The 144179-nt window shown below is 41.3% G+C and overlaps 6 protein-coding genes and 1 long non-coding RNA gene across 11 annotated transcripts; 4 read left to right on the top strand and 3 right to left on the bottom strand.

The window, feature by feature from the left end:
* The first annotated feature begins 5168 nt into the window (after positions 1 to 5168).
* LOC308102036 (ladderlectin-like) lies at positions 5169 to 9471 on the top strand. The gene is made up of 4 exons (XM_080451624.1): positions 5169 to 5278; positions 5387 to 5521; positions 7611 to 7722; positions 8521 to 9471. Exons 2-4 carry the CDS (start codon positions 5423 to 5425, stop codon positions 8601 to 8603), a joined length of 294 nt encoding a protein of 97 aa, XP_080307750.1. The 5' UTR covers positions 5169 to 5278; positions 5387 to 5422; the 3' UTR covers positions 8604 to 9471.
* A 3780-nt stretch (positions 9472 to 13251) lies between these two features.
* LOC308101996 (ladderlectin-like) lies at positions 13252 to 16687 on the bottom strand. Of its 5 annotated transcripts, XR_013934596.1 has the most exons (6): positions 16672 to 16687; positions 16470 to 16575; positions 16113 to 16213; positions 15850 to 15984; positions 14623 to 14734; positions 13252 to 13551 (listed from the first exon to the last, which is right to left on the bottom strand). XR_013934596.1 is itself a non-coding variant. In XM_080451567.1 (5 exons), exons 1-5 carry the CDS (start codon positions 16555 to 16557, stop codon positions 13469 to 13471), a joined length of 516 nt encoding a protein of 171 aa, XP_080307693.1. In that variant the 5' UTR covers positions 16558 to 16642; the 3' UTR covers positions 13252 to 13468. The 5 variants fall into 5 exon arrangements, 3 of the variants coding, with proteins under 3 accessions (XP_080307693.1, XP_080307694.1, XP_080307695.1); XR_013934597.1 differs by lacking the exon at positions 16672 to 16687 and having other exon boundaries at positions 16470 to 16633; XM_080451567.1 differs by lacking the exon at positions 16672 to 16687 and having other exon boundaries at positions 16113 to 16216; positions 16476 to 16642.
* A 9991-nt stretch (positions 16688 to 26678) lies between these two features.
* LOC308102043 lies at positions 26679 to 28956 on the bottom strand. The gene is made up of 3 exons (XR_013934607.1): positions 28853 to 28956; positions 28559 to 28693; positions 26679 to 26803 (listed from the first exon to the last, which is right to left on the bottom strand). It is a non-coding gene; the product is annotated as an uncharacterized lncRNA (long non-coding RNA).
* A 3288-nt stretch (positions 28957 to 32244) lies between these two features.
* LOC308093891 (phosphatidylserine synthase 1-like) lies at positions 32245 to 34456 on the bottom strand (the record flags this gene model as incomplete). Its single annotated transcript, XM_080440284.1, has 2 exons — positions 32245 to 32415; positions 33104 to 34456. 2 exons carry the CDS (start codon positions 34454 to 34456, stop codon positions 32245 to 32247), a joined length of 1524 nt encoding a protein of 507 aa, XP_080296410.1.
* Positions 34457 to 40435: 5979 nt separating this feature from the next.
* LOC308093880 (microtubule-associated protein 1 light chain 3 gamma-like) lies at positions 40436 to 42649 on the top strand (the record flags this gene model as incomplete). The annotated part of the gene is made up of 4 exons (XM_080440270.1): positions 40436 to 40493; positions 40607 to 40662; positions 40819 to 40925; positions 42460 to 42649. 4 exons carry the CDS (start codon positions 40436 to 40438, stop codon positions 42647 to 42649), a joined length of 411 nt encoding a protein of 136 aa, XP_080296396.1.
* A 6021-nt stretch (positions 42650 to 48670) lies between these two features.
* On the top strand, positions 48671 to 51566 carry LOC308102030 (microtubule-associated protein 1 light chain 3 gamma-like; the record flags this gene model as incomplete). The annotated part of the gene is made up of 4 exons (XM_080451610.1): positions 48671 to 48728; positions 48843 to 48898; positions 49564 to 49670; positions 51252 to 51566. 4 exons carry the CDS (start codon positions 48671 to 48673, stop codon positions 51439 to 51441), a joined length of 411 nt encoding a protein of 136 aa, XP_080307736.1. The 3' UTR covers positions 51442 to 51566.
* Positions 51567 to 56258: 4692 nt separating this feature from the next.
* LOC308093876 (striatin-like) lies at positions 56259 to 118400 on the top strand (the record flags this gene model as incomplete). Its single annotated transcript, XM_080440256.1, has 18 exons — positions 56259 to 56582; positions 81681 to 81784; positions 83922 to 83995; positions 86026 to 86110; positions 93547 to 93717; positions 94913 to 95048; positions 96505 to 96667; positions 98380 to 98472; positions 101786 to 101932; positions 106014 to 106147; positions 107061 to 107236; positions 108906 to 108953; positions 110013 to 110134; positions 110386 to 110553; positions 112417 to 112557; positions 113450 to 113551; positions 116344 to 116430; positions 118224 to 118400. The coding sequence occupies 18 exons, from the start codon at positions 56259 to 56261 to the stop codon at positions 118391 to 118393; spliced, it is 2445 nt and encodes an 814-aa protein (XP_080296382.1). The 3' UTR covers positions 118394 to 118400.
* Between the last annotated feature and the right edge of the window lie 25779 nt (positions 118401 to 144179).

The raw sequence follows: 144179 nt of genomic DNA, 5'->3' as shown, positions 1-144179 counted from the left end.
GTGGTCCCGATCCACAGGTTGAGAATCACTGAAGATCTCACTTTCAACCTTGAATTATTATTATTATTTATTATTTGATGTATATAACTTGAATTTTTTATTTGAAATGAGCTGCACTTTGGAGTGAAACAGAGCTATAAATGTACACTCAAAAGCAGTTTATTTTTTATAAACAAGTATTGTTTACATGACTGATGTCAATGAAGGCGCAAAATAAATGTCAAACACTTTTGAAATCCTTTTTATGTCTCTAAACGTGTTTCTTTCACTAAAATGCTCATAACTCTGAATCTAAGAAAAAGGGCCGTTTTTGGTGAAAACAAGCTGTATTCAACTACCTCTAGCTAAAAAACGGACTGGAGTCTGTCTCATTTCTCTGCAAAAACCTTTGAATATGATTATGGATTACTGTGATTATGGTAAGCTCACATTTCATATCACACACACATCATAAAGCATACAGTAAGAACTCCTGTAACTCCCCCAATTTCTATTCTTTTGCGGACCCCCTGGCTCAGCGTCGCAGATCCCACTTTGAGAACCGTGGACTTAGAGCACCTTTATGTATAAACCTGTCCATACATTTTTGAGATGTCAAAAATGTAACCTTTTGTGACATGTCATGTCTATTGTCACACTCCTTTTGTAAGTGTAGGCTGGCTGAGGGAATTTAGGGTTGAGGGAACATAGGGTCTAATTTGGGATGGGGGAACATAAGGCTGAGGGAACATAAGGCTGAGGGAACTTGAGTACAATCCCAAATCGGGAATGCAGTGTCCGATTGACAGGGAGTAAATACAGAAGTTTGAATGCAATGAGCAGATAGTAGAGCCAGTGAATGTTTGCATGTTGTGTAATGTGTACAGGTCAGAAACAATCCAGGTTTTTCTCTGGTTTTTGCAATAAGTATAGAGGACATTTCAGGTCAGTGGGCACTTGCTCACGGTCATATTCTCAGGACTCAGGAGTATTACTATCTGACTCAAAAGTACAGTGTGAATTAAGGAGATATCCACCATTTAAGAAGTAGTTACAAATGCTCTTATAAAGATAATTCACATTTAATTTGGCTGATTGTGGAGAGAGAGAGAGAGAGAGAGAGAGATACGAGGACCAGTGGGTAACTTATGTTAGCAATTACCTAACCTGGTTGATACAATGAAAATCTCTAGAAATGTTACAGGAGAGTTACGATGAAAATTAGATACTTATCCTGACCCACCCAAAATAAATTTGATATTCATGAAATTAACTTCTTTGTTCAAAATTACAATGACAAACTCCTCAAAATGTCTAGGAGAGGAATGACTGACACTGACATAAGATACTTATTTCCCCCTAAATGGAGATTTGATATTCATGAAATGAGCTTCTTATGGGAAGTTGACAGACACTTAACCCTGCTACTTCAACACATATTGAGCCATAACCTTACCATCATACTACTGTACCTCATTAGCTTAACATGCAAACCATTACAAAGAGGGCAAGGTAGTATCCTGATAACTGTAATAAAATATCCCTATCATGTGACCCTGTATGAAAGGAATACAATACATTGAGGGGGAAAAAGTAATAAGACTGGAGTAATTTTTTATTAAAGATCCAAAAAAAGTAATTTGCACAAGGTGGCTGCTTTTGTACGTAACTTGGATCATTTGTTTTGCATAACCAGCCACGCATGATGAACACTTATAGCTTCTCCTTAGAGTGGGGGAATCCTTGAAGTGGTGATGGATTTAGTGCTCTGCCCCGGCTGGGTCACCTGGGCGAGGGTGTATGTTGTTGCGAGACCCGAAACACCCGATGACCCCAGGCTACAGCACTGATGATACGCCCCAGGTGCATCCATGTGATGTTTTCTTTATAGAAAATGGGTGAAGTCGTACTTTAATTTTGAGGTTATTTTACTTTAATAGAATATTTCCACTTTACACTACTTCATACAGTACTTATACTCCACTGCATCTCAGAGTCAAATATTGTACTTTTTACTCCACTACAAGTATTTAAAAACTTTAGCTACTTTGCGGATTTAGATTAGTTTTATTAGTTCAAAACATACATTAACCGCTTAAGCCCTATATTCTATGTTTCGCCTATTTGTAAGTAGCCAATCTACAAGGTCACAACATCAGGTTGCATCGTCACGCGTTCACCAGTGTATTTTATGTAAATTCCTAAACAGTGTTTTTTTTTGGGCTGTGTAGCCGCCCCTGTAAGTGGGGTTGAGACACCTCGTTAGTATTAGTTTCCTGCACTGTGATGGGCCCAGCTGGCCCAGTTAGCTGTACTGTGATTGGCTGACTCTATTGGCTGACTCTATTCAGCACTGTGATTGGCTAGCGAGACACATGATGATATTAATAACCTATAAATAAGATTATGGACTTCCAAAAATATTTTTTTTGGAAGTGAGCTTGCATCACTATGATGACCAATAAAGATTATTTTCAATAAATGTATTTCTTTTTTGAAGTGAGCTTCCATCACTATGATGACCACTGTGACGACCACACCGCCCACTTCACACTGGGTGTGATTTCTTTATTATTGTTGCCAGACCCAAAGGGTCGGGCTTACATGAGGCTTTGTACCTGTTTCGTCCATACATGGGCATGGTCCATTTGTCCTCCGGCCCCAGCCAAAAAAGTCTGTCCCCCTGTCGTCCATACATGGGCATACACAGGCTGACACGTCATGTGAAGTCCGGCTTAGCCGTGACGTAGTGCATGTTCCGTACCTGTTTTCTCCATACATGGACAAAAAACTGGTTTTGGTCACTTTGTCCTTAGGCCCCAGCCATAAAAGTCTGTCCCCCTTTCGTCCATACATGGGCATGTTTTGTACCTGTTTTCTCCATACATGGGCAAAAAACAGGTTTTGGTCACTTTGTCCTTAGGCCCCAGCCATAAAAGTCTGTCCCCCTTTCGTCCATACATGGGCATAGACACAGGCTGACACGTCATGTGAAGTCTGGGTCTGGCAGAACCAGGTCTCCTGGTCTTGTTTTATTTTAAGGAGCCCAAGCTTGAAAGTCCTTCATGGACATGTTTTCTCATTTGCAGCTGTTTCAGTATGCCCAAAAAATATATGGTTCTTAAATGGTTCTTGAAAAGGCTATATGGCTCCACAAAGAACCATCACCTGTGAGCTTGTAGATTTGCTATTTTTGACAAAGAGATTTGGTGTAGTAGCGTACCAACTATACAGCTCTGCGGAACATTGGTTAAGTAAATGTACTTTGTTACTGTCCACCACAGACACCACGTCCCACATTTCAGAACCTTTTTTTATGTACAGTATTCGTACAGTATATAGTGTGTGTGTGTGTGTGTGTGTGTGTGTGTGTGTGTGTGTGTGTGTGTGTGTGTGTGTGTGTGTGTGTGTGTGTGTGTGTGTGTACCCTCTCCAGATAGTTTACAGTAAGTAACTTCTTCCTTATTTGACTCAAACAGTATAAACGCATTGTGTGATTTCTCAGAAGAGCTGCGATAACATTAATCATTTACCTGCTTTGATGAATGACAAAAGCCCACAGCTTTGATTTGTATTACTATACCAGTGAGCTCATATCAACAGTGCATTTATCCTGAAACTTTCCCAGTACAGTTTATCTACATTATATATTTGTATTGTGTTATCACAGTTCCCAGCAGTCATCATCAACTAGACCAGTGTTTCTTAATGTACTTTGATACTGTCCACCACAGACACCACACCCCCTTCACAGACATATTAAAAGCTGTAACTGTGTCCAGGGTGTCATTTGGAACTCTCTGTCCAACACAATGCATCTCATCATCATACTCATCCTTGGGCTCACGCTTTCACCAAAAGGTAAGACTCTTTCACATTCATGTTTTTAGGGTTTAATGGGGTTATTTTCTGTTTATTTGATTATTCCACAAAGATGGTGTACCTTTAATTTAAACAACAACAGCAATAATAATAATGAAGGTAGGGTAAGTGATATTCTTTGATTAAAATAAGTGTCAAATAGCTCTATATTCTGATAGTACTCATTGCTATAGAGTGTTTGTTCAGTAACAGGAGTTTCCATATCTCTCCAGCTCTTTATTAAACAGAACATTCATTTTAAGGTCAGGAAATCAATTTTATCCAATCAGGAGAGAGAACTCAGACAGGATACAGGATACAGACTAAACAAGTGAAATTGTAAGTGATGACACAAAGAAATGAACAGACAACATTGGAACTGGAACACTATAAAAAATGAAGCTGATGAATGGGTACTCTCTCCTGATTGGCTGACATTTTGCAACCTACTTGAAAATGTATTTTCTGTTTAATAAAGAGCTGGAGAGACATGGAGACCCCTGTTACTGAACAAACACTCTATAGCAATTATTACTATCACAATATAGAGCTATTAACCTTTGAACAAAAACACTTTACCCTACCTATACTAAACATGTGAATGCCTCAATGTTAAGGTCATTCAGTGTGAAATCCCCACACATTCGTGTCACATTATAGATATTAAATCAAGGCTACATTGTCCTTGTTTGAGAGTGTCATATAATAATAATAATAATTGTAATATTAATACTAATAATAATAATAATAATAATAATAATAATAATCATAATCATAATAATCATAATCCTACAATATACTAATATTTGTGTGAGTTATATAAAAAACTATCTTGTAGCATTATTTCAAGTCAAATGGATATGAAATGATTCAAAGGATGTATGTACAAACTGTGAACAGAACAGAATGTCAACACATTGATGTTGTAATGAATCACAATGTAAACATTGTGGTAATGTTGGCACCCGTGCCGAGGGTTTCCTACCCCTGCAGTAGAATTCTAGTCCCTGATAACCCTGTATACGTGTGTGTGTGTGTGTGTGTGTGTGTGTGTGTGTGTGTGTGTGTGTGTGCGTGTGTAATGATTTCTAACTAAAACCAATTGGTTTGAGTTTGTTTAAAAGGAGGTTCTCATATTTACACGCTGTTTAGTATTATTTTCACCACGGGATATGTATTTGTGGTCCCATATTTGGATGAATAACAGTGTTTCTGTTTACAGTAGCTGTTTAAAGTGGCTCATTACTACTATGTAGATATATGTTTGTTTTAGGATTTCCTTATTTAGTTGTTGTTGCTTTCAAACAATTGACTTCAGGTTTCTGTTGTTTTTTCAGCAGTCGCCGGGGAATGTGCTAAATGTCCAGATGGATGGAATAAATTGTTTGATAACTGCTACAAATATGAAGGGGCTCAGAGGACTTGGGGTGATGCAGAGGTAATTAGAACTAACACATGAAATACAAAACACATTTTGTCTTGTCCTTTCTGTCTGTCTGTCTGTCTGTCTAATATTCTTTTTTGTTCTGTTTATATTGTTCTGTAGAAAAACTGTTTGTCTCAGGGTGGAAACCTAGCATCCATGCACAGCAAAACAGAGCACTCCTTTCTTCAGGATCTGATACTTACCAACACTAGTGCAAAGACTGTAACGTGGGTCGGTGGCTACGATGCAGCACAGGTACTGTACATGAACCTTTAATACACTGTTTGATGAAATTTTACCTCATACTACACTGATACTGTTCCTGTATTTCAATATACATCTGATACGCATAATGTGTTAATATAGCGTCATTTTAACCACTTTAACCATGTTTTATACTATAAATGGGGGTGCGAGACGAGTGGTCCCTGGCACAAAACATTTTCAGATGGGGGTCCGTGGCCAAATATATATCAATTTGTGGGTCAAATTGGCACAAAAAAGTTTGAGGACCACTGCACTACACACTGTACCTCACCATACACCTTCTATTGTCATGACATTGTCAACTTACTTCATCCTCTTCGTTCCCTATGGAACATAAGGCTGTGACTATCTGCTTCCATCTCGTCCTATCCTACGTCGCCCCATGTTAATAATAATAATAATAAACTTTATTTTTATAGCACCTTTCATGACATGAAAGGCAGCTCAAGGTGCTTTACAGAGCAAGAATACAATTACAGAAAAGTACAACTAATTTTACGATAAAGAAAAAATAAGAAAAGCAGAAGCATAAAACATTAAAATAGCAAAACAGTGAGGACATGAATAACAACAGAGATTTAAAAATCAACCAAAAGCAAGAGTGAAGAAATAGGTCTTGAGCTGTGCTTTAAAGCTATCTACAGAGGCTGCCTGTCTTAGGTGTAATGGGAGTTTATTCCACGCTGTCGGTCCGTAGAAGCAGAATGCTGCTTCACCGTGTTTTTTATATGTCATTGTAGGCACCTCAAGCAGGTCAGCACTTGAAGACCTGAGGGGGCGGTTTGGAACATATCTAGGCAGGTAGTCATAGAGGTAGGAAGGTGCCAGACCATTTATAACTAGTAAAATACATTTAAAATCAATCCTAAAAACAACCGTCTTTATAAACTAGTAAAATTATTTTTAAATCAAACCTAAAAACAACCGGACACCGGTGTAGTGAAGCTAGAACTGGAGTTGTCAGGAACTGGTGTTAGGACCCAAGTGCAGGAACTCAAACTCAGAACTCAAACAAAGGCAGGAGATGAAGATCACATAAACTTAACTTTACTTGGTGAAAGACACAGGATAACAGTACTGTACATACATGGAACATAAAACCTGACACTAACTTAAGATCCAGCACTGAACAAACACACAGACAGAGTCTAAATAGTCACTGGAGCTCATCACCCAACCAGGCTCAGCTGGTCCTCACAGGTGACAGCACTCAGGGCAATTAGAGTCTTTGCCTCAGGTAGAAGGGAGAGTAGGAGATTGGCTGAGGCGAAATAGGAGCAGGGCAAGGAAGGGGCAGAGGCACACTCAGTGGCTTAACAGTCACATGATGGACACAACAGGGGCCGTGATCGTGACAGGAGTAATATTTAGTAGTAACTTAGTTTTAGTTAAAACTCTGGCTGACGCATTTTGAACAAGTTGTAATCTGTCAGTTGTTTTCTTTGGCAGGCCAGAGTAAAGTTCATTATAGTAATCAAGCCGAGAGAAAACAAAAGCGTGGATCAACGTTTTTGCATCGTCCAACGACAGATAGGCTCTAATTTGTGCTATATTTCTAAGATGAAAGAAGGCAATCTTGGTAACATGATTAATGTGTGTATTAAAATCACAAAAAGATTTGGCGGCCCACCTATAGTAACTCTGAGGATCCCTTAGTGAGCCCCCGTTGAAGACCCCTGATTTAAACAATAGCTCAGACCATATGAAGTAACTCAGTAGTTGAGTAGACTTTTCACTAGATACTGTCTTATTCTTACTTACGGTTTGTGGCTACTCTACCCACTTCTGGACATTGTAAAAACAATTCTTATGTTCTGTTTGTCTTAACATCTCAATAATGTGTTTCATGTAATAGTTATGATCTACAAAATGCAGGGGTTTTTCTCACCTTCATTTAGCCAGGCAGACAATAACAAATTCTTATTTACAAGTATTATTCTCCCCTACACTTTTCTTCTAGATGGAGAGGGGCGGTTAGGGGCAAATATGAATGAATGAGTGAAATAAGCTTTGTGAGTTGTTAAATAGTGACATTGGCCTATTGTATAAAATGATGTGATGTGATACTGTCCTCTAGGAAGGTGTTTGGTTGTGGAGCGACGGTCGCCCAATGACCTTCACTGAGTGGAACCGGGGACAACCTGATAACCATCAAGGAAACCAGGACTGCATGATTCTGAACTGGCCAGGTAAGTCACAACACGCTGATTTCAATTCAAATGACTTAAACCTTTTCTGTATACAACATGTCTTTGCCCAAAGTGGCTGATCTACAAGCTTGCGTTGTGGGCTTGTAGATCTGCTATTTTTGGCTATTGTTCTGCTCAAATAAATAAATAAATACATACATAGATACATAAATACATAGATATAATCATTGCTATAGAGTGTTCAGTAACAGGGGTCTCCTCATCTCATAAACAGAACATATATTGGGATACCAATTTTATCCAATCAGGAGAGAGAACTCAGGGGTAGTCATGTAGCTTAGACAGTAGAGAGGCCGTCTGGTAATCAGAATCATATCTATGTGTTTATAAGTGTCCCTGAGCAACACAACCCCTAGTCACCCATGAGCAGCCATCAGCTGGGTGAAGGTGAAACTGTATATCTTTTCATGAATTAAAAAGGTGAACAATCTCATACAGGATGACAGGATAAACAAGTGAAATTGAAACAGATGAAACAAATAAATGAGCAGACCAGATAAGAACTGGACCGCAACTGATGAATACATTTTGTGGGGTTCTATGTGTCCTGAATTGGATGAAATGTGTAACCCACCTGGAGATTTATATTCTTTCTTACTAAAGAGCTGGAGAGACAGGGAAACATTCTAGCAAAGATTACTATAACAATATAGAGCTTTATATGTTAATATTTTAACACAATGTTATATCACTAATAGCACATTTAAGTAACAAGTCAATATAATACTAATGTGGTCTGTAAACGATTTTAAATCTCAACTTTATCTTTCTATTCAGGTGCACAGGGATCCAACCTTTGGGACGATATTAGTTGCGCTGAGAGATTTCCCTCTATCTGCAAGCTGAAGCCCAGTGAATAACATGGAGATTACACACATGCACGCACAATTACACACTATTACACGCTATTTCTTGACAAAAACGTCACATAATGTGTGTGTGTGTGTGTGTGTGTGTGTGTGTGTGTGTGTGTGTGTGACTCCTATATCTATGAAAAGTGCTCATATCCACTATACTGCTTTGCTATCTCTGTAACGCTACTGAAGGAATGAAGAGACAAGTGACAAGTTAACATCAGATGGACAGTGACTCTCAGGTGACATTAACAGTGACATCAGGGTCCCGTCCAAAATCACATACTAACATATTATTTACTAGTGTGCCAAATGACGTCTTAGCCTGTCCGAAAGCTTAGTAGCTACTAAATGCTATGTGAGACCCTGTAAATGTCCCACAATGCAATGCGGTAGGTAGCTGCCCGGCTTCTTTTCAAAACAGCAATGGTGGACTCCAGAGAACAACAGTCGTCGGTAATAACCTCTCCAATATGTCCAATTTAAATGTACATTTTAAGTGATATGGATACGTTTCACTTTGCTGTTAGATATCAAGGTTTAACAACGTAATAAAGCAGGGACATGACAGGTTAGCTGGTGGTGAGGGTGTGTAGTACCTCTGCTTTGCCAACAGATGGGGTGTTTTCCTAACCTCCAGTATGTCTGAAGTGAATTCCTAATGCTTGGATACTAAACAGTAAGCTGAACAAGCAATAGCGTACTGTTAGTATGTAGTGCTACGTGAGTATGTGGTTTTGGACGCGACCCAGGTTATGTGTTGATAATGAGAGGAACATGGACGGAACAGATGGTTTGATTTAAGCTGCTCATAACTTGCTTCAATGTTTTAACTTGCATCAATAAACAAACAAATACATCATCATTGAACTAATTCAGTCTCTCAGTCATTCTGAGCACATTATTCATGCAAATTGTTGTATGTATTCTGGTAATGGTATTCAAACTTTTTTATTTTATTTCAAGGACCCCTAGTTTGGTATGCATTGGGACACAGACCCCCATAACTCTACGGGTCCATTTGGTTCCATTTGTACACTCTCTGAGTTACAGGCCCATAAGAGTCCATGTGGTTCCTAACTATCAATTCTGGGCCCCCCCCCCTGGAAAATCTGTCTGTCTGTTAATACCTTGAGAACATAAGGACAGATTTTCAGAATCAGAAACTGTATTGTAAATGGTAAATGGCGCATTTATATAGCGCTTTTATCCAAAGCGCTTTACATTGATTGTGCCATTAACCCACACATTCATACACCGATGGCGGAGGGAAACATGCAAGGCACCAACCTGCTCATCGGGAGCAATTAGGGGTTCAGCGTCTTGCTCAAGGACACTTCCACACTAACTCTAGGGGAGCGCCCCAGCCCGGGATCGAACTGGGAACTGGTGTTTTCCAGTTCACTCTACCCGGCCACTCCACCCCTGAGCCACTGCCGCCCCATATTGTTACATCACAGGTTTACAGGTGTAAAGACGTGGGTGAAATTAGTCTTCATGCAAAGCTCCATCCTTTGTTGTTGTGTTGAGAAAAAAAAGAAAGAATTCGGGACAGGGAGAGCAAGGGGGGAAAAATCAAAAAGTAAAGAAAAGCATTTAAAGGAGAGACAAAAATATACACATCTTCATATATTGATTGAATACTTCATTAGACAGAATTACATACACCAGCAGGTACATAGCCTGGAAACCAGACGAATCTGACAGTGCAAATTCGCCCCTTGGAAATGCAGGTTCCACACAGAGATTCCAGATATTAGTCTGGCTATGCCAGGCTAACAGGTACAGTGAGTACATGAGGTTAGACATAAGTTGCAAGGTGTTAACACTTGGGTATAGGTCCACATGAGCAGCACGTCTGTACATGAGATTAGACATTAAGGCACAACAGTGTTCACAACACATTGTCCGGGTCACATAGAATGGTAGTCTGCATAGGGCGGTAACTTTCACAGGTAAAATCCACAAGGAAAAGTAAAGTGCATGACCAGCCTAGTGACAGGCAGTGGTCAGGCCTTGATCAACAGTCAGCAGCCGGGTGGAAGCTGTTCAGAATCCTGGTGGTCTTGGCCTTGATACTACGGTAGGCTTCCTTGCCTGGCTGCAATAATAATAATAATACATTTTATTTATAACGCAATTTACCTTTTTGTAAATCACAAAGTGCTACAGGGTTTAAAAATAATGGCAAAAAATAGCAAGGGCAAGATAAAATCAAAAAACACAATTAAGACCCTTCGTATATTAAAAACTATAAAAGACTAAGCAGAAGCTTTGTTATAAAGGTATGTTTTGAATCCATTTTTAAAAGCATTGGTAGACTGTGGCTCTCAAATGGTCGGGGAGGGCATTCCACAGGCGTGGAGCAGTGGAGCGGAATGCCCGGTCGCCCATGTAATGGAGGCAAGGAGAAGGTTGGTGTTGGACGAGCTTAAGGTTCCGAGTGGACGGTTGTGGTTTGAGAAGTTCTTTGAGGTGGGGGGGGGAGCATTGCCGTGGATGCACTGATGAGTCAGAAGGGAGATCTTGTATTCAGTCCTGAAGGTGATGGGGAGCCAGTGAAGTGAACAGAGTGAGTGTGATGATGTGGTCAAATTTTCACACTCTCATCAGTTGTGTCAAGCCAGAAACAGGATTGTGTCCAATCTAGACACAGGATCTAAATGTCTCAATAGAAGCATGGAGAGCAAATGCAACCACCCCAATTGTATACGTTTTATTGAATTAACGAGAAATATATAAGAAATATAAGAAATATCAGGCCCCATCTGATGGATATATTTTATGGCACAAAGTAGGCTTTCTTCTGTGAGTAGGCCACCGCAGAGGAAAAAGCTTTCAAAACTTCAAAACCGTATGCAGACCCGGACAATGTGTTGTGAACACTTTTGTACCTTAATGTCTAATCTCATGTACAGACCTGCTGTTAATGTGGACCTATATACCCAAGTGTTACCACCTGGCAACTTATGTCTAACCTCATGTACTTACTGTACCTGCTAGCATTGCCAGACTAATATCTGGAATCTCTGTGTGGAACCTACATTTCCAAGGGGCGGATTTGCACTGGCAGATTTGTCTGGTTTCCAGGCTATTTACCTGCTGGTGTATGTAGTTGCCAGGTCTAGTCTGTATTAACAGTTTTCTGTTGCAGTGCTGATTGGAGGGTGGAGTTGGAGGTAATCAGGGGAAGGGGAGACACCTGGCCACTGTCTCCCAGAGTATAAAACACCTGCCCTTCCGGTGCTCTTTCTCTCTTCCACCTGGGCCACACCTGAGCATGGCCACACAGAGAGCCTTTGTGTTCCCTTATGTTTGCATTATTTTGCAGTATGCCAAACTCATTGTTTGAATTTTTGTTATTATGTCATTATATTGTTATTATATCATAGTATTATGTTTGTAAATAAAATCACACATTTTTTGTTAAAACTCTCTCTTGTTTCCCTTTTATTTGTTGTGGCCTAGAGCCAGGCCATAACAATATATGAAGATATGTTTATTTGTGTCTCTCCTTTACATGTTTTTATTTATTTTTGGATATTTTTTCCCCCCTTGATCTCCCTGTCCCGAATTCTTTCTTTTTTTCCCTCAACACAACAAAAAGGATGGAGCTTTGCATAAAAACTAATTTCACCCACGTCTTTACACCTGTAAACCTGTGATGTGACAATAAAGTTTCTGATTCTGAAAGTCTGTCCTTATGTTCTCAAGGTGTTAAACAGACAAGACAGATTTTCCAGGGGGCCCCCAGTCCAGAACCAAATGGACTCTTATGGGCCTGTAACCCTGAGAGTGTACAAATGGAACCAAATGAACCAGTAGAGTAGAGTCATGGGGGTCTGTGGCCTAATGCATATAAACTAGGGGTCCTTGAAATAAAATAAAAACGTTTGAATACCATTACCAGAATATACAATACAACAATATGCATGAACAATGTGCTCAGAATGACTGAGAGACTGAATTTTTTTGATGATGATGTATTTGTTTGTTTGTTTATTGATGCAAGTAAAAACATTGAAGCAAGTTATGAGCAGCTTAAATCAAACCATCTGTTCCATCCATGTTCCTCTCATTATCAACACAAGACCTGGGTCCCGTCCAAAACCACATACTAACTTAATACTACACAGTATGCTATTGCTATGTTCAGCCTATTGTTTAGTATCCAACCATTAGGAATTCACTTCAGACATACTGGAGCTTAGGAAAACACCCCATCTGTTGGCAAAGCAGAGGTACTACACACCATCGCCAACATCATTCAACCTGTCCTGTCCCTGCTTTATTACGTTGTTAAACCTTGATATCTAACTCAAAGTGAAATGTATCCATATCACTTAAAATGTACACTTAAATTGGACATATTGGAGAGGTTATGACTGACGACTGTTGTTCTCTGGAGTCCACCATTGTTGTTTTGAAAAGAAGCCGGGCAGCTACCTACCGCATTGCATTGTGGGATATTTACAGTGTCTCACATACCATTTAGTAGCTACTAAGCTTTCAGACAGGCTAAGACGTCATTTGGCACACTAGTAAATAATATGTTAGTATGTGATTTTGGACGGGACCCTAATGTCACTGTTATGTCACCTGAGAGTCACTGTCCATCTGATGTTTACTTGTCACTTGTCTCTTCAATCCTTCAGTAGCGTTACAGCGATAGTAAAGCAGTATAGTGGATATGAGCACTTTTTATAGATATAGGAGTCACACACACACACACACACACACACACACACACACACACACACACACACACACACACACACACACACACACACAGGATGATTTTATGTGACGTTTGTGTCAAGTAATAGCATTTAATAGTGTGTAATTGTGCGTGCATGTGTGTAATTTCCATGTTATTCACTGGGCTTCAGCTTGCAGATAGAGGGAAATTTCTCAGCGCAACTAATATCATCCCAAAGGTTGGATCCCTGTGCACCTGAATAGAAAGATAAAGTTGAGATTTAAAATCGTTTACAGACCACATTAAGCATTATATTGACTTGTTACTTAAAGGTGATATTAGTGATATAACATTGTGTTAAAATGTAAAACTCTATATTAGTAATCTCTGCTAGAGTCTCCCTGTCTCTCCAGCTCTTTAATAAAGCAGAATAAAAATCTCCAGGTGGGTTACACATTTCATCCAATCAGGAGAGAGAGAACCCCACACAATGTATTCATCAGTTGCGGTCCAGTTCAAATCTGGTCTGCTCATTTATTTGTTTCATCTGTTTCAATTTCACTTGTTTATCCTGTTATCCTGTATGAGATTGTTCACTTTTTTAATTCATGAAAAGAAATACAGTTTCAGCTTCACCCAGCTGATGGCTGCTCATGGGTGACTAGGGGTTGTGTTGCTCAGGGACACTTATAAACACATAGATATGATTCTGATTATCAGACGGCCTCTCAACTCTCTAAGCTATATGACTACCCCTGAGTTCTCTCTCCTGATTGGATAAAATTGGTATCCAAATATATTTTCTGGTTACTGCAGAGCTGGAGAGACCAGGACACCCCTGTTACTGAACACTACATAGCAATGATTATATTTATGTATTTATTTATGTATTTATGTATTTATGTATTTAGTTATTTAGTTATTTAGTTATTTAGTTATTTAGTTATTTAGTTATTTAGTTATTTAGTTATTTATTTATTTGAGCGGAACAATAGTCAAAAATAGCAGATCTACAAGCTCACAACACAAGCTTGTAGATCAGCTACTTTGGGCAAAGACATGGTGTATACGTAAAAGAGTGGTCCAAGTACAGATCCAGGTCCAGTTTACTAAGTCTACTCTAGACAGAAGTAAGTACACTTTCTTTCTTTCTTTCTTTCTTTCTTTCTTTTTCCTTTATTTATTCAGGGAAACCCATTGAGAGCAAGCTCTCTTTTTCAAGGACGCCCTGATAACAAACATTTGAATCACATCACAATGTCACAACTTTGACAATAAAGCAAAAAAGACTTAAGTGGGTCTTTTGAATTGAATTCAGCGTGTTACCTCTCCAGTTCAGAATCATGCAGTCCTGGTTTCCTTGCCAGTTATCAGGTTGTCCTCTGTTCCAGTCAGTGAAGGTCATTGGGCTGCCGTCGCTCCACAACCAAACACCTTCCTAGAGGACGGTCACATCACATCATTTAATACAATATAGCATGTCACCATTTAACAACTCACAAAGCTTCTTTATAGTTTTATTCATTCATTCATTTGTTTGTTTTGCCCCTGCCCCCCTCTCTGTCTAGAGAGGGGGGAAGGGGTGAATAATACTTAATTTGTTATTGTCCGCCTGAATGAATGAAGGTAGAAAAAAATGAAAAGAAAGAAACTGCATTTTGTGGATCATAACTTTTACATGAGACGTATTATTGAGACGTTAAGACAAACAGAACATAAGAATTGTAAATGTAGTCTTTCATATAATTAGAATAAGAGTAAGAAAGTGTCTCGTGAAAAGTCTACTCCACTACTCAGTACTTCATAGTCTTATATATGAAGAGTTATTGTTTAAATAATCAGAACGTAATTGAAATGTGTAAAATATAAATAATAAGTGCTTGTCCAATAGAAATAAACAAAATCTATTGATGTCTCTTTGTGGAAATTAAACAAATATAACATGCATTCATTTTTTACATGGATAAAAAAAAATGTTGAAAATGTTTACTTTTACTCCTTTATATTTGACCTAAATGTAAGCAGCACAAATTATTCATCCCCAAATATACTAAGGAGTAAAAAAAAATCACACCCAGTGTGAAGTGAGCGGTGCTATTTATGAGTTAATAATTTCATCATATTAATTTCATCGTGTGTCTCGCTAGCCAATCACAGCGCGTCTGCGAAGTTTGAAGTTAATTTCATCATGTGTCTCGCTAGCCAATCACAGCACGTCCTGCAGAGCTTAGCCTATGGGCGTGTTTTCCACAGCATGGCGTCACAGCGAAAGACACATTTTCACGACGGAAAGAAAAACTTTCACCACGGATGGGTCCTAAACCCTCTTATAGGAGCGGTTGCACCGCTCAATAAAGAGTAAATATAACTAATAATACCTTGCTTTGACAATGTCATGACAACAGACCCCATGTTGTACAGTAGGTGTATGTTGACATATAGGTACAGTGTGTAGTGTATCAAATGTACAGTATGTTGACATACAGGTACACTATCAGTGTAATATGAGGTAAAGTTTCATCAAACAGTGTATTAAAGGTTCATGTACAGTACCTGTGCTGCATCGTTGCCACCGACCCATGTTACAGTCTTTGCACCAGTTTTGGAAAGTATCAGATCCTGAAGAAAGGAGTGCTCTGTTTTGCTGTGCATGGAGGCTAGGTTTCCACCCTGAGACAAACACTTTTTCTACAGAACAATACAAACAGAGGACAAGAAATGATATTATATTCTATATATTATCTATATATTATAGATAGATAGATCGAAAGAAAGAAAAAAATGTGTTGTGTATTTCATGTGTTCGTTCTAATTACCTCTGCATCACCCCAGGCCGTCTTGGCCCCTTCAAATTTGTAGCAGTTACCTTTGTTACCAATTACCAATTTATTCCATCCATCTGGACATTTTGCACATCCTGCTGAAAAGACAACAGAAACCTGATATATGAGAACTTCCTTTTAAACAAACTCAAAACAAATTGATCTCAGTTCGAAATCAGTAACACACACACACGCACACGCACGCACGCACGGACGCACGCACGCACGCACGCACGCACACGCGCACACACACACACACACACACACACACACACACACACACACACACACACACACACACACACACACACACACACACACACACACACACACACACACACACACACACACACACACACACACCTGCAGGAGCAGCAGCAGTCAGAGCCATCCCAGCACAGAGAAGTAGAGACACACTCAGCATCCTCATGGTCATCATGATGAAGAAGATTATTTCCTTCAGCAGAAAGAAACAGACATGTTAGAGATACTTCTGAAAGTCAGAGAAGTGACAACAAGGAGAGGAGAAGTGAGGAGAGGAGTCATCTCAAACCTTAAGTAGAATGATGTGTTGAAGTGTCGAATGACAGAAACAGCAGCTCTTATATACACTTCAGGCAGAATGCAGATGAGCAGGAAGTACTGAGGGAAAAGTTAGCTCACCTCTGATCAAAGTTAGGTGCCTTCGCATATTTGTGACACTGCATTCAATTAAAATCCTGGCATGCCCTTCACTACTCACTCATCATGTAGGCCTACAGTACATCATTTTTTGTCTCTCAAGTTTCCTTGTTCCAGTGTTCCGTTGGCATTTTATCCTTCCGTGAGAAGCATTTTAACATTCTTTCTCATCAACAGCAGAATAGCTGGTAGAACTTGATTTGATCTCCTTCCGTCCTCTCTATAAAAGCCATGATGTATAATACGATTTTACTTTTGCGTTGGAAGCACTGTCTGTACTGATTAGACTCTTATTATTAATATTATCCAAAAAAAAAATTGGGTGGTTAAGTGGCTCAGTAGTTAATGCAGACATACTATTGTTTAAAATGTACAGCACATTGGAATAGACCCTATCACACATTAGGAGTCCATATAGGGCTAGGCCAATGTGTTTTTGGTTAAAAAAAATTGTTATTTTGCATGTCCGTGGCAAAAATGAAATATTAATGAAAATGTCCATCACAAGCTGCCATGGTGATGACCCCTGCAACAGAAGTGTATGCATTCCTTATGATGACAGTATCATGCTAAACCTGAGACCGAATGTCTCAAAATTAGATGAAAGGCATTCATCCATGGCCAGAGCCTTTTCTGGCTGTTCTGGACAACCGCCTATCCGACCGACTCGACTCCGGGCACTGCACTCTCTCGGGTCGTCTGCGACGCGTGCGGTGGATTACAGACGTACACACATACAGAGATTCCTTGCATTTATTGTAAAAAGATGCAATTCAATGTTCAATTCAGGAATGGAACACAGTGACTACTTTGGTAAAGATTAAATTACATATAACATGAAAAGAATGGAATACAGTTATACATGAACTTTGGCTTTTTAACTATGTAACTTGTACTACAGTGAAATATACTATGAACTTTTATATTGCTACAATTAAATACAAAAATAAATAGCCCAATAAACAAAACGAAAAGAAAGGGGTGGCTTAGGCTTATCCTACATCTGCATGAACCACAGTGGTGCTCAGTACATTTACTTGAGTACTGTGCTTAAGTACTTCTTTTTGTATCTGTACATTACTTGAGTATTTGTTGGATACTTTTGGATACATATGAACAAGAAACTCGGCCTAGTGGAAATGTGCGTGCAAAATGTCACGGATATCGGACGCTGTGTTCATGATTTGAGGCATTTTGTTCAAAACAGAGCACTTCTGCAAACTTTGTAAGCCAATCAGGATGGAATATGAAAAATCTGAAAGACTCGTTTCGTTTAATGACTATAGAGATAATGATAATTTACTATAAAAACAATTTGTTTTGCAAATATTAGCCTCCTGTGGCGCAATAACAGGCCCATGTGGAAATGTATGGGGCAGAGGTTCTGCTCTGGAATCCAGGGAGTGTGTGTGCACAGTTTATCTGCCATCATGCCAACGGTGCCGAAGACTAGCTGTTCACAGACAGACACACACACAGACTCACGGACAGGCGGACAGACGGACAGGGTGCAGAACATAGTCTCGGCCATGCCTTCGGCCTGGCGGAGTGTGTGTGTGTGTGTGTGTGTGTGTGTGTGTGTGTGTGTGTGTGTGTGTGTGTGTGTGTGTGTGTGTGTGTGTGTGTGTGTGTGTGTGTGTGTGTGTGTGTGTGTGTGTGTGTGTGTGTGTGTGTGTGTGTGTGTGTGTGTGTGTGTGTGTGTGTGTTGCAAGGTGGCCACAACAGACATAGCCGGTTCTGGCACTGTGCTTTCATTTTCCAATTTTCAAAGTAAATATCTATACGTTCTTAACAATTTAACCCTCCATACTTGGTTGACCGGAGTTCCACAGGGGTCTGTACTTTGTATCTTCGCCGAAACATTGACGATCTGCAAACTCACGAGTCACAATGCAACATGATGAGCTGTCAATCCTGGTTCCTGTCAGTCTACAGGAATCCTCTGTCAGTTCACATTCCAAACACAGCAGCTAGTTTCCAGTAAGGACGTTCATTAAATATAGTAAACATGTTGTGTTGCCAGGAACTATTAACCCTATAGTTCTCAAACATGTTCATGCCAATCTCAAACATGTTCGTGCCAAGGACCCCCATAATTATATGTATTTGGACGTGGACCCCCCATCTGAAAATGTTTTGTGCCAGGGACCACCAGAAGAGAAGATTTGTGTTAAAAAATATATATCAAAATTTCAAAAAAGTTCAATAATAGCATATATACAAGCTCACAACGTGGCACGAAGTGACGCGCTGTGAGCTTGTATATCTGCTATTTTGTAGTATCCAACGATAAAATCGTTAAAATGACACAGATGCTTATCCGGTTTTAACGAGTTGAAGGATGTTTTTCTTTTCACCAAGCTCTTATTGAAAATATGAATTCACATAATGCATAATCGTGCATAGCTTTATTACTGACAGACTGTTTACACAGAATCCTAGACAGACGGTCATGCATTTTTATGTTTATTCAGAACAATAATAATAAATATAGCTGCAAGCAGCGATAAGCGGGGCCAGGGAATAGAGAGAGAGAGAGAGAGAGAGAGAGAGAGAGAGAGAGAGAGAGAGAGAGAGAGAGAGAGAGAGAGAGAGAGAGAGAGAAAGAGAGAGAGACTAATGAGGAGTGAGTGAGGGCAGGTGTGATTATGGATTGAGAGGGAATGACAGCAGGTGAGGTGGGTAGATCCAATCCATGGGAATAGGCCAGGTGGACTGTTGCTGTTGCTCACTTTCTAAAAGAACATAATTATGAGAAAGAGAGAGAGAGAGAGAGAGAGAGAGAGAGAGAGAGAGAGAGAGAGAGAGAGAGAGAGAGAGAGAGAGAAGAGAGAGAGAGAGAGACGGAATAGATTGAAGAGAGAGAGAGAGACGGAATAGATTGAAGAGAGAGAGAGATAAACGGAATAGATTGAAGAGAAAGAGAGAGAGAGAGAGAAACGGAATAGATTGAAGAGAAAGAGAGAGAGAGAAACGGAATAGATTGAAGAGAAAGAGAGAGAGAGAGAAACGGAATAGATTGAAGAGAAAGAGAGAGAGAGAGAGAGAGAGAATCGGAATAGATTGAAGAGAGAGAGAGAGAGAGAGAGAGAGAGAGAGAGAGAGAGAGAGAGAGAGAGAGAGAGAGAGAGAGAGAGAGAGAGAGAGAAAAGGAATAGATTGAAGAGAAAGAGAGAGAGAGAGAGAAACTGAATAGATTGAAGAGAAAGAGAGAGAGAGACTTGGAAAAGGAATAGATTGAAGAGAGAGAGAGACATGGAAACGGAATAGATTGAAGAGAGAGAGAGCGAGAGAGACATGGAAAAGGAATAGATTGAAGAGAGAGAGAGAGACATGGAAACATAATAGACTGAAGAGAGAGAGAGATGGAAGCAGAACGGATTGAATGGACATCTCAACCTATTGCCATTAACAGGAATCGAACCCTCAACCTTCGGATTGACAGGCTGCAACACTACCTATAGTGCTATAGCTTTGTACAGATTGAGGTTGTCTGTTGAAGATAAAAGTGAACCAGTGAAAGCAGCCGACCTACAAGCTCAGAAATACGTTGCTATCTGAAAAGTTGTGAGATTGTAGATCGGAGAGAGAGAGAGAGAGACATGGAAACGGAATAGATTGAAGAGATAAGGATAATTCCTTTAACAGGTCTGTTCATGAAAGTCCTTGCGGTCTTGTTTCCAATGAGGGCCTGTGAGCAATTAGGGGTTAAGAGTCTTGCTCAGGGACAAATTTCATTTGCTGGCCTGGCCTGGAATCGTACCTGGGGCAACTAGGGCCTCTGGGTCCCTAGGCTGGCTCACTAACCACTCAGCTATGGCCGCACCTCAAAAGAGAGAGAGAGAGAGAGAGAGACATGGAAACGGAATAGATTGAAGAGGGAGACATGGAAACGGAATAGATTGAAGAGAGAGAGAGAGAGAGAGAGAGAGAGACATGGAAACAGAATAGATTGAAGAGAGAGAGAGACATGGAAACATAATAGATTGAAGAGAGAGAGAGAGATGGAAGCAGAATGGATTGATTGGACATCTCAACCTATTGCCATTAACAGGAATCGAACCCTCAACCTTCGGATTGACAGGCTGCAACACTACCTATAGTGCTATAGCTTTGTCCAGGCTAAGGTTGTCTGTTGAAGATAAAAGTGAACCAGTGAAAGCAGTCGATCTACAAGCTCAGAAACACGTTGCTATCTGAAAGGTTTTGAGATTGTAGATCGGCTATTTTCAGAATGAAGTATGTCATACATTGCAAAAACATACCTTCTCAGATAAGCATTTCATGTTATCTTTATCAATTGCATATGTATTCATCAATACAGTCTTGTTGTTTGCAATGTACTTTAAATGAAGTCTCCACCAAGGGAGGCTTGAACCGGCAACCTTGCTGTTGTGAAACATTCACTTAAGCGGGAAGCCATTGGACCAACAGACCTAATCCAGTGAAAACGGAGCTCAGACAGATGATACCATTTCACGCAAATAACTGAAAAATCCTGGGTTTAAGTGTTTTTCAAACTGCTCAAAATTGCAGACAATCTAAGGGCGGAGAGAGAGACATGGAAACGGAATAGATTGAAGAGAGAGAGACATGGAAACAATAGATTGAAGAGAGAGAAAGATGGAAGCAGAATGGATTGATTGGACGTGTCAACCTATAGACCGCCGAAGTCTGACGTCATTTACACATCCTTTGTTTGTCTACCTGGTTCGCAGTTTTCCACCCCCGTTCTGAATCCCATAGACGTATTTAATATCGCGTCAAATAAGAACTGTGTTCCAAAAATAAACAAATGACCACGGCGGGTTGACTCTTATGGATATGAAGCATCAACTGACGGTGAGAAAACGCTAATGTTACTTCCGCCAAATTAGTTACATTTTCGCCAGAAACAGACTGTATCAAATATAAGTGACTGACTATCATAAACGATACAGAACCTCCTCCCTGACAATAACGCCGACACGCGGTGTTTATTTTTGGACCACAATTCTTATATGAGACGATTCTAAGATGACCCAATGTTATTCTCCATAGAGAAATTACTTCCGCAAACCTGGGGATGAACGAGTGACGTCAGGACTTCGGTGCTCTATTGCCATTAACAGGAATCGAACCCTCAACCTTTGGATTGACAGGCTGCAACACTACCTATAGTGCTATAGCTTTGACCAGGCTGAGGTTGTCTGTTGAAGATAAAACTGAACCAGTGAAAGCAGCCGATCTACAAGCTCAGAAACACGTTGCTATCTGAAAAGTTTTGAGATTGTAGATCGGCTATTTTCAGAATGAAGTATGTCATACATTGCAAAAACAGACCTTCTCAGATAAGCATTTCATGTTATCTTTATCAATTGCATATGTATTCATTAATACAGTCTTGTAGTTTGCAATGCACTTTAAATGAAGTCTCCACCAAGTGAGGCTTGAACCGGCAACCTTGATGTTGTGAAACATTCACTTAAGCGGGAAGCCATTGGACCAACAGACCTGATACAGTGAAAACGGAGGTCAGGCAGATGATACCATTTCACGCAAATAACTGAAAAATCCTGGGTTTAAGTGTTTTTCAAACTGCTCAAAATTGCGGACAATCTAAGGGCGGAGAGAGATTGTAGATCGGCTATTTTCAGAATGAAGTATGTCATACATTGCAAAAACATACCCTCTCAAATAAGTATTTGAGGTTATGTTTAACAATTGCACATTTTATTAATTTTATTAATTGACACAATCATGTTGTGTGCAATGCAACTTTAATGAAGTCCGCATCAAGTGAGGCTTGAACTGGCAACCTTCAGGTTGTGAGGCACACTTTTAAGGAAGAAGCCATTGGACCAACAGACAAGAACTTGTGAAAAAGGAGATCACACAGATGATACAGTTTCACGCAAATAGCTGAAAAATCCTGGGTTTAAGTGTTTTTCAAACTGCTCAAAATTGCGGACAATCTAAGGGCGGAGCTTACTGGTCAACGTGATACATGTGTTCCTCATGAGTCAAGGCACATGTGTAAGCAGGTTTAATGGCTGTCGGCCAAACGAGGCATGACTTTTGCCTGTTTAAAGTTTGCACTTTCAAAAAATCGCTATAGCGCCCCCCTTTGACCAATTGGAGTAAGATTGGTTTCAGTAATATTTGGAATGACCCTCAACATTAACGCAAAGTTTCAAAGAAATGTGAGTCTGCATGTATGTGTTAGGGGCAGATGAATAATTGTCATAAAACTGCAATATTCATTGGCTCATTAAAGCTTCATTTTTTCACTTATGGAAAATCTTTTGTATCAGTTTGTCGGCATAGGTCCAAAGTTCATGTGTAAAACGTTTCGTGCAGATTACTCAAAAATCCCAGGAGGAGATAGGTTTTAACTGTTTTTCATATAATTCAAAATGGTGGGAGATCTAAAGGTCAGAGGTCAAAAGTCAGAGGGTTAAAGTTGTTCATCATGAGTAGACGCATGTGTGTATTGAAGTTTTATGGCTGTAGGTCAAACAGGGCATGAGTTGTACCTGTTCAAAGTTGGCATTTTCAATTGAGTGCTATAGCGCCACCTTTTGACGAAAGATTGTGAGATTTATTTCTTGATAGTTTTTCATGACCATCTACCATATGGCCGAGTTTCGTAAAAAGCGACAGCACGGTTCACCCAGAACTGCGAAAAGTGGCAGAAGAAACAGAATACAGGGAATAATAAAACAGGTCCAGAGCTGAGCTCTGGCCCCGTAATAATGTAGTCCACACACCTTTGTGGTATTTGTCACTAGATATTTTGGAAAACACCAGTATCTGCATTTAACCCATCCTTAGTGACAGGAGCAGTGGGCACTAGGGGGCAGTGTCTCGGGGAGCAGTTGGGGGTCAAGTATCTTGCTCAGGGACACTTTGACACATTGCTGCAGGGCCTGGAATTGAACCTGAGACCTCTGGGTTCCAAGGCGGGCTCTATAATCATTCAACTATGGCCGCACCTTGTGCCGCGCATGCTTTGAATGATGTGGTTGGTTGGTTGGTTGGTTGGTGTGTGTGTGTGTGTGAGTGTGAGTGTGAGTGTGAGTGTGAGTGTGAGTGTGAGTGTGTGTGTGAGAGTGTGTGTGTGTGTGTGTGTGTGTGTGTGTGTGTGTGTGTGTGTGTGTGTGTGTGTGTGTGTGTGTGTGTGTGTGTGTGTGTGTGTGTGTGTGTGTGTGTGTGTGTGTGTGTGTGTGTGTGTGTGTGTTGCATGGTGGCCACAACAGACGTAGCCGGTTCTGGCACTGTGCTTTGATTTTCCAATTTTCAAAGTAAATATCGATACGTTCTTAACCATTTAAACCCTCTATATACTTGGTTGACCGGAGTCCCCCAGGGTAGTTTGTATCATCGCCGAACCATTGACGATGTATTTCACATGCTGTTTTGCTACAGCTGTTGTCCTGTACCTCCATCAAATCAAATTAAATGAAATAAAACAAACTGGTGTTATATAGCTGGTGGAAAAGAGACATAAACTGGCTCTGATAATAAAACATGGTGAAGGTATGAGGAAGAGTATCAAACTGATAGTGGAGGTTGAATAACAAGGAAACTAATTTGCAAAATATAAAATGTAATTCCCCCTCTGTCTCTATCTATCAACTGAACATCATGTTGAATAGCCAGTCTGTCAAGAGAGAGAACTAGATCTGTGTAAACCAGGGGTTTTCAACCAGTGGTCCGGGGACCACGGGTGGTCCTTGAGGGGATTCTAGGGGGTCCCCAGCCAAATTAATAGTTAGCAACCAAATTGACCCTTATATGTCTGTACAAATGGAACCAAATGGACCCTAACGGGTCCATTTGGTTCCATTTTGTACACTCTCAGAGTTAAGGGAACACTAGTGATGATGATACTTTCAATGGTTGAGTCCCTGGCATATCTTTTCAAATGGGGGTCCCTGGGCTAATATTTGACAATTTGGGGGTCCTTGATGCGAAAAAGGTTGAAAACCACTGGTGTAAACCATGATTGACAGTAGAATGTGGAGGAGGTTGCGTGACAAGGAAACAAATACATTTGCCAAAAGTTGCATCTTGTTCCATCTGTGAATATCCATCATTCCATCAAGTTCCATCTAGTTTTGGATAGACAATTAGACATGCAACATTCATGTGCACACAAGCACCATAACAACACCGATTTACAGTTAAGTTCTTATATGGAGGTTGCTGGCCAGTCTGAATCTCTCGAATCTGCGTATCCATCGCTCCCAGTCCTGAGGCTTTGCAAAGTCGAATGCTTCAGGTGGTTGGATGTTGAACGTAGCGCTCGGAGGAGCGTTAGCATTAGCCTGTAGCTGGGGAGGTTGTGCAGGCTGTGCTACCGGTGCGGCTGCAGCACCGTCGCCTTCCATCTCGCCGCTAGCAGACGTTAACTTAAAAAAAAAAACTCTCCCTCCAACTTCAAACTAGCTCTTTACCGCTGCCCACGTTCTGACACCATGTCGTGGTAAGCGTAAAGTAATACAGACGGTTTAGAGCATGTTGGTTACTTTATTGAAGCTTGTACTTTCCATGTCGTTTGCTAGTAGAATGAGCATTCGTACATCAACATCCGGTATCATACATCCTGTTAGCTCTATCACAATAAAAGCCTAACAGCTAACACCACATTAAACATTATTATAAAACAGAATGAGAGTGAGCGAGCGTGCTCAAAGGGGGATGTTTATAAACATCACAAATAAACAGTTTATTTTAGAGGAATTGCACACACAGACACAGGGAGAGAGAGAGAGAGAGAGAGAGAGAGAGAGAGAGAGAGAGAGAGAGAGAGAGAGAGAGAGAGAGAGAGAGAGAGAGAGAGAGAAATCGACTATAGGCCACATGAGCACTTTAAACCTATACAAATACATTGCATATTTGAAAAAAGCCGATCTACAAGTTCACGTTGTAGATAGGCTATTTTCAAAGAAGAAAATCTTGGGGAAAAAATTAAAATTGTGGAATATTTTCCAAATCCACACAGATCTTGTATGGGGGTCTATGGCACAACATATTTTCAGAAGGGGGGAGGTCTGCGTACAAATATAAATTTGGGTCCTTGCCATGAAAATGTTCGCTTATAATAAGCGGACATGGCAACACTGCTTCTAGAGAGATAGATGCGCATATATCATGGGAGACATCTGTTAAAATGAATTGGAATAAAAACAAATGTATGTATTGGGTCTGACTCTGGATAGCATCCTAGTGAACTATCCTACAGTGTGTAGGGGAGACACCTGGCCACTGTCTCCCACAGTATATGATACCTGCCCTTCCAGTGCTCTCTCTCTTCCACCTGGGCCAAACCCTGTGTTCCCTTGCATTATGTTGCAGTATGCCTACCTCATTGTTTGCATTTTTGTTAATAGTATTATGTTTGTAAATAAAATCCCTCATTTTTAGTTAAAACTCTCTCTCCTTTCCCCTTTATTTGTTGTGGCCTAGAGCCAGGCCATAACAATATGAGGCGCAGCTTGCGGAGCTAGTTCAGCAGCTGATGGCTGCTCATGGGTGACTAGGGGTGGTGTTGCTCAGGGACACTTATAAACACATAGATATGCTTCTGATTACCAGACGGCCTCTCTACTGTCTAAGCTACATGACTACCCCTGAGTTCTCTCTCCTGATTGGATAAAAGTGGTATCCCAATATATGTTCTGTTTATGAGATGAGGAGACCCCTGTTACTGAACACTCTATAGCAATGATTATATTTATGTATTTATGTATCTATGTATTTATTTATTTATTTGAGCAGAACAATAGCCAAAAATAGCAGATCTACAAGCTCACAACGCAAGCTTGTAGATCAGCCACTTTGGGCAAAGACATGTTGTATACAGAAAAGGTTTAATCATTTGAATTGAATTCAGCGTGTTGTGACTTACCTGGCCAGTTCAGAATCATGCAGTCCTGGTTTCCTCGATGGTTATCAGGTTGTCCCTGGTTCCACTCAGTGAAGATCATTGGGCGACCGTCGCTCCACAACCAAACACCTTCCTAGGGGACAGTATCACATCACATCATTTAATAGTAGGCCAATGTCACTATTTAACAACTCACAAAGCTTATTTCATTCATTCATTCATTCATATTTGCCCCTGACCCCCTCTCCATCTAGAAGAAAAGTGTAGGGGAGAATAATACTTGTAGATAAGAATTTGTTATTGTCTGCCTGGCTAAATGTTTTTTTCTAAATTTTGTAGATCATAACTATTACATGAAACACATTATTGTGATGTCAAGACAAACATAATAATTGTATTTAGAATGTCCAGATGTGGGTAGAGTAGCCAAAAACTGTAGTCAAGTAAAGTAAAAGTAGTCTTTCATATAATTAGAGTAAGAATAAGACAGTATCTAGTGAAAAGTGTACTCAACTACTGAGTTACTTCATATGGTCTGAGCTATTGTTTAAATCAGGGGTCTTCAACGGGGGGTCCGGGACCCCTAAGGGATCCTCAGAGTTACTACAGGTGGGCCGCCAAATCTTTGTGTGATTTTAATACACACATTAATCATGTTACCAAGATTGCCTTCTTTCATCTTAGAAATATAGCACAAATTAGAGCCTATCTGTCGTTGGACGATGCAAAAACGTTGATCCACGCTTTTGTTTTCTCTCGGCTTGATTACTATAATGAACTTTACTCTGGCCTGCCAAAGAAAACAACTGACAGATTACAACTTGTTCAAAATGCGGCAGCCAGAGTTTTAACTAAAACTAAGTTGAGAGAACATATTACTCCAGTTCTAGCTTCACTACACCGGTGTCCGGTTGTTTTTAGGATTGATTTAAAATTTATTTTACTAGTTTATAAAGACTACACCGGTGTCCGGTTGTTTTTAGGATTGATTTAAACAATATTTTACTAGTTTATAAAGCTATAAATGGTCTGGCACCTTCCTACCTCTATGACTGCCTGCCTAGATATGTTCCAAACCGCCCCCTCAGGTCTTCAAGTGCTGACCTGCTCGAGGTGCCTACCATGACGTATAAAAAACACGGTGAAGCAGCATTCTGCTTCTACGGGCCGACAGCGTGGAATAAACTCCCATTACACCTAAGACAGGCAGCCTCTGTAGATAGCTTTAAAGCACAGCTCAAGACCTATGTCTTCACTCTTGCTTTTGGTTGATTTTTAAATCTCTGTGTTGTTATTCATGTCCTCACTGTTTTGCTATTATTTTAATGTTGTTTTATGCTTTTGCTTTTCTTTTTTTTGCTTTATCGTAAAATTAGTTGTACTTTTCAGTAATTGTATTCTTGCTCTGTAAAGCACTTTGAGCTGCCTTTCATGTCATGAAAGGTGCTATAAAAATAAAGTTTATTATTAATATTAACATGGGGCGACGCACAACATGCTGCACAGGATAGGACGAGATGGAAGCAGATAGTCACAGCCTTATGTTCCATAGGGAACGAAGAGGATGAAGTAAGTTGACAATGTCATGACAATAGAAGGTGTATGGTGACATACAGGTACAGTGTGTAGTGCAGTGGTCCTCAAACTTTTTCGTGCCAATTTGACCCACAAATTGATATATATTTGGCCACGGACCCCCATCTGAAAATGTTTTGTGCCAGGGACCACTCGCACCCCCATTTATAGTATAAAACATGGTTGAAGTGGTTAAAATGACGCTATATTAACACATAATCGTATCAGATGTATATTGAAATACAGGAACAGTATCAGTGTAGTATGAGGTAATATTTCATCAAACAGTGTATTAAAGGTTCATGTACAGTACCTGTGCTGCATCGTAGCCACCGACCCACGTTATGGTCTTTGCACTAGTGTTGGTAAGTATCAGATCCTGAAAAAAGGAGTGCTCTGTTTTGCTGTGCATGGACGCTAGGTTTCCACCCTGAGACAAACAGTTTTTCTACAGAACAATATAAACAGAGAACAAAAAAGAATATTAGACAGACAGACAGACAGACAGACAGACAGACAGACAGACAGACAGACAGACAGACAGACAGACAGACAGAAAAGGACAAGACAAAATGTGTTTTGTATTTCATGTGTTAGTTCTAATTACCTCTGCGTCACCCCAAGTCCTCTAAGCCCCTTCATATTTGTAGCAGTTATCAAACAATTCATTCCATCCACCTGGACATTTTGCACGTCCCTTGGCGACTGCTGAAAAACAACAGAAACCTGAAGTCAATTGTTTGAAAGCAACAACAACTAAATTAACAAAATAAGGAAATCCTAAAACAAACATATATCTACATAGTAGTAATGAGCCACTTTCAACAGCTACTGTAAACAGAAACACTGTTATTCATCCAAATATGGGACCCCGATTACATATCCCGTGGTGAAAATAATACTAAACAGCGTGTAAATATGAGAACCTCCTTTTAAACAAACTCAAAGCAATTGGTTTTAGTTAGAAATCATTACACACACACACACACACACGCACACGTGCGCACACACACACACACACACACACACACACACACGTATACAGGGTTATCAGGGACTAGAATTCTACTGCAGGGGTAGGAAACCTTAGGCACGGGTGCCAACATTACCACAATGTTTACATTGTGATTCATTACAACATCAATGTGTTGACATTCTGTTCCGTTCACAGTTTGTACATACATCCTTTGAATAATTTCATATCCATTTGACTTGAAATAATGCTACAAGATAGTTTTTTATATAACTCACACAAATATTAGTATATTGTAGAATTATTATGATTATGATTATTATTAGTAGTAGTAGTAATATTATTATTATTATTACCCTTATTATTATTATTACTATTATATGACACCCACAATTTCAATGTCACACGGAAATGACCGTAACATTGAGGCATTCACATGTATAGTATAGGTAGGGTAATGTTTTTTGGTTAAAATGTTAAAGGCTCTATATTGTGATAGTAATAATTGCTATAGAGTGTTTGTTCAGTAACAGGGGTCTCCATGTCTCTCCAGCTCTTTGATAAACAGAAAATCCATTTTCAGGTAGGTTGCAAAATATCAGCCAATCAGGAGAGAGTACCCATTTATCAGCTTTATTTGTTATAGTGTTCCAGTTCCAATGTTGTCTGCTCATTTCTTTGTGTCATCACTTACAATTTCACTTGTTTAGTCTGTATCCTGTCTGAGTTCTCTCTCCTGATTGGATGAAATTAGTATCCTGACCTTAAAATGCATTTTATGTTTAATAAAGAGCTGGAGAGACATGGAGACTCCTGTTACTGAACAAACACTCTATCAATGAGAAGAGTCTGAATATAGAGCTATTTAACACTTATTTTAATCTTCATTGTCATTATTATTATTGCTGCTGTTGTTGTTGTTGTTGTTGTTGTTGTTGTTGTTGTTGTTGTTTAGATTAAAGGTAACAAATCTCAGTGGAATAAACAAATAAACAGGAAAAAAAAACATTAAACCCTAAAAACATGAATGTGAAAGAATCTTACCTTTTGGTGAAAGCGTGAGCCTAAGGATGAGTATGATGATGAGATGCATTGTGTTGGATAGAGAGTTCCAAATGTCACCCTGGACACAGTTACAGCTTTTAATATGTCTGTGAAGGGGGTGTGGTGTCTGTGGTGGACATGCAGTATCAAAGTACATTTGAGAAACACTGGTCTAGTTGATGATGACTGCTGGGAACTGTGAAAACAATTCAAATATGTGGATAAACCTTTACTGGGATCGTTGCAGGATAAATGCAATGTTGTGAACTCATCTCACTGGTATAGTACAAATAATACAAATCAAGGCTGTGGACTTTTGCTCATTCATCACAGCAGGTAAATGATTAATGTTATCACAGCTCTTCTGAGAAATCACACAATGTGTCGATATTATTTGGGTCAAATAAGGAAGAAGTTACTTACTGTACTTGGATAATAAACTATCTGGAGAGGGTATATGGCTTCACTGTATGTATACTGTACATAAATAAATAAAACATAATCAAATGTGGGGTGTGGTGTCTGTGGTGGACAGTATATCAAGGTACATTTGCTTGACCAATGTTCCGCAGAGCTCTATAGTTGGTACGCTACTACACCAAATCTCTTTATCGAATAATAGATCTACAAGCTCACAGGTGAAGGTTCTTTGTGGAGCCATATAGCTTTTTAAAGAACCATTTAATGAATGAGAAAATAAGGTCTGCTTACACACGAAGAAGCAGCGTTCAGCATGTAAACTCCCAGAAAACTGCAGTTCTGCTAAAACTCCTAGTTGTTTTGAATTAATATATATATGCCAGATATATATATGCCATGTGCCAGAGCCTCCGCTCTCCCCCATTTCTAGCAGAGTAGTTTCGGACAAGCGTATTGAGTGGCCCTGTCTTTCCCTATTTAGGACTGACCGTGGGTAGCTACCTGGGACGTAAGTCGGGGCTTGATCAACCCTGGCTGGGTCACCTGGGTGAGGGTGTATGTTGCGAGACCCGAAACATCCTATGACCCCAGGCTACAACACTGATGATACGTCCCAGGTGCATCCATGTGATGTTTTATCGTTTTCGAAGATCATCTTGACCCTACACAGAGTACCAGGACAACTGGCTGGCCGTACAAACCAGCTAGGCCTCTCAGTGGCTCTTGAGCCCGGTTCTAAACAACCAGCCGATTATCAGTGATATATATATATATATATATATATATATATATATATATATATATATATATATATATATATATATATATATATATATAGTGACTAGACGTTTTGGCCAATAACTCCAACCTGCTTGAACGTATAGCTCGTTCAAATTAATTCTGATTTTAATTGATTTAATTTCAGATATCATTCCAAGTGGCTATAACTGCCTTCCAAGCCCTGGGCAACCCGGCCTGGCGGGAGGAGCACACTTTTCTAGTTAGCTCTCATTTTTGTTGTTTTGACTTTTTTTCAATTCGTTTTTAATATAAAGTAGTTTTGGTAGTTTCGTTTTTGAAAAGGCTTAGTTTATTGCCAGACCCAGGGGGTCAGGCCTATGTGGCTTTGTCTGTCCCCTTTTGCTATCGTTTTCGTCCATATATGGACGAAAACGTTTTCTTACATGTCCCTCTTTTTGATTGGCCAAGCTTAGCGTGACGTAGTTTAGAAACCATTCAGATTTCCGGCCATTCAGATTTCAACCACTAGGGGTCTGGCAGTACCAGGTCCCCTGGTTCCCTTATTTTTATTAGTTTGAGTTTTTATTGTGACTAGAAAGGGGCCCGTAGGGCCCTAGCTTAGGGCCCTGTATGCTCCACCCCAGTTATGCAATACCCGTTGTACCCGTTGTCAGAGTACCCGTTACACCCGTCTGTCTGTGTGTGTCCCTTTTATGCCCATATATAGAGTTGCGTGTCAGGCATGCCCATATATGGAGTCTAGGCCAGTCTATGATGTCATATTGATGACATCAACTTACTTCGTCTTTCCACGTGGCGCATCACTCCCTCGGGTCCTCGTCGATGAGCACGCCGAGTTTGAAGTCAGTCAGTCCCATATATGTAGGCGTATCGGTCGGATCGGCGGTTATGGACAACCACCTATACGACGCAGAGCACAGCACTCCCTTACCGTAGGTCGAGTCGGTCAGAAGGTTCTCGAGATACGTGAACTACAGACGGAGGGATGATTTATGGTAGGTTATGAGGATAGTAGGGGTGAGATTTAAAATAAATCCGAAAAATAGCAAAAATTTGCAGATCTACAAGCTCAGCTATTTTCGCTATGAAATTAAAGAAATGTTGACAAACGGGCTTAAAACTGGCATAGCCACCCAAAATACTAGTCTTGTGTATGAAATATTGACAAAGACTAAGACTAAGGACATTTTCTCAGGTTCCCCTGAATTCAGATGCCGGTGCTTATGTTTTTAAACTAGAAGCCTCTACGTGTGATCTCTGTATCTGTCAGTCCTTGTCCCTGATGTCATCACTATATGCCCATATATGGGCATGGTTATGTCTGAGCAATAGTGATGGGCCAGGGTGGTCTGCTGGCTGGCCCTCCCACCCATTACCCAATTTAAATATAGAATCTATATATTAAATGAAATAATTAAAGGCTAGCTTAGGGCCCTGTATGCTCCACCCATAATAATTAAATTAAATGTATGTAATATTTATATATATATTTTTTAATTGAATTAAATTAAATAAAAAACATCGATCGTTCGTCACGCTCCCAGTTTGTAAGGACCTCTACTCTTCTCTGAATCTATCTCTCGCCGTCAGGAAGACGAGCGACCACTTTGTGGAAGCCAACGGCGATCCAAGTAAAGAATACAGAATATTGAATCTGACCACCAGGCCATTGTCGTCTGCCTCCAGCTCGCCTTTAAAACCCTCCGCCGCACAGTCACTGGATTCCGTGTGACCGCTGTCCTCGCATTCCAAGAGTCTCTTCTCCTCTCTGCTCGGACTGTAGCGCTCTCCGTACCACACCATCCCAACCAGGCACAGGCACGTGATGAGCGCCACGCACAGGAGCCACAGGACCACCATGAGGATCTGGGTCTTAGAGAAGAGCTCCTGTGCAAACTTCACGCACACCAGGGCCTCCAGGAAAGCGATGGCCCCGAACACCCAGCACTGCGTTCCGACTCTCTTGCACTGGGCGTCCGTGAGGTACGCGTAGTACTGCCTCACCGTGGGCGCCGTGATGGCCAACAGCAGCAGAATGCGACACCAGCTGAGCGGGTGCTTCGCGGGGAACACGAAGATGTGCTTCAGGAAGAACGTGTTCAGCTCGGTGAGCTGCCAGATGATCATCAGCACGTAGACGCCCATGAAGCGGCGGGGGGACGACTTGGGGTCGAACCAGCGCACATACGTCCAGCTGGCCGGGGTGAACTGCAGCGCCGCCCGCTTGATCTTCCCCGTGGTGGTGTGGATGTCCAGGATGCCCGCCCAGTGGTAGGTCCTCATCTCCAGGGAGCGGCAGAGGGTCATGCCCAGCCAGATGCCCACTCCGTTGCACAGCAGGATGTCCAGGATCAGCTGGTCCCACCAGCACTCGGCGAAGTTGGGCAGCAGGTGCATGAAGAAGAGCTCGGTGACCTCCCAGGTGATGCTGATGGTCCAGCAGAGGCCGTAGCTGCGGATGAGCAGGGCCTTCAGCACCCAGCCCCAGAAGTGGCTGAAGGCAAAGATGTCAAAGTGGCTCCAGATTCTCTCCCAGGTGATCAGGTTGCAGTTGAGGGCGTAGTCCATGACGTCCACCTCCCGCTTGGCGTAGCGCAGGCCAGGGTCCAGCCAGTACAGGACGTGCTTGACCTGCGTCAAGTTCAGGAAGATGACGGAAACCAAGAAGAGGAAGTAGAGGACGCTCAGCCCGAAGACAATCCGCCATATCGCCGGGTGAGGCCTGGTGAACGGGCCGTTGGGAAACGCCAGGACGCTTATGACCAGGAAGAAGGAGACGAACACGGCGAGGCACACCCGCAGGTTGTCGTCGGGGTTGGCGTCGTCCCGCGCGAACGCAAAGTACATCAGGCCGAGTACGGTGCATACGAGCAGCGAGATGGTGTGAGGCTTGTAGAAGAAGTCCAGCGTGATGTTCTCCACCTCCTGCTCGTTCACCATTCTGAAATGCATCTTGTAGTTGACGTCGTCTTTGCTCAGGGTACGGGACCCGCTGTACACGGACACCGCCATCGCTGCCCCCGGAGTGTGAAGCCCTCTCCGAGTCACACACCACCCACGGCCAGCTTACGTCTTTGTTGTTATTTTTGTTTTGAATTGAGCCGATAGCCCAACACAGCAGCTTGTTGGTAAAAGTAGACAAATCAACACCTGATCTATAAAGGAATTAACCCCTATTGCTGTGGGTTGCTTACTTATATTGGTTCATCAGTTGCACAAATGTCTCACAAAGCATGGACGCCTGTTCATCTATCTTCTATAATTATGTGGAATCTGTGTATGGTGTGTCCCTCCACAAATCCTAAGAACCGGCCTACCGATTGACTTCAAACTTGCCATGTGTGTCATCGAAGACTAGAGGGAGTGACATGCCGAATGAGTCACATCAGCGGTTGTCCAGTCTGTCTGTGTGCCTGTGTGTCTGTCTGTCTGTCTGTATGTCTGTCTGTCTGTGTTCCTTTTATGCCCATAAACTGCATGGAGATCTCTGATGTCATCAAAATGACATCAGGGAACGCGCTGTTTGTAAATAGGCTTATTTAAAAAAAATCAGGATATTTTTTGATAATCTTCCACAACGGAGCTTAAAATTGGCACAGCTAAAAAATAGATAGATAAAAATAAATAAAAAAGAAGCAAAAATAGCAAATCTACACGCTCAGCTATTTTCGCTATTATATAAAGAAATGTTGACAAAAGGGTTAAAGACGGGCACAGCTAAAATACTAGAAGATACACTGACTGACCCAGTGGTGGAAATTACATAAATACATTTACTCAAGTACTGTACTTAAGAACACTTTTGAGGTCTTTTTTTTACTTAACTGGAGTATTTCCAATTTTCTGTACTTCAGAGGCAAATATTGTACTTTTACTCCAATACAATTATTAGAAAACTACAAGCCGATCTACAAGCTCACAGCGTGTCGTGATGCGACGCGTTGTGAGCTTGTAGATCGGCTATTTTCAAAAGATTTTTTATACATTTTAGACAAATAATAACTTGTAAAAGGGGACATTCTGCATAATGAGTACTTCTACTTTTGGTACTCTACGTAGGCTTTATTTTAGCCTGCTGCAACCCTCCTGATTTCGTGTATAAAGGGGCGGGTGTAAAGAGCCGGCGAGAAACTGCGGCTGATCCCATTGGTTCACCGATCTGTCCGTCAACCCCCGCCCCGTTAACACAACATTACGAGCGACGCCCACTGCACTCTGGTTGGTTGGGAAGTGAAACACTTCCTCATACCCAGTACGGGCTATCGTTGGGCCAGGCTTTTATTTTTTAGCAAAACTAAGCAATAAAAGCCTGGAGATCGAGGCTAGCTTTATTTTGATGCCTATACTTTTGAACTTTTACTCAAGTAAATTTTGATTGCACTTTTACTTCTAACAGAGTGTTTCTACAGCGCAGCATGTAGAACCCCCCCCCACCCCTCTCTCTCTCTTTAATTGTCTCTCTCTGCTGTCTGTGGCTGCAGCAGCATCTAACGTACACAGTGGTGGAGAGTAACTAAGTACATTTACTCAAGTACTGTACTTAAGTACAATTTTGAGGTATTTGTACTTTACTTGAGTATTTCCAATTTCCAATACTTTTACTTCTACTCCACTACATCTCAGAGGTAAATATTGTACTTTTACTCCACTACAATTATTTGAAAACTTTAGTTACTAGTTACTTTGCAGATGTAAATTATGATGTTATAGAACATACATTAACCACTTTAGCCCTATTTTATACCTAGGCTATTTGAAAATAGCAGATCTACAAGCTCACAACGCGTCGCAGCGCGACGCGCTGTGTGCTTGTAGATCTGCTATTTCCAAATATTTTAGTACTTTTACTTTTGGTACTTTAAGTACATTTTGATACCACTACTTTTGTACTTTTACTCAAGTAAATTTTGAATTCTGGACTTTTACTTGTAACAGAGTACTTCTGCATTGCAGTATTGACACTTTTACTTAAGTAAAACATTTGAGTACTTTTTCCACCACTGAACGTACATCATTTGCAGCATTTAATGTGGCAACAGAAAGCCATTGAGCTGCAGAGGTCGTGACGAGGCAAAGACGGCCAAACAGCCTGATGCTCAGTTTTCATTCTGCTTGATAAACTGTGGACGTAATCAATTCTGTTCATTCCATTACGGTTTAATGGACTGGAAACTGTTAATTAATGTCGCTACTCTCTCTCTGATGTCCTGAGTAGAAATGGAATGTCGACTCACTGAACTACTTATGCCAACTTTCTAATGACTTCAGCATCACAAGAACTATAAAGGAATGCTTTTAGGAGTGTGTTTATACGGAGGAGTGGCCATTGACAGTAAAACAATATAACTCGTGGCCTCCCTCCATCGAATTACTTTAATTCCATATAAACACACTCCTATTTTCAGGGATTTTCAGGGAGGCCATGAGGCCATGGCCGTCGTAGCCCCTTAGTTTGGCCTTGTGCCCCTAAATAAAATGGCATGTCCTGAGGCCACAGAGGCCTTAATGCCTCAGGTGGCTGTTCTCCTGTTTCTTTCTTGTCAATACATAGACATCAGTGTCTCTTTCTTGTCATGTAGACACTATAGTATCTTTTGTTGAGATTCTGAATTCTTAACTCCCCTGAGTCCTCATTTTTAAACCAGTGACTTTGATTGGTGGAGGGCTGAGCATGGATCAGATTGTAAATACAATTTTTCACTGCAGATAGTCTACATATTGAATTTAAAATCATCCTTAAAGGAGTAGTTCACCCAAAAAATGACTTATTTTCTATCAATTACACACCCCATGAAGCCTTGAATTCATGGACATTTTTTTGTTTGTGTCGCATTCCTAAGCCAATAATTTGATTACCATCTCCTACCGGCTAAAGGAGACTCTTTGTGTCTCCTACCGGAAATACACACGGTCATCAAATTATTGGCTTAGGAATGCTACAAAAACGAAAACATCTCCATGAGTTCAAGGCTTCATGGGATGTGTAACTGATAAAAAAAAATAAGTAATTTTTTGGGTGAACTATTCCTTTAAGCCTTAAATTCAATTAATTCTTTCAATTGACTAAAATCGTGTTTAATTTGATGGCCTGCCCTGGCATTTGGCCTTTGTGCCAAATGCTGACAACACCAAAGGCAAGTGGCCTTTGGTGTTGCCCCTAAAATGACGAAATTCCAGGCCTGGTCAACGACCACTCTGGGATGTTTACCTCCTGGACTCCAACCAGTCTGGGTTCAAAGTGGGTCACTCGACCGAGACTGCCCTCCTGGCAGTGACGGGGTCGCTCCATGCCGCTAGAGAGAACTCTCTCCTCCATCCTGATACTCCTGGACCTTGTTTAGTCGATACACTAATTTGTTTTAGCTCTTGCTCATTTGATTTTGCTATTTTGTCTCATCTGTTTAAGAAAGTAGGTAGCTGATATATTGCACTTTTACCTTAGCGCTAGGTATACTCTTGGTTTCTTGTTTTTGCAGAAAATGCACTTAAGACTTCTGGTGATTAGTAGTTTCGTTCCCTACCTATGTTGAATGCACTTATTGTAAGTCGCTTTGGATAAAAGCGTCTGCTAAATGACTGTAATGTAATGTAATGTAATGTAATGTTCAGTATTCAGAAGCAGGGCGTGAGCGCCCCTCTGTGGACAAACACCTCAATTACTTTGTTCTTGAGGCAAAATATAAAATACTATATTATTTTGATTGATTGATTGCTTTTTGCTTGATTGCTTAATTGCTTGATTGCTTGATTGCTTGATTGATTGATTGATTGATTGATTGATTGATTGATTGAATACTTTAATAAGAGTTTGCACAAAAGGCACATATTAATGCATACTGTAAAGATCTTTATAAACATTGAAAACATATTTTAATGTAAATTAGAAAGACAGACAGACAGACAGACAGACAGACAGACAGACAGACAGACAGACAGATAGATTTGTCTTAGGTCAACCCTAACTGATAGATCAGATACTACTAGTGAGCAAATCAAACCCATGAAACCACATGAACCATAACGTGCACACGGTCCAGGTCATTGTGTTAAAACATCAGCTCCAACTCAACTGAAAACACCAAACATGATGTAGCTAAATGCTGCTGAGCAATGAAGGGAACTGACTGGACTGGAGTCATGGGTGTTTGACAGTCTGGTCTGGTGGATTAGTGCTGCCATCTACTGGTCAACCACTAGGATGGGCTGTGCCTGTGATGATGTCATCTCAATGTCAATCTACTCTACACAGTGGTGGAAAGTAAATAAGTACATTTACTACTACTCTATCCTGGTCCACTTTCGCCAGTGGTGGAAGAAGTACTCCGATATTTTACTTAAGTAAAAGTAGCAATACCACAAAAATACTTTCAAGTTTCAAGTAAAAGACCTGTGTTCAAAATGTTACTTGAGTAAAAGTACGAAAGTATTGGCAGCAAAATATACTTTAAGTACCAAAAGTAAAAGAACTAAAATGTTTGAAAATAGCTAATAGAGCTCACAAATAGCCTACAGGGCTAAGTGGTTAATGTATGTTTTATAATATACTAATTTATATCTGCAAAATCAGGTTTTAGGGTTGAAAAATATCATGGCACTCCATCTTTAAGTACAGTGTTTGAGTAAATGTACTTAGTTACTTTACACCACTGGTTTTCATACGCTTCAACCTGTACATCAAACCTTTTAATGTGCACAAATGGAACCAAATGGACCCGGCCGGGTCCATTTGGTTCCATTTGTACACTCTCTCGGAGTTACAGACCTGTATTTGGTTCCTATTAAGTTAACTATCAATCATTCAGCTGCATGGGGACCCCCTAGAACCCCCTCAAGGACCCCTGGGGGTCCATGGACTCTCCTTTAAGATCCACCACTGCTGTAAATAAGTCTTTGCTCACAGCAGAGCATACTGTATACTGTACTGTATAGCTGCTAAATTATTCTTCCATCATATCATAATCTGTACATTTTCTATATGCTGATGTGTTAATGTATTAATGTATTCATATTTTACCATTGTTAGGCAATATGTCCAAGTTTGTTTCCTGTCAGCTACATGAAATAAAAACATGGACACACTTCATGTTTCTGAATTGTTTATGTTTGTCGATGAGCGTGTGAACGGGCTCCCAACAATTAGTATTAGGTTACCATGACAACCGGGGCCAGCCAGCCCAGGCATTCCTCCCTGGGCTGTGGGATTAAGAATATCCATATTGATTGGTTGAGACAGATTCATTGGACATGTAGGGGGAGGGACCCATGTGGCAATCAGCTGATTCGTCAGTCCTCCGGCCACAGTGGACGCGGAGTCAGCGTTGCCATGTCTGCTTATTCTAAGCGACTTTGGGCTTGTTTTTCTGTAAAGTGGCTTGTAAATATTGGCAGTTGTGGGTTGCCTTTTTTGGGCTTGTTTCTAAAGTGTACTTGCTTATTTGGGATTGTTTCCTAATATTGTTTAAACCAGTGGTTCTCTTTAATATTTTCATGTCATGTATTTGTCCGCAGACCCCCCGGGTTTTTTGTGCCAGGGACCCCAGTACTATATTTGTGTAGTTAAAATGTTTTTTTCCCCCCATTTTTTAATAGCAGATCTACAAGCTCACAAGTAACGCGTTGTGAGCTTGTAGATCGGCTATTTTCAAATAGCCAATGCATAATAGGTTTAAACTTTAAAGTGTTCATGTGGCCTAGTACTTCTTTTTGGCTGGTTTTCATAGACCTGGTTCCTTATTTCGCTCACAGAATCTGGCAACACTGCGTGGAGCGCGAGGTTTGTCGCTCCTTTTAGAGAAAAAGAACAGACCTACAAGCCCACAACGCGTCGCGTCGCGGCGCGTTGTGGTCTTGTAGGTCTGTTCTTTTTTTATGCCAGCGACACCGTCGTACCAGGAGGTATATAAATCAGGCTTTATTAGAGACAGCTGCTTCTCTTATTCCTCATAGTCCATTCATATAGCCGGAGAGAAGGAACGCACTTTAAACATCGCAATGCCTCCGCTTGATATATCACACACACCAAAGCCCTTCAAACAGAGGAAAAGCCTGGGTAAAAAAAAATAATCCTTTTAAGTAATTATGCCGAAAGCTTTTCTGTTTTTGATTGTTTTAAAATATTCGACCGAAACTACATGAATTGTGACATATTTTTCTTCCCCGCAGCTACAAGAAAACAAGAAGTTTCGGGCATACGGTCTAAATACCCAAACAAAATCCCGGTAAGTGGATTTAAAATGGATATTTGTGGGCTGTGTAGGCCACTTGATGCTGTTTTATTGATATATTGTAGCAGCCTCATGTATTTACATGCTGTGTACATTTGATTTGACCTAAATGATAAAAATGTGAGGAATAAAGCTGATTGTTGGTTGCAGGTCATCGTTGAACGGTACCAGAGGGAGAAGTACCTGCCGTCTCTGGATCAGACCAAATTCCTGGTGGACCAAGAATTCACCATGACTCAGTTTGTTACCACTATCAGGTCGGTGTCTAAACTGTTCTGTGGGTTTTACTAAATAAATGTTTAAGTTTACGCACAGTGGTGTCAGAAGATTTAAGTGCTAATCTTGTGCAACAAATTCCCCCCCAAAAATGGTCTTGGGCGGCCTATAGGTGCTGTGATATCATTTAAGACTATTAATTGTTTAAGTTCTTTATTTTCTGATAGTCGCTGCTAAAGAGCGTTTGTTCAGTAACCGGGGTCTCTTTGGCCCTTTTTTAGTAAAAAAAAAAATACATTTTCAGGTTACAAAAGTATCCAATCAGGAGAGAAACCCACAGTGTTCCACTTTTGTTCCCTCTCCTGATTGGTTAAAATTGGTATCCTGAACTGAAAATGTATTTTCTGTCAAAGAGCTGGAGAGACAGGGAGACCCTGTCTATAGCAGTGATTATGGGAATATAGTAGACAGTTATACTTATTCTAGCATAAAACTTCACAGCACCTTTTTAATATCAATATCATAAGTAAATTAATCCAGCGAGCACAAAGTAAAATTCTCAGTGTTTATCCATTTATAACTTGAGACTAGACACCTCCATTTGTGCACATTGAGAGAAACTGTCAGTAAAGTAGGCTAGTCTCTAGACAGAGTTAGGTGAACACTGCATACTTGACGGTGCAGAAGGTCCATTCTGCACGACCTGTGACTCATGACTTGATGCTTGTTGTGTGATTGTGACTGTTTTGCTTGTCATTCCAGCAGGAGTGTCATTTGGGGCTCTGCTGGATGGCAATTGCCACCCCTTGCATTTGCATTTAATAAAAAATTCTGTAATTTGTGTTTTTTGTGCAGATTAATCCGATTTTACTCCATTTATCTGACACTGATTTTTCTTAACGCATCAGAATTACATGCCCTTCCATCTTTACATGTGACACATAATATAGACACGTGTTTTCTTGTCTGTAACATGCATTCATTAACCACTTGGCGACCCTATTTGTGGGCATGTAATGTTTGTATAGCAAACATTTCCCCCCAAAAAAATTAATTCTTTTTAATTAATCGATTGATTATATACACTTTATTAATCCCGATCACAACAGCTCACAACGTTTGTTTTTTTTAGCAATGGGGCTTGCTGAGCTAACCTGACACCGTCAAATGGAAGAAGCTTGCGACACACATTTGTTTCACAGCCTACTTCCCATCTGAGACTCCGGTCGCAGAATCGATGACAGACAGTTTTTCTTTTTTCAAGCTACTAGGCAGGTGATTGGATGATCCCGCCCCTAGCAGCCGCTGATTGGTTCGAACACGCAGTGTTCGGACATCTCTACTCCCTGCGCAATCCCAGACCTCCCTGAAATCAAATGCAAATGAGATTTCCGGAGGGAGGGGGTTTACCAGGCTATTGCTGAGCCCCAAGTGATGACTTTGTTTTGCCAGACTAGTTTTTTTTCCCTGACATGACTCCTCTGCATTCCAGAAACCGCACAAAACCTGAAGCAGACTTGATGCTTTGTTTAGTGGATGTGTGATTGTGAATGTTTTTTACTTGGTCATTCCCAGAAATCGCATGGACTTGAAGCCGACCCACGCGTTCTATCTGCTCATCAACAACAGCGGCCTGGCCAGCATGTCCCTCAGCATGGCCGAAGTGTACAAGGACCACAAGGACGAGGATGGCTTCCTCTACATGACCTACGCCTCCCAGGAGAATTTCGGTTCTGACCAGGAGGGGGCACTGGACTCGTTTTAATTTTAAAGGGGTACTTCAGCCCCCTAAAATGACTCACCCCATGAAGCCTTGCATTTATGGAGATTTTGTAAATATGCTGCTGTGCCTTGGGTTGGCTCCCACAGTGTTGGTTGCGTTGGACCCCCATTTTTGCGGCAATATTCTCCATTTCTTCATTCAGGAATGTGACTTAAACGTTTCTCCATGAATTTGAAGCTTTGTGGGGTGAGGAATTGATGGAAAAACAGTCATTTTGAGGGTGAAGTACTTAATGACTGGCTCATCTGGACCAAAAAGCCATTTCAGTTGTAAATAGAAAAGATAATTGTATACAATTTTTATATTTGCTTTGTAAAGTTTTCATTGGTTGTACAAGTTTTATTTTTTTAATATGCTGTGTGAAATAAATCTGAAGTCTTTAACTATACATGCGGTGTAGTTTGAAGTAATTATATTTTTGCATGTTTTGACTTGGTCCTGTTCAGCTGTGGGCCTGTAGAACATGTCCTTACGGCCCCATTTGGTTCCGTGGAGGGGGGGACTTTGGACCCCATTTTCTACAGAACCAACCCACCAGTCTGCATGCAGTGGTGAAAAGTAACAAAGTGCATTTTGTTGTCGGGCAGAAACCTATGTCTCCATATCTAAACTTATTTTTTGTTTGTAAATGAATGCCCTTCTTGATCAGTGTCACAAAAGTAGCAGATCCACAATCCCAAAACGCGGAGGCGCGAAGCTTGTCGATTTGCTACATTCGAATCCTGAAATGTTTCCACCCGACAGATGATTTACTTGTTTACTTAACAAAAAAAAATCAAGATTTTTCAAAAATAGCAGATCTACAAGCTCATATTTGTGATATACAGATGCGTTCCAGGTCTTAATGGACAAACTGTACATGATATGGTTTATACTTCTACTCCACATGTTGGCGGCAAATATTTTTGCTTAAAGGGCAAGACCACTTTGGTAGAGGTTTGGGTTGTGTAGTTACCTTGCCATTATGTAACTCCAAAGGTGGACAAGAAATCAAAAATAATTGCCCCATTAGAAATTGATAATTCAAAATATGCTCCTCATTGACTTAACATTGTACACTAAAACAGCTCTCAAAGTCACTCTTTTAGCACATAAGCGAACGCAAACAAAGTTGATTCAGACAATATAGAGCATCACCAAACCCGGTACTGTTTTTTTTTTTTTTTTTTTTTTTTTTTATAAAAATGTTAAAGGAGAATACCGGACAAATTAAGTGTTGTCTTTGATGTCTCGTTACTCACCTACCGACGTGAAAAGTGGCGTTCTTTTTTCCATAATTCCCCTGTCGTCATTTTTTAAACCCCCTCCGTTGTCATAATGGGAGCGCGTGGGTTAGGGAGACACTTTAACACTGGATGCTTGTTTCTTTCCAGAACCTGGCAACTCGTGTTGCCAGGTTCTGGAAACAAGCAACCAGTGTTAAGTCGTTCGCCATTAACGGTGGGCTCGCAGGAAGTTTCAGCGCATGTTTGACTATCATGAGACTCCACAATGACTAGCAGTAGAGAAAAAAACAACTTTGCATCGGTTATAATAGACGAATCTCCCTAACCCACGCACTCCCATTATGACAACGGAGGGGGTTTAAAAAATGACGACAGGGGAATCTATGGAAAAAAAGAACGCCACTTTTCACGTCGGTAGGTGAGTAACGAGACATCAAAGACAACACTTAATTTGTCCGGTATTCTCCTTTAACTTCCTGTTTTGGGCATTTTTATTAGGAAGAGAACCCGGACTGGATCCGCGGATCCGGATCTTCAAATAGTAAAATCAACAGGAAGTTGACATTTTTATTAAAAAAACAAACTGTACTGGGTTTGGTGATGCTCTATATTGTCTGAATCAGCTTTGTGTGCGTCCGTTTATGTGCTAAGAGAGACTTAAAGCTGTTTTACCGTACAATGTAAGTCAATGAGGAGCATATTTTGAATTATCCATTTCTAATCAATGGAACAATTATTTTTCATTTCTTGTCCACCTTTGGAGTTACATCATGGCAAGGTAACTACACAACCCAAACCTCTACCAAAGTGGTCTTGCCCTTTTAATTACATTTTAAATGAGAATATAACATGATAAAAGTATGAGCCCCCTCATGCGTTAGGAGGACCATATCAGTCACCAAAACCAATGATGTGTGTTATAAAGGGTCTAAAATGGAGTTTGAAATTGCGTACGTGTATTTATATAGGAATGAGGTGTGTCGTCATTTATCGAAATACTGAAACGTGCGACTTAAAACTTGTCTGGGGTGCACAAGCCCCAAGCAAGTAGACGTTAAAATGATTCCCATAAGTGTTTTAAAGTGAAGTATCCCATACAGTTCAGTGAAATCTCTTGATAATGTGTCTTTGATGTACAGTAGATTTTATGAGCGAATGGACACGGCAACACTAATGTCATCTTTGTACCGTTAAGTATTACATTATAGGCCTATTTAGATGACTTTACACGTGATTCAAGGCTGGGTTATCCACTTCGGTCCATAACTAGAGAACATCACACACATCTAGCCTATTAGGCCTATGTGCAGTACACACAGTACATTATCATGTCTTGCTTTAACCATTGGACAACTCTATACTGTGTATATTCTATCCAATACTACTAGTTGGCCGGGGTTCCCCAGGGCTCTATACTTGGCCTATTCCTTTTATCCCCAGACTACACCAAATCTATTTGCAGAAAATAGCCTAATATTCGCTCCAGAATAGGGATTATAGTGTTCATGTGGTTAATATAAATAAAACAGGGATGGGTTGTGGCTCCCCTACTTTAAATCACTTTAAACAGTGGTTTTCAACATTTTTGTGCCGGCCAGGCACGACAAAGGGCAAGTCAATACCTCATGGCACACCTGTACGCCTATAATACAGGTGTGTTACAGACTACAGAGGCAAAATAGCCTATAATAGACCACCACGGATACGGTATATAATTTATTTTGCCTTTTTTTGACTACAGTTACTTTGTAGATTTTGTTATTAATTTTTTATTACAAAACACGCATTAACCACTTCAGCCCTATATGCATACTAAGGCTATTTGAAAACTTGTAGATATGCTATTTTAAAAGCATTTTTATACATTTGAAAATGTGTCCCAAATGGGACATTCTGCTAAATGAGTACTTTAACTTTCAGTACTTAAGTATATTTTAATGTGAATACTTTTGTACTTTTACTCAAGAAAATTTTGAATACCGGATTTTTTACCGGAACAAAGTATTTCTATATTGTGGTACTGGTAGCCTACTTTTACTATTACCACCACTGGAAATGAGTGTACACAAAGTACTGATGAAGTAAAAACTTTTTTTTTGTCAGTCACAGACTTCAACTTGTCTCATGGTACACCAGTGTTCGGAAACAACGCGCACTCTCCGCCAATTGGCTAACCTCCATGCCACTCAACCACTGACAGCCAGTCCTGTGAGAGAATCTCCTTCCGCGGGGGGCGGGGGCTTATAGCTTGGAACGTCATCAACTCTCAGCTGGTTGAGACTCTCAACTTGAGACCGCTGGAACTGGTGCTGCACCGACACCGGTGACCTGTCAAAATTGTCTCAATCTCGTGAGGTCGCGGTTAAATCCCCAAAACATTGCACAATTCAATGAGTCACCAATTTCGGTGTGACCGAGCGTGCGTGCGTGGTGCGTGCCCAGCAGGGCCGGATACAGACATTATTAACTGGGGGGGGCATTAATAAATGCTGGGGGGGCGGCCTCCTCTTTTGGGGGGGGCCCAAAACCATTTGGGGGGTTTTCGGGGGCCCCAAACCCCCAAATGCGTAGGAAAATATGCATAGGAAAATATGCATTTTGGCACAGTTAGACCTATAAAAAAAGAAAAAAACAGTTTTTTCGGCTGTTTGTGTATTACTGCTTCCTATTGTTCTGTTGGGCTTGTTTTCCTAGGCTTCTTTCGGATGGATGATAAGATGGATGGATAGATAGATAGATAGATAGATAGATGGACGGACGGACGGGTGGAACAGACAGACAGACAGACAGACAGACAGATAGATTTGTCTTATGTAGGTCAATCCTAACTGATAGATCAGATACTACTAGTGAGCAAATCAAACCCAATGAAACCACATGAACCATAACGTGCACACGGTCCAGGTCATTGTGTTAAAACATCAGCTCCAACTCAACTGAAAACACCAAACATGATGTAGCTAAATGCTGCTGAGCAATGAAGGGAACTGACTGGACTGGAGTCATGGGTGTTTGACAGTCTGGTCTGGTGGATTAGTGCTGCCATCTACTGGTCAACCACTAGGATGGGCTGTGCCTGTGATGATGTGTACGCACTTTTTCTCAATGTCAATCTACTCTACACAGTGGTGGAAAGTAACTAAGTACATTTACTACTACTCTATCCTGGTCCACTTTTGCCAGTGGTGGAAGAAGTACTCCGATATTTTACTTAAGTAGAAGTAGCAATACCACAAAAATACTTTCAAGTTTCAAGTAAAAGACCTGTGTTCAAAATGTTACTTGAGTAAAAGTACAAAAGTATTGGCATCAAAATATACTTTAAGTACCAAAAGTAAAAAACATTTATAGCAGATCTACAAGCTCACAAATAGCCTATGTATAGGGCTAAGGTGGTTAATGTATGTTTTATAATATACTAATTTATATCTGCAAAGTAACTGCTAAAGTTTTCAAAAAATTGTGGTGGAGTAAAAGTACAATATTTGCCTCTGAGATGTGGTGGGTGCATGGGGTAGAAGTAAAAGTATTGAAAAGCGGATATACTCCAGTAAAGTAAAATATACCTCAAAATTGTAATTAAGTACAGTGTTTGAGTACATGTACTTACTTTACACCACTGACTTTCACATGCTTCAACCTGTAGTACATCGGTGGTCCTCAAACCTTTTAATGTGCACAAATCCGGGTCCATTTGGTTCCATGTGTACACAGTACACTCTCTCGGAGTTACAGACCTGTATTTGGAATTTGGTTCCTATTAAGTTAACTATCAATCATTCAGCTGCATGGGGACCCCCTAACCCCTCAAGGAGCCCTGGGGGTCCATGGACCCTCCTTTAAGATCCACCACTGCTGTAAATAAGTCTTTGCTCACAGCAGAGCATACTGTATAGGCTACTGTATTTATTCTGTATAGCTGCTAAATTATTCTTCCATCATATCATAATCTGTACATTTTCTATATATACATGAAATAAAAACATGGACACACTTCATGTTTCTGAATTGTTTATGTTTGTCGATGAGCGTGTGAACGGGCTTCCAACAATTAGTATTAGGTTACCATGACAACCGGGGCCAGACAGCCCAGGCATTCCTCCCGGGCTATGGGATTAAGAATATCCATATTGATTGGTTGAGACAGATTCATTGGACATGTAGGGGGAGGGACCATAGAGGTATAATATAACGGGAGGGACCCATGTGGCAATCAGCTGATTCGTCACTCCTCCGGCCACAGTGGACATTGCCATGTCTGCTTATTATAAGCGACTTTGGGCTTGTTTTTCTGTAAAGTGGCTTGTAAATATTAGCAGTTGTGGGTTGCCGTTTTTTGGGCTTGTTTCTAAAGTGTACAGGGAACCCAGTACCAGATTTGTGTAGTTAAAATGTTTCAAAAACTTTTTTTCCAAGATTTTTAAAAAACTTTAATAGCAGATCTACAAGGTCACAAGTAACGCGTTGTGAGCTTGTAGATCGGCTATTTTCAAATAGCCAATGCGTATAGGTTTAAACTTTAAAGTGTTCATGTGGCCTAGTTCTTCTTTTTGGCTTGTTTCCATAGACCTGGTTGCTTATTTCTCTCACAGAATCTGGCAACACTGCACACGCTGCGACGTGTTGTGGGCTTGTAGGTCTGTTCTTTTTTTTAATGCCAGCGACACCGTGGTACCAGGAGGTATATAAATCAGGCTTTATTAGAGACAGCTGCTTCTCTTATTCCTCATAGTCCGTTGATACAGCCGGAGAGCAGGAACGCACTTTAAACATCACAATGCCTCCGCTTGATATATCACACACACCAAAGCCCTTCAAACAGAGGAAAAGCCTGGGTAAAAAATAAATAATCCTTTTAAGTAATTATGCCGAAAGCTTTTCTGTTTTTGATTGTTTTAAAATATTCGACCGAAACTATATGAATTGTGACATATTTTTCTTCCCCGCAGCTACAAGAAAACAAGAAGTTTCGGGCATACGGTCTAAATTCCCAAACAAAATCCCGGTAAGTGGCTTTAAAATGGATATTTGTGGGCTGTGTAGGCCACTTGATGCTGTTTTATTGATATATTGTAGCAGCCTCATGTATTTACATGCTGTGTACATTTGACCTAAATGATAAAAATGTGAGGAATAAAGCTGATTGTTGGTTGCAGGCAGTGGTGGAAAGTAACTAAGTACATTTACTTAAGTACTGTACTTAAGTACAATTTTGAGGTATTTGTACTTTACTTGAGTATTTCCAATTTCCAATACTTTTACTTCTACTCCACTACATCTCAGAGGCAAATATTGTACTTTTATTCCACTGCAATAATTTGAAGACTTTAGTTACTAGTTACTTTTCAGATATAAATTATTATATTATAAAACATACATTAACCACTTTAGCCCTATTTTAAACCTAGGCTTTTTGAAAATAGCCGATTTACAAGCTCACAACGCGTCGCATCGCGACGCGTTGTGAGCTTGTAGATCTGCTATTTTCAAACATTTTAGTACTTTTACTTTTGTTACTTTAAGTACATTTTGATGCCAATACTTTTGCACTTTTACTCAAGTACATTTTTAATTCCGGACTTTTACTTGTAACGGAGTACTTCTACATTGCAGTATTGGTACTTTTACTTAAGTAAAGCAATTGAGTACTTTTTCCACCACTGGTTGCAGGTCATCATTGAACGGTACCAGAGGGAGAAGTACCTGCCGCCTCTGGATAAGACCAAATTCCTGGTGCCCCAAGAACTCACCATGACTCAGTTTGTTACCATTATCAGGTCAGTCTCTAAACTGTTCTGTGGGTTTCACTAAAATGTTTTAGTATACGCAGTGGTGTCTGAAGATTTAAGTGCTAATGTTGTGCAACAAATTCCCCCCCAAAAATGCTTTAAAGGTGCTGTGATATCATTTGTTAAAGGAATTTAGTTCAACCCAGTTCACCCCAAAAAAAATCTTATTTTATATCAATTGCACGCCCCATGAAGCCTTAAGTTGAATTCATGGATTTATTTTTGTTTTTGTCGCATTACTAAGCCAACAATTTGATGACGTATTTCCGGTAGGAGACACAAATAATCTACTTTGTGTCTCCTACCGGATACATTAGTCGGTAGGAGACAGGAATCAAATTATTAGTTTAGGAATGCGACAGGAAAAAAAATCCATGAATTCAAGGCTTTATGGGGTGTGCAATTGATAGAAAATCATTTTTTGGGTGAACTACTCCTTTAAGACTATTAATTGTTCAAGTTCTTTTCTGATAGTAGTTGCTAAAGAGCGTTTGTTCAGTGACCGGGGTCTCTCTGGCCCTTTTAGTAAATAAAAAAAAAAAAAACATTTTCAGGTTACAAAAGTATCCAATCAGGAGAGAAACCCAGAAAGATTGTATCAGCTTGTGTTCCAATTTTGTTCCCTCTCCTGATTGGTTAAAATTGGTATCCTGAACTGAAAATGTATTTTCTGTCTACTAAAGAGCTTGAGAGACATGATGGAGACCCTGTCTATAGCAATGATTGTGGGAATATAGTAGACATTTACACTTATTCTAGCATAAAACTTTACAGCACCTTTAATATCTGTAAGTAAATTAATCCAGCGAGAACAAAGTAAAACTCTCAGTGTTTATCCATTTATAACTTGAGAATAGACCTCCATTTGTGCACATTGAGAAACTGTCAGTAAAGTAGGCTAATCTCTAGACAGAGTTAAGTGAACACTGCATACTTGACAGTGCAGAAGGTCCATTCTGCGCGACCTGTGACTCATGACTTGATGCTTGTTGTGTGGCTGTGTGATTGTGACTGTTTTGCTTGTCATTCCAGCAAGAGTGTCATTTGGGGCTCTGCTGAATGGCAATTGCCACCCCCCTTGCATTCGCATTTAATCAAAAATTCTGTCATTTTCGGGTTTTTTGACACTGATTTTTCTTAATGCATCATAATTACACGCCCTTCCATCTTTACATGTGACACATGTTATAGACACGTGTTTTCTTGTCTGTAACATGCATTCATTAACCACTTTCAACATGGTGACCCGATTTGTGGGCATGTAATTGTATAGCAAACATTTCCCCCAAAAAATCATAATTTCTTTTTAATCGATTGATCTACTATATATATATATATATATATATATATATACACTTTATTAATCCTGATCACAACAGCTCACAACTTTTTTTTGTTGCAATGGGGCTTGCTGAGCCCCAAAGTAATTACTTTGTTTTGCCAGACTATTTTTTTTCCCCCTGACATGACTCCTCTGCATTCCAGAAACAGCACGAAACCTGAAGCAGACTTGATGCTTTGTTTAGTGGATGTGTGATTGTGAATGTTTTTTCACTTGGTCATTCCCAGAAATCGCATGGACTTGAAGCCGACCCACGCGTTCTATCTGCTCATCAACAACAGCGGCCTGGCCAGCATGTCCCTCAGCATGGCCGAAGTGTACAAGGACCACAAGGACGAGGATGGCTTCCTCTACATGACCTACGCCTCCCAGGAGATGTTCGGTTCTGACCAGGAGGAGGCACTGGACTCGTTTTAATTTTAAAGGGGTACTTCAGCCCCCTAAAATGACTTGTTTCACCCTATCAATTACTCACCCCATGAAGCCTTGCATTTATGGAGATTCTGTAAATATGCTGCTGTGCCTTGGGTTGGCTCCCACAGTGTTGGTTGCGTTGGACCCCCATTTTCGCGGCAATATTCTCCATTTCTTCATTCAGGAATGTGACTTAAACGATTCTCCATGAATTTGAAGCTTTGTGGGGTGAGGAATTGATGGGAAAACAGTCATTTTGAGGGTGAAGTACTTAATGACTGGCTCATCTGGACCAAAAAGCCATTTCAGTTGTAAATAGAAAAGATTATTGTATACAATTTTTAATATTTGCTTTGTAAAGTTTTCATTGGTTGTACAAGTTTTTTTTTTAAATATGCTGTGTGAAATAAATCTGAAGTCTTTAACTATACATCTACTGCGGTGTAGTTTGAAGTAATTATATTTTTGCATGTTTTGACTTGGTCCTGTTCAGCTGTCGGCCTGTAGAACATGTCCTTACGGCCCCATTTGGTTCCGTGGAGGGGGTGACTTTGGACCCCATTTTCTACAGAACCAACCCACCAGTCTGCATGCAGTGGTGAAAATAACAAAGTGCATTTTGTTGTCGGGCAGAAACCTATGTCTCCATATCTAAACTTTTTTTTTTTTTGTAAATGAATGCCCTTGATCATATAGTGTCACAAAAGTAGCAGATCCACAATCCCAAAACGCGGAGGCGCGAAGCTTGTCGATTTGCTACATTCGAATCCTGAAAGGTTTCCATCCAACAGATGATTGTTTACTAACACCTGAGGCGAATGTTTTCTAAATCCTAAAGGTCCTTACACACCGGGGCGATTTTTTTCGTGCGAATAATACGCTTTTTTTAAAAACCTTATAGTCAATGCAAGCGTACATGGCGCGAAAAAGCGGGAAAGCGAAAAAGCGTCTTTTAATTATTCGGAACGAGTCCGAATTTTGCGTATATTCGCACATTCGCCGGTGTGTAACCGCCTTAACAGTTTAAAAAAAATAAATCAAAACAAATCCAAAAATAGCAGATCTACAAGCTCATATGAGCTTGTATATCTGCTATTTTTGAATAGCCAAAGAAATTAAAGTGACACATGCGTCCCAGGTCTTAATGGGTTAACTGTACATGATATGGTTTATACTTCCACTCCACATGTTGGCAGCTAATATGTTTTACTTAATTACATTTTAAAAGAGAATATAACATGAGAAAAGTATAGCCCCCTCATGCGTTAGGAGGACAATATCAGTCACCAGAACAATGATGTGTGTTTTTAAAGGGTCTAAAATGGAGCTTGAAGTTGCGTACGTGTATTTATATAGGAATGAGGTGTCGTCATTTATCGAAATACTGAAACGAACGACTTAAAACTTGTCTGGGGTGCACAAGCCCCAAGCAAGTAGACGTTAAAATGATTCCCAGAAGTGTTTTAAAGTGAAGTATCCCATACAGTTCAGTGAAATCTCTTGATAATGTGTCTTTGATGTACAGTAGATTTTATGAGCGAATGGACACGGCAACACTAATGTCATCTTTGTACCGTTAAGTATTACATTATAGGCCTATTTAGATGACTTTACACGTGATTCAAGGCTGGGTTATCCACTTCGGTCCATAACTAGAGAACATCACACACATCTAGCCTATTAGGCCTATGTGCAGTACACACAGTACATTATCATGTCTTGCTTTAACCATTGGACAACTCTATACTGTGTATATTCTATCCAATACTACTAGTTGGCCGGGGTTCCCCAGGGCTCTATACTTGGCCTATTCCTTTTATCCCCAGACTACACCAAATCTATTTGCAGAAAATAGCCTAATATTCGCTCCAGAATAGGGACTATAGTGTTCATGTGGTTAATCTAAATAAAACAGGGATGGGTTGTGGCTCCCCTACTTTAAATCACTTTAAACAGTGGTTTTCAACATTTTTGTGCCGGCCAGGCACTACAAAGGGCAAGTCAATACCTCATGGCACACCTGTACGCATATAATACAGGTGTGTTACAGACTACAGAGGCAAAATAGCCTATAATAGACCACCACCGATACGGTATATAATTTATTTTGTCTTTTTTGCCTACAGTTAATACTTTGTAGATTTGGATTATTATTACAAAACACGCATTAACCACTTCACTAAGGCTATTTGAAGATTTGTAGATCTGCTATTTTAAAAGCATTTTTATACATTTGAAAATGTGTCAAATGGGACATTCTGCAAAATGAGTACTTTAACTTTCAGTACTTAAGTATATTTTAATGTGAATACTTTTGTACTTTTACTCAAGTACATTTTGAATACCGGACTTTTATTTGTAAGAAAGTATTTCTATATTGTGGTACTGGTAGCCTACTTTTACTATTACCACCACTGGAAATGAGTGTACACAAAGTACTTAGAAGTAAAAAAAGAAAAATTGTCAGACAGTCACAGACTTCAACTTGTCTCATGGTACACCAGTGTTCGGAAACAACGCGCACTCTCCGCCAATTGGCTAACCTCCATGCCACTCAACCACTGACAGCCAGTCCTGTGAGAGAATCTCCTTCCGCGGGGGGCGGGAGCTTATAGCTTGGAACGTCATCAACTCTCAGCTGGTTGAGAGACCGCTGGAACTGGTGCTGCACCGACACCGGTGACCTGTCAAAATTCTCTCGATCTCGTGAGGTCGCGGTTAAATCCCCAAAACATTGCACAATTCAATGAGTCACCAATTTCGGTGTGACCGATAGACGAGCGAGCGTGCTTGGTGCGTGCCCAGTAGCAGAGAGAGAGGTGGGAGGGCTGTAGTGTCACAGACAGTGTTGCCATGTCCGCTTATTATAAGCGTTGGCAGTTGCGGGTTGCGTTTTTTTGGGCTTGTTTCTAAAGTGTGGTTGCTTATTTGGGCTTGTTTCACAATTTTTACATTATTTTAACCATGGTTCTCAAACAATTTCATATCATGGACCCCCAAATTAACATGTATTCGTCGCCGCGTCGGAACTGGGGATCCCCCACCCTGACAAGCACTTGGAATTGCAATTGCTCTGGAGTTGGGGTATTACATTTGATTTGATTCGGTTCCACAGATAAACATTGTGAAAATAGCCGATCTACAAGCTCACAACGCCTCGCGTGAGCTTGTAGAGCGTCTATTTCACAAAGATTGCCTCTTTCTTATATTATTTGACAATATGGCCAAGTTTGACTAGTTTTATTATAGTATAGTTTGTTGATTACTTTTGATGCAGTAATGTACTTTTTTCTTTTCCTTTGATTGATTGATGTACTTTATTTAGTAAGACATGAGAACAACAGTACATGGAAGTACAAATTCACAATACAAGGTCTACTAAAGCACTGAGCTTGTTTAAGATTAGATGAGATCCCCACGCACACACAAATCATGATGACATATAAGAGACAGACAGATATACACAGGGGCCATTTTCGAATTGGAGCCTCCTGAAGGTGTATCTTTAGGGCAGTTTTGAAAGTGAGTAGGGTTTTACACTCCTTTACTCCTTTTGATAGGGCATTCCACATTTTTGATTGAATAACATGAGAACGAGTTAATTCCCTTTGTTGTGCCAAATCTGGGTTGAACATGATTCGTGGAGCTGCCTCTGGTGTTATGATCGTGGACTTCATTAACGTTTTGGAAGTATTTTGACAAATACAGGGGGATCCCAATGTTGTGGTGTATCTTGAAGACCAGGCCCATAGCAAGTTGCTGTACTCTGTCCTCAACCCTAAGCCATCCAATCCTAGCAAAATGAGCAGGGGTTAGATGGGTTTTGTGATTGAGAACAAGAAGTAGCCTTACTAGTTTGTTTTGGGATGTTTGGAGCCTTGTTTTTAAGGCCTTGGAGGTGTTATGATACCACGAGGAGCATGCATAATTTCCTTTTTTTTTTCTTTTTTTTTTTTTTATCCCGCGATTTTTTAAACCCATTTTTTTCACCCGGTGCCAATTTCCTAAGTGATCCTGGGCGCTACACCAGCCCTACACCAGCACTACACCAGTCCCCCACAGTAGGGAGGCCAGGGCCGAGCTCATGCTTCCTTCAGGCATGAGAGCCAACTGACCTTCTTGTCACCTGACAGGGGGGAGTTTCCCTGGTAGGACGTAGCGCGTGGAAGGAACACGTTATTCCAACCAGTTCCCTTCCCCTCCATCAGGCGCCCCGGCTGTCATGGGGGAGGCGGTATAGCGACCAGGATTACTACATGTTTTTGTGAGGGTATTACCTACCCTAGGAGACACGGGGAGAAAATGCAAACTCCACACAGAGTAGGCCCTTTCGCCAACCCCACCTAGGGTATGGGCGCTGATGACGCGGAGGAGAAGACACGCCCCCAGCGCCCACAGCGTCCCCGGCGGGAATCGAACCCAGGACCTAATTTCCTTTTTAAGATATTAAAAAGGCATTACATTGTCCTTAAATTGTCACTTTACTCAGTTGACTGTCATCTCGAGACCCCCCCCCAAAAAATCACGTGGGGAGTGGGACCTCCCTGGTTGACGCACAGGTTGCTTCTTTTGGGCTCGTTTTCATGGACCAGGTTGCTTCTTTCCCTCACAAGACCTGGCAACACTGACATTGTTGCTTTTTTACCCATCACAGGAAGGAACGGCAGCGGAGCACCGCGCGGCGACAATAACCACGTCTCGGAGTGAGAGGAGAGGAGAGAGGAGAGCGGAGAGCGCCGCTGTTCGAACCGAACCGACCGTCGGACGGACGGACGGACGGACGGACGACCCCCCTGGCCCCCATCATCACCACCACCACCATGGACGAGCAGGCGGGTCCCGGTGTGTTTTTCAACAATAACAACAACAACTCGGGCTCGTCCTCCTCGCAGCAGCAGCAGCCCAGCGGCGGTACCCTGTCCGGCGGCAGCACCACCAGACTCCCCCCGCCGCTGCTGCAGCCCTCCTCCTCCTTCGCCGCCGACGGTGGTGGAGGAGGAGGAGGAGGAGGAGGAGGAGGAGGAGGAGGAGAGGCGGTCCGCGCTCACTTCCACGTCCCGGGGATATTGCACTTTCTACAGCACGAGTGGGCCCGGTTCGAGGTGGACAGGGCCCAGTGGGAGGTGGAGAGAGCCGAGCTGCAGGTAACTATATATAAAAACCCCCCGGCCGGCGAGAAGGTGCTGTCGTAATGCGGCTGGTGTGGGAATAATGTTTTTTTATTTAATTATTATTTTTCTATTATTATTATTTACTTTTTTAAATAATATTTATTATTACTATTCTATTATCATTTACTTTTTTAAATAATAATTTTTATTATTCTATTATTATTATTATTATTATTTACTTTTTTAAATAATATTTTTTATTATTTTTCTATTATTATTTACTTTTTTAAATAATATTTTTATTATTATTCTATATTATTATTATTTACTTTTTTTAATAATATTTTTATTATTATTATTTATTATTTTAAATCATATTTTAATTATTATTCTATATTATTATGATTTACTTTTTTTAATTATATTTTAATTATTATTCTATTATTATTTACTACAATTATTTTGTCCATGTTAATGTTCAGTTGTGGTGAGTGAGTGACGGACTGACTGCTTCTTCGAGTCCCCTCAACGGTGTTACTCTAATATTGGTGAGCTAGCGAAGTCGGTGACTCAATTAGTGACACTGTTGTGCAGTTTTTCTGAAAACTTGGTGCCCTCTTGTAAATTAAAAGACAGGCGAAGAAGATGGCAAGAGGTGGCCCTGAAAAAAATCAGTTGGTGGTATAGGTTATTGTCTCCGCCAGAGGTGGAGAGTATGTTTTCGTTCTTGTCCTTCCGTGTGTCCCCCCGTCTCAGCCAAGCTAACATTATATTTTTTGAAGTGAGCTTCCATCAGCCAAGCTAACATTGGTCAAGTGACACGTGACAATATGTAATATAAATAGGTAAGACAGGATTAATCAGGAACAGTACTGGCAGAGACCTGTGCTCCGAGGAGCACTTTTTCTAGTTATTTTATTATTTTATTTTGTTGAGAAAATAGAAAATGGTGACCTCTAATACTTCTGTTAACCCCACATCTAATAATGTCGTCACTATGTACTAAAAAAACATTTGGGGGTTGTTTATTGTAAGTTGCAGTTTGTTGTTATCATCGACAACAACGCAACAAATAGCAACCCCTGGAGTCTCATAATTCCACGGGTCACCAATCTCCATGCAACACCGTGTGTGTGTGTGTGTGTGTGTGTGTGTGTGTGTGCGCGCGCGTGTGTGCGGTGTAGTAGTAGTACGCAATAAATGTTGCTCTGGTGTCGTGATCATGTTCTACTGCAACACACACTGCAGACAGTCGTGTTTGTATGAACTGTGTGTAGTAGTAGTAGTAGTACAGTACACGACCACTACCAAACACGAACCACAGTCTCAGAATGATTCAGAGCCACTGCTGTAATCGGCACATCCTCGCTTGTTCTCTTGTCATCTGAATACCCTCAACGTGTCCTACATATATGTCCATGCATTGGTTTATGTCACTTAAAAGCCTATGTACTCAGGTGACCGGAGTCCCCCAGGGGTCTATACTAGTCCCCATCCTTTTCCCCCTCTACACAAAACCACAAATGGCAGATCCACAAGCTCTCAACACATTGTAGACCGACTATTTTTGTTGAATGTTTGTCCCCAGAATAGGCACACTAGGTTTTATGTGGTTGATCAGCCAGGTAAGGTTATTCTGGGGGGGCGGCAGTGGCTCCGGAGGTAGAGCGACCGTCTTGGAATCGGCTGGTTCCCGGTTCGATTCCATGCTCCTCCTGGCTGCTCGTCGAAGTGTCCTTGAGCAAGACACTGAAACCCCTACCCGCTCCCAGTGAGCACTGGGATAAGATGAGACCTTTGTTGATCCGGCTATGGAAATTCAGTCGCTAAAGGCAGCACAGCAGTTTAACCCATTAAGACCTAGAACTGTGTCATTTTTAGATTTTATACTAAAAAGCATTACGGTATTTTACACTTTGGGCTATTCAAAAATAGCAGATATACAAGCTCATAGCGCGGCACCGAGTGCCGCGCTACGAGCTTGTAGATCTGCTATTTTTGAAAAATCGTGAAAATGTGTGCAAATCTTTGAATATATATTTTTTTAAAGCGAACATTTTTAACTCAAATCTTTGCTTCTGGGGGTCCCTGGAACAAAATATTTTGATGGGGGTCCGCGGCCAAATACATATCATTTTGGGGGTCCTTGACATGAAAAAGTTTGAGCACAACTGATATAGAAACATAGGTTTTTCAGAATACTGTTGAGATTTAGGAGACATGTAGAATCGGCTTCAGGTCTCAATGGGTTAAGTTAGAGTTACAGGGCCTTGCATGGTTCTCCCTGCCATCGGTATGTGAGCGAGTGGGTGAATGTGAAATGCATGACTGTGTAAAGCGCTTTGGATAAAGGCGCTATATAATGCAGTCCATTTGCCATTTTATTCTCTGGAGTGTGAATATAAAGTCACACCTTTTGACTGCCAGCACACTTTGGAACACATCACCTCATGTCCTGTTTCTGACGTGATTTATTAATGGTCACATACTTGGACGGTGCATCTCAAGTGTGACAAGCTGAATGTGTTGTCGTGTCGTTTTTCGTGTACAGCTGTGTGTTCCGTAATCTTTCTCTCGGTATGAAGAAGCTAGGGGAAGGGCCTTTTTCCGAGCAGCTGAATTAACGACCGCACGGTACGTGGTGGTGGCATTTATGCACCATTTACCTTTTACAAAACCCTTCCAAACCAATTACAATCCGTCTTCCTGGTTTAGTAATGGAGTCACGGTGGATTGTTGTGCAGGATATTGGAGACAGTGTTGAAGTTGATGTCTGTTTCGCAGACAGAACCCCCCCCCCCCTCCTGTGAGCCTTGCAGAAAGGATTTGGGTTTTAATTTTCCTTCCCATTTACCTCCGAGCTTATCAGGACGGGCGAGGAGGGGGACCCATGAATGTCAGGGTCTGCGGGATGCGATTGTTCCGCCGGCAGAGGCAGTGGAGAGGAGAGGGGGTGGGGGGAGGGGGGAGAAAACCAATTTGAAGTGTTAATGGATTTGTTCTGCTTCTCTGTGTTCCTCTGATGGTGCGCTAGACTAGACAGCTCCGCATTCCATTTCAAAAGTCCAAAGTCTGTCAGTGCCAGAGAGAGACGGAGGGGAGATAGTTTCTGTCGGCCTCTTCCTTCAAGGTATCTGTCTGCAGGAAACGGGAAATGGACGCACATAATCGCCGGCCTCAGGAGGAAGCCAGGAGAGTAGAGGAGAGGAGAGTGTACAGGAGATGAACGAACAAACCTGCCAGCCAAATTCCAACGCTCAAATTCCTGCCTTCTCGCCTCCTCCGTCCCCTGCCCTCCAGCACGGCGGTGTTCCGGCGAAATTGGTGACCGACCTGCCCCGAGATATTTGACCGTCTCGTAGACTTCACATAACTTACATTGAGGTTTTGAAATTCGTGGCCTAAATCAGTGGTTCTCAACCTTTTTCAGGCCGCGACCCCCCAAAATAATCATATTTGAACTGGGGGCTCACAACGCGAGGCTTTGTGAGCTTGTAGATCGGCTATTTTGACAATGTTGGCCTCTTTCTTATATTATTTGACAATTTGGCCAATGTTTTATAGTATAGTTTGGTTGACTACTTTTGATGCAGCGACGGTCTTTTTTCTTTTCTTTCTGTCTTTTTTGTTGAGGTATTAAAACAAGGATTTAAAGTCCTTAAATTGTCACTTCACTGTCATCTGGGGACCTTCCCAAAATCATGTAGGGACCCCCTGGGGGTCCTGACCCACAGGTTTAGAACCACTGGGCTAAATGGTACCACTCAGTTTAACTTTGATTGATTGATTGACATTTTTATTAGGCAAAAATAATGTAAAACAACACAGTTACATTTGTAATACTTTTGTCTAAAAGGTCCGTCCAAAAAAGTCCTTGTGGACTTGTTTCCGTTGAGGTCCTTGGTATTCATTTCATAGACATATATAGTAGCAACCAAACAGTTCGATATCAACAAAAAAATATATGCAGAGTCTGTATATATTATTATATTATATACAGAGAACTTTTGCTAATAAACAAACCACAGCGATTTACGTCCGGACACTGACGCCATGAGAAGTCTGCAAGAGATAGTCACACATTTCAGCAGGTCAACAATTTCACCGTTGCATCACAATGCTGGAGGAGGCGAGGAAGCCAGAAGTGTGAGTTTGGGAATTTGGCCGCTGTCACTGACTGAAGCATAATGACAGAATGATAGAATGTCATGTAGCTCAGTGGATGGAGCGATGCATTTAAACCGAATGAACCCCAGCGTCCCTATATGGTACGATGGCTTGTAGATCTGCCATTTGGAAGATATTATTAGTGTAGCGCGAAAACAGGAGGGGGCCTAGTATAGAGCCCTGTGGGATCAACTAGGCATTAAAGGGTTTAAGTCGGTGGTTCTCAAACCTTTTCTGCGGATAAAGGCCCACTTGAGAATCTTTAAAAGCAAGTGGTCAGGTGGGTGGGCTGTGTGCATTTTGAGAGCATTTTTTATTTAATGATCAATCAATCGATTGTGTTCCGGCTTGGATCAATGGAACTAACATTTTATACTTTAATCTTAACTCTGTAACTGCCTGAGCAATAGTGTAATAGTGTCACGCCACTGCCAGCGAAAACGAGCGATTTTACTAACCTTATGAAAAATCATGGAATATTTTCCGTGATCAAGCTCAAGGCTTTTATAAATCCTATAACACTACAGAAAACCAGCTTCATTTTGTTGTGATCATAGATATAGAAACCAAGATACCTCATTGGCCTCTGCAGTTCGTTGGAGCGACCTGTTTGGTATGGTGGACCGCCATATTTCCGGGTGGCACGGGCACTGGCCAATCACAGCGCATTGACTATACTGGCCAATCACAGCACGTCTTTTCCAGGACTTGTCAGAATGTAGTTGTCCTGCCCCCACCTGCCTCTGATTGGCCTACCGAACGCCCCCTTCTGTGACGCACGTGGAAGTTTCCAGCTTGCGGAAGCGGAAGCGCGCCCGCCATACAGACGCCTCAGAGCCAGAGGAGGCGTCTACCTTTATATGTCTATGGTTGTGATCACCTGATTTCGGGGTGTACTGTGTACTCTTCTTCGGTGATCCTGGGATCATTCGCAGGCTGCGGAACAGCGGAATAAGCCTTGCATGTTAGACATAACTATTGTGGCTGCGTGGAAGCTCTATGGAAACATGGTTTAAAATATGCTCTTTAATACATCCGCCTGCTGCCAACAACACTCAGCATGCTGGGGTTACGTAATCCATGCAACGCTTAGTGCATCTCCCAGCCTGGACAGTCTTTAAATAGGCACCTTTTGAGCATTTACTGTCGCTCAATTACACCCGAGAAAATATATATCGTCTCTGTCGGGGCGGAAACCTCATATGTCCTAAACGTGTTACTTTTCAGGATTCGAATTCAAAAACGGCAAAAGCAGCAGATCTACAAGCTCGAAACGCGTCGCTTCGCGCCGCGTTTCGAGCTTGCGGATCTGCTGCTTTTGACGCTTTTGTGTGCCTCTGTAGTACGATCAAGTAGGGTGTTTAATTTATGAAAAATACAAAAAGTCAGAATATGGAGATAAGAGGTTTCTGCCCGACAGCAACGATGTGTAAAAAGAAAAAACAGTGTCTTCTAGTCTCTGGAGGGTTGCTGAAGCGTGGTGTTGGGTGGAAGTAATGTGTGTGTGTGTGTGTGTGTGTGTGTGTGTGTGTGAGAGATGGAACTCCTACTCTGTTCCTTCTCTCCTCTAATCTCCTCTCCTCTCCCTGTTCCTCCTTTCTCCTCCTCTCCTCCTCCTCCTCCTCTGCCCTGAGCGGATGTTTGGCATCACCACTCGGTTTCCTCTCCCTCCCCCGGGCCTCGGCTATAAATACATGGCTTGGAGGACCGCTCACAATTGAATGCAGAATGAGTGACGTTTTTAAAGAGCTCTCCTGTTTTTTATATTTGTAGGAGGAGCGCTTTGCCTATTTTTAACTTTTATCTTCATATAATTGGTCCTCACTAATGTTCATTATGAGATGGTACCTTTTTCTGTCTACTCGCTCTGTGTCTTTAAGAGGAGGGCTGTGGGCAGTTCAGAATCCTGCCTACCAGTGACATCATCGGATTCGGTTGGCAGATATGGTCATTTCAAACTTTTATTTTTATTTTCTATCGACGCCAGAAGCCGAGAACAATGGCTTCCATAATAGCGTGCTAGCTCTCCAGGAAGAGAAAGTAGTTTCTATTGGCTTGGAAGCCCCATCGTCGATGATGATTCACTGACTGTACTCTGTACTCAGAGTTGAAATAAAGGTTATGATGATGATGATGATGATGATTGAAAATTTTATTTGGGCGTAGCAGAGACATACAGAAAGATTAAATCACTGATATACAATGAAAAATACTAGACAAGTCGAATAGCAATAAACATGGCTACTGTATATGTTTTAAGAACGGGAAAAGCATCTGTCATTCTAGATTTTAACCACTTTAACCATTATTTTATACTTTGGCTATTAAAAAATAGCCTCTAAGATCTACAAGCTATGAGCTTGTAGATCTGCTATTTTTGAAAAATCATGAACATTTCTTCCAAATCTTTGAATATATATATATATATATATATATATATATATATATATATATATATATATATATTTTTTTTTAAAGTGAACATTTGTAACTCAGATCTTCTGGGGGTCCCTGCAACTAAATATTTTGAGATGGGGGTCCACGGCCAAATGCATATAATTTTGGGGGTCCTTGACACAAAAAGGTTTGAGAACCACTGATATTATAGCAACATAAGTGTTTCAGAAAACTGTTAGGATTTAGAAGACATTTGTAGAATCGGCCTCAGGTCTTAATGGGTAAAAAAAGAAAAAAAACACCTTGCTGCATAATGCCAACACTGATGAATCAGCCCAAAACGTCAAGTTATGGCCGATATATATGGTCCAGATCAATACAGTATAATGGTCTAGCTGAACTACAGCGTCTGTGGAAAGCAGCTCAATATGTGTGCGTTAGAACAGTGGTTCTCAACCTGTGGGCCAGGAGGAAATTTCAAGTAGGCCCCCAAATAATTGACGGAAACGCTACGATTTTATTATAATACAACAAACGATCTGACAATCTAATATGTTTTTGTAAAATATGCTCTGAAAAATGCACGCGGCCCATTCATCTGACCACTTAACGCGGGCAGCCGTTCCGCGAACGCTTTTTCCGCTCGAGTGGGCCCCGATCCAGAAAAGGTTGAGAACGCTATTTCAGTCTTTGGTGTAGGCGTTGAGAAGATGCTCGCTCCTACGCTTGCTTTACCCCCCCCCCCCATTCAGAGTGTGGCTGCTGGCATCTCGGAGAGGAGCGGGGGGAATCTCCCTCGACTCGCCTGGTTTGTCTGCTGGAATTCCCACAGCAGGAGGGTTGTCTTGTAAAAGCAGGTCAGAGAAGAAAAGACTTGCGCTTCCTTCCTAATCTGGTTCGCTCTCATCCAGAAACATCTACGCACGACGAGACAAGAGCTGCCTGGAAGACTAGGCTTCTTCTGCGTTTTGCTCAAGGACACGGTGACATGATAGCACCGGGCGAAAATATATCCAAACCAAAATGTACTTATAACCGAATAATCAAGAAACAAGGTTTTTATAGTTGTTTCCCCCTCTAACAGTATATATCATTGAATCGATTAGAAAAAAATCTAAACATTTTTAACAGTAAAAAGAAAAAAACTATGTTTCTATATCAGTGGTTCTCAAACGTTTTCATGTCAAGGACCCCCCCCCCCCCCCCAAAATGATATGCATTTGGCCGCGGACCCCCATCTCAAAATATTTTGGCTATTCAAAAAAGAGCAGATCTACAAGCTCATAGCGCGAGAGCACCGAGTCTATGAGCAATCTATGAGCTTGTAGATCTGCTATTTTTGGAAAATGTGTGCAAATCTTTGAATATATATATATTCTTTTAAAGAAAACATTCACTCAAATCTTTGCTTCTGGGGGGTCCCTGGAACAAAATATTTTGAGATGGGGGGGTCCACGGCCAAATTCATATCATTTTGAGGGTCCTTGACATGAAAAAGTTTGAAAACCACTGATATAGAAACATACGTTTCTCAGAAAACCGTTAGGATTTAGAAGACATTTTGCAGAATCGGAACCTCAGGCCTCAATGGGTTAAAGTGATCCGACTGAAGTGTACAGTACATTTCAACATGGGCCAATCCGCTGACGGAACATAACTGCTGCTTATCATTATGACTGTATAGAGGATATAGAGCAGGGTTTTCTCCCAGGACATTTTCATCACTAATTAAATTATGTTTACTTGTACAGATGGGGTGTGTGTGTGTGTGTGTGTGTGTGTGTGTGTGTGTGTGTGTGTGTGTGTGTGTGTGTGTGGTTGTGTGTGCTCTGTGTATCCTACATACCTGGATGCAAGCAGAGGCACTGCTGTGCTGTCATGATAAAACATCATACTGTACTTCCATCTCTTTTGTTTGTACTGCTCATCTTCAGCTCCTATAAAGAGAACGTGTCAATAAGACGGTTCAATATTCTCCTGTTGGGAGTTGTCCAACGTATGCATCAAATAGATGACTTACTATTCTATATATCAGTGTTTCCCAAACAGTGGTTCACAGACCCACTTTTATGGGTCACGAGTAAATACCGGAAATAATAAAGTCCGCACACTGAACATTTTAAAAAGAAGCTCCCAGGCTTTATTTAAAGGGATTCTAGGCAACATTAAGCCTACATTTAAAAAATATTTATATATATATATTTTGCATTTTTTCCCCTCTATCAGCCACTATATAATGATGCTGGGGTGTTTTCCTGCATTGAAACACAGTCCTCTTTCTGAAATCCGTATTTTCCCTACTGTTTATGTTTATGTTTGTCCGGGACATGAATTAAAAAAAAAGCAACCTATTTTCGGCATGGCCCGTTCAGAAGTCCCCCCTGCGTCACCCCCTGGTGGTCGGGGAAACGAACTGCTGATGAGGAGGGGGGGGGGGGGGAGTGGAGGGGCGGTGTTTGACAACAGTTTTTTTCCTTTTTTTTATCTCTGAACTTGCCTAGAATCCCTTTAACGTTTCGACACAATAAGGTCGTCTTCAGAAATTTTTTTTCCTGAAGAAGACCTTATTGTGTCGAAACGTTGAATAAAGCCTGGGAGCTTCTTTTTAAAATTTCAGTGTGCGGACATTATTATTTCTTATATTATCCACTGTTGGTCCTGCACCTGCCGTCCTTGTGGATGTGCCAGTTTTATTGTTTCTCACAATTAAATACCCCCTTTTTTTCCGTATACATTTTTCCAAAAAGTACCAAAACAATCTTAACATTTTAAGAAATTAAAAAGACATGTCAAATATTCATTGAACAGTATTTCATACATTTTTCAAAATTCCATTCGTAAATTATTTTTCAAGCGTAAGAAGTAGTGAAAATAGCAGATCTACAAGCTCATAACGTGCTTGTAGATCGGCTATTTTCACTAGTTTGGGTCCCGGGGAGACATAAAATTTGTCGAGCTAAAAAGGTTTGTGAACCACCACTGCTATACAGTATATGAACCACAGTTAAATGTCACTTTAGTTTAGAAGGGCATGTCTTTTGTAAATGAATGAAAAGGGCATTGCTCTGAAAGCGTAGCTGATGAAGACACAACTAGGAAACCACAAGGCACTTGGAAATATTGACTCCTTTCTTTTTTCCCCCTCACATTTAGAGTAGTATTTATTTTCACCCAATTTAGCAAATATGCAAATGAATCCCTCCCACTGACTGCTTGCCACAGCTGTTGTGGCTCACCTGCAGTGAGGAACCCCCACCGTGAGGACGTAGCGCCTCCGTCCTAGTCCTCCCGCTGAACATTCCCCGCTGACAGGCTCCGCCCCAGCCTGTAGGAGTATACGTGCAGTGACAAATATCACCCTCCCCGCCCGGCTACCCTCCGGGGCCAAATGTGTTCATATAGACGCTTGGCAAGCTGGATGCACCACTGTGGTTAACTTGGAACCCCTAGGTCAGGGGTCTTCAATGTTTTCAGGCCAAGGACCCCCTAGCTGAGAGAGAGAGATGAAGCAAGGGACCCCCTCTATATTGTATAAAATTGTGTTTTAGATTAAACTTTTTTTGTTTACTTGGTCAGCTCTTTTTTCCCCTCTGCACCCATACCTCTTTGCCAAAAAATAGCAGATCTACAAGCTCACAACGCCTCGCAGCGCTAGGCGTTGTGAGCTTGTAGATCTGCTATTTTTGGCTAAAGTTCTTCTCAGAAAAAGGGATGCTAGGTTCAAGTGGTAAAAAAAATAATCATATCTCACAAAGATTTGGTGGACCCCCTGTAGTAACTTTGAGGACCCCCTAGGGGTCCCGGACCCCCTGTTGAAGACCCCTGCCCTAGGTGATTGCCAAACCTTTCAGGCCACGACCCCCAAAGAATGTTCATAATATTAGTACTAAGGACCCCCCCCACCTTGACAAGCTCTTGGAATTGTAGGAGTTGAAGCAATACATTTAATTTGACTCTGTTCGATACAGATCTACATGCTCACAACGAAATAGTGAGCATGTAGATCTGTTATTTTCAAACTTTTTGCCTCAGTTTCTAAAGGTAATATTTGACAATTTGGCCAATATTTGACACATCTTTATGGTATAGTTTGTTGAGTACTTTCGACGCAGTAATGGTCTTATTTATTTTATTTTAGCTGTATTAAAAATATCTTACAAGTCCTTAAATAGAGTACAGAAGTCCTGACGTCACTCGTTCGTCCCCAGGTTCGTAAAGTAATTTCGCTATGGAGAATAACATTGGGTCATACTCGCCGATACGCCGATACGGATACCAGCATTTTAGGCAGTATTGGCAGCTTCTCCGATACTGGTATCTGTATCGGAACAACTCTACAGAGGGCAATTATAATGTATTAAGGCAGGGGTCTTCAACGTTTTCAGCAAAGGACCCCCTAGCTGAGAGACAGATGAAGCAGGGACCCCCCACTACATATTGTATACAATTGTGTTTAAACTTTTTCATATATTTCAAAGATCGTTGGATTCATGCTAACGTGTATTTTCAGATAGTTAACCTTTTAAAGCCACATTGACTGCCAGAGTTTATTCATAATGTACTCACCCCAGTGCCAGCGATTTGTGTTTTATAACCCTTTTCAACCGGTCACAGAATTGTTATATCCATTAAAATCGTTTGTCTGGCTGTGTTTATAAACACACACGACAGATAGAGAAGCACTCAAACAGTTAAGTTTTCTCTCTACGTCTCCATTCTCTCTCTCTCTGCCACTCCCAAATAGGCTGCAAACGTCATATCCGGGTGGCTGTAGATGTATTTCCGCCCACGCTTCCGCAGGGCATCTTAGCTTAGCTTATGATCGGGTTTCAGATCGTTGGTATACACAACGACGATAACTGTTCGTCGTCCAGAGTAAAGAAATATACAACCTCAGCTCTCCGTTCGTTTTTAATACCGTGTGAAAAAAACGTGTTTTGCCCTATTTTGCCTAAAAATCTCATTTTTCAAGCCATGGTTTTGCATCCGGGTGAGTTGGAAGTAAGTGGAAAGGGAACCTGATCTCGGAATGTACAGAAAACAGCGCGATCGTCTATTAAACCACAATTAAACGCATAGATAATAGAACGCAGATCTGCGTTCTGGCAGCCCACAGATTAATTCAATAGAACGCAGATCTGCGTCTATGGCAGTCAAATTAAAGCCTCAATATTTAGTCAACTTGACCGTTGGCTCTTTTTTCCCTCTACACACCAACTCTCCGAAAATAGCAGATCTACAAGCTATTAGATCTGCTTGTAGATCTGCTATTTTCGGCTAATGTTCCCCGTCACACAATCCCCCGTCGCACGATCTGGCGGACCCCCTGTTGTATCTCTTGAGGACCCCCTAGGGATCACGTATTAGTGATCGTATTAGAACCCTGTATTAGGGCATATAAGGATCCTTTTTAAATGAACAGTTTGTATCAGTCGGGATATGAGAGACTTCTTTCTCTCTCTTCGCGTTGTGAGATCTGCTGTTTTCAGAGCGCAACACCCTAACCCAACCAAACTTAAAATGACTTGTCTTTTAGTTCTACTGGATCTCGTCTCCACTCGTCCCTCACTAACATTTTAGTCTAGTTTTTTTGGTGGACGAAATTGACAATATATTTGGTTTTAGTCATTATAGCTTAGTTTTTATTTTGTTTTCGTCAGTGAAAAAAGGTAGTCGACGAACATTTCTCGTTATAGTTTTAGTCGACGAAATCAGCAGTGCACCAGACCACAGTGACACAGTAGGCCGATGACCTGGTTTCCACTGTCTGCCCTGCATGGCCACTGGACTGACTGACTGCAGACATGATCCATGATGGTCTCTCACACTCACTGTCACACTGTAGACACACGTCCTGTCCTACTGACCTAGTGGGACTCTGCAATGCCGTATAACTGTGGTTCTCAAACCTTTTCATGTCGAGGACCCCCAAAATTATATGTATTTGGCCGCGGACCCCTGTGTGTGTGTGTGTGTGTGTGTGTGTGTGTGTGTGTGAGATTTTTTTTCTTCAAAGATTAGCACAAAAAATAGCAGATCTACAAGCGAGTGCCGCGCTATGAGCTTGTATATCTGCTATTTTTGAATATCCAAAGTATGCAATAATGGTTAAAATGATTGTGACGCTTTATTAACTTATTTAGACAGGGACCCCCGGCCTCCAGACGAGAAGATTTGAACACTTTTTAAAAATGATTCAACATTTTTCAAACACTTAGAAAATGTCAAAAAATATCTCTTTGTGCCGTGCCGCGAGCTTGTACATCTGCTATTTTTGAATAGCCATCATATAAAATATGGAGCACCGTAGTTATAACTATAATGACATTGGCTATTCTTGGCTATTCAAAAAATAGCAGATCTACAAGCTCAAATAACTCAAATCGTTGCTTCTGGGGGGGGGGGGGTCCCTGGAACAAGATATTTTGAGATGGGGGGTCCGGGGCCAAATACATAATGTTGGGGGTCTTTGACAGAAAAAAGTTTGAGCACCACTGATATAGCAACATACGTTTTTCAGAAACCAGTTAGGATTTAGAAGACCTTATGTACATGTTTTGTCAAATCAGTCAAATCATCTGTAAAAACTCCAAAATTCTCCAAAATTGGGATCGGACCCAAAAATGTGTCTCTGCTCTGTTTTGGATTCTCTTTTAGTTTTTCAATCAGTGTGGAAGTGTTCCAGTTGAATCACAGTGTTTACATGGTTCTGTCAATAGCCTGGTTAAACCCTGTGGGTGTATATTCTATGCTGCTCATCTAACTAACACAATAGAATACTCCCACCTACTTAACTTTACTGCTTTAACCAACGACTTTAACCCAATCAATCCGGGAACGCTTCTGTGTGTCATTTTAGATGTCTTTGGGCTATTCAAAAACAGCAGATCTACAAGCTCATAGCGCGCGGCACTCGACGCTTTTTGAAAAATCGTGACAATGTGTGCAAATCTTTGAATATATATTTTTAAAGCGAACATTTGTAAAAAAAAAAAAAAAAAAAAATCAGGGACCCCCAGAAGCAAAGATTTGAGTTAAAAATGTTTGCTTTAAAAATATATATATTAAAAGATTTGCACACATGTTCAAGGTTTTAAAAAAATAGCAGATCTACAAGCTCATAGCGCGGCACTCGGTGCGGCGCTATGAGCTTGTAGATCTGCAATTTTTTAATAGCCAAAGTATAAAATAATGGTTGTAGCTCAAATCTAAAATGACACAGATGCGTTCCAGGATTGAATCAGTTAACACAGTCTTTCATTTACTGTGTGTGTGTGTGTGTGTGTGTGTGTGTGTGTGTGTGAGAGACTGAGTGTGAATGTACATGCCAGGAAAAATGAAATTAGTGCTGGAAGAATGGTCAGGTCTCCAGGCTACATACAGTATTCGCTGACTATTAGTGACTAACCGCACATTACATATATCTCTTACAATAGACATTTTCTGTGTGTGTGCGCGCTTATATTGCTATATCTGGGCCAAATGTCCTCACAAATATATAATAATTTGAGAAAAATAATATTTCTTTCCTGGTTGTTTTATGGTTAAAAAGAGATTTTGCTTGATAATGCTTACAATTAGTCACAATATGACACATTATATATCTGCTATTATCGGTGTGCAACACCGGCACATGTTAATCCATTTAGACCTGGAACGCATGTGTGTCACTTTTTCATTTGAGCTAAAAAGCATTATTTTACACTTTGGCTATTCAAAGATAGCAGATATACAAGCTTGTATATCTACAAGCTTGTATATCAGCTTGTAGATCTGCTATTTTTGAAAAATCGTGAAAATGTGTGCAAATCTTTGAATATATGTATTATTTTAAAGTGAACATGAACTCAAATCTTTGCTTCTGGGGGTCCCTTGAACAAAATATTTTGAGATGGGAGTCCGCGGCCAAATTCATATCATTTGGGGGTCCTTCACATGAAAAAGTTTGAAAACCACTGATATAGAAACATACATTTTTCAGAAAACCGTTAGGATTTGGAAGACATTTTGCAGAATCTGAACCTCAATGGGTGAAATATGATTAAGTGTAATAATTCAGGCTTTAGGGGGTTAGGTTTAAAAATGGCAAAAGAGAGGTAGAAATGGCGTAGAAATTGCGTGTCCAAAAAAGCTTTTCACATTCTTGTACGACCCATTGTTGAAAAAAAGGGAGTGAAATGATTGAAGTTGAAGTCCAGTGTGTTATGCTCAGATAGACGCTGATTTAATGTGTTTACTGTACTTTGTCAATACATCACGTCTCAGGCTATCACGTTACGTAACACCACAGGAACGTTGTTGTCTCGTAGAGGTGATACGTTGTGGGGAAGTCACTCAGTGGTAACCTGAACAGCGTGGGAGGAAAGATGAGCGTTGCTTTGAGAACGGCAGGAACTACTGATTCACGTTGGTTTGATCTCGTAGTGAAAGGGCAGTGGGGATCATATTAACCCATTTAAGACCTGAAGCCCATTCTACAAAATGTCTTCTTACCAAACAGTTATTTTGAAAAAAGCTGCTATATCAGTGGTTCTCAAAACTTTTTCATGTCAAGGACCCCCCCCCCCCCCCAAAAAAAATTATATGGATTTGGCCGCGGACCCCCATCTCAAAATGTTTTGTTCCAGGGAGCCCCCAGAAGCAAAGATTTTAGTTACAAATGTTCGCTCAAGATTTGCACAAATGTTTACGATCTTTCAAAAATAGCAGATATACAAGCTCATAGTGCGGATAGCCAAATAAATCTAAAATGACACAGATGTGTTTCCCGGTCTTAATGGGTTAAGCTATTACAAAAAATGCCTTCTAAATCTGTAGTTCTCGCAAACTTTTTTGTAATTCAGAATGATTCACTTTTAAGATTTTTCAAAAATTGTCAAAAATTGCAGATGTACAAGCTCCCAGCGCAGCACGAAGTGACGCCCTATGATCTTGTGTATCTGCTATTTTTGAATAGTCAACACTAAAATGACAGAGGCTTCCCGGAAAGTTCTAAGAAGTAGCAGGTCTAAATGGTTTACACCACACGTTAACGCACGTCCATCATGGTCACACACACACACACACACACACACACACACACACAAACGTGCGCATTCTTCTTACAGAATGCACAGGAAACCACCAGAATCAATTTGAATGTAGAGTGTTGGGTTTTGGTTTCATCCTGCGGTTTCTGATTTAGTTTTTTGATTAATTGAATAATCGAGAAGCACTTTTAAAAAAATAATTTGTTGAAAAAAACCCTACTTTTTGCTTTAATCAATCGACTAAATTGATGAATCTAAACATCTAAGCCCTATTCTTTGTCGTACAACAATGACGCACAAAAAAAAAAGACTGTTTCAATCCCTCTCCCCCAATTTGATGAACTGTTGACACTGAGATCAGTTGATGTAAAAGTTCTTCTGTGATGACATCATCACATGATCTCATCACATGATGAACCTCAGCCTCTGTGTTGTTTCATAAGAAACAAGAAACCACATGAACCCTAGAGCAGTGCTTCTCAAACCTTTTCATGTCAAGGACCCCCAAAATGATATGTATTTGGCTGCGAACCCCCCCCCCCCATCTCAAAAATATTTTGTGCCAGGGATTTTTCAAAAATAGCAGCTCTACAAGCTCATAGCGCGGCACCGAGTGCAGTGCTATGAGCTTGTAGATCTGCTATTTGTGAATAGCCAAAGTATAACATATGGTTAAAATGATTGTGACGGTATATTAACTAATTTTGCTGGGGACCCTCGGTACCCCCTCAAGGACCCCTGGGGGTCCCCGGACCCCACTTTGAGAACCAATGTCTCTAATAGTCTCTATTCTGTGGACAATGTTCAGTGATAATAACTGATCTACAAGCTTGAGAGCGTACATAGATCTTTTTGCAGTTGGCCTAGTATAGATAGTAGTTTCCTCTCCTCTCTCCCTTTCCTTTCCTCTCCTCCTCTCCTCTCTCCCCTCTCCTCTCCCCTCCCCTCCCCTCCCCTCCCCTCTCCTCTCCCCTCCTCTCCTCAGTGCATTCTAGACATAAAAGTTAGTTCTAATTAAAGTCTAGACAGCAGCCTATGAGGAAGAGCACACGTCAACCAGCTCCCCCTGGGGGGGAGGAGGATCACAACACCCACACTTCCTCCTCCATCTCATTTGCACTCCATCCATCCATCCATCCATCCATCCTCCCTCATTGGCTTTTGTGTGGCTTTTGGGTGTTTGCAGAGCGAGGAGGATTGTATGGAATGCCACTGCCAGCTGAGCTTGTTAACACTAACTGTGTGTGTGTGTGTGTGTGTGTGTGTGTGTGTGTGTGTGTGTGTGTGTGTGTGTGTGTGTGTGTGTGTGTGTGTGTGTGTGTGTGTGTGTGTGTGTGTGTGTGCTCTGACCGTCCTAGTTGTGACCTGTGGCTAACAAGATATTGTGTCTGTAGCTAGTGGACTAGTCTATTAACCCATGCTGCCCCTACTAATGGTTTACTAAATACTAATCAGTGGTAACAACAGGCACTCCCAAACAAAGGAGCAAAACTTGGTGCTCAATCTGCTCATGTATTTTGCACTCAAACACACTGAGGCTTACGTATATCCTGTACTTTACTTTTGTGCACAGTAATGAGCAGGAGGAATATCTGTCTTTAAATATGAATTGTCTCAAGATTTAGGAAAATGATTATGTTTTATAATAATCAAATAACAATAATAATAAGAATAATAAAATAAAATTACAGAACATTTTTTACTGTGGTGCTCAAATTGAAGCAGTGGTGGCGCACCATGGTAAATGCATATAGGGGAAACACTTGTTAACATGTTATGAAAATACATTATTTTCTAAAATACCACTGCTGTCATCGCAGCCGCTCTCGTCTAGCTTCCGGAAGTGCTCCTAAACGCAATGTAGTTATAAAAATCTAGGAGGTGTAAGAACTGTCGAAAGGAACTTTGGCAAGAAGGCACTGGCACTGCGTTTGTTCGTTAGCTCTGCAATGACATCACTTTGTTCTCATTGAAATGAGTCATTGACAAAAGTTTGAGTCTGGCAACTAATACTGGTTTTATTTCTATTTAAAAAAAAGCTAAACTTGCAAGCAGTTTGATGGATGTGTGGACAAACACTGTGTAACATCTGTAATCTCAGCAACCCGTCTGTCTGTCTGTCTGTCTGTCTGTCTGTCTGTCTGTCTGTCTGTCTGTCTGTCTGTCTGTCTGTCTCTCACCAGATGTCTTGAGTTTCCAAGGTAGCTGATGTCTTGCATCAAATTGTACTCTCTCAACTCTCTGCCATTGTTGCCATAGTTACCAGGCATCTTGACTCACCCGTTTGCAGTGGGGTGTGTTTAGAAGTCCAGTGCCGTTTTATTTAAAGGTTTCTGCTTTATTAACGCGGCGCGATGCGTGAGCGCTGTGAGCTTGTAAATCGACTATTTAAGATATACACAAGATTATAAAATATGTCAGTCATTTCTTTATGTTTGTTATTTGTCATATCTTTTTGTTTACACGGTCTAAATGGCAAACAAAAATGTTAGTTTGTATTCATATGTCCAATGCCAAACAGCCCGCGTGACAGCACCAGTTTGAATGGACCCGTGTGTGTGTGTGTGTGTGTGTGTGTTCATTCTCGAGGTCGGCTGTACTTTTGATTACAGCTTAGAGGAAGCCTTCCTAACCAGTGTGCTAAAATATCATCAGCTAGAGCAGACCATCTCACAGCTAGGCTACAGATGTAAACTTTTGTTTTTTATCTTTGGTAGTCTAGGCCACGTGCACAAGTTGGTTGTGAGGGGCCTTCAAATGGCCGGCCTCTCCAAAAGGAGGGCTAAACAATTAGCAAGGTACTGCTCAATATCAGCTATTATAGGAAGCCGCTCAATTTGGAGGAGGCGTTGCTTCCTTTACCCATGATTGTTGTCCGCTGTGTTCGACAAGTATGCCATCTTTTGTTTTGTATGTGACAATGCTCTGCCTTACATGCACTTTGTAACTGGCTGTTTGACCTTTATCGTGTGTGTGTGTGTGTGTGTGTGTGTGTGTGTGTGTGTGTGTGTGTGTGTGTGTGTGTGTGTGTGTGTGTGTGTGTGTGTGTGTGTGTGTGTGTGTGTGTGTGTGTGATGTATACAAGAAATAGACATTGTGACATTACCTGGTCTTCACAAGAGAAATGGTTGTTTTATGGTTACAAAAGACTTACAATTAGTACAAGATTCAGGTTGGAGTTAGGATTAGACATTTAGAACTTTTGTTTAGGGATTAGATATAGAGTTATGCCCTATGTGCCGAAATATATATACTGTGTATATGCCGAAAAACAGCTGATCTAGTACATGCCCTTGTAGATCTGCTATTTTTCGGCTCTACGGTAACTAAAATGTTGATGGCCTCACATACTGTATAGTAGTAATACAAACGTGCGTGTGTGTGTGTGTGTGTGTGTGTGTCCTCACATACTGTATAGTAGTAATACAAACGTGCGTGTGTGTGTGTGTGTGTGTGTGTGTGTGTGTGTGTGTGTGTGTGTGTGCGTGTGTGTAACCTAAATGCAGTGTAAAGTGGGTAACCCACATGTTAAAAGTGTTCCGTGTGAGGGATTAACCCATTAAAACCGGGAAAGCATCTGTGTCATGTTAGATTTTTGCGTTGGCTATTCAAAAACAGCAGATCTACAAGCTCGCGGGGCGTCACTTTGTGCCACGCTGCTATTTTTGAACATTGTAGAAAAGTCTTGAAAGTGTGAAAACTATACTGATTTTAGAAGGCGTTTTGTACAATAGGTTTTAATGGGTTAAGATGTTCCACATCAGATCAGTAGAAACGGGGGCATTGCAGTTCTGACTCACAGTCGCAATGACTCTCTGACGACTTCTCTTCAGCGTTGCCATGATTCTGCGACAGAAACAAGCCACCAGGTCTATGAAAACGAGGCCAAAAGAACTAGTAGGCCACAGGAGCACTTTTAACCACTTATACCCCATATGGTTGAGCGGAGTTCCTTTAGAGCGCTATTATTGTGGGGAAAGCTTTCGGTGAAAATAGCAGATCGACAAGCTCATGTTGTGAGAGTGTCGATCGGCTATTTTCAGCGAAAGCTTTCCCCACAATACAGATGCTGGGCGGTTTTAGCCCATTCAATCCGGGAACGCATCTGTGTCATTTTTTATATTTCTTTGGCTATTCAAAAATAGCAGATCTACAAGCTCATAGCGCGGCACCGAGTGCCGCGCTATGAGCTTGTAGATCTGCTTTTTTTTTTTAAAGAAATCATGAAAATGTGTGCAAATCTTTGAATATAATGTGAATACATTTTCAACTCAAATCTTTGCTTCTGGGGGTCCTTGGAACAAAACATTTCGAGATTGGGGGGTCCGCGGACAAATACATATCATTTTGGGTGGTCCTTGACATGAGAAAAGTTTGAGAACCACTGATATTATACTAACATACGTAAAAAGAATATATATATATATAGGATTTAGAAGACATTTGTAGAATTCCCAGAAGCAAAGATTTGAGTTGCAATTGTTCCCTTTAAAAATATATATATTAAAATATTTGCACACGTTTTCACGATAAAAATAAAATAGCAGATCTTCGAGCTTGTATATCTGCTATTTTTTAAGTATAAAAATAAATAATGGTTATAGCCTAGCAAAAAATCTAAAATGACACAGTATGCCTTCCCGGTCTAAATAGGTTAAATGGCTAAACCTAAGTACAGTACATCGGCTTATTGAATATCATAGTTTAGAAGCATTCAGAACATGTTTATTTTAACGATCGAGCAATCGATTGCGCTTGGATCAATGGACCCGTGTTTTGCCAATTATATCTGAGGGACCCCACTTGCACTATCCTTACGGCCCACAGGTTGAGAACCACTGGTTACTTTAGTCCAAATATTGTGTTAACCCTTTTAACCCATTAAGACCTGAGGCCAATTCTACAAAAATGTCTTCTAATCTAAATCCCAACATATTTTTGAAAAAAACTGCTACAGTATATCAGTTGTCCTCAAACTTTTTCATGTCAAGGACCCCCAGTTATATGTATTTGGCCGCGGCGGACCCCCATCTCAAAATATGATGTTCCAGGGACCCCCCAGAAGCAAAGATTTGAGTTACAAATGTTAGCTTTGAGGCTGGTGAGGGGAGTGTAGTGCCCAGGATCACTTCGAAAATTGGCACCAGGTGAAAAATAAGGGTTACAAAATCGTGGGATACATTTTTTTTAGAAAAAAAACAAATGTTCGCTTTAAAAATATATATATTGAAAGATTTGCAAAACTTTTCACGATAAAAAAAAAATAGCAGATCTACAAGCTCGTAGCGTGGCACTCGGTGCCGCGCTACGAGCTTGTAGATCTGCTATTTTTTTTAAATGGCCAAATGAATCTAAAAATGACACAGATGCGTTCCAGGTCTTAATGGGTTAAATCACATCCATGAGCCATAGCTTCCACTTGACCGGCGCCGCTGACCCCTCCATAGCTCAGATGATTGTCGTTGGTTCCCACGACGTCTTAGAAGACTTAACGTCCGTCCTGTGGCTTCCAGAGCGTGAACCAAGACAGACGGCGGGACGTCTTAAAAAAAAGGACTTAACGTCCTGTCACTGTGTCTCTGCGGCGTGAAGACGGCAACGTGGGACATTAACCCACATTAAGACCGGGAACGCATACTGTGTCATTTTTTATGTTTCTTTGGCTATACAAAAATAGCAGATATACACCGAGTGCCGCACTATGAGCTTGTAGATCAGCAAAAAAAAATTAAATAGTGAAAATTTGTGCAAATCTTTTTTTTTTTTTATTAACCTTTTTTACTCAAATCTTTGCTTCTGGGGGGTCCCTGGAACAACATATTTTGAGATTGGGGGGGTCCGCAGCCAAATACATTTTCAGGGGTTCTTGACATGAAAAAGTTTGAGAACCACTGATATTATAGCAACATATGTTTTTTCCAAAGAACTGTTTTGGATCTAGAAGATATTTGTAGATTTGCACAAATCTTCATGATTTTTCAAAAACAGCAGATCTACAAGCTCATAGCGCGGCACCGAGTGCCGCGCTATGAGCTTGTATATCTGCTGTTTTTGAATAGCCAAAGAAATCTAGTTAGTTAGTTAGCAGTTAGGCAAAAAAACTGTTAAAACGACACTCGCCACATGGACAAATGAAAGAATGAAACATTAACTTGCGACGGGCATCGTCCCCCTTGAGTAAAAGATGAACTATTTCTAGAATAAATAAGATATTTAAGGTGTTTTTTATTTTAGTTATAGAGGGCAATTATAATGTATTAACCCATTAAGACCGGGGACTTATTTGGCTATTTTTGAAACATTTTGAAGACTTGTGCAGATCTTTGAATATGTATGTATTTTTTTTAAATGACACAGATGCTTTCCTCCCGGTCTCAATGGGTTAAGGCATATAAGGCTTAACACATACAGTGCCAAGATCGCGTCAACACGTTCTTTCAAATCCATCGCTTGAGTGCCAGGATTCCTAAGAACGAGTTGACACGTTCTTTTGAATTTTCATTGTTTAATCTGTGATCGCACGGCTGTGTTTATTTCTCATCAACACTTTCGTTTTCCACTTACGTCACACTCACCCGGAGCCGGATGTAAAAAAAATAATTAATTTCCGGGTCACGTTGTTTTTCTCCGGTGATTTTCGGCCAGAATAAGGAAAAACACGGTTTTTCACACGGTATAAAAGACAAACGGACAGCTCAACTTCTATTTTCTTTGGTCCGGGTGACTAACAGTCATCGTCGTAGTGTATCACATTGTTTTCAGGCCGATCAGCGGGCCGGGAATTGTCGAAAACGTCACATCCTTTGAATGACCGGATATGACGTGGGCCTGTTTGGGTGGGGGTGAGCGAGGTGATCAATGTTTGGATGTGCTGCTCTCTACTGGTGGAACAATCGTAGGTGCTTGACAACACAATCAGAGAATGTATTTGAATGAAAAATTACAAAACAAAAAAAATAAAAAACACGCAAATTGCTGGCACAGGGGTGAGTACATTATGAATAAACTCTGGCAGTCAATGTGTTAATAGCCAGGGATCCTTTTAATAAAGTATTCTATCAATCAATCAAACAATATGACCCCAGTGCCCCACTTGGGTCAACACAGTCAAAAAAGCGCCTACTCATGGCATCTAGGCCACTCACATCCTCTGGGACAAACGCTACCGTCTGTTCCTCACTCTCTCTCTCTCTTACATCATAAGAGGGATTGTTGTGCTTTTGTCATCATCGCTGCTCCGAGGCTGTGGAGCAAATCTCTCTCTCTCTCTCTTTCTCTGTTGAAAGCCTGTCTGTGTTCCCTCGCTTTTCAGACTAACTGAAGATGCTGTCTTGTTAGTTCTATGTACTGTTCGTCTCTGCTTTGTTTCTGTCTCTTTACTGTCTGTCTGATTGATTGATTTATATTTTCTATTGATGTAGCACTTTGTTCACGTTTTTAATTTGATATTGTACAGGAAGCTGTGGTTGACGTCGGTTACTTTTAAATGCACTTGATTTGACTTGAATACAGACAGTCAGTCAGTCAGCGCTTCTCATGGTATCACAAGTTCAACACCAGTCAGTCAGTCAATCAGTCAGTCAGTCAGTGAGTCATTCAGTGCTTCTCATGGTATCACAAGTTCAACGTCAGTCAGTCAGTCAGTCAGTCATTCAGTGCTTCTCATGGTATCACAACACCAGTCAGTCAGTCAGTCAGTCATTCAGTGCCTCTCATGGTATCACAAGTTCAACGTCAGTCAGTCAGTCAGTCAGTCATTCAGTGCTTCTCATGGTATCACAACACCAGTCAGTCAGTCAGTCAGTCTTTCAGTGCCTCTCATGGTATCACAACACCACTACAGCCTTAAAAACAAGGCTCCAGACATCCCAAAACAAACCGGTAAGGCTACTTCTTGGCCTCAAACACACAACCCATCAAACCCCTGCTCACTTTGCTGGGGTGGGATGGCTCAGGGTTGAGGACAGAGTGCGGCAACTTGCATTGGGCCTGGTCTACAAGATGAAAGGAGTGTAAAACCCTACTCACTTTCAAAACTGCCCTAAAAAACTGGCCCCTGTCAAAGTCTTAACCTACCCCCCCTCCTCAAACTATTTATTGTACATATTTCTTGTTTTTTATACCTATAAGCTGATTGTATGACGTTCTGCATAGTAATGAATCAATCAATCAATCAATAAATCAAGGAGTAGGGTGAGATTAATTCCAGGTTGACATTGACCAGGTCAGCTATTTCTCCCCTCATTAAAGTGAATCCAGTGTGTTTTTCACGGTTAAATATATATACAGTCCCTTTAATGCTGTGTGGGCCATTTCCAACCCCTACCAACACAGCTTTATGAATGATAAACTCACCATGGATGCAACACTTAATCGTGTGTGTGTGTGTGTTTAGTGAGTAGCTCATTATGCCCATTGAGCCTCATGTCTGTCTGCTGTGTGTGTTTATATGAGTGTAAACACACAGGCCTTGTTCAACATAGAATTCACTCAACACTCTCTCAGCATTGTACTGTATGTATGTATGTGTGTGTGTGCTTGTGCTGTATTACTATACTTGTGAGGGCCAAGAGTTTGTGAAATAGTCATTGTAATGGGACAATTGTCCTGGTTCTCATAAGAGAAATGGTTGTTTTATGGGTAACCCATTAAGACCTGAGGCGATTCTTAAAAATGCTTTAAAAAAAAACATTTTTTTGGAAAAAAAGATGTAGCAGATATAGAGCTATGAGCTTGTATATCTGCTATTTTTGAATAGCCAAAGAAATCTAAAGTGACACAGATTCGTTCCAGGTCTTAATGGGTTAAAGAAGAGATTTAGGCGGAAAAAGATTAAGGTTAAGTTTAGGGTTTGAGCCTGGAGTTATGCTTGATTTATGTAGTTGCAGCGCGACGTGTTGTGAGCTTGTAGATCGTCTATTTTCGGTGCGTGGAAACGGCACACATCTATGTTATACCTCAGGGTTCAGCGTTATGTCCAGCGTACAATCCTAACAGTATGTTTCTATATCAGTGGTGCTCCAACTTTTTCATGTCAAGGACCCCCAGAATTATATGTATTTGGCCGCGGACCCCTACAGCTGAAAATATTTTGTTCCAGGCACCGAGTGCCGCGCTATGAGCTTGTAGATCTGCTATTTTTGAATAGCCAAAGAAATCTCAAAATGATGTTTTCATCACAACACAGTGCCACTCTACAACAACAATGCAAAATAATTCAACATAAATGTTTAAAGTTGAGCTTGAATGAAAAATGTGATTTGAATGTTTTTGGATCCTGGGTCATATTGTGATTTAAAAATGTATGCCCTAAAAAAAAAACATGTATTTGTATCAGAATCCAATCATTTCAGTGTCAATACCAGTACCACAACCAGTAGCTGTTCCAGTTCTATACTGGTCCACAGCTGTTATTCATCATGTGTCCAAAGTCCAAACACACCTGTACATCTATGATATAACCTGTGTGTGTGTGTGTGTGTGTGTGTGTGTGTGTGTGTGTGTGTGTGTGTGTGTGTGTGTGTGTGTGTGTGTGCAGGCTCAGATAGCCTTCTTGCAGGGAGAGAGGAGAGGTCAGGAGAATCTGAAGAAAGACTTGGTCAGAAGAATTAAGATGCTGGAGTACGCTCTGAAACAAGAGAGGTACGCATTCTACGCAACACATACACAGCAGCACATCATTTAAACGCACTGCTTCTCAAACTTTCTCATGTCAAGGACCCCCAAATGTGTATGTATTTGACCCCCGTCTGAAAATGGTTTGTGCCAGAGACCCCCAGAAGAGAGGATTTGTGTAAAAAAAAAAAAATAACATTATACTTTCAAGATTTTAAAAGAAAAAGCTTGCTCTGTGAGCTTGTAGAACATATAAATGGTTAAAGTGGTTAAAATGTTTGTGCTGGGGACCCCCTGGAACCCCCCCAAGGACCCCTAGGGGTCCCCGGACCACACCTTTAGAAGCATGATTGCTGCCTTATATAGAGATGATTTAATTCTGGCAGGTTTGTGCAGGAGTGCAGTGCGACCTCTAGTGGTTGAATGTTGTCCTTGGCTCAAATTAGAATGGGTTGACCCATTGACCTTTGGTCCTCAGTTGTGAGACACACACACACACACACACACACACACACACACACACACACACACACACACACACACACACACACACACACACACACACACACACACACACACACACACACACACACACACACACACACACACACACACACACACACACACACACACACACACACACACAAAGCATCGTGGGAAATGTAGTGAATGACACGTTCAAACAAAAGCGTGTCTAAGCTGACATGGGTTCATGACCCTGACACATGTAGTCCAGAGAAATGGAGTGAAATGGACCCAAACCAGTATACCCCACACACACACACACACACACCCCCACACACACACACACACTCACTCACTCACTCACTCACTCACTCACTCACTCACTCTCAATTTCAATTCAAAGTAGCTTTATTGCCATGAGAAATCATACGTTTACATTGCCGTGGAGCATTAAAATCAAACCAAAGCAATGCATGTATAATTAAAATGGAATAAAGAAATGGACAAACAGAGCTGTGTTACATTGTAACTTAGAGAAATCTGTCTTACAAAACCATAAGAATTGTGCATTTTCTGTCAGAAATAGTTAAAAATCCACGATTGGGATAAACTTTTGAAACAAATGGTAGCAATATTTCAATGTTTTGCATTCACTTGGTATAAATCCTTATAGCAGCAGATTTCACACTCTCTCTCACTCTCAATCTCAATCTCACTCTCACACACACACACACACACACACACACACACACACACTCTCTCTCTCTCTCTCTGTCTCTCTCTCTCTCTCTCCCTCCTACTCAGTCAGTAATGACTCATCATGGTTTTTGTTGCCTTTAAAACCCATCGTCTCAAACTGGAGCGGTTTCAGTCACTTTTATATTTATTAAATATACTTTCCATTTGATTTCAAAACACAAACACTAAACACATAATATAAGAATATCACAATATACCATAATATCTTCTCTGTCGAGTGGAAACCTCATATGTCCAAAACTGTTACTTTTCAGGATTCAAATTCAAAAGTATTTAAAGTAGCAGATCTACAACTAAGCTCAAAACACTTGTAGATCTACTTTTGATACTTTTGTGTGACGCTGTAGTATGATCAAGTAAGGCGTTAATTTATTCACAAAAAGACAGATAAAAGGTTTAGAATGTGTGTAAATGACTGATATGTCCTTACATAAGATAACTTTCCATCACTAAGGACATTGTGTCAACAGCCGCAAGGGAGGGATTATTTCATTCTCACCTCTTTGACTAATACTAATCCAATTACTTCATTTAGTTTAACCCCTCATTGACCCATAATCAGATTATTCATCAGATTATATTCATGAGATTAGACTTCATGCGGAACAGATCAACCTCCTCAAAGTAGGGGCTAATAGACACACACACACACACACACACACACACACACACACACACACACACACACACACACACTCTCAAACAAAGACGGGTTCCCTTTTCTGTTAGTTTCTTTATCGCGACAGAGAATAGGAGAGCTGTGCAAAAGTACATTTTATGTCTATTTTTAGGCCAGTTTTTTATTTCTTTATCATGCAGTATTCCTCTGTTCATGATGACGTGTGGTGAAGCTGTAATAGAATAATAAGTGTGTGTGTGTGTGTGTGTGTGTGTGTGTGTGTGTGTGTGTGTGTGTGTGTGTGTGTGTCCGTGTCCTCAGGGCCAAATACCACAAGCTGAAATATGGGACGGAACTCAACCAGGGAGACATGAAACCTCCTACTTATGACTCTGGTATGTCTGTCTGTCTGTTTCATCAGAATAATCATTGACATCGTGAACATGATAATAACAGGGCTGGACATGTTTTATGTTGTAGTAGAATTCTATTTGATGCATTGCTGTTGAAATGTTACAGGAATGCATAATGTTGTGTGATTAGCTCTCATCATCATTGACTGCCATCCCAAGAGACTATAGGAAGACAGACATAACCAAACATAACCACTTAAACCCCAGCACCCGCATAGTGGGTCAAAGCTTTCGCAGAAAATAGCAGATCGACAAGCTGACCGTCAGCTTGTCGATCTGCTATTTTCCTGCAAAAGCTTTACCCACAATTGCATGACATTACATTACAGTCATTTTAGCAGACGCTAAATGACAATAACAGAAAACGGAAAATACACTAGCATAGAGCCTTGAGGGACTCCGGTCAACCTTAGTGCAGAGTGCCGTGCTGTGAGCGTGTAGATCTGCAATTTTAGAAATATCGTGAAAATCTTTGCAAATCTTTGAATATATATTTTTTTATAAAGCAAACGTTTGAAACTCAAATATTTTCTTCTTGGGGGGGGGGGGGTCCCTGGAACAAAATATTTTGAGATGGCGGTCCGCGGGCAATGGGGGTCAGTCGTTGATCAATTGACTGACATATAATAGCAATTAATACAATAAATCGTTACCGTCGGGCAGAAACCTTATCTCCATATTTTCACTTGTGTTTTTTTTATAAATTAACGCCCAACTTGATCATACTACAGCGTCACACAAAAGCATCAAAGGCAACAGATCTACAAGCTCGAAACGTGATGTGAAGCGACATATTTTGAGCTTGTAGATCGGCTGCGTTTGCTATTTTTGAATTTGAAACCTGAAAAGTTAACAGTTTTGGACAAATGAGTACAATATGTATAGCCTTGAAGTGGGTTAACCTCAACAACATGTTCTGAGCATGTTAAACGCATAGATAATGAGCTTTGGGTAAGACGTGCAGATGATATTGTGATGGAACATGCTGTTGGTGTTTCATGTTTGATTATTCAGAATGATTGACGTGGTGAATAATGAGTCATAAACAGAAGCAACAGTGATGTAACACGTTATGAAGTCGGTCTAGTTGCTGCTGTACCGAGTTCAAACACAGCATTGATATGAAAAGTCAGCCTGGTTACTGTACCCCGAGTTCAAACACATCGGCGAGCCTGGAGATAACACTGCATGACGCTGTATCTCTGTGTATTCTCTCCCTCTCTCTCCATTCAAATCTGCTTTATCGGCATGACACACATTCTTCTATTGCCAAAGCATTAATGACACACAGTAGGATACAAAATAACAATACCGGTACATATTCAGAATTAGAACAAGTAATAGAGACGAGGGAAAACATAAACAAAACGACATTAGTTATCCAATTTAGACCGGGAACGCATCTGTGTAATTTTAAGATTTCAGAAAATTCAAAAAATAGCAGATATACAAGCTCATTGTCTATTTTCAATTCAATTCAATTCAATTTTATTAAAGTGTCAAATCACAACAAGTTGTCTCAAGACAATTTACATGTAGAGAAGAGACCCGACAGTCCCACCCTGAGCAAGCAATTCTGCGACGGTATGAGCTTGCTATTGCTATTTTTTGAATAATCGTGAAAATGTGTGCAAATCTTTGAATAAACTGTATTTTTTTTGTTTAAGCGAACATTGTAAAATATGTTGTTCCAGAGACCTCCAGAAGCAAAGATTTGAGTTAAAAATGTTGTTTAAAAAAAATGTATGTATTCAAAGATTTGCACACAATGTTCAAAATAGCAGATATACAAGCTTGCAGATCTGCTATTTTTGAATAACCTAAATGATAAAATAATGGTTATAGCAAAAAAAATCTAAAATGACACAGTATGCGTTCCCGGTCTTAATAGGTTAATAAACTGACTTATAGTGTTCTCTCTGTCTCTCATTGTCTTTCTCTCTCACTCTCTCCTTATATCTCTCTCTCTCTCGTCTCGTCTCTCTCTCTCTCTCTCTCTCTCTCTCTCTCAGATGAAGGGAATGACAGTGATGAACCCAGTCCCCTCAACAGCTCTCATCAACTCAGCTGGAAACAAGGACGACAACTACTTAGACAGTCAGTACACACACACACACACACACACACACACACACACACACACACACACACACACACACACACACACACACACACACACACACACTTGAAATATTTATTTATGTCCACATAAACAGAAGTAGAAGATGTATAAAGGACATAAACACTGCCAGTGCAGTCAGATAAAGGGAAAACAGCCAGTTACAAAGTGCATGTAAGGCAGAGCATTGTCACATACAAAACAAAAGATGGCATACTTGTCGAACACAGCGGACAACAATCATGGGTAAAGGAAACAGCGCCTCCTCCAAATTGAGCGGCTTCCTATAATAGCTGATATTGAGCAGTACCTTGCTAATTATTTAGCCCTCCTTTTGGAGAGGCCGGCCATTTGCAGGCCCCACACACACACACACACACACACACACACACACACACACACACACACACACACACACACACACACACACACACACACACACACACACACACTAGGGATGGGCAATATTATCGATATCACGATATATCGCGATATTTTACTTCGCGATACTGTATCGCGATACTGTATACTGTATCGCGATTAAAAAAAAAAAAAAAAAGTTTTTTTTTTTTTTTTTTTTCTTGCTTTTTCAGATACAGGCTTTATGAAAAACATTCAAAGAACCTATCACAGATCTGCAGCTACTCAAAGAACCTATCACAGATCTGCAGCTACTCAATATGTAGTGTATATATAAACAATATGTAGTTGTGATATATGTATATATCGCAATATATCGCAATATATCACAATATATCGCAATATATCCCAATATCGTGATACGACCCAAGTATCGTGATGCGTATCGCAAAATAATCGTATCGTGACCCAAGTATCGTGATACGTATCGTATCGTGAGATTGTTGCCAATACCCATCCCTAACACACACACACACACACACACACACACACACACACAGATTGAAGCCAAAGTTAACCTAATGGCGAGCGCAAGATTCACACATTGTTATCCATGCAGAAAATGTAGTACAGCGACGGAGGGAGGGCACCGTGTGCGTGGGGTTGCGTTAGAGCGTGCATACTCCCCTGCGGAGTTTCCTTTTATTGTTTTGCTTAGAGCCTATTTATAGCCTCTAGACCAGGGGTCTTCATCAATTTTCAGGCCAAGGACCCCTTAGCAGAGAGAGAGATGAAGCAGAGACCCCCCCCCCCCCCCCTACTACATATTAGAGCTCACAACGTGTCACAGGACTTTTAGTATGTTGTTCTGGACACCTCATAGAAATGATGTACGGTGTGTTCTGTTACAATGACTTTGTTGTGAAACGTTAGTGTGCCTGGACTATTAACCCTTTAAGACCTGGAACGCATCTGTGTCACTTTTTGATTTGAGCTAAAAATGCATTATTTTACACTTTGGCTATTCAAAAATAGCAGATATACAAGCTCATAGCGCGGCACTCGCGCTATGAGCTTGTATATCTGCTATTTTTGAAAAATCGTGAAAATCGTAAAATGACACTTTTTTTCCCCCCCCAAAAACGTAAATATACGTTTTTGGCACTCAGAGGGTGAATTTGCAAAAACGTATATATACGTTTTTGGCACCCAATGTGTTAAAGGGTTAAGTGTGCGGTCCATTCGCTGCTCTGCAAGCTCTTCCTGACCCTTTGATGTGTGGGAAAACAGGTCTAAAGCCTTGTGTCTCTCTGTCTCGTCTCGTCTCTCTCGCTCTCTCTCTCGATATATATATCATTTTGGTTAGAACTGATTTTATACTTGATGTTATACCGATATATAAAACAATAAGTGGGTGAATTCCAAATATTATGAAGGTTTTCCACGGCGCCCCTGGTCTGGCCTCACGCCCACCCTAGGGTGGCGCTAGAGAGCACCCACTTTTGAGAAGCCCTCATGTAAAAACTGCTAGCTCTGTGGATGTGTGTGTGTCACTGACAAAATGTCCCCTGGATCCCGAAATGCCTGTACAGTAGTTCCACAACTCCCACACAAAGCCTGTATTGTCGTGCGGGCGTGTGGAGGGATGAGGCAGGCACTGGCCTACACCACAGACAGAGTCCCTGGGTTTGTGCAGTGGTGAAAGAAGTACTCGGATATTTTACTTTAAGTAAAAGTACCAATACCTCAATATAAAAATACTCTGTATTCAGCAAAAGGCCTGTGTTCAAAATGTATTCTAAAAGTACAACAGTATTGGCATCAAAATATACTTAAAGTACCAAAAGTTAAAGTACTAAAATGTTTGAAAATAGCAGATCTACAAGCTCACAACGCGTCACATCGCAACGTGTTGTGAGCTTGTAGATCTGCTATTTTCAAACATGTATAAAATAGGGCTGAAGTGGTTAATGTATGTTTTATAATATAATCATTTGTATCCGCAAAGTAACTAGTAACTAAAAGTTTTCAAATAATTATAGTGGAGTAAAAGTACAATATTTTGCTCTGAGATGTAGTGGAGTAGAAGTAAAAGTACTGTAAATTGGAAATACTCCAGTAAAGTAAAAATACCTCAAAACTTTACCTAAGTATAGTACTTGTACTTAGTTACTTTCCACCAAGGTCCCGGGTCACGAACTGACTGGAGAGAGACAGACGGATAGAGAGAGAGAGAAGGAGAGGGAGAAAAGAAGGAATGAGAGATGCTTTGGTTCAGTCTAGAACAGTAGGGGTAAACTGTTGTACCAGCTCGTCCGTTTACTGTACATCTACCCAACACTTTATTACTGGATGTTCAATTATGATCAATATATTGTACACGTAACTATATGATCAATATATCCTACATGTTTAGTATGTTCAATACACAATGGTGAGAGCTGGGGACAGACATTAAATCAATGTATCAATGTAGTTCTCCAACAGATGTGCGTATACCAGGGGTCTTCATCAGGGGGTCCGGGACGCCTAGGGGGTCCTCAGAGCTACTATAGGGGGTCCGCCAAAACTTTGTGTGATATGATTTTAATTTTTTTTACATTATCCACTTGAACCCTAGCATCCCTTTTTCTGAGGAGAACTTTAGCCAAAAATAGCCGATCTACAAGCTCACAACGCCTCGCAGCGCGAGGCGTTGTGAGCTTGTAGATTGGCTATTTTTGGCAAAGACTTATAGGTGTAGAGGGGAAAAAAGAGCAGACCAAGTAAAAAAAAAAAGTAATCTACAACACAATTTGATGCAATATGTAGGGGTGGGTGTAGGGGTGGTCTCTGCTTCATCTCTCTCTCATCTAGGGGTCTTGGCCTGAAAAACGTTGAAGACCACTGGTGTACTGTATGTGGCTGTGTGTGTGTGTATGTGGCTGTGTGTGTGTGTGTGTGTGTGTGTGTGTGTGTGTGTGTGTGTGTGTGTGGGTGCGTGCGTGTTTTCATGTTTTGTGAAGGGACTGTGTTCGTGGGTGCGTGTGTGTGCGTTTCCTTTTTTGTGTAGGGACTGTGTGCATGCGTTTGTGGCGGACAGGGACAGTGAATGGAGGATTGTGTCGAGGCGGGCAGCCCTCCTGCGACTGCAGAGACTGGTACAGAGAGAGAGAGACGGAGAGAGGACATCTTTACTCCTCTGTCTCTTCTCCTCTCCTGTGGTGTGTGTGTGTGTGTGTGTGTGTGTGTGTGTGTGTGGAGCTGGTGCATTAAAACTTCTGGAGGTTCTACCGTGTTGTGCTTTGGTTTTAACTCCATAGGGAGGTACAGTATGGAACATCTCTCTCTCTTCTCTGTGATGTACTGTAAGACAGGATGTAGGTTGATGTGTTTATAGGTAGAGCCTGACAGATCGGTTTGGCCTAATATGCCGGCCAGCATTCCACTTATTCGCAGACATGCTAGGTATTGGCTAATATGCAGCTGTTGTATCCTAAAGTTTTTACATTTTAATTGTTTAAAAAAATGTTGAGCTTCAATTTTTAAAAACTTTTTGAATAAGGAAAGTGGCTAAATAAAAGGATTTTCAGTTTATGTGTATCTTATATTTGCTTGTTCATTGTATAATTAAAGTTAGATGTTCGAGAAGTTTAATATAGGCTTTGCGTTCTCTCATCGAAAAGTTTTGTTTTTAATTTGTATCATGAGTGAAACAGTATACGTTTTCCAAATGTATTTCAGGATAACACTTAACACTTAAAGAACATCACACTGCATCTTTAATTGGTTGAATCAGGTTCTGGGATTTTAATTTGACTGTTGGACTATTCATTAACACTTTCTGACAAACATTTGCAATCATTTCAGTGCTGATTTAGAGCAGATTAACATAGTCAAGAGTCATATGGAAAATGTCCAGCATTTAAAATCAATAACCTCATACAGTATGTCCAAAACTTTTCAGGATTAAAATTCAAAAATGACAAAAGTAGCAGATCTACAAGATCAAAACGTGTCGCTTCACGCCGCGTTTCGAGCTTGTAGATCTGCTACTTTTGATGCTTTTAGTGTGACACTGTAGTATGATCAAATAGGGCACTAATTTACGGGGGAAAAAACACAGTTAGATTATGGAGATAAGAGTTTTCTGCCCGACAGCGACAATATGATGGCAGGCATCTTATTTGAACTGCCAACGATGCATTTAGACTGCGTACAGAATGTGTGTAGTACAATTCTGTAGCATTACTCTACTGTTGTCAGCATGAGATGCATCCAGTACTGCAAAGGTTCTGGATTTGTTTCCATACACTATGGCTGGGTTGCAGGTAAGGTTCTAGGAACCTAATTTGGGTACTCACTTGGTGTAAAGTAACTAAGTACATTTACTTTTTTACTTAATTTTGAGGTACTCTTACTGGAGTATTTCCAATTGTCTATACTTTTACTTCTACTCCACTACACCTCAGAGGCAAATATTGTACTTTTACTCCACTACAATTATTTGAAAACTTTAGTTACTTTGCAGATATAAATTATTACTTTATAAAACATACATTAACCACTTTAGCCCTATTTTATACCTAGGCTATTTGAAAATAGCCGATCTACAAGCTCACAACGCGTCGCGAGTTTGTAGATCTGATATTTTCAAACATTTTTGTACTTTTACTTTTGGTACTTTAAGTACATTTTGATACCAATACTTTTGTACTTTTACTCAAGTAAATTCTGAATTCCAGACTTTTACTTCTACATTGCAGTATTGATACTTTTACTTAAGTAAAATATTTGAGTACTTTTTCCACCACTGCTCACTAGTACTGCAAAAGAGAACGCACTTCCACCCTGTGTACGTTGTGTAGGTCACAACCGCATGGTTTTCATAGAGTAAAAAATATTTTTTAGCAAAAAAAAAATTGTTTTAAAGCAGCTGTTCATGTTTTGTTTATTTCCCACAAGGGTCAAGTGAGCTTTAATAGAAATCTGATTTCCTCTAAAAAAAACTAGGCAGATTTTAGCAAGTGTAGCTGTGAGATTTTGTTTTAATAATGATATTTTATTGACAGATATAAGTACATGGCATGCTCTACAAAGAGGTGTCAATGTATTACAGATACAAAACAAAAACAAGAAAAACTGAAACAAAACAAAAAGCAACCCAATATCGTAAATTAAGAAAACTAACAAACACAAATGAGAAAAAAATAGAACAGAAGTTTTGTGGAGTTCAATAACCCTGTATGGCCTGGCCTCTAACTGTTTGACATGAATACAGAGCGCCCCCAGCTTGTTAGACAACCACCCCCAATGCCTCCATAAAAAGGGAAAGTATATATGAGAAGGTTGAGAGGAAATTTGTTAATGAAGATGAGAACTTGTGATAGGTTGTTCTAGTGGACCAGGGTCAGATTGAGTCTGAATTGTTAACGTGAGACAGTAATGAGTGGCTGCCAGTACTTAAAAAATTTGTTAGTTGAGCCCCTGATTGTAATTTTTTTCCGGTTTCAAAAAGAGCATGACATCTTCAGCCAAGATGAGGATGGTGGTGGTTTGCTACCTTTCCAATGGAACAGAATTTGGGGACGGGCAATGAGAGAGCAGAATGAGATCACACTAGCTTGCTTAGAGGAGATTGATATGTAATACCTCAGAGATTGTAGCGAAAAAGTGTTCCCAAAAAAACGTGAGGGACAATGTCCCTGGTGACTGGTGACACTTCTAGTGAGCCTAGCTTTGCTGTAATGAGCCTGATTTAGTACTTTGAACTGGATTAAGGAGAGTCTTGCACAGGAAGAATAGGAATTATTGATGGCTTTAGGTGCCAAATATTGGTCTGAAAGGGTGATTGCAAGTTCTGATTCCCAGTCGGATTTGATTTTGTGCAATCCCGGGTCATTCTCTGCTGAGATAAGACTGTAAAAAGATGAGACATGACCGTTTGGAGTGTCAATTGCTTAGAGAAGGTAATCAATTAAAGAGTGTGGTGTGTTCTTTGGAAATGTGGGAGTAAGAGACTGTATAAAGTGCCAAAATAGGAAATACCTGAATTGGTCTGATTGGGGTAGGTTGTAAGTATCACATAGTAGTTCATGAAAACTTGTGAAATTACAATTGATAAACAAATCCTTAGAATGGCCAAGACATCTCCTATCCCAGTCAGCAAACCTGGAATCAAGTCTAGTCCCATTTGTGAGCTGTGACATTAATACAATTTGAAACTTGTGATACGATTAGCAAACGCAGGTTTTATTTTGAAGTCTACCAACTAGAAATCCAGTTGCATTTAAACTACGGTTGACGCTGTTGAGACAAAAGCTACATTGTTTGTCGAATAGAAAAGACAAATTGTCAAATCTCATCTGTATATAGTCTGGTGCACACACTATATACAGTATGTGTCTATAACCTGGTGCAATAGCATGGGGGAAAATATACTAGTATATAACCTGGTGCAATAGTGTGAATCAATATATACCAGTCTATATGACCTGGTACAATACACACATAAAAATAAAGGGGCCAACTGGAACCAAAACTGGTTCTTCAGAGTGATGCCATAGAAGAACCATTTTTGGTTCCAGAAAGAACCTTTCAGACCCATTGATTTGAATGGTTCTATAAAGAACCCAAATCCCTTAAACCGTATGAACTTCATCAACCGGCTATAGATGTGTTTGTCGAAAATAGCAGATCCGCAAGCTCACAACGTGTCGCGGTGCGACACGTTGTGAGCTTGCGGATCTGCTATTTTCGATGATTGTCTGTACATTAAGACATGGTTTAAGAGTTCAAAGGTTCCTCAAAGAACTTTGACAAAAAAGGTTCTATAAAACTAGATGATGAACATGAAGAACCATTCACTGGATCAAATGGTTCTTTAGTAGTTGATGGTTCTTTGTGGAACCATATAGCCTTTTTAAAGAACCGCTTAAGAACCATTATTTTTCTGTGTAGCATGGAACAACTGACGCCAAGGTTAGGTCGTCATGGTACTTTTCTTTGTCCGCTGTTGTATTTTCCTCCAGACTCTTGTTCTCATGTGTGTGTGTGTGTGTGTGTGTGTTCTCAGGTATCTCCAGGAGGTGGGCTACACAGACACCATCCTGGATGTGAAGTCTCAGCGGGTGCGGGCGTTGTTAGGCCTGGCCGGGGACGCGGCGGACAAAGCCAGCGACAGGAGGCCTGAACCCATGGTGAACGGGACGGAGCCCTCCTCACTGAAAGACCACAGCGTGGTCAGGTTGTTCACATAACACTTTATTTACATTCTAATAACGTTGATCATAATACTACAGCGTCACACAAAAGCATCAAAAGTAGCAGATCCACAAGCTCGAAATGCCGCGCGAAGATCTGCTACTTTTGATATTTTTTTATTTGAATCCTGTAAAGTAACAGTTTTGGACATATGAGGTATCCACCCGACACAATGCTGTATAGATACTGTTATTAGTAAAATAAACATTAACATGGTTTGGTTTGGTAAAATAACCTTTATTAACATGGTCAGGTACACAACCGATAATGTTGTTCAACTTAACAAACTTAAAAAAGAACTAGATTACTTGATGATAATTTCGCTATGATCCATAAGGGATTCGAAGATGACTTGATGAGAGTTGCTACAAAGCTAAAGATAAATATTATTAGAAACGACTTGGAACCTAACAGCTTTATCTGTGTTATTCTTCATAACTCTATCTGTGATATTATTTATGTGTTTTCCTTTTTTGAGAGATAAAGTAGATTATTTATTTGTATCATTGTTGTATATTATGTATGTTATTTTGTATTGGTTTTTATAAGACATAACGGACAGATACATCAACAAGACACAACAATAAGACAAACAAACACCAGACTATAATGCATAATAAACGTGAGTAATTAACCTATACCTCATGATGAGGTATAGGCAACCACAATACAACAGTTGGACACATTAACAATTAGGCCTGTACAAAGCAGAGCAGTCACACAGCAGAGTCTAGATGAGCCGTGATAGGACCCCAGATGTACTCCAATGTTGTTAAACCTCTCCAGATGTATCAGTGATACAAACTCATTAAGGCATCTAGTGAAACAAGGAACAATGGAAGTCTTCCACTCTGTCCAACTTACTCTTATGCTTGGTACACTAGTAGCAAAGAGAATAATTTTAACAGAGTAAGGCAGAGCGAGAGAAGCTTCGGAGCTACCAAACAAGGCAGTTTGTGCATCAGGTTCGAGCTGAAAACGGTATACTCTCAGCTATACCAAGCAAAAATGTTTTGCCAGAATAAAACAATCTTTGGACAAGACCAGAAAGTGTGGCCCAACGTGTCCTTGTGATAGATCTATCAAGTATTGTAAACAATTGGATACATTTTTGTTTATCATTGTTGTAGTAATAACTGTTTATCTCTATCTCTCTCTCTCTGTCTCTCTCTCTCCAGTAAAGCAGGTATGTCTGACTCGGCCAGTGTTCTGGAGGTGTTTAAGTTCATAGAGAGCACGGCAGCAGAGTTCAGCGATGAAGACGAGGATGATGACAGTGAAGGAAAAGACAAGACCATCCTGGACCTAGCTACGGTACATACACTATATCGTCTCTGTCGGGTGGAAACCTCATATGTCCAAAACTCTTAACTTTTCAGGATTCACATTCAAAAATGGCAAAAGTAGCTCAAAACGTGTCGCTTTGTGCTGTGTTTAGAGCTTGTGGATCTGCTATTTTTGATGCTTTTGTGTGACGCTGTAGTATGATCAAGTAAGGCGTTAATTTACGAAAAAAAGTTTATTTAGATAAGAGGTTTCTGCCCGACAGTAACGATATGTTGTTTAATGTCTCTCAACTCTACTTGGTCATTTCCCTGCTTACATTTGCAAAAAAAATTGTTTTAATGCGTCCCCATTTAGACCGGGAACGCATCTGTCATTTTAGATGTCTTTGGCTATTCAAAAATAGCAGATCTACAAGCTCATAGCGCAGCACCGAGTGCTGCGCTATGAGCTTGTAGATCTGCTATTTTTTAAAAATTGTGATATTGTTTTTTTGCAAATCTTTGAATATATATTTTTTTAAAGCGAACATTTGTAACTCAAATCTTTGCTTCTGGGGGTCCCTGGAATAAAATATTTTACAAATGTTTGCTTAAGATATATGTATTCAAAGATTTGGACAAATGTTCACGATTTTTCAAAAATAGCAGATCTACAAGCTCATAGCGCGGCACATGTTCCCGGATTGAACGGGTTAATCTGACACACTTTTGACCTCGTTCTAACACAGGGTTGAGTTATACAGTGCCAGAAGCCTGTCCTACTTTAGCCCTTTGGTCATGGAACAACCTCCAGTCTAGACTCAAACTGTCATCACTAATTTCCCCCAGGAGTTTCATAAAGATCACCACTGAAGCCCAGTCCAGTTGCTGCTCCTGTTTCGATTGATGTGTAATCCCTTTTTAACTTTCACCTATTTGTTCTCACCATCTCTTCTGTGATGTCTTAGATTCTTGTAATCTTTAATCTTATTTTACCTTAGTGAGTAATGTCAGTACTCAGTCATATGGCTGTGCTTTGTATTGTTTTGTCCACCGATGTTTGTATATCTGTGTGACCTATTCGCCTCTCAGCCAGTTCTTTCTTGTAAAATGTTTTTACTGGTTAAATAAAGTTCATAATAATTAATTTATGAAAATAATAGGACTCTTCATACACTTATCCACAGTCGGGTTTAGGGGGTAACAGTTCCAGCAGAGTCTCCCAGGCCCTGTCCACATGTATTAGTTTTTTTAAACACAGCTTTTTCTATGCGTTTCATCCGTCCACATGCAAACACGTTTTTCGTCCCCTGAAAGCAGACTTTTTGGAAAACTCCGGGCCACAGTGAAAATGATTAAAAACTCTGTTTTTGCGTTGCCATGTGAACAAGATAAACTGAGTTTCGGGCTGCCACGTCGTCATAGTATGTGTCGTGTTTAGTTTTTGCTTTTGAGGTCATTTTCTCTCGTTATTTTCTTTTACATTTTTTACTTTTTTCTCACAGTTGGTGAGGAAGAAACAATCGTCGACACCGTCCAGCACGACCTCTGACCTCAGCGATGACCCCGACACGGAGGAGGCTCTGAAGGGGTTCGACTTCCTGTCCAGTCCTGACGAACTGGACGGCTCCATGGAGTCTAAGAGCGGAGAGGACAGTGGAGACTGGGGTGAGAATAATGTTACACTTGACTGTTGGTCATTTACACAATCTGCACTCACACTGAACTCCACTCAGCTTACAGGATGTGTAAACCATTACAGAGGGTGTGGGTGAGACTGGAAGAAAGGCTGAAGGCTCATGTATACTTAACCCATTAAGACTGGGAACAAATCTGTGTCATTTTTAGATTTCTTTGGCTATTAAAAAATAGCAGACATACAAGCTCATAGCACACTGAGCTTTATTTTTAATCGTGGAAAATTTGTGCAAATCTTTGAATATATATGTATATATATTTTTTAAAACTGGTTCACCGTGTCAAACGCTGCTGATATGTCTACAAGAATATGGACTGAGGAAGCCTGGGCAGCATGGAGTGCCTCTAAAATGCTTTTTTCAGTTGAATGGGCTGCTTTGAATCCAGAATGGAGAGAAAGCTGGTGAGAAACGACTTTGTTCAAGAGCATTGGAATGAAAGGAAACAGGTTATCTGTGGTTCTTGATGTCTCATCATGGGTCAGAATCGGTTTATTGAGGAGTGCAGTAAACTGACTTGACATGAAGGCAGCCTGAGGTTATGGATGGGTTGATGATTTTTTAGAGCAGATCGGAGGCAATTATCTGGAAGATGGAGGAAGGCAATGGGTCTAGAATCTAGAGCTGTGGTTCTAAACCAGTGGTCCGGGGACCACCAGTGGTCCTTGGTAGGGGTTCCAGGTGGTCCCCAGCTAAATGATGGCGAGTCGGTAACCAAATGGACCCTTATCGCCTAGATCTTTAACTCTTGAGAGTGTAAAATGAAACCAAATGGACCCTTACGGGTCCATTTTGTTTCATTTTACACTCTCAAGAGTTATTGTTAAATCTACATTACTTAATTAAATAATTGTTATTTTTGATCAACGTTTGCCTGTTATCTCTCCTATGGTACCAACATCAACACAGCATGGAATTGTGGACAAAATCTTATCCAACGACAACTAAATATAATAAGTCTTGGGGTCTGAGAGGCTAAATCTCATCAAACGGTGGTTCGGTGGCTCAAATGCCGAATAAATAATGGACCTTGATATGACATGGGTTGAAAAGCCCTGCTCTAGAGGGGACAGGTGGTTGGGTCTAGTGGAGGACACCACTTCCAGGAGTTCATCTGGAGATGCAGAAGAGAAGACATGACAAGTTGTGGTTAGCATTATGTAAGTGAAGACAATAGATTCATGGGAAGATGGGAGAATAAGCTTATATCATCATAAGCCTTCTTATCAAAGTACAGCAGGTGATGAAAGCTTCAGTAGTAGTAGTAGTATTTAACAGTGCTTGTAGTAGCAATACTATTTAGTTGTACAGTACTTGTAACAGTAGTACTATTTACTGTAGTAGTGCTACTATTACAGTGAAAGTAGAATTACCAGTACAACTTAGTAGTACTTGTAGTAGTAGTATAATATTAATAGCAACAAATAGTATAGCACAGGTTTACCCTGAAACACCCTGACACCTCCTTTTCCTGTTCCTTCTTTTCCTTCACTTCCTGTTTGTTCTTTTCCTTCACCTCCTTTTCCTGCTCTTCCTTCACCTCCTGCTCTCCTGTTCCTCCTTTACCTTCACCTCCTTCCTCTTTCTTCCTGTTCCGCCTGCTTCTTCTTCCCCTCCTCTGCTTCCTGCTCCTCCCCCTGTTTCTCCTCCCCTCCCCTCACCTCCTGCTCCTGCTGGGTGTAGATAAGGAGGCGCAGTGGGAGGTGGACCAGGGTCTCATAGCCCAGCTGAAGGAAGAGTACAGGAAGGAGCGCAAAGGCAAGAAAGGGGTGAAGAGTAAGTTTACCTGTCTGTCTGACTCCCTGTCTGTCTGTCTGACACCCTGTCTGTCTCTGTCGATCTATCTGATACCCTGTCTGTCTGTCTGTCTGTCTGTCTGTCTGTCTGTCTGTCTGTCTGTCTGTCTGTCTGTCTGTCTGTCTGTCTGTCTGTCTGTCTGTCTGTCTGTCTGTGTCTACCTGACGCTCTCCGACTGTCTCCCTACAGTATCTTAATCTCTCATGTCTCTTCTCTTATTTCTATCAGGGGTCGGCAACCTTTTTGACATGAAGTTTTTATGTTATTGATAGTCAGGGTGCCATGTCAACATTAAGTTTAATTATGACAACACATAAACAAATAAACTCCAACGGGTTATGGCTGTCCATATATTTTACACAAACATTTTCTTTCACATCAGGACACTGTACTGATCATTAGACAATAACCCCCACATATCTCCCTGACTCCCACCCCATCTTATTCATCAGTCAGAGTTCAGAGTTAGCGTACCTGGACACATCACATTTTATTGTCTCTGTCTTTGTCTGCTTGATCCTTGAAAGAAAAACAATAAGCCTTTCTCTCACACTTATACCAGTGTTGACTGAGAGAACGAGCCCAATCGAAGGTCTTGAAGGGCGGATCCAAACTCAGCCGCCCGGATTTGTGCGGGGCTTCCTATTGCTTCACCAATCTATGTCCCCGCCTCCCCTCCCCTCCCCCCCCCCCCCCCCCCGGCCTGTGCACGGAGCACGCTGACGTTACCAAATTTAGAGCGACGCCCCTCTGCACTCTGATTGGTTAGGAGATAACAAGGTCCCAAGACCATCGTTCCTGCATGGCTCTCCCAGGCTTTTTTTCTTTTGTAACAAAAAAAAAAAGCATGGGTTTCCGAGGCTAATACCAGTGTGACAGTGATTATCCTTCTCCGTGCCAATGATGGCACCCGTGCCTAAGGTTGCCTTCACCTGCTCTACATATATATACGTATATCTTAAAGGGATAGTTCATCCCTTTTAATTTGATGACCGGCAGCGGTTCCGGTAGGAGACACAAAGGAGACTCTTTGTGTCCCCCACCGGAACCACTGCCGGTCATCAAATGATTGTCTTAGGAATGCAAAAACAAAAACAAAAAAATATCTATGAATTCAAGTCTCCATGGGGTGACTAATCGATAGAGAAAAAGTAATTTTGGGGGTGAACTATTCCTTTAGTGTGTGTGTGTCTGCGTGTGTGTCCGCGTGTGTGTGTGTCCGCGCGCGTGTGTGTGTGTGTGTGTGTGTGTGTGTGTGTGTGGTGACAACACCAGCTGGCGTTCATGTTAAACACCTCACCTCATGTCCAATTCTCCATCCCTTCTCCACCATCTAGCGCCCTCTAGCTGTGCTGGCTGTAGCTTCAGTTTCATGTTGGTCTTCAGTGGTTGTAGGCATTAGGTTCTGCTGTCACTCTGACCTCTCATATCTTCGCATGTGTCTGAAGTTCAGACACATGCGGTGGTGCTGTCAGACCACCAATAACACTATCATCTATCGGCTGTGGATGCAGTAATGTGCGATGGTGTCTGTGGGTCAACTTACATCACTGTTTGTCAGTGGTGTAAAGTACATGTACTCAAGTACTGTACTTAAGTACAATTTTGAGGTAGTTTTACTTTACTGGAGTATTTCCAATTGTCTATGCTTTTACTTTACTACTCCACTACATCTCAGAGGCAAATATTGTACTTTTACTCCACTACAATTTTTTGAAAACTTTAGTTACTAGTTACTTTGCAGATATTAATTATTATATTATAAAACATACATGAATCACTTTAGCCCTATTTTATACCTAGGCTATTTGAAAATAGCCGATCTACAAGCTCATGTTGTGAGCTTGTAGATCTGCTATTTTCAAACATTTTCGTACTTTTACTTTTGGTACATTTTGAATTCCGGACTTATACTTGTAACTTCTACATTGCAGTATTGATACTTTTATTTAAGTAAAACATTTGAGTACTTTTTCCACCACTGCTGTTTGTACGTTTTTACATTTTAAAACATTTTTTTCCCATGGACCACCTGTAATTATTCCATGGACCACTAGTGGTCCGTGGACCATTGGTTCAGACACGGTGATGCAGAGGAACCGTTGTAAATTCTTAACGACCACAAAAAGAGTTAAATGGACACCCAGGATTTAAGCTCGATGCTTGATTTAAATCATTTTGAACAAATACGTATTGCATCTCCGAGAGATGTTATGTCGTGTCTGTCGGGTGGAAAGAAACCTCATATGTCCAAAACTGTTACTTTTCAGGATTCAAATAAAAAAATGGCAAAAGTAGCAGATGTACAAGCGACGCGTTTTGAGCTTGTAGATCTGCTACTTTTGATGCTTGTGTGACGCTGTAGTATGATCAAGTAGGACGTTGATTTATGGAATACACAAAAAAGTAAAAATCTGGAGATAAGAGGTTTCTGCCCGACAGCAACGATATCCAGCCCTAACTTCCATTCTGTTGGTGTTGCTCTCATGTTTATAGTAGGCTAGTCCAATCTGCTGCACATGGTACTGGAACCACTATGGTACTGGAACCACTATGGTACTGGAACCACTATGGTACTGGAACCACTATGGTACTGGTTTGTTGCTTCTTGTTTGTTGTTTCTCTAACTGTCATATATATATGACAGTATATGACAGAATATATATTTTAAAAGACATTTGTAACTCAAATATTTGCTTCTGGGGCTCCCTGGAACAAAATATTTTACAAATGTTCGCTTTAAATAATATATATTCAAAGATTTGCACACATTTTCACGATTTTTTTAAACGATAGCATCCATACAAAAAGCTGATATGTGTCTCCATTCTGCTGTCATTCACTGTGCTTTCCTCCTTCTCCTTCCTCATGACACCACCTCCCTTCTCCCATTTCCATCCTCCCTCTCCTCTCCTCTCCTCTCCCCTCCCCTCCCCTCCCCTCCCCTCCCCTCCCCTCCCCTCCCCTCCCCTCCCCTCCTCTCTTCTCCTCTTCTCCTCTCCTCTCCTCTCCCCTCCCCTCCCCTCCCCTCCCCTCCCCTCCCCTCCCCTCCCCTCCTCTCCTCTCCCCTCCCCTCCCCTCCCCTCCCCTCCCCTCCTCTCCCCTCCCCTCCCCTCCTCTCCTCTCCTCTCCTCTCCTCTCCTCTCCTCTCCTCTTCTCCTCCTCTCCTCCTCTCCTCTCCTCTCCTCCTCTCCTCCTCTCTTCTCCCCTCTCCTCCTCTCCTCTCCTCTCCTCTCCCCTCCCCTCCCCTCCCCTCCCCTCCCCTCCCCTCTCCTCTCCTCTCCTCTACCAGGACCAAACCGTTCCAAACTCCAGGACATGTTGGCTAACCTGCGGGAAGCAGAGGACCTCCCGTCCCTGCAGCCTCCTCTGCCGCCTCCCTCTCCCCGGCCCAGCGTACCCAGGCTCAGTGAACAGGACATGGGACGGACAGAAGAAGGTAAGCCCCCACCCCCCCCTCCCCCTCCCTCTTCCCTGGAGCTCAGACTGCCAGCCGTTGTGTAGTCAAGTGGTCCAAGGACCCCCGACATGATATGTATTTGGCTGCGGACCCCCCCCCATCTCAAAAAATATTTTGTGCCAGGGATTTTTCAAAAATAGCAGATCTACAAGCTCATAGCGTGGCACTCGGTGCCGCGCTATGAGCTTGTAGATCTGCTATTTTTGAATAGCCAAAGTATAGAAGGTTAAAGTGGTTCAAACGATTGTGACGCTATATTAACATATTTAGCTGGGGACCCCCTGGTACCCCCCTTAGGGACCCCTAGGGGTCCCCGGACCCCACTTTGAGAACCAATAGTGTGGTCAGATGTGATGAAAATCCTATTCACCCTGACTAAACGGGATGGGATCCTCTGCAATAACAATAACAACAAAAGCATCCAGATGCATCCAGAGGATTAAAGTTATCAGTCTGATTTCAGTCATTTTGGATTCCATTAAAAGCCAGCATGTCTTCTATGGAAGCATGTTGTGCAGTGAAAATAGCAAATCGACAAGCTCACAAGACGTTTTGTGCGCGTGTAGATCGGCTATTTTCGATTATTAGTTATTTTAACCCATTAACTCTTTGACTGCCAGAGTATTTTCATAAAGTACTCCCCCAGTGCCAGCAATTTTCGTGTTTTTTTATTTTTATATTTTGAATTTTTCTCATGAAAATAATTTAAGGACACATAAGACCCAGCACAAATCCGCCACTAGAGCGCAGCACATGACAGCTTGATCATGTCGTTGGGTCTATCTCACCCTTCTTCATAGATTAGACAAGGAAAAACATGAAAACGGATGTGACGTCCCCCCACATTGTTTTGATCGGCGAAAATTACGTTGTGATATACGACGGCGATGACTGATCGTCACCCAGACCATAGATTATAGAAGAGAACCGTTCCGTTTGTCCGTTATACCGTGTGAAAACCCGTTTATTTACCTATTTTGGACGAAAATGACTGGGGAAAAGAATCAAAAACCGGAAACGGAATCCAGGTCATGGAACCGGATGCAGATGTCCGTGAAGTAAGTGGAACTCGAGAATAACATTGAATATTAAGCAGCATAGCGCAATCAGAGATTAAACAATGAACGCGCGTCCAGCGCGTCGAGCGCGTCGACGGCCAACTGGACAAAGTAGCACTTGACGCGTTATCGCGTCGTCCGCAGTCAAAGAGTTAATGCCTGGAACGCATCTGTGTCACTTTTAGATTTCTTTAGGCTATTCAAAAATAGCAGATATACAAGCTCGTAGCGCGGCACCGAGTGCCGCGCTACGAGCTTGTAGATCTGCTATTTTTGAAAAATCGTGAATTTTTTTTTTTTCAATTTTTTTCCGAAAAACTGTTAGGATTTAGAAAATGTTTAGAAGCGGCCTCAGGTCTTAATGGGTTAAGATTCTAACTAAAGTATTCTGAAGTGGTCAAACCAGCAATAGAACATGCACGGTCTCAGACATTTCATAAAAGCCAAGGTTAAAGCCTCAATCTGCGATTTCTTCTCAAACTGCTTGGCTGTATGTAGAACAGCAGCAACTTGGGTTTAGAAAGAAAATACCTAAAAACATCATCATTACATTTTTTCATGAGATTTTCATGTTGGCCCCAGCGTTGGCCCATACCCTACAGTAGCAGTGTGTTCACAAGGCAGCAGAGGACTGTGTCCGTGTCATTGCACTAGGGGGGCGCTACTCAACCCGCGGCGGCCCCAACGCAGCGTCTCTGCGGCCCCTCATGGTCAAGCCCCCCAAAAAAGAAGAAAATAATAATAATATACATTTCCGTTCAAATATATGGGTTGCTTCATTTTTTTTCAAAAACAAACAGACAGACATATACAGGTGCGTCAATTGTTACAGGTATAATGCATAGTTTTCTATGCATTTTGGGTTTTTGGGGGGGTTTGACCCCCAATTTTTTTCGGCCGCGCGCCCAGGATAGGTGTGCCTTATTTCAATCTCTGGGAGTTGGCAACCCTAACCTTGCCATACCTTAGCTTTTGCTGAACTGATGCCACTGGATATATACACACAAAATAAACAGGTACAGTGAAAAGAATATGATGTCAAAATGCACATTTTATTATAACAATAACAATGTGTAGTGTGTTACAAAATCAAAAAATCCAAAATAGGACCGACATTTTTAGCTTGCGGCCCCTTGGACTTTTGGTATTTTGCTGAGTGGCCCCTGAGCCATCTTAAGTTGAGTAGCCCTGCACTAGTGACTCCTACTGGTTGGCCTGCACTGGTTGCTCTCGGCTGGACCTACAAGCTCAAAGCGCGTTTCGAGCGATAATTTACAAAAAAAAAACTAAAAAGAGGCGACAGCAACAATATGTGGTTTAAGTGGCATTGAGATTGACTCATTCATTGACAAATTCAAGTTTGGTAATGTCTTAAAGCGTTTAAATTAACAGGAAAATAATGTTGTGTTTATGTACAATTGGCTGTGACATGTATCAATGGTGGTTTGGTCTTTTAACAACCTCACGTCAGCAGACTATACATTGTTTTATATTTTTTTTTAATTGGGGGGGGGCTCAAATATATATATTCAAAGATTTGCAAAAAAGAAAAGGTTAAAAAAGGGTTTTGAGTAACATGTGTGACGTGTTACTGACATGGACCTTAGACGTGAAGGAACAAGGTTATACGAGGTGGTAGAGATGAATAAGAAATGAAAGAGAGGCTAAAAATAGAAACTAGGGGAAAGGTTGGGATAGCTAGCTCTGTAAGAGTCCGTTTAGATTCTCTTTCACTAATCCACCGGATGCTGTGGCTCTCAGAATGCTCTTTTTCTGATCTATACCAGTGGTTCTCAAACTTTTTTCACGTAAAAATGATATGCATCATAAAATATATTTTTTCTAGGGACCCCCAGAAGCAAAGATTTGAGTTACAAATGTTCGCTTTAAAAAAAAATATATATATCCAAAGATTTGCCAAAATGTTCACGATTTTTCAAAAATAGCAGATCTACAAGCTCATATACTGCTATTTTTTAATAGCCAAAGTATAAAATATGGATAAAGGGGTTAAAATGATTGCGATGCTTTATTAACTAATTTTGCTGGGGCCCCCCCCAAGGACCCCTGGGGGTCCCCGGACCCCACTTTGAGAACCAATGATTTATACGTCTTTGTAACTCGTGTTTTATGGAATAGCGGTATGGAAGGCTTTGGTTCAAACAGTATGGAGGCCAATAACACACGTGTTTGTATCACGAGTTGTGACGTTATCCATGGCAATACGTCAGTACACAATTAGTTCTACACACAATGTCAGGGTGAGGGTTGTGAACAGCACTGGTTTCTTTGATGTTTTTTGATGAGGACACACTTATCAACACTATTTCCTAGATCATTGGTTCTCAAAGTGGGGTCTGGGGACCCCCAGGGGCCCTTGGGGGCGTTCCAGGGGGTCTCCAGCTAAATGTGGCTGTTCAAAAATAGCAGATATATAATCTAAACATTTTTTATATAAAGAAAAATCTTGAAAGTATTGGAAAATTTTGCCTAAATTAGATTTTTTTTTACATAAATCTTCTCTTCTGGGGGTCCCTGGCACAAAACATTTTCAGGGGGTCCGCGGCCAAATATATATAAATTTGGGGGTCTTTGGCACGGAAACGTTTGAGAACTACTGTCCTAGATGGTCTTTCTGATGCAGATAATCATGCAGTTATAAACAGGCTGGTCCCATATGTTTTTACATATCGTTGCTGTCGGGCAGAAACCTCTTATCTCCATTTTTTAAAAACTTTTTGAGCTTGTAGATCTGCTATTTTTGCTATTTATTTTATTTGAATCCTGAAAAGTAACAGTTTTGGACATATGAGGTTTCCACCCGACAGAGAGACGATGATCTCCATGTTGCTGCTAATAGAATTTATAGCATCGGCTCCATCTTGATCTCAGTCTTTACTCTGCCGCACGACGGCATCGCCCGCTGAGGGGAATAGATCTTCAACTGTGTGTGTGTGTGTGTGTGTGTGTGTGTGTGTGTGTGTGTGTCTCTCTCTCATTAGAGGTGATGACCTTCCTGCCCTCATCAGGGAAGACCTTCATCCTGGGTCATGACGAGGCAGATTCCAGTGAGATGGGACTGGGAGAGCTGGCTGGACTCACCGTGGCCAACGAGTCAGAGGGCCTGGCCTACGACGTGAGTACACACACATCGTTGCTGTCGGGGCAGAAACCTCTCATCTCCATATTCTAACTTTTTAAGTTTTTTTTAAATAGACACCCTACTTGATACTTGATACTACAGCGTCACACAAAAGCATCAAAAGTAGCAGATCTACAAGCTCGAAACGCGGCGCGAAGCGACGCGTTTCGAGCTTGTAGATCTGCTACTTTTGATGCTTTTGAATTTGAATCCTGAAAAGTAACAGTTTTCGACATATGAGGTTTCCACCCGACGGAGACGATATGCCACGGATGCTTGATATTGACATTTCGGCTGATTATTTGCATGGTCAAATCCACCGATATTGTAGTACAAGTTTCCAGGTTTATTGAACACTTTTCAACTTGTTGACCCTTTTGAAAGCTGATTGAATCTGCAAGCCTTCATCATCACAAAAGGCTTTTTTCACCTTCACATTCAAACATATAAATGTTCTAAATACACATATTGGCTATAACCGATATATTACTTTGATATCGGTTTGATACAGATATTGCGTTTTGAAGGCGGATATTGCCGATAACAACATGATGACCGTTAATTAATCGTGCATCCCTGTACAGTAGAGATGTAATGATGCAGTAACTGTATCGATGCATCAATTTTAATTTCAACGATCCCACTAAAATCAATATGTAAACAGCAACATGACAGGATTTCGTGTTTTCAGTGGTTTTCCACTAGATGGCGACGTTCGCGCGCCTATGGGTCACCGTTTGACTCTCCGTGACGCAGAGGAGCCGATTTTTCACAAATAGCAGATCTACAAGCTCATAGAGCAGCACCGCGGCTTGTATATCTGCTATTTTTGAATAGCCAAAGAAATCTTAAAAGGACACGGAATGCGTTCCCGGTTTTAATGGATTCATTTGTTCCGTCTGCGCAGATCGCCAGCAACCAAGACGCTCTGAGGAAAACGTGGAACCCAAAGTACACGTTACGGAGCCACTTTGACTCCATCCGCAGCCTGGCCTTCCACCCTGTGGAGCCCGTGCTGGTCACTGCCTCGGAGGACTGCACCCTCAAGCTGTGGAACCTGCACAAGACGGCTCCTGCCAAGAAGTAATGACAATCGCATTCATCCACTGCAGTGTCGATTTTTACAGTCTTTAAAATTAAATTCCATTTTAGTTTTAGTCATATTTTAGTCATCTGAAAAGTTTTTGTCTAGTTTTAGTCAACTAAATATCATAAGATTGTAGTCGACTAAAGCTACACTTGATTTAGTCGACTAAAATGTATCTAGGCGGGCGTTATAATGCCTGATTTATAGTTAGCCGTGTGCCGAAAATAGCCGATCTACCAAGCTCACAACGCGTCGCTCTGTGACGCGTTGTGAGCTTGGTAGATCTGCTATTTTCGGAGCATGACGCCTGCACACAACCAAACATAAAATAACTTGTCTTAGTTCTACTGGAACTCTTCTCCACTCGTCCCTCCCTAACATTTGTGTGTAGTTTTTATTTGTTGACGAAATTGTCAGTATATTTAGTCATAGTTTTAGTCATCATAGCTTAGTTTTTATTTAGTTTTTATGTAGTTTTCGTCTGTGAAAAAAGGTAGTCGACGAACAGTTTCCGCCATGGTTTTAGTCTGCGAAATTAGCACTGACTGCATGTTCCTCCATCACCTCATCCACGGTTACATGCTTCTACATCAGTGGTTTTCAAAGTGGGGTCCGGAGACCCCAGGGGTCCTTGAAGGGGGTTCCAGGGGGTCCCCAGCAAAATTGTGTTAATACAAATAGCAGATGTAAAAGTGCATCTGTGTCCATTTTAGATTTCTAATTTTGCGGGGCACGGTGGCGCAGTCGGTAGCGCTGTCGCCTCACAGCTAGAAGGTCCTGGGTTCGATTCCCGCCGGGGACGCTGTGGGCACTGGGGGCGTGTCTTCTCCTCCGCGTCATCAGTGCCCATACCCTAGGTGGGGTTGGCGAAAGGGCCTACTCTGTGTGGAGTTTGCATGTTCTCCCCGTGTCTCCTAGGGTAGTTAATACCCTCACAAAAACATGTAGTAATCCTGGTCACTATACCGCCTCCCCCATGACAGCCGGGGCGCCTGATGGAGGGGAAGGGAACTGGTTGGAATAACGTGTTCCTTCCACGCGCTACGTCCAACCAGGGAAACTCCCCCCTGTCAGGTGACAAGAAGGTCAGTTGGCTCTCATGCCTGAAGGAAGCATGAGCTCGGCCCTGGCCTCCCTACTGTGGGGTGACAGGTGTAATACTGGTGTAGGGCAGGTGTAGTGCCCAGGATCACTTAGGAAATTGGCACCGGGTGAAAAAAATGGGTTACAAAAATCGCGGGATAAAAATTTAAAATAAAAAAAAAAAGATTTCTAATTTTGCAAATCTTTGAATATATATATTTTTAAAGCGAACATTTGTAACACAAATCTTTGCTTCATGGGGGTACCTGGAACAAAACTTTGATTGGGGGTCTGCGGCCAAATACATAATCTAAAAGTGTTTTATAAATCTTAACAGTATGTTGCTATATCAGTGACGCTCCAACTTTTCCATGTCAAGGACCCCCAAAATGAAATGTATTTGGCCGCGGACCCCCATCTCAAAATACGTCGTTCCAGGGACCCCCAGAAGCACAGATCGGAGTTAAGGCTACAGGTGGATGCTAGGGAGGAGGGGGGCAGTGAGCGTACAGGTGGATGCTAGGTGGTTTGTTCAGATCCACCTGACCTGTCGTTCTGTGTTCTGTGTTGTGGTTTGTTCAGGTGTGCTGCTCTGGACGTAGAACCTATCTACACCTTCAGAGCTCACTGGTGAGTTGTTCCTGCATGTAACTACATAGAACGACTGTGTATATACAACTACATAGAACTATATGTAGGCCTACATACAACTACTTTTACATATCTACATACTGTATGACTAGACTACATGCATCATCATCGGCATCACAGTCTCGCTAGACCATGGATTTCTTGTGCCTGTGAGTTAGGTTTTAGCACAGCGTCTGCTGTGGCTGAGAAGACCAATGCGTGAGAGGCAGACTCAACCGCAGATAAATATAAATAATATAACGACATGTGTGTATATATATATAACTACACTGCATGTACTGTACATATACAGTAACTACCAGTGGTGGAAAAAGTACTCAAATGTTTTACTAAAGTGAAAGTATCAATAGCCTACTGCAATGTAGAAGTACTCTGTTACAAGTAAAAGTCCGTAATTAAAAATTGACTTGTTGGTATCAAAATGTACGTAAATACCAAAAGTAAAAGTACTAAAATGTTTGAAAATAGCCAATCTACAAGCTCACAACGCGTTGCGATGCGACGCGTTGTGAGCTTGTAGATTGGCTATTTTCAAACAGCCTAGGTTTAAAATAGGACTAAAGTGGTTAATGTATGTTTTATAATGTAATAATTTATATCTGCAAAATAACTACGGTAGTAACTAAATTTTTCAAATAATTGTAGTGGAGTAAAAGTACAATATTTTTCCTCTGAGATGTACAGTAGTAGAGTAGAAGTAAAAATATAGACAATTGGAAATACTCCAGTAAAGTAAAAGTACCTCAAAATTGTACTTAAGTACAGAACTTGATTAAATATATTTAGTCACTTCACACCACTGTATATAACTACACTGCATGTATATTATACAGTAACTACATCCATATTATATCTATATATAACTGCATATACATCGCATATCTTATACTTGGTTAATATTGCATCTCTTTCGGATTAGAATTTCTATCTATCTTATGTCTCATTTCTTTGGCTGGTCATTGTGTGAACATGTGATTGTTGTTGAGAGGTTGTGGTGAATGTGAAATAATACAGATAATATGTTGTGTTGTTGTGTAGTGGTGCGGTGCTGTGTGTGACCATGAGTTCTACAGGAGAGCAGTGTTTCAGTGGGGGGGTGGACGGTACCATTCAGTGCTGGAACACTCCCAACCCCAACGTCGACCCCTACGACTCGTATGGTACGCTCCACATCTTTATATTCTGTCTACTTTTGAGTTTAATCACATGATCCCTGCAGGGTGTCCCTATTCTGGACACAGTTTCAAACAGTTTCAAGAATGTTAATTTTTCTGTCTGTATCTCTGTTTCTCTGTCTCTCTCCTTCTCTCGCTCTCATTCTCTCTCTGTCTCTGTCTCTCTCTATCTCTATATCTCTCTCTCTGTCTCATTCTCTCATCCTGTCTCTCTGTGTGTCCTCATGTGCTTCCAGAGCCGGGGGTCCTGCGGGGGTCCCTGTGTGGTCATACAGACGCGGTGTGGGGCGTGGTGTACAGCTCAGCACACCATCGTCTGTTGTCCTGCTCAGGAGACGGCACGGTGAGGCTGTGGAACGCTGCAGACTCCTCCCCGGCCCTGGCTGTCTTCAACCAGACAGGAGGTGAGGATCACAACAACAATGATGATGATGATGATGATGATGATGGCCTCCACTGGGAGGAGTGTTAATTTTGACAGCACATTTTGATTTAGTCTTAGTCTTGCCTTATTGCCTTATTCATAAATTATGAAATTCAATATTTCAGTATACAACACGTGGGGAATAAAATAATTTGTGGAGGCTTCTGTGACCTCCTGGCAGTGTGCACAAGACATGAGTTTGAGAGATTGGTTCCGGACAGACAGACAGACAGACAGACAGACCACCTTCTAGGCGGCTTACCTCTGAGCAGCCATGCCCTATAAAATAAGGTTTCTAGGACGCTGAAACATGAAGGCAAAGGCTTCCCCGAGGAAGGCAGTGCAGCTGCCGAAAACATTGTCTCCTTCCTCATCTCGTCCTTAATAACAGCATGTTTTTGTTTTTGTGGCACGAAAGCTGCGAGTGTTGCTGCCACTTTGATCTCTCCTGCTTCATTGTAATGATCTCATGTGTTTAACCCTTTAAGACATCTGTGTCATTTTTTTATTTCAGCTAAAAAGCATTATTTTACACTTTTGCTATTCAAAAATAGCAGATCTACAAGCTCATAGCTATGAGCTTGTAGCTCTGCCATTTTTGAAAAATCGTGAACATTTGTGTAAATCTTTGAATATATATATTTTTGAAGCGAACATTTGTAACTCAAATATTTGCTTCTGGGGGGGTCCCTGGAACAAAATATTTTGAGATGGGGTCGGCGGCCAAATGCATATAATTTTGGGGGTCCTTGACATGAAAAAGATTGAACACCACTGATATAGAAACATACGTTTTTCAGAATACTCACAGATCAGCTCACAATGCGTCGCACCGCGACGCATTGTGAGCTTGTAGATCGGCTATTTTCAAATGGCCGCATGTATTGTTAATGAAGTGGTTAATGTATGTTTTGTAATAATAATCAAAATCTACAAAGTAACAAGTAACTAAAGATTTCAAATAATGGTAGTGGAGTAAAAGTAAAAAGAATTGCCTCTTGAGATGTAGTGGAGTAGAAGTAAAAGTATTGGAAATTGGAAATACTAAAGTAAAGTACAAATACCTAAAATTTTACTTAAGTACAGTACTTGAGTAAATGTACTTAGTTACTTTCCACCACTGGTCTCAACCAATCAGAAGGTCCCATCCCTTCAGGCTATGGAAGGGTGGAATCTCACTCACTGCAGCTGTGTGCAGCAGAGGACTAATGTTTGTAGCCTGCAGGCTAGCTCACACTGCCTAAGGGAGAGAGAGACGGACAGACAGTGTGAAGCATGTGTGTTACTACGTTGCTTATTTCTAACCTAAAATGTTCTCAGATAGTTATTTTAGTGTGCTGATTCAGTTTAAAATGAGTAAATACACCGTCTGGACGTCATCTTGAATGAGATTCATAACGGAGTAGCCATTTAATTAAATTAAGGTGTGTTTGGAGGAACGTGCAGCCATGGGAATCACACAGGTGAATGAAATCAAGATTCATTTATAGTCATAAGAGTCTATCTACTATGTCATCATGCAGTACGTTGCAAAATGTGTTAATGCAGCATCACAATCATAAAACCATACTTTATACTTGGGTTATTCAAAAATATCATATACAAGCTCACAGCGCATCACTTCATGTGATATTTTTGAGTATTTCTGAAGTGTTCGGAACATTTTGAATAATTCTCTTCTGGAGGTCCCTGGCACAAAACATTTTAATGTTTTCATTTTCAAGGCCAAATGCATATCAATTTGTAGGTCCTTGGCACAAAAAAGTTTGAGAAACACTAGTCTTCAAGTGTGAGTAATCTGGTCCCGTGTGTGTGTGTGTGTGTGTGTGTGTGTGTGTCTCAGAGCTGGGTGTGCCCACATCAGTGGACCTGGTGCGCAGTGAGCCGGCACACATGGTCACTTCATTCAACAGCGGCCATATTGGACTCTTCAACATGGAGACCCAGCAACTCGTCCTCAAACTGGACTCAGCCGGTCCAGCAGGTATGTAACTCCTGACTCTGGTTTTGTAGGACATGGGTCTTCAACAGGTCTACGGGGGGGCCGCCAAATATTTGTTTTACATTAACCACTTGAACCCTAACATCCGTATTCTGGGGTGAACAGTCACCGGAAATAGTCGATCTACAAGCTCTCAGCGCATCGCACTGCGACGCGCTGAGAGCTTGTAGATTGGCTATTTTCAGCGAAGAGATTTTGGGGAAAAGGAGCAGACCAAGTATTGAGGTTTTAAAGGGATATTTCACTTTCAAACATGTTTGGGGACATTGTAACGTCTACTCAGACATTTTGTGAGCACTCCAGACTGTTTTTAAGTTTCTTGATTCAGTATTTAGACATTTGATATTCATTTTATCAGATTAATTTACACAACACTGATGATAGTGCTGTCAAACAATTCTATGAAGCTATCTATGAAATCAATGGAAAAAGTTGAATATGAAAATATTAATATATAGTGGGGGGTCCCTGCTTCATCCATTTACCAAGAGGACCTTGGCCTGAAAAATGTTAAAGGACCCATCAAGGTTTTGTCCACATCGTTTAAACGTTACAAAGAAAGACTTACTCTGACTGCTGAACTGAATTTGTGTTAATGCTGTATATCCAGATACGTTTGCTGTGTTGATTCTGTTGTGTGTTGTACAGTAAGCTGTTGAGCTGTGCTACATTTAATTTCTGCTTTTTTTGAGTAGCTTGAAGAACTTTTTCATAACGTTTTCGTCGGTTCTCAGGAAAATGCTTTGCACTTTGCCATAGCTGTTGTTTCTGCTAATGATGAATGCAAAATAATCACATCCTTCTAATGCCCCCCCCCCCACCACACGCACACACACGCACACACACACACACACACACACACACACACACACAGACGCCCTCTGTAAGATCAACCGGGTGTTGAGTCACCCCACCCTCCCGATAACCATCACAGCCCAGGAGGACCGACACATCCAGTTCTTCGACAACAACACAGGTAACCAGCCAGCTACCGGTAATAGGGCTGTCAGGATTACAGATTTAAGTTGACGATTCATTATCACTCAAATAATTGTGATTAACGATTTAATTGTGTTTCTGTCGTAATTAATGGAACATTCTGAATAAAAATGACATTTCTGTTTGGCTTTTAGCTCTCGTAAACAAAAGTTGCACAGGGCAGATATGACAACTAACACATATTAATAACCATAATAACCATTAATAATAATAATAATAATAATAATACATACGATTTATATAGCGCTTTTCTAAATACTCAAAGTCGCTTTACATAGCAGAAAAATAACTTTATTAGAATTGACTAGTTAAAAAGGATTAAAATCTATAAAAGAAAAGTACAATAAAAAGGAGGGGCAGGGGTTGGGGTTTTATGTAGGGAATGCGATTCTGAAAAGGTGGGTTTTGAGTGTGGTTTTAAACATGGTGAGGGTGGGAGCAGCTCTGATGTGAGCTGGGAGTGAGTTCCACAGTTTGGGGGCAGCCGCAGAGAAGGCCCTGTCACCCCAGGTTCGTTTATTTGTCCAGAGGGTGTCCAGGATGTTGTCATCACCCTTACCTGAGGGAGCGGGAGGGGGCATGGCGTTGGATGAGTACAGAGATGTAGTGGGGGGCCTGGTTGTTGAGGGCTTTGTAGGTGGTGATGAGTATCTTGAAGTCAATTCGATGTTTGACTGGGAGCCAATGAAGGTCACGGAGGACAGGAGTGATGTGGTCTCTGGATCGGGTCCTGGTGAGCAGGCGGGCGGCGGAATGTTGTACATACTGAAGTTTATTGAGCACCTTGGTGGTGATGCCATAGAGTAGACTGTTGCAGTAGTCGAGGCGGAATGTAATAAATGCGTGTATGAGTGTTTCAGCAGCAGTGTGTGAAAGGCTGGGACGGAGGCGGGCAATGTTGCGGAGGTGGAAGAAGGCAGTTTTGGTGATGTGGTTAACATGGGACTGGAAGGAGAGAGTGGGGTCCAGGATGACACCCAGGTTACGGACTTTGTTGGAGGGGGTGACGATGGAGCCGTCAATGTTGAGGGAGAAGTCCTGAGTGGAGCGGGTGATGGAGTCGGGGCCGATGATGATGATTTCTGATTTATTGCAGTTGAGTTTTAAGAAGTTTGTTTGCATCCAGTTTTTTATGTCGGTCAGGCAGGAGGTGAGGGTGGAGTGGGTGGTGGGAGTGATGGCTGTGCAGGGGAGGTAGAGTTGTGTGTCATCAAATAGTGGAAATAGCCGATCTATAAGCTCAAAACGCGTCGCATCGCGACGCGTTTTGAGCTTAAAGATCTGCTTTTTTTTTTTAAATATGACAATTTTTAACATGGAATTGATTATGACGATTATACAAAAAATAATTGCGATTATATAAAATAATTGCGATTAGACGATTATATAATAATTGTGACAGGCCTAAGTTCATACTACTTTATTCTTTTTGCTTTGTGAAAGTTACAGGAGTGCAATCTTCTAGTCCAGGGGTTTTCAACCGGGCAGTGGTCCGCAGACCATTTTCTTTTACTTTTAATAACTTACAGGAGTTCTTACTGTATGGTGTGTGTGTGTGTATGTGATATGAAATATGAGCTTACCATAATCACAGTAACCCTCAATCATATTCAAACAAAATCACTATTTTATTAGATATTATATTGATATTATAGCTATTTTCTCCAGCTGCCTGTGGTGCATGAACCCCCCCACCACTATTGTGCGTGGTGGGGGGCACAATAGTGGCACAATAGTGGTGGTCCCCAGGTTGCTCTTAGTCAGGATGGTGGTCCCTGGGTCAAAATCAGTTGAAAACCCCTGCTCTAGTGATAACTACAATTAGCCTGGAAACCAGACGAATCTGCCAGTCCAACAAACAGACAGATTAGTCTGGCCCCGGAAGTTGTGGGGCAGCAATCAGGAATCAGTATGCAAATATGGGGGCGGGTTTATCACCAGTAGGCATTTTTTAATCCGCCCATTGGAAATGCAGGTTCCACACAGAGATTCCATACTAATAACTATGCAGTGATATTAGTCTGGCTTCTTCCGGTGTGTGACACCAGCAGTGTAGTGAAGTATAAGTATCTGTCTATGACAGTGTTGATTTCGTCGACTAAAACTATGACGAAAAATGTTAGTGGGCTACCTTTTTTCATTGACGAAAACTAAATAAAAACTAAGCTATGATGACTAAAACTAAGACTAAATATATTGACGATTTCGTCAACAGATAAAAACTAGACTAAAATGTCAGGGAGGGACTAGTGGAGAAGAGATCCAGTAGAACTAAAAGACAAGTCATTTTATTTTTGGTTGCGCTCGGGTGTTGTGCTCTGAAAATAGCAGATCTACAAGCCCCCGTTGTGGGCTTGTAGATCGGCTATTTTCCAGCATGCAACCGAGTGTAAAATCAGCCATTACGACACCATCAAGGCACCGACAAAATACATTTTAGTCGACTAAATCAACTGTAGATAATGGTCGACTATAATCTTAGGATGTTTAGTCGACTAAAACTAGACAAAAACTAAAACATTTCAGATGACTAAAATATGACTAAAACTAAATGGAACTTTATTCAAAAGACTATGACTAAAACTACATCAAAATGTGCTGCCAAAATCAACACTGGTCTATGAGAACATTATGAAAAATGATTGAATAAAATAGAAACAACAGTGTTATTATTGTGAGGTGGAGGCTAGAGATACAGTAATGAGTAAATATTGTGATACAAATGAATGAAAGATTGTAATTTTGTACTTTTGTTTTCCACTTTGAAAGGCAAACTGATTCACTCCATGGTGGCCCATCTGGATGCGGTCACGTGTCTAGCTGTGGATCCAAACGGACTCTATCTGATGTCTGGGAGTAAGTATTCACTTATCGCTATGGTTTCTGAACTACTCAGTGATGGAAGAAGAACTCAGATCTTTGGGTTAAATAAGAAAGAACTTATATAACTACTAATAATACTCTGTTAAAAGAACTAGTCAAGCGCATCGCCGGTTCAAGTCCCGTTCCCGCCGACCATTGCTGCATGTCTCTCCCCGTCTCTCTCTCTCCCTCTTTTCTGTCCATCTTCCCTGAAAACTATCAATAAAGGCAAACAAGCCAATCTAGAAAATTGACTTGAGTAACAAATTCAAAAGTCTTGGCATCAATATATACTCTGTTCTTGAGAGCAATTTATATTTTTTTGCTGTAAATGACATGTTGTGTTTGTTTACATGGCTCTCTGGTACGGCAAAAATCAAGCAGCGCAGGAAGTGACGCTCTGAGCCTTTTGATTAGGTCTAGCGGTCTATTATTGTGCTCAGCGGTCATTATCCAGAATAACGCACAACAACCATTCAACCAAGCCGTGTAATAAATTGTGTTGACATACTCGACCATACAGATTGGACAAAATGTCATTTTATTCATTAACCCATTAAGATCTGGAACGCATCTGTGTCACTTTTTCATTTGAGCTAAAAAGCATTATTTTACACTTTGGCTATTCAAAAATAGCAGATCTACAAGCTCGTAGCGCGGCACCGAGTGCCACGCTACGAGCTTGTAGATCTGATATTTTTCAAAAATTGTGAAAATGTGTGCAAATCTTTGAATATATATATTCTTTTAAAGCAAACATGAACTCAAATCTTTGAATATATATATTCTTTTAAAGCAAACATTAACTCAAATCTTTGAATATATATATTATTTTAAAGCAAACATTAACTCAAATCTTTGCTTCTGGGGGTCCCTGGAACAAAATATTTTGAGATGGGGTCAGCGGCCAAATATGTCCTTGACATGAAAAAGTTTGAACACCACTGATATAGAAACATACGTTTTTCAGATAACCGTTAGGATTTAGAAGAATTTTGCAGAATCGGAACCTCAGGCCTCAATGGGTTAATGTCAGGGGATATTAGCAGAAAAATTTCCAATCTTGGAATAAATTCCTTACCAAAAAAAACCTTCACCAATGTGTTTGTAAAAGTGTTTAGTAACACATCTCACAAAGACTGAAATGCAGTTTCCCTAGGGGATTTTTTGACAGCTGCTGAAAGTTGGGGTACCCACCATAACCTTATGCGGGGGGGAAAAAATCTAAATTTAATTCTGTTTTAAGTAGCATGTGCGGGGTCAAACTAGGTTTTTATGATTCTGAATTCATTGCAAGCATTTGTGTTGCACCAAAACCACTCCTTGGGCTAAAAACGTCCCAATCTCAATGGGCTTTTTACACAAAAAGTATACCTGGAAAAGGATGGCTATGGCCGTTTTTAGCCCAAGGAGTGGTTTTGGTGCAACACAAATGATTGCAATGGATTCAGAATGATAAAAACACCCTAGTTTGACCCCTCACATGCTACTTAAAACTGTTTTTTTTCCTCTGCATAAGGTTATGGTGGGTACCCCAACTTTCAGGAGCTGTCACAAATTCTCCTAGGGAAACTGCATTTCAGTCTTTGTGAGATGTGTTACTAGACTCCTTTACAAACACAATGGTGAAGATTTATTTTGGTAAGGAATTTATTCCAAGATTTTTTTAATATCCCCTGACTAAACATATGTTTTGGTCAAAATCTTTAGAAAATAGCCGACAACCGAAAAGCTCACAACCTGGTGCTGTTCTCCTCCTCCTCCTCCTCTTCTTCCTCCTCCTCCAGGTCATGACTGCTCCATCCGTCTGTGGAACATGGAGAGCAAGACGTGCATCCAGGAGTTCACGGCCCACCGGAAGAAGTTCGAGGAGTCCATCCACGACGTGGCGTTCCACCCCACCAAGTGCTACATCGGCAGCGCCGGGGCCGACGCGCTCGCCAAGGTCTTCGTATGACCCCGCCCACCCCACCTACCCGGGCCGACCTGACCCCCCCCAACCCCCCCCCGCCCCCACAACAAAAACCAAACCCACCCCCCATCCACAGCTGACTGACTGACTGACTGCATGATGAAGAAGAAGAAGACCACCAAGGTTGGTGTGTTTTGTTAGAGCGGAAAACCAACCCTTAACTTCAGTGGTTTTCGACGTTGGATGCGGGGGACCAGCCAGGGGAGGGTCCAAATGATGGACCTGTTCGGGGTCTGTAACTCTTGAGAGTGTGCAAATGGGATCAAAACGGAGACTTTTAACAGGTCTGTAACTCTTCAGTGTGTACAAAATAATTTAACCTATTGGACCCTTACGGGTCTGTAACTCTGGGAGCGTGCAAAATTTGCACACTCTCAGAGTTAAACCTCCATCTAGATGGCACTGCAGTCCCGGGTCGGTGTTGGCTAGTCCGCACTCTCGCGTCCCATCGCAGAGTTAAACACTGAGGAGTTTGCCGTGCAGATCGGGGGGTCCCAGAGATTAAAAACAAGATGGTATCAAATGGGGGGGGGAGGGGTCCCGTGGCCTAATGCATATCAGACTGGGGGGGGGGGAACTTGAAATGAAAAAGAATCGCAGCGTTGCTTCATAACTGTACAAAAATACGTTGAATCCTGAGTCCTGGACCCAGGGTGATCTAGGAAGACCCAGGAGAACCCAGGCTGATCCAGGAAGACCCAGGCTGGCCTGGGTGGACCTGGAGGAAAGGCTGGCCTGAGAAAAGTGGACGAGGTGTGGACGAAACAAGCAGCACGAGCCGTTCGGCTGATTCCCTCATCACCTGGTATTCACAAAGTTATAAGGAAGCTTATGTTTGTGTGGGTTACACACACACACACACACACACACACACACACGTTACTGCCTGTGTCTTTCTTATTGTTTTGAAAATATTTAATGTAAATGTGCCTTTTTTTTTGTTGTTGGTCAGAACAGAGTCAGGTTCCGTTAGGTCAACAAAGTCATTTTTAATGTTTGTGGAAGAGGAAGGGGAGGTCAGAGATGTTTCTACAGAGACAGACAGTACAGATGACGGTGAAATCACGTGAACCAGGCGTTTTTTTTTTGTTTTTTTTTTACAGCTTTTCATTGTAACCATCATATCTCACGCCCTGAGACTGGAGGGGGATCTTTTAGTCGTGGCTAAACTGCGATTGAGTGGCGACGTATAGAGCCGCCCGATCCCGCAACATTTGCGTTCCCCGCGGGACCCAACGCAGACTCTATAGTCACAGATGGACACTGACGGGCGATTCAATCAAAATGTCTGTTGGAAACCTCAACCTCCAAAACTGTTACTTTTCAGGATTCAGATGCAAAAGTAGCAGAATCCGCAAGCTCAAAGCGCGTCGCTTCGCGGCATGCTTCGAGCTTGTGGATCTGCTACTTTTGATGCTTTTTTATGTGACGCTGTAGTGTGATCAGGGGCGTTCGTTTATGAAAAAAACGCAACGTTAAAATATGGAGATAAGTGGTTTCTGCCCGACAGCGACGATATCGATCGGCAGAGAAATCGAGAAATGTATGAAAACGTTGCCTGGAGGGTGTGTGTAGTGCACAACATGGCATCCTTTTGAAGACGTCGCCCCATCTAACCCCGACACGCGTCAACAGCTTTTGTTGGCGTAGCGTTACTTTTCACTTGGTTTGGCCCCTCACCCTCTAGGGCAGGGGTGCCCACACTTTTTTAACTTGAGTTCTACTATTGAAATTGCCAGCTCAAGGTGATCTACCACTCGCGCGTGCATGAGTGGTAGGCATGGTGGTAGGCATGGTGGGCGAAATTTGCGTGGTTTTGGGTGGATTTTTTTTTCTTTTTTCAGTTTTTTGGTTGGTTTTTGTTAGTTTCTTTTCCGTTTTTTGGTTACTTTATTTCGGTTTTAGGGTTAGGGTCAGGATTAGGTTATATAATTATTATTTTTGCCTGATTTTACCGATTTATTATAACAAAAAATGTAATTCATTCATTTTATTTACCAACCAACAAATAATTATTATCCCATTAATGAAAATACTTAAACATTTACCTATGGGGGCTAAATAACAACATGAAAGGCGGTTACACACCAGCGAATATGCGAATATAGGCCTACGCAAAATTCGGACTCGTTCCGAATAATTAAAAGACGCTTTTTTTGCTCCGCGAAACTGGTTTGGAAGCTTGTATTGACTTTATAAGGTTTTAAAAAAAAACGTATTATTCGCATGAAAAAAATCGCCCCGGTGTGTAAGGACCTTAAGGCATTAGGACTGTTTCAATATTTTTCCTGGCACCCCCCCCCATTTTTTTTTTTTTCAGGGGCATTGCAGGTGGTCTACCTGCGCAGCCTCTGCGGTCTACTGGTCGATCGCGATCGACGTAATGGGCACCCCTGCTCTAGGGGAAAGCTCTGCCAAGGCCCCGCCCATACTGTCGATGGCTCCGCCCCATTCTATCCAGTTTTCACTTCACAATCCCCCCCAGGCTTTCTTTCGGAGATCTGAGCTCAACTCCTACCAGACTTTTACAAGACTTCAGGTTAGGACCACAGACCCTTATTGACCGTAGTTTAACCCATTGAGACCTGAAGCCAATTCTACATGTCTCCTAAGTCTCAGTATTCTGAATACGTATGTTTCTATATCAGTGGTGCTCAATCTTTTTCATGTCAAGGACCCCCAAAATGATATGTATTTGGCCGCGGACCCCCATCAAAATATCTTGTTCCAGGGACCCCCCAGAAGCAAAGATTTGAGTTAAAAATGTTCGCCTTAAAAATATATATATTCAAAGATTTGCACACATTTTCACGATTTTTCAAAAATAGCAGATCTACAAGCTCGTAGCGCGGCACTCGGTGCCGCGCTACGAGCTTGTATATCTGCTATTTTTGAATAGCCAAAGTATAAAATAATGCTTTTTAGCTCAAATCAAAAAATGACAGTTCCAGGTCTTAAAGGGTTAATCAAAAATAATAATAATAATAATCCAAATCACACTATATGACTATATGGCAATTTCCAAATGGGAGAGGCTGCAGTTAATTATATATATTAAAAAAGTCTCTAAACTAGTGTTTTAGGTAATATTTGGTCCATGAATCCATAATTTCACTCTGAAATGTCAACTAAAGGGGCATTTTTTTCATGCTTAGCTCAATGTCTAGATTAGAAGTCATACTGTTAGGATTTAAAGTTCATACTGGAGCCACAAACCACCAGGAAACAAGGTTGCAATCAAATATCCAGTTTATTTAGCCGGATACTGATGAATAGTATGACAGTAGGTGCCATGGTTATTATACCAGGTTTAACAGACGCATGGCAAACATCTGTTGTACATCAGCAGCACACGGCAAACACAGGCCTGCTGCATGTGTTTGGAGACAAAGGACAAGGGGAGAATGGGAATCCGGTCCTGCTTTTATAGTGGGAGGAAGTGAGGTCACCACCACAGGTACCAGTCTGAATCCCATTGTGGCGTCTCCTTGTGGAGCGGAGGGGAAATGAACCTTGCCGTTTCTGACAGCCGCCCCCGGATTTGTGCAGCAAATACATTTTGCTGCACAAAACACATTTTGCTGTTCATTTGGTTTCTTCAGGGAGTGGGATTCATCTGGAAACAGGGCGTATGTATTCTCGACCTTGAATAATGACTTTAGCACTGCAAACCTTTCTATCCTTTCCAGGGTAGGTTTCAGTTATCCTTCCAATAGGCCATGATGCTCGAGGAAGTTGAGGGTCAACTATCATCACAACCTGACCTGTATTCAAGTTCTCCTTGTCAGTCTCCCATTTTTGCCTGGCTTGAAGGTTTGGCAGGTAGAATTTGATCAAGGCTGACCAAAACTGATCAGCCAAGATCTGACTGTGACGCCATCTTCTTTTGCCAAGGAGTTCACTTGAACAATAGATTGCCTGGGGAAGAGATGAGTCAGGCCGCCCCATCAACAACAAGTTTGGTGTGACAGGGTCAGGGTCGGCAAGGTCAGAGGAGATGTATGCAAGTGGTTTTGAGTTCAGAATACCCTCCACTTCAATCAGGACTGTGTGTAGGACCGTTTCTGTTGGTTGGTTGGTTTCCTAGAACACGGAGGGACATTTTTATTGATTTGATCTCTTGTTCTCAGCTTCCACCGAAATGTGGGGCAGATGGAGGATTGAATTGGAAGCGGACTTGTGTACGAGCTAATCGCTGCTTTAAGTCTGGTGCCATGGCCTGGAAGGTATTTCGCAGCTCTGCCTCACCTGCTTTGAAATTAGTTCCACAATCAGAAAGAAGTTCAAAGGGTTTACCTCTGCGTGAGACAAATCTTCTGAAGGCCGTTAAGAATGTATCTGTATCCGTACTGTCAAGCAGCTCAAGATGTATACAGCGTGTTGTTAAGCATTTAAAGAGTATGCCCCACCTTTTTTCTGTGCGGCGACCGATTTTTCTGTAGGGGAGCGCGTGGTGGTGGACACAGAAAGGGGTTTTGGGAGGGAGAGGGGGGTAGACCAGACAGTCTGCTCGGTTGACAAGCCGCTCTATCTGACAGATGTGTGTCCACTTGTCCATGTCTATGAGGGTCTGGGGGTGGAGTTGCTCATTTTTTTTTTTCTTATACATTTTTATCCCACGATTTTGTAACCCTATTTTTTACACCCAGTGCCAATTGTCTATGTAATCCTGGGCACTACCTTCCCTCTGCCAACCTAGGGAGGCCAGGGCCGAGCTCATGCCTCCTTCAATGCATGAGAGCCAACTGACCTTCTTGTCACCTGACAGGCAAGAGTTTCCCTGGTAGGACGTAGCGCGTGGAAGGAACACGTTATTCCAACCAGTTCCTTTCCGCTCCATCAGGCGCCCCGGCTGGCCAGGGGGAGGCAGTATAGTGACCAGGATTACTGCATGTTTTTGTGAGGGTACCTACCCTAGGGAACACGGGGAGAACATGCAAACTCCACACAGAAAGGCCCTTTCGCCAACCCCACCTTGGGTATGGGCACTGATGACGCGGAGGAGAGAACACGCCCACAGCGTCCCCTGCGGGAATCGAACCCAGGACCTTCTAACTGTGAGGCGACAGCGCTACCGACTGCGCCACCGTGCCCCCCGAGTTGCTCATTGAACATTTTCTTGTAGACGTCTGGTACTGTAGCTTGGACTTCCACAGACCAATAGACCATATTCACACGGCGGCCATATTGCCATTAAGTCAATGAAATGCCACCCCAGTTGCCACCCCAGTTGCCACAGCAACGCAATGTTAAATTCCAAAATGGCCACAGTGTGAATATGGACTATGCAGTACTTTGCCAGCAGGTCAGTTACTCTGCTCTGAACTTGCTCTCCAGGCGTCTGATAGCTGTTCGTCTCCGTCCTGATGCCCGAGAAAGAAGAATTAGACCGGTTAACTCATTGAGTGCCATTAACGTGTTTCACCGCTATGGTGCAACGTGCCATTTACGTGTTTTTGAAAAAAAATGAAAAAAATGAAAAAACCCAAGATATCATTATCTGAAGATTTGCAGCTCCATCCACTCCTTGTTTAACTTATAACTGAAAAAGGCTGTATCTCGCTCCCTAAGCACTTTTTTTTTTACTTAAAAAAAATATATATATCAAAATCGTACTGACCAGAAATAGCCAGAAATAATTTGGGCACTCAATGAGTTAAGCTGGGCAGGTGGAGCAGAAGGGGGCGAAACCAATGAGAAACCACTGTGACCCTGTTAAAACCGGGGGGCAGGTGGAGCAGAAGAAAGTGAAACCACTGTTGTGGGTTCTGTAGCGTCAGGGTACTCCGTTGTGGCTTGTGTAGTTGGGGGTTTGGGTCATCAGAACTGGGTGATTGTTGAAATGATGCATCCAATACTGGTAGCGGTCAGCATATGGAAAAGGCCATTGGGGAGGATAGGGTGGATAGTAGGGCAAGACGGGATGGCAGTGTATACTTTACACTACTGCTGTGCATAACTGTAGTCCAGGGTTTCCAGAAGCTGGCATTCCTATTTCCTGTTCCGGTAAATTTTCCCATGGCTTCGTTTGATTGGCTCTGCAGCAGATTGATGTATTGATTAATGGTAATGGTAATAATAGTAATAATAATAATAATGGTAATAATAATGCATCGCATTGTGTAAAATATGATCATAAATATACATGAAATCTGAAACACTGGAGAAAAAAAAACACATGCTTGTTGAGCACGCTCAACAAGCATGTCATCGTGCTTGTTGAGCTGCAGCCTCCCATCAGCCATCAGTTCCTTCACAGCTGGCGAGCTGCTTTCTTAGTGGGAGCCGACGCCTCAACGCACATAGTGTCCCCCTAAACAAACCATTATTTATTACATTATGTTTAGGATAAAAAATAAAAACATTTTAGTTTAAATGATTGTGCGTGTGGTGGATCACGTCACTCCTTCTAGGATCTGAGCCTCAAAGTGAAGTTTGTCCTCTCGTTCCTCTTCAGATTCTTCAGCTTCTCCTGAAGACGGTCCAACAGCCTCTCGTATTCATATTTGTTGACGATGATGCTATGATCATCATCATCACCATCACCAGTGTTTTCCATGGTCTGCTTCAACCTTCTGACAGAGCGGTGATGCATTTTCTCAGTCATTAACTCTTTAACTGCCAAAAACGGGAATTCCCGTCCGATGGCTCTATGGCTATCATGGCCAATGACGGAAAGACGGAAATATAAAAAATAAAAAAATTGAGAATTTTTTTTTTTTTTTTTTGAAAATCTTTTTTTTTGAATTTTTTTTTTGGGTTGGGGTTTTTTTTTTTTTTGTTATCTCAAAGGAACTAGGAGATAACGATATCCAAAAAATTGCTGCTACATTCACTTCAATGTTAAAAAATGCACCTTTTTCCTGGCACTGGGACGACACAGTCTGAAATAAGTGTGGCAGTGAAAGAGTTAAGAGATGTGTTGATATTTAGTGCCTAATAATAATAATAATAATAATAATAATAATAATGGTAATAATAATGCATCGCATTGTGTAAAATATGATCATAAATATACATGAAATCTGAAACACTGGAGAAAAAAAAACACTTGCTTGTTGAGCACGCTCAACAAGCATGTCATCGTGCTTGTTGAGCTGCAGCCTCCCATCAGCCATCAGTTCCTTCACAGCTGGCGAGCTGCTTTCTTAGTGGGAGCCGACGCCTCAACGCACATAGTGTCCCCCTAAACAAACCATTATTTATTACATTATGTTTAGGATAAAAAATAAAAACATTTTAGTTTAAATGATTGTGCGTGTGGTGGATCACGTCACTCCTTCTAGGATCTGAGCCTCAAAGTGAAGTTTGTCCTCTCGTTCCTCTTCAGATTCTTCAGCTTCTCCTGAAGACGGTCCAACAGCCTCTCATATTCATATTTGTTGACGATGATGCTATGATCTTCACCATCACCAGTGTTTTCCATGGTCTGCTTCATCGTTCTCACAGAGCGGTGATGCATTTTCTCAGTCATTAAGAGATGTGTTGATATTTGCTGCCTAATAATAATAATAATAATATCTTTTGTCTGAACCTGCTGTTCTTCTCGTACTGAGCAGGATTACTATAGCAACAACACATCATCAGTAGGGTAAAACTAACCTCGTGTCACCAGTCTTTCCACCTCAGAGGAAAGCCTGGTATTCGTTATTAATGGCCCGTGTGATCCGGTCTAGGCCACGCCTACTGAAAGAAAAAGAAGCAATTCCTCTTTCCAGAATTTGCTGTTCCGGTTTGGCGGAGCCGCTTTGTTTTGGTTCCCCCTGTTTGTTTCCCCAATCCCTATTTAAATGGAAATGAATTTCCCCGTGGGATAATAAAGGTAGACAGCCGCTAAATAGTCTCCGGAAAGTACACTCACATTTATATCTAAAAAATAAGCTAAACTACGCCGCATCAAGGATTTTATTAGGTAGGGCCGCGGACGGACCTATTTTTGGGTGAAGTCTTTCCGGATTTGCTGTTCCGGCCGCCTGATGACGCGCCTAGTGACGTAGGGTTACTTCTGTTCCCGACCGGATCACAAACCCGAAAAGGTATTGATCCCAGGCTAGGGTAAAACTAACCAGTCTCACGACGGTCTAAACCCAGCTCACGTTAAAAAATTTTTTTTATTATTATTATAATTATAAATCACATTTATTATTGGATCAAAACCTTAGCAGATGTTTTTTCGGTTCAAATCTGCTGAGCCAATCAAAGGGAGCTAGTGGCTAAAGGTAGACCACTGCCCTGACGTTTCCTTAAACCATTACATTACATTACAGTCATTTAGCAGACGCTTTTATCCAAAGCGACATTTGTGTGCATTCAACATAGGTAGGGAACAAAACTACTAATCTCCAGAAGTCTTAACTCTATATAACATATAAGCAGCTCACCGCCGAGTCCTGGGTCGGGTCTCCACCTGAGCCATGGACACGCACTTCCGCCGAGCACGCCTCTTTTGGGACGGCGTCTTCGGCATCAAGTTTGGTTCTGTGCTGCACAGCTCCTACAGCAGGTCCAACTGTATCTGCGCTACGGGTGACCACGGCCTTGGGTGACAACTGACTGGGGGATTCCCGTGGCCTCCTTGGGGAGAGCAGCAGTACTTCCTGGTCCGTCAGCCTGGGCCCTCCTCATCATAGGTAGGCCTGTGTGTTTCTTTGAATTGCCACCAGGAATGATTGAGGCAGCAGGTGTTTAACTCCGGGGTTGTTCGGGTTCATGAATGTCTTACGGTCACTCACAACAGTTGGGTGGGAGTGAGGCATGGGTGTAGATTTTAAATGAATATATTTATTGACACTAATGCATACAGTATCATCATAGAGGTATCTCTAAGTGACACTCTAAGGCGTCCGCTAAAATAACTCTGCAGGGTAATGAGTGAGTTTAAACTACCTGAACGGAACGTGGTTCGACAAACTTGGCCTGTTGGTTGTGTCTCAAAGCGCCGGGTCCGTTTTCCCCAGAGTCAGTAGAGACGTGTTGATGTTTGCTGCCTCTTTCAGACGCTCTCCTCTGTTGTGGGTTTTAGCACCGCGCGCTCGGAGCCAACCGGATCACACAAAGACAACTCCGCTGATGATGTTGACACGGTGAACGGCCTCATCTGTGCCTCACACTGGACAGCTGGTTCAGTTTATTTGAGGAGAAACTCTGGTTCCTCTTCCCCATCTTGAGCACCTTAAATGCTTCATCGGTGCCGTTCACCTGGTCGTAATGCAGGTCTTTGACGAAGGAGTTCCCTCTGCGGTCTGACGACGGGTCAAAGTGCTCGTCTCCTCAGACGTGTTCAGCCTCAGTGGAGGTCAAAGGTCAGATACGAAGGTAGACCGTCAAGAGTTCTCTTCCCCTCCAGGGAGGAAGAGGCTCCACTGCTGTGACCTCTGTACAGCTCTCAACGCCAAACTCATGTCCTTCAAATATACCACGTGAATGGCTTCAACACTTCCAACAATAATAGTAATAATGATATTAAATATTAGTAGTAATGGTAATAATAATAATAATAAATCACAAAATATGATCATAAATATCCATAAAATCATGTTACAAAAACAAACCATTATTTATTATGTATATTTAGGATAAAAATTATTAAAAATAAAAACATTTTAGTTTAAATGATTGCATGTGATATAATAATAAATCACTGTTTAAAATATGAATCCACTTCAAGCTTGTCCCGATAGGTTGCGTTGATGATGCGTCTCAGGGCTAACATAAGAATGTTCCCTTCCCCTTTCTCTCTCCCTCTCCCCTCCTCCCCCAATAGAGAACAGAATAGACGAAGGTAGGAAGACGGAGTGACGGCGTGCAGGCCGTCACCCTTTTAGTTTAAATGATTGTGCATGTGGTGGATCCCTCCTTCTAGGATCTGAGCCTCAAAGTGAAGTTTGTCCTCTCGTTCTTCTTCAGCTTCCGAAGGCGGTCCAACAGTGCTACCAGCCTCTCATATTCATATTTGTTTGACGATGATGCTATGATCTTCATCATCGTCACCATCATCAGTGTTTTCCATGGTCTGCTTCATCCTTCTCACAGAGCGGCGATGCATTTTCTCAGAGTCATTAAGAGATGTGTTGATATTTGCTGCCTAATAATAATAATAGTAATTTTGTCTGAACCTGCTGTTCTTCTCGTACTGAGCAGGATTACTATAGCAACAACACATCATCAGTAGGGTAAAACTAACCTGTCTCACGACGGTCTAAACCCAGCTCACGTTAAAAAGAAATATATATATATATTATTATTATAAATGACATTTATTATTAGATCAAAACCTTTGACCTCGATTTAGCTCTCAGTAGTAGCGCAATAATTTGCTAATTGCTACTAATAATAATAAATATTTAAAAAACATTTGTTTCCGGTTCAAATCTGCTGAGCCAATCAAAGGGAGCTAGTGGAAAGTTAAATGGAACTGAAAGCGGGCGCCACCTTGTGGACACCCGGGGCTAGTTACCGAGCACACAGCCTAACGCCAGTTTTCTTGACATTCCAAGAAGCCTTTGGTTTCCACTCATTTCAGCGTGGTACTGTATGCTAACTGTATTCAATGGGCTAAACATGCAATGACACCAGTAAGATACTGTCAACATAAATGGTTATTTAAAGGACCAAATGTTGTGGTAGTTATACTGTTGGACATAATTGAAGCTCGACTTTAATTTAAATTTGAATTGCGGTCGCAATATTAGCCTGTTAGGATGTTTTTTCTCTAAATCTTTCAGCCTAAACCGTTGAACCAGGTGTCCTTGAGGCCGGTTCCAGGGGGTCCCTAGCAAAATGAGTTAATATAGCATCAAACTCAGTTTAACAACTTTAACCTGGTATACATCGGCTATTTGAAAATGGCAGATCTACAAGCTCACAACACGTCGCACCATGACGCGCTGTGAGCTTGTGGATCAGCTATTAAAAAATAAATAAAACGCAAAATGTGGAATATTTTTAAAACATTTTAACAACATAAATCTTGTATGGGGGGGTCCCTGGCAGGATATATTTTCCAATGGGGGTCCGCGGCCAAAGTATACATATTCATTTGGGGGTCCTTGACATGAAACACTGCTGTAGATGATTTCCCTTCAGTTAACATTCAAACTCATTTCAAGTGGAATCCCATTCATAATACATGTTTGAACTGTATTTCCTCTATATCATTAACTAGATATTCACAGCAGTCTGATACTTAGTTCAGTTTAGATTTCACTGTACAGCTGCCTCCAGTGAGGTTTCAGGCCATGCTAGGATTTAAACTCTAAATGGAAAACATTTCCTCCTGATCACATTACTCAGAGGCCAAATCTTAATTCCTACTCCATCGCACAACAGCGCGGCTTGCCGACAAGAACCGATCTTGTCAGCAAGCGACATGTACTACGGAGTAATAATTTAGGCTTAAAATTCAAACTTTGAACTCTGATCGTCTCGATTTTGGTCGTATATGTGACAGATTACAGTACTGTATGTACAGAACGAAGCAGTTATGTTTGTTTTTTGTCTTTCTTTCTTGGTAATAATGGTTTATGAGGTCTTTTTTTTAATGAGGTTGGATTTGAATCTTCTGTTTTTCTGCCCCATACTGCTCCAACATCGACATCACAAAGGTTACAGGTCAGAGTGTCGTCGTTAAATATATCTAGTGATGCTATATTCCAAAACTAGGAAGTGTTGAGGATGTTCTGATTTTTTTTTTTTTTAAGCTACTGTATATGAGACGACAGTTGTGATATTATACCGATTGATGTACTCTGTAATATATACTATCCTGTAAAACGCAGAGTGGCCATGATGTGACTCTTTGCTAGCAGTAGATTGTAGAACAAACTGCTCCTCTCCTCCTGCGAGGTCCATTAGGTGTTTTGAACAAAAAAACGTGCTGCTGTTTTTAAATGGTGAATTTCTAGTTGAACAAAACGGACAAACTGCATTGAGACGCGCAGTGATTCTTCTTTGTGTTTCCATGAATCTTATTTTAAATTATTTTCTTTTATTATTATTATTATTTCATGTATTAATGCTTTTAAAATGTAATTCAAGCCAAAAGAATTCAACCAAGTATATTTTCCTGGACCTGACCAAGATGTTTCAGAGCTGATGTGAGCGGAAATCTGGCTGTTAACACTATTAGATACTCCATAACAGTGGTTCTCAAAGTGGGGTCCTTGAGGGGGTTCCAGGGGGTCCCCAGCTAAATGACTGGTAACTCTTGAGAGTGTACAAATGGAACCAAATGCATTTGCACACTCTCAGAGTTATGGGGGGTTCTGCGTGGCCCTATTGCATTGTAAACCGGGGGTCTTTGAAATGAAAACGTTTGAGAACCATTGCTTTATGGGAACATAAAGGGAGTTTGGGTCTATGGCAGTCTGGAGAGAGAGAACAAATCATATTTTAGATGGAAAACGTGTCGCCGGTGCTCTTGACTTTTCTCGACTGAGTTTCGTCGGGGTGGAGTCCTCTTCCTTGCTTCCATGTACACGTCTGGTAGTTTGGACTTCCACAGACCAATAGACCATATTCACACGGCGGCCATATTGCCATTAAGTCAATGAAATGCCACCCCAGTTGCCACCCCAGTTGCCACAGCAACGCAATGTTAAATTCCAAAATGGCCACAGTGTGAATATGGACTATGCAGTACTTTGCCAGCAGGTCAGTTACTCTGCTCTGAACTTGCTCTCCAGGCGTCTGATAGCTGTTCGTCTCCGTCCTGATGCCCGAGAAAGAAGAATTAGACCGGTTAACTCATTGAGTGCCATTAACGTGTTTCACCGCTATGGTGCAACGTGCCATTTACGTGTTTTTGAAAAAAAATGAAAAAAATTCAAAACCCAAGATATCATTATCTGAAGATTTGCAGCTCCATCCACTCCTTGTTTAACTTATAACTGAAAAAGGCTGTATCTCGCTTCCTAAGCACTTTTTTTTTTACTTAAAAAAATATATATATATCAAAATCGTACTGACCAGAAATAGCCAGAAATAATTTGGGCACTCAATGAGTTAAGCTGGGCAGGTGGAGCAGAAGGGGGCGAAACCAATGAAACCACCGTGACCCTGTTAAAACCGGGGGGCAGGTGGAGCAGAAGAAAGTGAAACCACTGTTGTGGGTTCTGTAGCGTCAGGGTACTCAGTTGTGGCTCGTGTAGTTGGGGGTTTGGGTCATCAGAACTGGGTGATTGTTGAAATGATGCATCCAATACTGGTAGCGGTCAGCATATGGAAAAGGCCATTGGGGAGGATAGGGTGGATAGTAGGGCAAGGCAGGATGGTAGTGTATACTTTACACTACTGCTGTGCATAACTGTAGTCCAGGGTTTCCAGAAGCTGGCATTCCTATTTCCTGTTCCGGTAAATTTTCCCGTAGCTTCGTTTGATTGGCTCTGCAGCAGATTGATGTATTGATTAATGGTAATAATAGTAATAATAATAATAATGGTAATAATAATGCGTCGCATTGTGTAAAATATGATCATAAATATACATGAAATCTGAAACACTTGTCCCTATGTTACAAAAACAAACCATTATTTATTACATATGTTTAGGATAAAAATAAAAAACATTTTAGTTTAAATGACTGTGCGTGTGGTGGATCACGTCACAATCCTTCTAGGATCTGAGCCTCAAAGTGAAGTTTGTCCTCTCGTTCCTCTTCAGATTCTTCAGCTTCTCCTGAAGACGGTCCAACAGCCTCTCATATTCATATTTGTTGACGATGATGCTATGATCATCATCATCACCATCACCAGTGTTTTCCATGGTCTGCTTCATCCTTCTCACAGAGCGGTGATGCATTTTCTCAGTCATTAAGAGATGTGTTGATATTTGCTGCCTAATAATAATAATAATAATAATAATATTTTTTGTCTGAACCTGCTGTTCTTCTCGTACTGAGCAGGATTACTATAGCAACAACACATCATCAGTAGGTTAAAACTAACCTCGTGTCACCAGTCTTTCCACCTCGGAGGAAAGCCTGGTATTCGTTATTAATGGCCCGTGTGATCCGGTCTAGGCCACGCCTACTGAAAAAAAAGAGAGAAAAATAAGCAATTCCTCTTTCCGGAATTTGCCGTTCTGGTTTGGCGGAGCCGCTTTGTTTTGGTTCCCCTTGTTTGTTTCCCCAATCCCTATTTAAATGGAAATGAATTTCCCCGTGGGATAATAAAGGTAGACAGACGCTAAATAGTCTCCGGAAAGGGACGGCGTCTTTTGGGACGGCGTCTTCGGCATTAAGTTTGGTTCTGTGCTGCACAGCTCCTACAGCAGGTCCAACTGTATCTGCGCTACGGGTGACCACGGCCTTGGGTGACAACTGACTTGGGGATAGCAGCAGTACTTCCTGGTCCGTCAGCCTCCGCCCTCCTCATCATAGGTAGGCCTGTGTGTTTCTTTGAATTGCCACCAGGAATGATTGAGGCAGCAGGTGTTTAACTCTGGGGTTGTTCGGGTTCATGAATGTCTTACGGTCACTCACAACAGTTGGGTGGGAGTGAGGCATGGGTGTAGATTTTAAATGAATATATTTATTGACACTAATGCATACAGTATCATCATAGAGGTATCTCTAAGTGACATTCTAAGGCGTCCGCTAAAATAACTCTGCAGGGTAATGAGTGAGTTTAAACTACCTGAACGGAACGTGGTTCGACAAACTTGGCCTGTTGGTTGTGTCTCAAAGCGCCGGGTCCGTTTTCCCCAGAGTCAGTAGAGACGTGTTGATGTTTGCTGCCTCTTTCAGACGCTCTCCTCTGTTGTGGGTTTTAGCACCGCGCTCGGAGCCAACCGGATCACACAAAGACAACTCCGCTGATGATGTTGACACGGTGAACGGCCTCATCTGTGCCTCACACTGGACAGCTGGTTCAGTTTATTTGAGGAGAAACTCTGGTTCCTCTTCCCCCATCTTGAGCACCTTAAATGCTTCATCGGTGCCGTTCACCTGGTCGTAATGCAGGTCTTTGACGAAGGAGTTCCCTTTGCGGTCTGACGACGGGTCACAGTGCTCGTCTCCTCAGACGTGTTCAGCCTCAGTGGAGGTCAAAGGTCAGATACGAAGGTAGACCGTCAAGAGTTCTCTTCCCCTCCAGGGAGGAAGAGGCTCCACTGCTGTGACTTCTGTACAGCTCTCAACGCCAAACTCATGTCCTTCAAATATACCATGTGAATGGCTTCAACACTTCCAACAATAATAGTAATAATGATATTAAATATTAGTAGTAATGGTAATAATAATAATAATAAATCACAAAATATGATCATAAATATACATAAAATCTGAAACACTTGTCCCTATGTTACAAAAACAAACCATTATTTATTATGTATATTTAGGATAAAAATTATTAAAAATAAAAACATTTTAGTTTAAATGATTGTGCATGTGATATAATAATAAATCACTGTTTAAAATATGGCCATAAATATAGATACAATCTGAAACACGTGTCCCTATTTTACGAAAAGGAACCATTATTTTGGGTCTGCTCGGTTGACAAGCTGCTCTATCTGACAGATGTGTGTCCACTTGTCCATGTCTATGAGGGTCTGGGGGTGGAGTTGCTCATTTTTTTTTTTCTTATACATTTTTATCCCACGATTTTGTAACCCTATTTTTTACACCCAGTGCCAATTGTCTATGTAATCCTGGGCACTACCTTCCCTCTGCCAACCTAGGGAGGCCAGGGCCGAGCTCATGCCTCCTTCAATGCATGAGAGCCAACTGACCTTCTTGTCACCTGACAGGCAAGAGTTTCCCTGGTAGGACGTAGCGCGTGGAAGGAACACGTTATTCCAACCAGTTCCTTTCCGCTCCATCAGGCGCCCCGGCTGGCCAGGGGGAGGCAGTATAGTGACCAGGATTACTGCATGTTTTTGTGAGGGTACCTACCCTAGGGAACACGGGGAGAACATGCAAACTCCACACAGAAAGGCCCTTTCGCCAACCCCACCTTGGGTATGGGCACTGATGACGCGGAGGAGAGAACACGCCCCCAGCGCCCACAGCGTCCCCTGCGGGAATCGAACCCAGGACCTTCTAACTGTGAGGCGACAGCGCTACCGACTGCGCCACCGTGCCCCCCGAGTTGCTCATTGAACATTTTCTTGTAGACGTCTGGTACTGTAGCTTGGACTTCCACAGACCAATAGACCATATTCACACGGCGGCCATATTGCCATTAAGTCAATGAAATGCCACCCCAGTTGCCACCCCAGTTGCCACAGCAACGCAATGTTAAATTCCAAAATGGCCACAGTGTGAATATGGACTATGCAGTACTTTGCCAGCAGGTCAGTTACTCTGCTCTGAACTTGCTCTCCAGGCGTCTGATAGCTGTTCGTCTCCGTCCTGATGCCCGAGAAAGAAGAATTAGACCGGTTAACTCATTGAGTGCCATTAACGTGTTTCACCGCTATGGTGCAACGTGCCATTTACGTGTTTTTGAAAAAAAATGAAAAAAATGAAAAAACCCAAGATATCATTATCTGAAGATTTGCAGCTCCATCCACTCCTTGTTTAACTTATAACTGAAAAAGGCTGTATCTCGCTCCCTAAGCACTTTTTTTTTTACTTAAAAAAAATATATATATCAAAATCGTACTGACCAGAAATAGCCAGAAATAATTTGGGCACTCAATGAGTTAAGCTGGGCAGGTGGAGCAGAAGGGGGCGAAACCAATGAGAAACCACTGTGACCCTGTTAAAACCGGGGGGCAGGTGGAGCAGAAGAAAGTGAAACCACTGTTGTGGGTTCTGTAGCGTCAGGGTACTCCGTTGTGGCTTGTGTAGTTGGGGGTTTGGGTCATCAGAACTGGGTGATTGTTGAAATGATGCATCCAATACTGGTAGCGGTCAGCATATGGAAAAGGCCATTGGGGAGGATAGGGTGGATAGTAGGGCAAGACAGGATGGCAGTGTATACTTTACACTACTGCTGTGCATAACTGTAGTCCAGGGTTTCCAGAAGCTGGCATTCCTATTTCCTGTTCCGGTAAATTTTCCCATGGCTTCGTTTGATTGGCTCTGCAGCAGATTGATGTATTGATTAATGGTAATGGTAATAATAGTAATAATAATAATAATGGTAATAATAATGCATCGCATTGTGTAAAATATGATCATAAATATACATGAAATCTGAAACACTGGAGAAAAAAAAACACATGCTTGTTGAGCACGCTCAACAAGCATGTCATCGTGCTTGTTGAGCTGCAGCCTCCCATCAGCCATCAGTTCCTTCACAGCTGGCGAGCTGCTTTCTTAGTGGGAGCCGACGCCTCAACGCACATAGTGTCCCCCTAAACAAACCATTATTTATTACATATGTTTAGGATAAAAATAAAAAACATTTTAGTTTAAATGATTGTGCGTGTGGTGGATCACGTCACTCCTTCTAGGATCTGAGCCTCAAAGTGAAGTTTGTCCTCTCGTTCCTCTTCAGATTCTTCAGCTTCTCCTGAAGACGGTCCAACAGCCTCTCATATTCATATTTGTTGACGATGATGCTATGATCTTCATCATCACCATCACCAGTGTTTTCCATGGTCTGCTTCATCCTTCTCACAGAGCGGTGATGCATTTTCTCAGTCATTAAGAGATGTGTTGATATTTGCTGCCTAATAATAATAATAATAATAATATTTTTTGTCTGAACCTGCTGTTCTTCTCGTACTGAGCAGGATTACTATAGCAACAACACATCATCAGTAGGGTAAAACTAAACTAACCTCGTGTCACCAGTCTTTCCACCTCGGAGGAAAGCCTGGTATTCGTTATTAATGGCCCGCGTGATCCGGTCTAAGCCACGCCTACTGAAAAAAGAAAGAAGAAAAAGAAGCAATTCCTCTTTCCAGAATTTGCTGTTCCGGTTTGGCGGAGCCGCTTTGTTTTGGTTCCCCCTGTTTGTTTCCCCAATCCCTATTTAAATGGAAATGAATTTCCCCGTGGGATAATAAAGGTAGACAGACGCTAAATAGTCTCCGGAAAGTACACTCACATTTATATCTAAAAAATAAGCTAAACTACGCCGCATCAAGGATTTTATTAGGTAGGGCCGCGGACGGATTTGCTGTTCCGGCCGTCTGATGACGCGCCTAGTGACGTAGGGTTACTTCTGTTCCCGACCGGATCACAAACCCGAAAAGGTATTGATCCCAGGCTAGGGTAAAACTAACCAGTCTCACGACGGTCTAAACCCAGCTCGCGTTAAAAAAAAATATATATTATTATTATAAATCACATTTATTATTAGATCAAAACCTTAGCAGATGTTTTTTCGGTTCAAATCTGCTGAGCCAATCAAAGGGAGCTAGTGGCTAAAGGTAGACCACTGCCCTGACGTTTCCTTAAACCATCACATTACATTACATTACAGTCATTTAGCAGACGCTTTTATCCAAAGCGACTAACAATAAGTGCATTCAACATAGGTAGGGAACAAAACTACTAATCTCCAGAAGTCTTAACTCTGTATAGCATATAAGCAGCTCACCGCCGAGTCCTGGGTCGGGTCTCCTCCTGAGCCATGGACACGCGCTTCCGGCGAGCACGCCTCTTTTGGGACGGCGTCTTCGGCATCAAGTTTGGTTCTGTACTGCACAGCTCCTACAGCAGGTGGCAGCAGGTGTTTAACTCTACGGTTGTTCGAGTTCATGAATGTCTTACGGTCACTCACAACAGTTGGGTGGGAGTGAGGCATGGGTGTAGATTTTAAATGAATATATTTATTGACACTAATGCATACAGTATCATCATAGAGGTATCTCTAAGTGACACTCTAAGGCGTCCGCTAAAATAACTCTGCAGGGTAATGAGTGAGTTTAAACTACCTGAACGGAACGTGGTTCGCCAAACTTGGCCTGTTGGTCGTGTCTCAAAGCGCCGGGTCCGTTTTCCCCAGAGTCAGTAGAGACGTGTTGATGTTTGCTGCCTCTTTCAGACGCTCTCCTCTGTTGTGGGTTTTAGCACCGCGCTCGGAGCCAACCGGATCACACAAAGACAACTCCGCTGATGATGTTGACACGGTGAACGGCCTCATCTGTGCCTCACACTGGACAGCTGGTTCAGTTTATTTGAGGAGAAACTCTGGTTCCTCTTCCCCATCTTGAGCACCTTAAATGCTTCATCGGTGCCGTTCACCTGGTCGTAATGCAGGTCTTTGACGAAGGAGTTCCCTTTGCGGTCTGACGACGGGTCACAGTGCTCGTCTCCTCAGACGTGTTCAGCCTCAGTGGAGGTCAAAGGTCAGATACGAAGGTAGACCGTCAAGAGTTCTCTTCCCCTCCAGGGAGGAAGAGGCTCCACTGCTGTGACCTCTGTACAGCTCTCAACGCCAAACTCATGTCCTTCAAATATACCACGTGAATGGCTTCAACACTTCCAACAATAATAGTAATAATGATATTAAATATTAGTAGTAATGGTAATAATAATAATAATAAATCACAAAATATGATCATAAATATCCATAAAATCATGTTACAAAAACAAACCATTATTTATTATGTATATTTAGGATAAAAATTATTAAAAATAAAAACATTTTAGTTTAAATGATTGCATGTGATATAATAATAAATCACTGTTTAAAATATGAATCCACTTCAAGCTTGTCCCGATAGGTTGCGTTGATGATGCGTCTCAGGGCTAACATAAGAATGTTCCCTTCCCCTTTCTCTCTCCCTCTCCCCTCCTCCCCCAATAGAGAACAGAATAGACGAAGGTAGGAAGACGGAGTGACGGCGTGCAGGCCGTCACCCTTTTAGTTTAAATGATTGTGCATGTGGTGGATCCCTCCTTCTAGGATCTGAGCCTCAAAGTGAAGTTTGTCCTCTCGTTCTTCTTCAGCTTCCGAAGGCGGTCCAACAGTGCTACCAGCCTCTCATATTCATATTTGTTTGACGATGATGCTATGATCTTCATCATCGTCACCATCATCAGTGTTTTCCATGGTCTGCTTCATCCTTCTCACAGAGCGGCGATGCATTTTCTCAGAGTCATTAAGAGATGTGTTGATATTTGCTGCCTAATAATAATAATAGTAATTTTGTCTGAACCTGCTGTTCTTCTCGTACTGAGCAGGATTACTATAGCAACAACACATCATCAGTAGGGTAAAACTAACCTGTCTCACGACGGTCTAAACCCAGCTCACGTTAAAAATAAATATATATATATTATTATTATTATAAATGACATTTATTATTAGATCAAAACCTTTGACCTCGATTTAGCTCTCAGTAGTAGCGCAATAATTTGCTAATTGCTACTAATAATAATAAATATTTAAAAAACATGTGTTTCCGGTTCAAATCTGCTGAGCCAATCAAAGGGAGCTAGTGGAAAGTTAAATGGAACTGAAAGCGGGCGCCACCTTGTGGACACCCGGGGCTAGTTACCGAGCACACAGCCTAACGCCAGTTTTCTTGACATTCCAAGAAGCCTTTGGTTTCCACTCATTTCAGCATGGTACTGTATGCTAACTGTATTCAATGGGCTAAACATGCAATGACACCAGTAAGATACTGTCAACATAAATGGATATTTAAAGGACCAAATGTTGTGGTAGTTATACTGTTGGACATAATTGAAGCTTGACTTTAATTTAAATTTGAATTGCGGTCGCAATATTAGCCTGTTGGGATGTTTTTTCTCTAAATCTTTCAGCCTAAACCGTTGAACCAGGTGTCCTTGAGGCCGGTTCCAGGGGGTCCCTAGCAAAATGAGTTAATATAGCATCAAACTCAGTTTAACAACTTTAACCTGATATACATCGGCTATTTGAAAATGGCAGATCTACAAGCTCACAACACGTCGCACCATGACGCGCTGTGAGCTTGTGGATCAGCTATTAAAAAATAAATAAAACGCAAAATGTGGAATATTTTTAAAACATTTTAACAACATAAATCTTGTATGGGGGGGTCCCTGGCAGGATATATTTTCCAATGGGGGTCCGCGGCCAAAGTATACATATTCATTTGGGGGTCCTTGACATGAAACACTGCTGTAGATGATTTCCCTTCAGTTAACATTCAAACTCATTTCAAGTGGAATCCCATTCATAATACATGTTTGAACTGTATTTCCTCTATATCATTAACTAGATATTCACAGCAGTCTGATACTTAGTTCAGTTTAGATTTCACTGTACAGCTGCCTCCAGTGCGGTTTCAGGCCATGCTAGGATTTAAACTCTAAATGGAAAACATTTCCTTCTGATCACATTACTCAGAGGCCAAATCTTAATTCCTGCTCCATCGCACAACAGCGCGGCTTGCCGACAAGAACCGATCTTGTCAGCAAGCGACATGTACTACGGAGTAATAATTTAGGCTTAAAATTCAAACTTTGAACTCTGATCGTCTCGATTTTGGTCGTATATGTGACAGATTACAGTATGTACAGAACGAAGCAGTTATGTTTGTTTTTTTGTCTTTCTTTCTTGGTAATAATGGTTTATGAGGTAATTTTTTTTTATGAGGTTGGAATTGAATCTTCTGTTTTTCTGCCCCATACTGCTCCAACATCGACATCACAAAGGTTACAGGTCAGAGTGTTGTCGTTAAATATATCTAGTGATGCTATATTCCAAAACTTGGAAGTGTTGAGGATGTTCTGATTTTTTTTTTTTTTTTTTTTAAAGCTACTGTATATGAGACGACAGTTGTGATATTATACCGATTGATGTACTCTGTAATATATACTATCCTGTAAAACGCAGAGTGGCCATGATGTGACTCTTTGCTAGCAGTAGATTGTAGAACAAACTGCTCCTCTCCTCCTGCGAGGTCCATTAGGTGTTTTGAACAAAAAAACGTGCTGCTGTTTTTAAATGGTGAATTTCTAGTTGAACAAAACGGACAAACTGCATTGAGACGCGCAGTGATGCTTCTTTGTGTTTCCATGTATCTTATTTTAAATTATTTTCTTTTATTATTATTATTATTATTTCATGTATTTATTAATGCTTTTAAAATGTAATTCAAGCCAAAAGAATTCAACCAAGTATATTTTCCTGGACCTGACCAAGATGTTTCTGAGCTGATGTGAGCGGAAATCTGGCTGTTAACACTATTAGATACTTCATAACAGTGGTTCTCAAAGTGGGGTCCTTGAGGGGGTTCCAGGGGGTCCCCAGCTAAATGACTGGTAACTCTTGAGAGTGTACAAATGGAACCAAATGCATTTGCACACTCTCAGAGTTATGGGGGGTTCTGCGTGGCCCTAATGCATAGTAAACCGGGGGTCTTTGAAATGAAAACGTTTGAGAACCATTGCTTTATGGGAACATAAAGGGAGTTTGGGTCTATGGCAGCCTGGAGAGAGAGAACAAATCACATTTTAGATGGAAAACGTGTCGCCGGTGCTCTTGACTTTTCTCGACTGAGTTTCGTCGGGGTGGAGTCCTCTTCCTTGCTTCCATGTTCAACATCATTCTGGCAGTTATACAGGGAAAGTAGATTGAATTACGTTTAGATAGCGGGAAAACATTTTTCTCAACGTAGCGGTAGTCATTTTCTCATCAGAACTTTAAACTTGTTACAATAACAACACAAACGACATGTGATAGTCTGTCTGCCGTCTAGTCCTGTCACAATTATTACATAGAATTGTTTCCATTCATCTACAGTATATGAAAACAGCTTGATGAAATTTAAGAAGAAAAAAATAGATTTTCATCATTATTTTCACGTTGTTGCCCACTCTCTTTTAACCACTTCAAATCTGCCATGCCTATGTTAGGCTTTTAGGGCAAAATCTGTTTATTTTCTGGACAAAATGTTCATACATTTGACACAATAGTGAAATGATCAGATTTGCACGCTCACAACGTATCGTGACGTGTTGTGGTCTTGTAGATTGGCTATTTTTGCCTTTTATGTTTGAAAGTGGCCATACTACGTTATTTATTTTTGATTGTTGGTACCGGCTAATGTCAGTCATTTCTTTGTATATGGTCTGTCAGGAAACCTCAGATGTCCAAAACTTTTCAGGTTTCAAATTCAAAAACGTCAGTAGCAGATCCACAAGCGAAACGTGTCGCTTGGCGCCAAGTTTGAGCTTGCAGCTTGCAGATCTTTTGATACTTTTGTGTGACGCTGTAGTATGATCAAGTAGGGCGTTAATTTACGGAAAAAAAACACAAAAGGTTAGAAAATGGAAACGGTAACGATATTTAAATTATTTGACATAGATATCTGCCCTGTGAAAGTTTTGTTGACGAAGCCTAAAAGGCAAACTTTGTATTTATACGTTCCAGTGTTCCAAAGCCAAAAACTCAATTAAATCATTCATCACAATTATGTGTATGACAATTTAATCGTCAACTAAAATGTAATGATTGTGACAGCCCTATACCACCAGTGCAAATGTGAACGGCTTGATGATTTAAAAAACACCATAAATTATTACATAAAAATTGACTGCTTTGTCACAGTGACTAGTTCTCCTCCTGTGTGTGAAACCCCTAAACATCACACAGCCCTCCTTATTCTGCAGAGCTAACGTTCAACGGTCGCACACAAAGCTCCTCTCATTGTTTATATTCGCTTTAAATAACTTGCAGAGAAATTGTATTTTGTGTAACTATAATTTTTTTTGAGCAACAACTAGATTATTTTTTTGGGTTACTTTTCATGTATTTTCTTTGTTGTTGTGAAGAGGTAATAATCCTTGTGAGATACAGGTAGATCTATTTTTTAATGGAGGTATTTTTCTTGTTTTACTTGAAACCATAGTAAAGGGATATTGGTGTCGTGGTTTGTAGATAGACACTACTGTACAGTCCACACCTTCAGCTCTGAGCCACACATAACGGGTGTTACTGAAAAGTGTGACCCATTAAATTCTGTCACTCCTCAGGTCTCTGTTGTTCATGTTGGATGTTTATTGTATTTTACAGCCATGGCCATATTATACTGATTGAGCAATATTATTAAACCCCAAGAGAACCCCAAGAGTCACAGAATTCAATAGGTCACAAATTGTGGTGTAATGCCTGGACTGATTTTCTGGTTTCATCTGGAGTCGTACTAAAACAAAAATGGATTCTTGCTGTTTTACCAAAACGTGTTGGTGGGAAAAACACAGTCAGTGTTCCAGGGATGATGGGGAAACTCTCTGGGGAGTTTGGTTCGCTTGTGTAAAGGAGAAGGAAAAAAACAAATATCTTTCTTTTTAACTTTTGTCTTCAGGTATATTTAGACTATGTAAAGAAGGGAAAGCTGAGATGTGTACAGTTTTAAAGTATTAAAAGCAGATGTATTTATTAACACAGTATAAAGTGTATATTAAGTGGCATTAAAAGCAGTGGTGTGACAAGGACTCTGTGTGCTGAAGTTTTTACTATATAATATACATACTGTAATAATAATATTGACCTACTTGCTCCCACAGGGGAAATTCTGTTTCAGCTCAACCCAGCTGATCTCTGCTCACAGAGGGGCGCGGAGGTGTCTTTAAACACTGTTGCACTTTAAACCTACTGTATAGACATCAGCTATTTGAAATAGCCGATCTAAAAGCTCACAACACCATGCGCTGTGAGCTTAAACTCTTTGAGGAAAAAAAAGTGCCAAATGTATGGAATATTTTTGATGTGTGGTATGGAGTCCCTGGCACAAATTATAATTTCAGATGGGGGTCCGTGGACAAATGCTCATTTATTTGAGGGTTCTTGAGAACCACTAGTTTAAACGATAATCCAAAAAAGAAATAATCAAGCCCAAATAAGCAACTACACTTTAAAAAACAAGCCAAAAAAACACAACACGCAACTACCAATATTTACAAGCGTCCAAAGTTGCTTATAATAAGCAGACATGGCAACACTGGTCAGCATGCTATGTTGTTGTGGTGGGAACTGGGAAGAGAAAGTTACGTAGATCACACCCCCCCCACACAGCCTCCCCCTCCCTACAAGGAGGGGCAGTGCACCAAAGCATCGTGGTCATTTTAGTAATTCAGCAGTCCAGTCAAACCCTAGTCAAACACACAGACTACATTAGTTTTTCTGGCCAATGTGGCCATAGGGTGCACTTTTCAAATGTTACTACTCTAACCCCCTACAACTACACATGCTATTATCTTTGAGTGAATGCAGGTAGTTCCAGTGGTGAAATGTTCCTATATATATCACGTAATCTGTTGATTATTTGACCTGTGCTTTTCTCCTTGCTCTAAAGGTCATTACTCACCGGCGATTATGCGAATTTACGCAAAATTCTGACTCGTTCCGAATAAATAAAAGACTCTTTTTCTTTTTGCTTTTTCGCTCCGTGGACTTTATAAGGTTTTTTTTTTAAAAAGTATTTATTTGCATGAAAAATTCGCCCCCGGTGTGTAAGGGCCTTAACTCTATCTCTATCCTTCCTCTCTATCCCCAAAACTCTGGAGCTTGAACAAAACATACTAATAATTTAACCCACTTCTTTACAATGTGACAAAGTGCTGATTCTGAACCAAGTAAACAGGGTGTAAGTGGTTAATATGTAACTTGTTGCTGATATCCTTAAACTGTTTCCTCCACCTGGGGTTACAGTCTGGCCAACGGAACACTAGCTAGTAAAAAAAAAAAGAGAAGAAAAGAATGCATGAAGTTAACAGCTGACAATAGAAGCAATTCAGTCATATAGATCATATCTAAATCAGCCTGAAGGAAGTCAAAGGTCGTTTAAAGAGGCAGTACCACAATTTCTGTGTTTCTGTTAATGTGTCTATGGAGTTGACTCACAGACGGACGGACAATCGCGGACGGGTGGACAGGAG

This window comes from Gymnoscopelus braueri (assembly GCF_963280865.1).
Source record: "Gymnoscopelus braueri genome assembly, chromosome: 2".
NCBI lineage: Eukaryota > Metazoa > Chordata > Actinopteri > Myctophiformes > Myctophidae > Gymnoscopelus > Gymnoscopelus braueri.
The sequence above is the reverse complement of the archived record's forward strand: the minus strand, read 5'-3'. Positions and strand labels throughout refer to the sequence as shown.

Coding starts and splice junctions, on each gene's coding strand:
- LOC308102036 (XM_080451624.1), top strand. CDS start 5,423: ATGCACAGCAAAACAGAGCACTCCTTTCTTCAGGATCTGATACTTACC. Junction 5,522..7,610: donor GTGGCTACGATGCAGCACAG/GTACTGTACATG, acceptor ACTGTCCTCTAG/GAAGGTGTTTGGTTGTGGAG. Junction 7,723..8,520: donor CATGATTCTGAACTGGCCAG/GTAAGTCACAAC, acceptor CTTTCTATTCAG/GTGCACAGGGATCCAACCTT.
- LOC308101996 (XM_080451567.1), bottom strand. CDS start 16,557: ATGATGACCATGAGGATGCTGAGTGTGTCTCTACTTCTCTGTGCTGGG. Junction 16,217..16,475: donor TGCTGCTCCTGCAGGTGTGT/GTGTGTGTGTGT, acceptor TTGTCTTTTCAG/CAGGATGTGCAAAATGTCCA. Junction 13,552..14,622: donor CATGATTCTGAACTGGAGAG/GTAACACGCTGA, acceptor CTTTCTATTCAG/GTGCACAGGGATCCAACCTT.